At 32.4% G+C, this 124,580-nt stretch overlaps 6 protein-coding genes across 8 annotated transcripts in view; 2 read left to right on the top strand and 4 right to left on the bottom strand.

Annotated features, from left to right (window-relative positions):
* Positions 1–5,249: 5,249 nt before the first annotated feature.
* LOC139521518 (toll-like receptor 3) lies at positions 5,250–7,430 on the top strand. The gene has a single exon (XM_071314993.1). The coding sequence runs from the start codon at positions 5,250–5,252 to the stop codon at positions 7,428–7,430; it is 2,181 nt and encodes a 726-aa protein (XP_071171094.1).
* A 4,449-nt stretch (positions 7,431–11,879) lies between these two features.
* LOC139520458 (uncharacterized) lies at positions 11,880–21,351 on the bottom strand. The gene is made up of 4 exons (XM_071313066.1): positions 21,298–21,351; positions 18,149–19,507; positions 17,368–17,513; positions 11,880–12,786 (listed from the first exon to the last, which is right to left on the bottom strand). Exons 2-4 carry the CDS (start codon positions 19,465–19,467, stop codon positions 12,128–12,130), a joined length of 2,124 nt encoding a protein of 707 aa, XP_071169167.1. The 5' UTR covers positions 19,468–19,507; positions 21,298–21,351; the 3' UTR covers positions 11,880–12,127.
* Positions 21,352–33,094: 11,743 nt separating this feature from the next.
* LOC139520456 (uncharacterized) lies at positions 33,095–71,920 on the bottom strand. 3 transcript variants are annotated; one of them, XM_071313063.1, is made up of 4 exons: positions 71,729–71,920; positions 51,131–51,340; positions 34,270–34,377; positions 33,095–33,652 (listed from the first exon to the last, which is right to left on the bottom strand). In XM_071313063.1, exons 1-4 carry the CDS (start codon positions 71,777–71,779, stop codon positions 33,389–33,391), a joined length of 633 nt encoding a protein of 210 aa, XP_071169164.1. In that variant the 5' UTR covers positions 71,780–71,920; the 3' UTR covers positions 33,095–33,388. The 3 variants fall into 3 exon arrangements, with proteins under 3 accessions (XP_071169164.1, XP_071169165.1, XP_071169166.1); XM_071313064.1 differs by lacking the exon at positions 51,131–51,340 and adding an exon at positions 34,968–35,171 and having other exon boundaries at positions 71,729–71,917; XM_071313065.1 differs by lacking the exons at positions 51,131–51,340; positions 71,729–71,920 and adding exons at positions 34,968–35,171; positions 36,516–36,630.
* A 22,725-nt stretch (positions 71,921–94,645) lies between these two features.
* Positions 94,646–95,149, top strand: LOC139521516 (small proline-rich protein 3-like). The gene has a single exon (XM_071314992.1). The coding sequence runs from the start codon at positions 94,646–94,648 to the stop codon at positions 95,147–95,149; it is 504 nt and encodes a 167-aa protein (XP_071171093.1).
* A 2,826-nt stretch (positions 95,150–97,975) lies between these two features.
* Positions 97,976–101,662, bottom strand: LOC139518520 (uncharacterized). The gene is made up of 3 exons (XM_071310022.1): positions 101,188–101,662; positions 100,002–100,106; positions 97,976–98,418 (listed from the first exon to the last, which is right to left on the bottom strand). Exons 1-3 carry the CDS (start codon positions 101,254–101,256, stop codon positions 98,164–98,166), a joined length of 429 nt encoding a protein of 142 aa, XP_071166123.1. The 5' UTR covers positions 101,257–101,662; the 3' UTR covers positions 97,976–98,163.
* Positions 101,663–121,136: 19,474 nt separating this feature from the next.
* LOC139520455 (uncharacterized) overlaps positions 121,137–124,580 on the bottom strand; it is an 8,451-nt gene continuing 5,007 nt past the window's right edge. The window contains exons 6-7 of the mRNA XM_071313062.1: positions 122,126–122,251; positions 121,137–121,315 (exon numbers count right to left, since the gene is read on the bottom strand). Of these exons, the coding sequence (XP_071169163.1) occupies positions 121,160–121,315; positions 122,126–122,251 (282 nt within the window). The 3' untranslated portion in view covers positions 121,137–121,159. The remainder of the gene's footprint in view (positions 121,316–122,125; positions 122,252–124,580) is intronic.

Raw genomic sequence — 124,580 nt, 5'->3', positions numbered from 1 at the left:
GTGTTTTTATGTGAAATATATAGCAAAAAAATTCAGGTGACGAATACTTTTGGCCATGTACTGAAAACAATGATGTACAGTTGAGAACGCATACCTTTTGAATGACACGCAACCAGTGCCTGAGCAGATAGTTGATTAACCAGGGGTATGTCAAAGAACGTCTCGTGCTTTTTCTAAAAAAATCATTGGAAGATATACGAAGACATTATTGATAAATATTCCGTACCAACTTCACAAATAATACATGATGGTCTTGAAGTATAGATTTTAGCCGGGGACTGACGTTGTTCATTATCTTAAAAGCGTGTTAAATAAAATTGGGAATGGAAATTTGGAATGTGTCAAAGAGTCAACACCCCGACCAAAGAGCAGACAACAGCCGAAGGCCACCAATGGGTTTTCAGTGCAGCGAGAAAATCCCGCACCTGGAGGCGTGCTTATGCTGGCTCAGTGATAATGGACGTCATACTAAACTCCGAAAGATGTAAAAGAAACTAAAATCGAAAATCTTACAAGACTAACAAAGACCAGAGGCTCCTTACTTGGGACAAGCGCAAAAATGCGTCTCAACCCTCCCGTTATACCTCTAGCCAATGTAGAAAAAACAACATACAACAATACGCACAGTAAAACTCAGTTTAAAAGAAGTCCGACTCCGATGTCAGAATAGGTAACAAAAAAAAAAAAAACAACAAAAAAAAAAACCCAACAAAACAAAATGACAATGATACATAAATTAATAAAGGACACTGAACTAGCAGTTACTGACATGCCAGCTGCAGACCTCAATTAAACTAATTGAAAGAAAATGTCTTCATCATATGAATATCAAGCACAACCCCTCCTGTTGGAGGTTTAGTATTATATCATCATAAAATATATAAGAACATAAAAGAGGGACGAAAGATGCCAACAACTGGTTTTAGAATAAATGTGTTTATTCCCGATGCAAAGACCCTATGAGTGAATCATTATTAAAGCCAAAATATGTAATCTTTAATGACCTGACAACAGTATCGTACTTATATCCCTTTTTTTTTTTTTTTTTTTTTTTTTTTACCAACAAATAAATATTCTTTATTCTTCAAATTGCTTGTTACATCTTTACTTCATTGTCCAAGCTTCAATAAAGTATCCCTGTGAATTACTTTCTGAGTATCCAGGAAAATACACAGAATATAATAAAAAATAATAAAACATTATTTTTTTCCCCCATCAATTATATTAATGTTTTTAACTTTATGAAAAATACATTTTGAGATACTGTTTGGTTCTCATTCATAAACCTTCGTAAATCCTTTATAAACATAGCATACACATCTAAAAATTTCAGTTTTTGCTCGGATACATAGTACGACTTGTAAATACAAAAACTTATAATTGTCAAGAAATAATTAAAACCGTTATACCCTTGATCTGATATTTTGTATCCAAATACTATATGTTTTGCTAATATCTTGTTTTGAAAATTCATTTTTGCTAGAAGATAATGTACTTTCTCCCAAAAATCTTTCAAAAATGAACATGTAATAAAGAAATGCAAATAATCTTCTTCTTTTGTTTTACAAAAATTGCATTTATCGTTCTCCCTTCTTAATAAGTCTGTTTAAAGGTTTTGTTAGCTTTTGAGGGGAATGTCGGCATTTTTGTGTTTTGTAAAGAATATTACCATAAAAAATTGGATGTGAATTACCTGAACGTATAAGATGTCTGCATGTTCAATCATATTTACGAATGATGTCCATGACAGATGTATCGATGATAAAATTTAGTAAATGTTTTGACTAGTTTGTGATATCGAAAACCCTGGTGTAATATTTTTATTTTATGCATAAGTTTCTCTCGCTAAAATCTAATACGTTGTTACAAACACGAGCGAATCGTACAAGTTGAGATATATATACACCACAAGATGGTGACAAGGGAACGTCAAATCTAAAAATGGACAATTAACGATAGGAAATGAAAAATCATCTCTTTTATAAAAAAAATTGGTATTAAGCTTCCCGTTAATGATATAGATATCAAGATCGAGGAAAGGGCAGTGTGCATTGTTAGTATTAACTTTATTCAAAGTTAGTTCAACAGGATAAATTTCTTTAGTATACATACTGAAGTCGTCATTATTTAAGAAATAATTGATGCAAGCTATACTTTATTGTAGTTTTAACATGGGTAGGCATTATATTCGTGATTTTTTTTTGCCCGAGCGAAAGTGAGGGCTAAAATAACACAAATTTAATGCCTACCCATGTTAAAACTACAATGAAATATAGCTTGCATCAATTATTTCGATTCTGATTAGGACAATTAAGGTAATTTCTATGTCCTATGTGTATAAGTGGAGAGCACCTTCTCCCTTTTTTGTTTGTAAAGAAGTAAACGACTGGCACTGTAATTTTTCAGGGGGAGAAGTTTTGAACAGCCAGCATGAACGATTGTTGTATCTAGGTCAAATATGTTAATTTCGAAATGCAATACATAACAGTCATAATAAATGAATTAGTAACAACTAAGAGTTAGGAAGTGTTTTAAATTAATGAAATATATAAAATGCATGCCAATTTGATAAAATTCATTATTCTGAAGTAGTAAATATACGCATGTGCGAACAAATTTTATTGGATTTAGAGCATGGGTATATTCACAAAGCGAAAGAAGCACGTAACGTTATAATAGAATGAGAGCCAACATTTCATCCAAATATCTAAAAGTATTGTAAAATTTTTGTAGCAGATGTTGTTTCGATGGGTCTTTGCTGATTTTAGTCATACATTGTAACTTAAAACAATACAGAAACAGTATTCTCTCATTTGTTGACATATTTGTTTGTTTTTATAGTGATTAAATTTCAACACAATGTTGACTGTTTTCCCCTATTTTTGACATTTTTACATGTTCACACATTGTTGTCAATATCATGGAATTATATACGACTGTCATACAATTGAGAGATTTAGCTAGATATGAAACCAGGTTTGATCCAGTATTTTCTAAGTAAGAAAATGCCTGTACCAATTCGTGAGTATGACAGTTGTTATCCGATCGTTTGATGTGTTTGAGCTCTTGATTTCGCCATTTGCTTTGGGACTTTCTATTTAGAATTTTCCTCGGAGTTCAATATTTTTTGTTATTTTACTGTTTCCCATCAAACAACATCTATCATAGCAAGTATAGCTGGACAAGTGTCTTAAACAAATCAAAGATGTACAGTTGAGAACGTATATCTTTCGAATGACACTCACCAGTGTCTGAACAGACTGTTGATGAACCAGGGGGTATGTCAAAGAACGTCTCGTCCTTAGGCTTAGGGGCAACATCTATGAAATCATCTTTAGCTGGACAAATGTCTCCAACTTATTGCATCTTCCAAATTTCAAAGATTTCCTGAAACTTCTCTGTTTTGCAGATATTTATTAATGAATGAGACTATTGTTCACGGAGTTATTGCTTCTGTTGATTGGTAAATTAAATGCTGTTAAAAGTTTAAGAAAAGGGTATGAAAAATTATTTTGTAACCCTTGCAGGAATATAAGGTCATGATGTTTTTAAAAAACTACATGATTATATACATATGCGATGTATGCCATTTCTGTAGCCCAAAAATATGTTAAACTAAAACATTCATAAAATCATGGTATATGGAATCAGGATCACAGAAAGAAGAAGAAAAAAATCCCCCCAGATATGTCCCGAGGACAACTTGACGTGGATAGTTGAGATTATTTTAATCTGTGGGACTTATTTAGAGTAAAGAATATTAACAAACTTTAGCAATATAGAAATAAGCAGATTTTGGTACGACTGTCATTGTGAGAACTATCCAACAGAGACCAGAGTAGGATGACATTAACAACCACATTCGCAAAAGTTTCCAGCTCGATAGAACGTGAAACAATTCAAAAGGCTGTACGATGGCCCATTATAGTCACTAACATGTATACGTCACTTGAAAGCCGTGGACAGTTGTCTCATTGCAATCATACCACAGTTAACTTTAGTCTGGTGAAACCGCTATACCTTATCTATATCAGTATTTTCAATTGAATTTCCTGAATTCATCTGATAAAGTGTTTTTAATTGCAAACACAACTATTATACTAGAAGTTCATATTCAATTGGAAGCCAAATATTCTATACTAGTACCTATTAAGTCCGATTTTCAGTTCCTACGAGATATTGCAACCAAATAGAAATTTGTTACTTTTTTTAAATTTAAAAGACCTGGTGTCTGAGGTAGAATGGATGAGTTTATAGTTTATTGAAAAAAGTTTAATATATCAAAGTCTAGATTTATAACTCGAAAATGCTGTATCATTATTACCAATAGTTTCTTATCAAGATATTCATGTATATGATCGGAAGGAAAATAATATACATGCGAAGATGGAAAGCGGATTTTATGGGTAAATTTGAAATAAATCCCCATCTTTGAGATATACTTAAGCCATCTAATAAACGTTTCATGCTTAGTAAAATAACTTTCCTCATAGCTGATTATCGGGATACGAAACAATGTTCATTTAATATGGAAATAACAATTTAAAAGTTTATCTATCCACAAAGAAGATTACAAATGATCAAAGTCAACATTCATGAAAGCTATATAATTGTGTGTTGTCTCGAACATACTTCCCGGAAGCTTACCCTTTTCGTTTATTTCTTTATTGGTTTTTCTGAACTCTGGGGGTAGACATATTTCTATTCCGTAAGCCAAAAGATACCCGTATAAGTAAAGAAGTTAAAGCTTACAACACCATTATTATTATAAAAGTATAGTTATTACGGCTCTTGGTTTATATTAGTCAGAATGTAAGTCTCGAGAGACCTGAATTCAATTAAAATAGCATTGTCCGAGCGCGTGAAAAGTAATGGATTTATTTCAAATTACGATAATGGTATTCGTCTTTTGCTTAGAACGCTACAAATGTCATGCTCATATTTGCGAAATACATGATTTCACTGCCAATTGCTCTTATAAAGAACTTAGAAATGTTCCGAATGATTTACCAGACAGTATTGTTGTTTTGGATTTGAAGTTCAATGTAATACATCGAATAGATGGTGATGTGTTGGGGAAATATCGTAATCTGAAAACTCTTCATCTTGATAACAATAACATTTCATTTCTTCCAACAAATGCATTTGATGGCTTGGAACATCTTCATGGTCTTTTTTTAACCAACAACAATCTGGATTTTTCTGTGTCTTACGAAGTCGACGTTTTTCGTCCTCTAAAAAGACTTGAAATGCTAGATATAAGACATAATATGAAAAAAGAATATACATCAAAAGTACAATATCCTTTGTTTGAAAACCTTTCCAATTTAAAGGAGTTATCTTTGGATTTGATTGGTGATCCTGGTTTTGACAATTGTGGGTTCGAAAAACTACAAAATATAACTAAAATCGTCTTTGAAAACTGTGATTTAAGATTGATATTGAACAACACGTTCTCAATGCTACCAGAAAATTTGGAAGAAATACATTTGAGGAAATGTAACATGATTCGCAGTATTGAAGCTGACGCCTTCCGATCATTACGAAATTTGAAAACATTAGTTATACATCATTCAAACATGACATTGGAATCTGCCTTAAAATTATTGTATCCATTTGAAAATAAGCAAATGCGCAGGATTCAGTTCACAAGAGTTAATCCAGGGTACAAATGTCCCATAGAAACGCCATCTGCAGTTATACTAACAAGACAAATGATGCAGCATTTGCAGAAAATTTGTTTCAATACGTTAGTTTTGACAGAGAATGGGATTGCTGATTTTGAACCTAAGTCCTTGTTGTGGAACCGATACCCAGAATGCATACAAAACATAGAATTGTCAGGTAATAGGTTTTCCCTGATCAACGGATTCAAATTGACAGAGTTATGGGATATTAGTAGAAAGCTTACCAACCTGATATCGTTTGACATGTCTTATAATCCTCTTTCGTACAGAAATGTTGAACAAAACATTAAAATTCTTCATGACAATAAGTTATCGAACTTTAATTCAATTTTTTGGAAAAATACAGAAAGTGACAAGCCTCTGTGTCTAGGAAAACGAAATTCTGTTACACCAGCAAGGGAATCTCCTGTGCAGACTGTACACCTTCCGCTTCCCCCAAACTTGAGACAGATACGACACAGATACTACCTTGCAAATCAACAACTTAGGAACAAAATAGTATTCTTGAATGCTTCAAATCTGACATATTTAGATTTGGCATACGTCAATATAAGAAATTTTCCTGAAATTGAATTAAAAGGTGAAAATAACATCAAGTATATAGATTTTTCTGGAATTCCGTCTTGGAACACTTCAATGTCGTTATTTGCAAATTCGACAACCGTGATTCTTGGTTTTACTGGGATATGGCAGACTGTTCAACATACCCGACACTATTTTAGTTTCATTCCAGAAGTAGAAGAATTAGACATTTCTGGTAACCAGTTATGGCAACTTAGATACGATACCTTTTTTTATAACCAAAAATTAAGAAAACTTATAATGCAGGGTAATTTATTTGATGAGTTACCAACGGCTTTAATGCCGCTAGAGAAATTAAATTTTCTTGATTTTTCGGGAAATATTTTAGATTCGATAAACGCAACTATGAGGAACTGGCTTGACAAACAACAGAAAAAGAATGGGACTTTCAAGCTATTTCTGAAAAGAAACATATTTAAGTGTACCTGTGAAACAAAAGATTTCATTCGATGGTTATTTGAAACTAATATTGAATTTGATGAACCAAACAAACAATATAAATGTATGTTGAGTAATGGTTCTATTACTACAACTATCAAAGTTTATCAAAAGTTTCATGACTATTTCAGTATCTGTCACAATGAAATATGGCTTCGAGTCGGCATTGGATTGCTTGTTTCGTTTATCACCATTACCGTCCCTTTAGCTCTTATTATAAATTTCAAATGGCAAATAACGTATTGGTTTTATCGAAAATTTCGGAAAGCTGTTGAAACAGAACTTAAAAAGAAATTTGTGTATGATATTTATTTATCGTATTCAAATCAAAGTCTTTACTGGGTGAAAAATCTCCTAATGCCGAAAATTGAAAATTCCTGGAAAATGAAAATGTGCCTTGAAGATCGTGATATCTCCGTTGGCGATGCTTATGTAGATGCCATTTGTGACTCAATCCAGCAAAGCCGGAACATTATTTTTGTGATAACAAAAGATTTTTCAGACAAACACTGGGGGCGTTTTGAAATTGAAAGAGCGAAGTATGAAAAATATGCAAGCAATTTACAGAAAATTATAATAGTTACAAGGCAGGTGCCAGTAGAAAATTTTCCAACAGAATTTGAACATATTTTAAATGATGTAATTTTAATAAATTGGAGTGAAGCGGAGAATGAAAATGACTGGGAAAACTTAAGAAGAGCTCTCATTGCAGACATACTGTAACTTTGTACCACGAAAATACAATTTGATATGAAATTATCTAATGAAACCAATACAAATTGCAATATTTAAATAATACACTGCATGATAAATGCATATATCTATTAGCATTCATACACGTCTATACATATGAACTAGTGAACAATGAGTTAAAACAGTATTTAGAATTTCTTAAAAGATTGCTGTGTAATTACTGATTATATTAAAAATATTATTTACCATTGCAGCTTCCTCCATTCAGATATAGTAATTTGCATAAAAATGTACTGGCGTTACAAAACCTGGACGAGAGAAAAGGTTAATACAACTTAAGAGGTTTGACATTTTCGTTTTATTGGATAATGCAAAACACTGTTCTCATATCTTGTGCTTTTAAATTTTTCATATTTCTTTTAAGACTTGTATGTGTTTTGATTTTTCTATGGAACTATTAATTAATCATCTAGATATCTTTTGAGTCCTGTCATATTTCATTTGAACCCAAAACATCCTTTATAATCTTTTGGTTCTAAATGATCTACTTCGTACTTGATTTGGCCTTTTTAACTTTTTTTATTCGAACGTCACTGATGAGTCCGTCGCAAATGAAAAATTTCATTCCAGGTATTTATGAGGCGTTTGTTTACATATCACCTTAACCCTACAAAACTAGAAAAAGTTGATGTCACCACTGCATTTATAAATATATGGCTTCAAAATTGAATACAGTTAATAATGATGCCATTTTACTATTATATGATGCACATACAAACAAATGTTAAGCATTTGCTAGTAGTGGAACATTTACAGAACATCGATGTGCTGATGAAATACACTTTCTAAATGCATCACACCCTGTATCATGCAAAAGTGTAAGTTTTTGATGAGGAGTAAATCGAAGAAATTTTGAATCCACCACGCACAATGTCGCTAAATAAAAAAGACCAAATTCAACTTTCTGTCATTTACAGAAATTTAAAAAAAGAACACAAAATCCATTGAATAAACACAATAAGGCCAAAAGAGCACTTCATAACTTGGCGTCTATCGTCGTCCGTTAACTTCTTTTAAAAATCTTCTGCTTTGAAACTATCACTTTCAGCATACATCAAACTTAGTGACAATCATCATTGGCATATCTAGTTTCAAAAACTGTGTTCGATGCAACTGCAGTCTATTGAGTTATTTGTAAAAAAAAAACCGCACGTCTGGCGTACAAAAATTAAATCCTAGTATCTATGAAGAGTTTATTTACCAATAACCAACATAAAATCACACACACAAAAGATCACAAAACTTTACAACTTACTTAAAAATATTTACAAATAAACATAGATGCTTAAATTTATCATTCTTGTCAGTACCTGGAATTTTGTAAAGGAGTACAAGATATAGAGACATCAATATAAGCCCAAGGGCCTTTAGGCCCAAGGGATGATATTGGTCGAGGGTGATACGGCATGTGATACGGATTTTGCCATGTATTATACACTTTATCATATATTTCAACAGAAGAGTATTATATTATATAAACTGTTTTCTGATCCATAGCACTGGGTTACCTTCAGTTCTACTTTTGTCTTGTTTCAAAGGCCTTAGAAAGAACTGCTCAATTACTTATCCGAAGCACCTGGGTTACCTTACAATTTGCGTGCTGTTGTTTTAAAAATATTTTGTTTATTATTGTATTAATATATGTGTTTTGTATTTTTCATAGTTGCATTTAGTGTGCCAAAAAATATGAAAACTTAACGTTCGTGACGTCACATACAATATGAAAACTCGACGTTCGTGATGTCACATACCAAACAATGACGTCATTCAAAAAATGTACCTATTTTGAGGAAAATTTTTCTTAAAGCAAAAAAAAAACCAAAACTGACTTTATGTAAAAGAAAAAGAAAAAAAAAAGGTAGGGGTGTGATAAAGGGTATGCGATAAAGGGTAGGGGTGTGATAAAGGGTATGCGATAAAGGGTGCGCATCAAAGTTGCGCGATATGGATTAAACAGCAGGCTATTTATCACATATGCAAAACTACTGTATTTACTACTAAACATATGATAAATAAGTATAATGTTTTTTTTAATACCCTGTATTACTTTAGAAAATGATGCGCGGGACAAATTATGTCTGAAACGAATAAAAGAAATACATCATTCAAAAGCTGACAAATCGTTCCTAACAAGATATTTACTGCCATATATTATAAAATATGAAATATTTACTTTAATTGTGTGAGTAACCAGTTACGTTTGCATATACGATTTTAAATAAGAGTCGATGTGTATACAGAAGACATAAAGCAAGAAAATAAACACAGAAGCAATCAAAAATACTACCAAGCAATTAAAATTACAGTAAATCAATAAAAAATCAAATCTATTAAACAATTATAATAGCAGTTTATATTAAGTTTTATATTAAAAAAAAAATATATACAAACAATGGAACAGACTTTCAAATCAACACGAAAGTACTTTTCTGTTTACCTACATCAAGAAGAAAAGATAATAACCATCCGAACTCAAAATCTGCTGTTTGGAAGGAAAATCCATCCAAAGGAAAATGGACGGTAATCTAATCCACTGACGAATTGAATGGACGACATAAAAACATCAATAAGGATAAAAATCTCAATTCAAATAGTTTGAGGGTGGGGGTAAAATTTGCCTCTAAGTTTTGTTTAATTGACATCGATTTTATACATATACTTATTGGTCAATCAATTTTTCCCAAAGTAATTTAAGAGGGGGTATATGAATTAAGTTTGTTTTATCCTACATTTAACATTTGATGTCGTCCTTTACCAAATGATTTAAAATCCCTTCCAAAATTCAAGTGCTCTTTATCCAGTTCTTGCATCTTTTGGAGAATTCACATGTGAAAGTTCATATTTTACATTATCCATTTTGAACTTCATTTGTGACAATTATTTAATGTAATGCATAATAAGTAGAGCTCTGCTTAATCAGATATATACTAGTATATTAGCATTATTGACCTTTTAGTGCTTCAACTGTTTTTTGACTAGATGCAGTGGATATTATACTCAACACCGTGTCTAATGAATTTATTGAATTCACAATTTTGAATGACGAAATCTGAATAAAGATATTTAATTTCCCATAATGAATTTCTAATATTTAACATCAGATATTGAAATCCCAAAGTTTTTGATATCAAATTCCAATGAATTTTTTGGCTTTCTTAAAATGACTGTCTGTATAATACAATTGATCATATAAAATGCTGAAGAGAAATAAAACTGTAGAAACTTTTGACAACCTCGATATTTTATACAATTGTGAAAGAAACCGCTTCTTGTACCTCCATAATACCATAATGAAATTTAAACAATTGCGGTCGTTTGCATACGCATTAATTCGATATGACTCGATGTAATATTTGTCAATGATTTTTTATTATCTTTTAAAAATGTAGGATATTTCAAAATATTCTGTGAATTTTGTTTTATCCGTATATATTTTTTCTTTTGAAGCTGAGAAAAACTATACACTGTACTATAAGAACACACTATTTTACAAATATACAGAAAAATGCAATGTTTATCCTAGTAGAATACAAGCATCTAACAAAGTAAAGCGAGAGACCACAGATTAAGAGTAAAATTTTGATATAAATATATTCATTGTTATCTTACCTCCTATAGATTTATGGGGATATAATTTTTAAAGGACTACACTAGGTGACTGCATATATTTAATAGGGTGTCCTAAAAATATAGAGTAAGTTACAATATTGGGTTAGTAAGGAGATACTTCCCTTTAAAACAAAAAAAAGATGGGAGATTATTTCAATACACGGTTAGTTGTGATGCTATGTCTTTTTATAAAAACAACATGGTGCTTGGAAAAAAATCTGAAAGGTTTCAGCAGAACAAGAAAATTGATGATGAACGATTAAAATAAATCAATAAAACACATTTTGAGATAACAAATTGTTATTGATGGCATTTCTTTTTGTACAGACAAATGTAAGTAGGTTCTGAATACTAAGTACTTTGAAAGGCCACTATTCTAAATACCACATGTTAAGATAGTCGGTAGAATAAGTTGGTTATACAGCATACTATGTATATGGGTCAGTAAAGTCCATATGGGGATTCGAGTTTTGCTCTCACACCATGTGGAATTTACTGACCCTATAAATATCGTATTAGGTCACTAGCACACTACGTAACTAATATTATTGAGATGTATTCTAATAGTTGCAAACAAAGGGAGTCACGGTCTCTGAACCTAATGCACGACTCGCGCAATAGTTTGAAATTTGACAAAATTCCTCCAGAAAATGTGAAATCAATAACCTGTTCTAATACTATTAGAGGACGTTCAGAATGGCCACAATTTTGTCATGATGCTAGAAATAAAAGCATAAAATACAAACGGAATTAGTACATTGTGTAGTAGAAATTAAACTACGTCGTTCCAATAAAATAAAAGAAGATATACAGTTTGTTTAGTCTATAATTCTATTATCATCTTGTAAGTCACTCATTGTTCATGGTAAAGACATTATGCATATACCAATCCCTGCATATGCAATTGAAAGTTCACAAAAGAGTGGGTTTCAATGTGCATAGAGAACAATTATTTAAAACTTTTATTATTTGGTTAAATTATTTGATTTCCCTGATGTATGAGTTAAAAGCATGAAGCTTATGATGTGATCTAAAATAATCAACTACAGTAGCTTGGTCTAAATAGACCCAAATTTTGATGATGATACACACAAATGTCGATTTTTCATTAGATAATCGAATTGTTTCTTTAATAAAACGATCTCTCTTTTTATTCGTTGATCTCTTTTTTCAAAAATAATTTTGTACAATTTCGCAATGCACTGATCATCTTGTTGTGAATAGTCAAATGACCTAAGTGCTATTAAACTGAGTGGAAGCCTTAAACGCGTTCTGTTTTTAACTGGTATTACTTTTCCTGTTCTACAATATTTAACGCAAATGGAGTTAAACATATATAACCATTCATCTTCAGAATCATGTGTTGATGGGCTGAATGGTTTATCTAATCTCCAGAAATTTGCTCTCAGCATAACATTTTCAGTAAAAAATATTATTATAAATGTTGAAAATTCACACATCATTTCAAGTAGTTCCAATTTTGATCGTGACATATGCTCTAAATCAGGTCCATCGTACATAGCTATGCTTAGAGGTTGGCGTGTATTTTGTGTTGTTATATGATTTCGGAATTTTTCAGCTTCATACCTATCGTCCTCATGGTAAACTACTGTTGCATCGAAGTATTTATGCTTAATGACATCTGGAACTCTTTGGTAATTTTCAATGACGTATCTTTCCAAGTCTTTAAACGGCTTACCACTAACATTAAACGTATCTAAAAAAAAAAGGATATATTAATTTTCAATTCTTTACTTTTCTATTTAATTCAGTCACCAAAGAAACTAAGTGACATAAGTTAAATTGCTGGTTAAAACTAGTCTTCAACAGGGAAACCAAATATAAAGAAGCATAAGAAAAAAGCAACATAAAAAAACAAAATGTTAAGTAAATTTCGTAATAATTTGATCTGGATTTGTTTTGAAAAATTAAGAATAGAACAATACGGAACCTTTAAAAGATGAAATAAACTCCCGAACCAAGTTTCTGTATAGTGAATTACATTCCACGATTTACATTTAGATAAAAGAGAAGGAATAAATGTCAATGTCACTATATTATTGTAAAAAGGCATATGAACTAAATAAAGGCAACAGTAGTATATCGCTGTCCGAAATTCATAAATTGATTGAGAAAAAAACAAATCCGGGTTACTCACTAAAACTGAGGGAAACACAGTAAATATAAGAGGAGAACTACGACACAACATAAACACAACACTTAAATGTAACACACACAGAAACGAACTATAATATAACAATGGCCATTTTCTTGGTACAGGAAATGTTAAGAAACGAATGTTGGGTTGAACCTGTTTTTGCGGCTAGTCAAACCTCTCGCTTTTATGGCAATGTTAAATATAACATTACAATGACAACATTACATGACAGGACGACAGTACAAATAAATACAAGAACATTTAGGACAAATTACTACACAAATAACATTACAATAGGAAATTTCGACATGCTAATAGTTATCAAAGGTACCAGGATGGTTAATTTAATACACCATACGTGCGTTTGGTCTACATAAGACTCACAAGTGACGCTCGGATCAAAATAGTAAAGAAAGCCTACTAGAACAAAGTTGAAGATCATTGGTGACACAAATTTCTAAAACGTGGTGCCAAATACGGCTAAAGTTATCTATTCCTGGGATAAGAAAATCGTTGGAAAAATTCTTACTTTTGCAAACAGTAAATGTATGAAAAATTTATAAAAAAATGTAAAAAAAACAAGAGTCTATCAATAGCCTGAATCGCTCACCTGCTATTTATTTTTGCTTAAATCTTTCATCAATGATTATTTTTGCTTTTCAAAATATATTAATGAGTCTTGATAGATCTTGACCAATTGAACAATTTTACCCCATGTCATATTTTTTTCTAAAAGCTTTAGTTTTTGAAAACTGCATTTGACCCCTATGTTCTATTTTTAGCTATGGCGGTCATGTTTGTTGATGGATCAAAACTTCGGATACAATTTATAAACTAGATACCATAAGGGACTGTCGTACTTTCATGTTTAAATTTTTAGCGAACAATCAAATCTTGTCCAAAACCCTTATTAGGCATGAATCCTGAACAATTTACTTACATTTGTAATGAGAAACATACATACTAAGTTCCATTAAATTATCATATTGTTTTGTTTTGTGAACTGAAAGTTGAAACAACACCGAATTTTGTATTATAGAATACTGGGGTATATTACTTATAGTACTATTAACAAGTATCACGTTTACTACGACTAGATATAACAAAAAAATAATAATACTATAAACAATATTTAATCTACCTAAACATACCTAAATCCAAGTTTTAATATTGTACGGGTAACAAGAAAGAACATAATGCATCTCAGCTATCGTAATCGTGCCATAAAATATTTGACTTTAAAAAAAACCCTTTCAATCATTGATTAGAAAGTCATTTTGAATATCAGAATATTAATCCGAAAAAAAGTTCAGCTTTTAACCCTGATATTACAACAGCATAGCATTTTAAAAATATTGTGAAGGGAAAGGGAAAAACTGAATATTTGTCGGTCAAAAAAATTTCCTGTACATGCCTTTGAGGTATCTTAATTGATAAGAAATATGAGATCGACGATCTATGATCTCATTAACAGAAAGATCTTAAAACGCAATATTTGAAAAATAACGCCTAAGATTATAACTCCACAAGTTGTACGGACGGCATCATGTATCGTATGATTACTACGGTGTTTAAAAAAATGACAAGGTAAATCCTTAAAAATACCGCATTATACTTTCCACCATGCGCAACAATGTTTTATGAATAATGTGCCTGTTTGATCATTATGAAATGACTTTATGATCCGCAAAACAATTACGCATGCCTAACAAACTTGATAATTTACCACGGCATTTGTCTATTTTTACATGTAAATATTGAATGATATTTCTACGTGCGTTGGAAAAAATTCTGACACAGTATGAGTGTGCTATAAGAACTTAAAAATTTTAAAGTTGGACATTTACCTTTCCTGGTCCAATATCAGTAATCCAAATACATGGTTAAATTCAGTATATTTAAAATAGCCTAAAATTCAAGACTTTGAATACAAGTCCGTTGAAATTGGCCAAAATTTGAGCAATTTATACGAAGTATTTGAAAAGTATTGTTTTTTGCTCCTAATGCCAAAAACAAAAGAAGCCCAAAACAATCCCATAACTTCCTTTGGTGGCATGAAACCTTTTAGTACAGTTTCATAGAGATCCATACGACAACGACGACGACGACGACGACGACGACGACGACAAAGTCATAGCGATATTCGACCGTAAAAAACTTGCGATCGGAAAAAAAATATCAGCAAAAAATAACTGCATATCGATCCCTAAATACATGTAATAATATCTTTTTCTCAAAAAGCTGATATTTCTGAATCAATTGAACTCGTTTGAAATTGATAAAAGAAGAACAACTCTATCCTATTCTTAACAGTCAGGATCCTACTTCGTCAAAATTATCTCCCCATTACGCCAGTTCATTTTCACAATCGTAAAAATGGAAGCCATTGTAGCGATGACGCGCTACCAATTTTGCTCTTGGAAACCGATAAATTTATCCACATTGCACCAATACGATCCTTATATGTCAGTTATATTTTAAAAGACAAATGTATCAACTAGCTAATGAGCATCAGTTAATGATATTGTCTGCATTGATTCAACTTAAAACTATTGTCTGATCGGTTGTTCGGTGGAATTTTCGAAAAATCATAAACATTTAAAAAAAATCTAATTAAATATTTCGTGGAAGGGCAGACTAGATTTTTTTAGTGGTTGAAGACTATAAACCCTAGTTATCACACACAAAAAATTAGAATTTTTCGAAGATATGCATTTTCATCATCCAACTTGTAAGACTGTCGTCAAGTACTTTCAGTAAAAAAATAGCTATTCGAACACACCTTCCCTGTTTTTGTGACTCATAAGATGGGTATTTCACTTGACCCATATATTTCATCTTTTAGTACTGTTATTTTTTTGTGTTATAAAGTCAACCTGTAGCTTTAATATATAAAAATGATAGAATCTGAAGCGAGACGATGTATGAAATAATCTTACTTTGAACGATATCAAGACAAAATACTCAACTCAAACACGCCCTAACATAAAAAGATGCACTCGATTTTCTCTTTTCGATACAATTGTTACCTATTTTTTGGATTTTTTTCTTCAGTCACATAATGGAAGGGCAGACACGAAAATTACTGAACTAATAGATTGATATCTTTTCCGTCCGTGGTAATTTTTTCAAAAAAATCGGAGGTTATGCATTTTTGTCATCCAACTTGAAAGATACCCATGTCGTCGACTTGATATCTAATTGTTCTGCTTAACTATGTACTAGATAAATTGAAAACTTATGCAAATGGTGTTTTTGAAATAAAACACCTCGTAATTGAGAAGAAAATTGCAGTTTTGTTTGTTTCTATTAACTTTTTAAAAATTTGTCACTATAGTAAACAATACAGTAAACATTTATCGCCTTCTCTAATTCTATTTCAACCTGGTTTCCGACTGTTAAATTTTTCCTAACCTGTAACCATAACGTATGTATATTACCCGGTATTTAGTAATATAAGATTATTTTATGATGTCAAAAAGTAAAAGGACACAGATCCCCTTCTCCTCATCCAGATTAAACCAGCATTTGTGATAACAATGCTGCGTCATATGCCTGTAGATAAAAGTCACTCCCATTCCGACTACACCATTCTTGACCAACGGCAGCACAAGAACTCTCCTCAATGTTGAGGTGTTTAATTGTTGTGTCCAGTGTTTAGAAATTTCGCGAAGCAGGAACAAAAATTAAACGTTGTCATTTTAAAGTTTGCTCGAGAAACATATTCTGGAACTTTTAATTACTAGAAGTTACTTTTGAACTTTGAAATTGTCACTAAATATTATCACATGTTTCGTCGGCAAACACTTGTTGCACAATCAACACGTGACAATCTACTGTTTCTACATTCACACTTGATTACTTTAAAGACGCTTTTTAATTTGATATAGACAGTTAAAACTGCAACCACTGGAAATCATCAATTCGTAGATCTGAAATTTGCCCTTAATGCGCTAAGGGTTGAGAGGATGTAACTGTATCGTTACCCTTGGCTACTGAAGATGCTATGTTGCTGCATAATAACGCTCCATTACTGTCTGAAGAGCAGAATGAACGGCTGACAATGAAACTTTTTTTGTGTTATTCCATTTTTATTTTAAAATATATTTATTAACAAATATTCTATCTGTAATAACATACCCTTTTCCTTGGTAGAAATTTCCTCTGATGGTGTTTTTTCAGTCCAAATATGGGGGGATATATCTGTGGGACGTGTAGATTTTATTATACCACCACAGGATAAGTTTTGTCCATTTAAAGTTCTTCTACTAGTTTCACTTAAAATTCTGTAATGAAACGTTGTTAAATCTGAATACATTGTGATTCACGAGAATTTTGTATAATAGCATTCATATTGACACGACAAGCGTTGAGGTCAGATGCAAAACGAAAATAAATGTGAGCGTAGGATAAAAAAAAACCAAAATATATAAGAAAAGGTTTTCATATTAAAATTAAAGAGCATCCGAATTTGGGATATGTTTGAAACAGTACATTATAAACATCTCCGTTGTGAAATAACCGAAGGAGAATGAACAATGACCTTGTTATAATCACTTACAGGTCGACGGGTGCCACACGTGTAGTAGGGTCGGCTAACCGTTCTACCTTGTAAAGTCCCTGAGATAAATTATTGTTATTGGTGCAATTGATCAGGATTTAATTTTCTATGTAATTTGTGTAGACTTTTATTGTCTTTTCGTCGTTTTTCAATGATATTGTCAGTTCCTTTTCGATTTCATGCTTTACAGTTAGCTGTAGTTGTTCATGTATTTTTCACGTTTTTGTCTTCGCTTACTCGTAATATTGTTTGTCATTTTTTTTTACCTCTCCCCCTCCCTCGACATGGTGTTGTCAATTCCGTTTTACTTTTATAATTTTAAATATCTAATAGCCGTGAAGCCATCCTTTTCAAACTTACTCTACTACTCCTTTTTCCTGTGATACTTCATGTTTGTTATCCTCAGTCAGGAGGCAATTATGTTTCAGGTCAGGTGCGGTATTTTGCATCAGTACGTTGTTTTGTACCTCAGATACATATTCTCGAGTCCAGGGTTTACCCTGCTGGATACACAACTTATCCAATTGCATAAAATATGCTCTATCAGTCTGATAAGGCTCTACATCAACAACTGTGAAATTTGAAGAAAGCGAATAGTCGCTTAATCCTTCTATTTGTTTATTATGACAATTCTGTAAATTGTTATATCTTTCCTTGTTTACAAATGGAATCCCGGAGTCCGATGTCTCTTGAATTAACTTCGCACCTGACAACACGTGTTCATTACTGACTCTTTGGGTACTAGTATTTGAACTACTAGCAGGAATTTTGTTGGAGGGTTTAAACTTATCCAATTGCATAAAATATGCTCTATCAGACTGATAAAGCTCTACATCAACCACAGAAAAATTTGAGGAAAGCGCAGAGTCACTCAATCCTTCTATTTGTTTACTATGACAATTTTGTATACTGTTATTTTTTTCACTGCTTACAAATAATTTTTCGCAATTGAACGAAAATTTGGAGTCCGATGTCTCTTGAAATAACTTCGCACCTAACAGCACGTGTTCATTACTGACTTTTTTGGTACTAGTATGTGAGTTACTAGCAGGAATTTTGTTGGAGGGTTTAAACTTATCCATTTGCATAAAATATTCTGTATCAGAATGATAAAGCTCTATATCAACAACTGTGAAATTTGAATAAAGCGAATAGTCCATTAACCCTTCGTTAGGTTTATTTTGACAATGTTGTTTTTTGTGATTTCTTTCTTTGTTTACGAATGGTGTTTCGTAATGAAACGAACATTTGTGTTCCGATGTCTCTTGTATTAAATTTGTGCATGACAAAACTTGTTTATGGTTGCCTTTCTGAATACTAGTATGTGGATTCCCAGCAGAAGTCTTGTTGGTGGTTCTATTGCTGAAAACATCATGAACAAACTCTTCAAATTGACTGCTTGATTTTGAATCATTGTGTACGCGAATTGATTTCGTGATTCTTCTTTTCGATGTCTTAACTTTTCCATCTTTAGATGGAAGTTCTCCTTGGAGCATACTACATTTTTTGTGTTCTGGATATGGACAATTATTTTCGATGTAGGTCCCTTCTCCACAAATTGTTGTAAAGATGGTGCCTCCATTGAATGGCATAGACAAAGTATGACAATTACTATTAAGAGAATCCTGTTCATTTTGAAAATATGCATAACTTTTCGAAGGTGAACTATGGTTATCCATTCACAGAATCACATTCTGATAGATTAAGAAATTCCTTCAACTGAAATATATTAATCATAAAATGAAGTTCTAAAATATCTTATCGTTTGACAATTAGAAAGATACATACATACAAATATTAAGAAAAAAAGACATAAGGTAAAGTACTTAAAAATGAAATATGAACATAAATAAGAAGACTCTTGGTTAGTTTAAGGGAACAGCCACTGACATCAGATATATATACAATATCTCTAAACATAAATGACAACATAAATGTTTCAATTGTCTTTAACACAATCCCGTCTTCTTTTTTTTACCTATACCGAATTAAGATTCTCCATTTTTTTATTTTCATGAGCAACATGACAGGTGCCATATGTGGATCAGACCAGTTTAACCTTCAAGAGCACATGAGATCGTCTCGGTTTGTGGTTGGGTTTGTGTTGTACATTCTTGGTCTTTGCGGTTTAACTTGTGGTCGTTTATCTTTTTTGGCCATGGTTTTGTCTGTTTGTTTTCGAAATTTTAGTTTGAGTGTCTCTTAGGTGTCTATCATTAATCGGATAAAAAAATGTTTATGCAAGTTGTTGCGATATTTGTCTGGTCTTGAATTCAAAATGTAACTGCACTTTTTACAAGTATGATATTGTCTTCAATAAAATCAATTGTTAGTAAAACAGTGTCAATTATAAATATAGACATGATAGAATAATTATGGACCTTATTTTCTGACGAAGTTTATTTTTCACATTGAAATGCTTAAAACTACATTGCTCTTTTAAGATTCTTTCTGCTTTTATTCTAAGGGAGACACAATTACGTTGAGTAAGAAAAAACTTGTTTTTCTGTAAGTGTTATCATCACTATACTATCAAATTTTACAGATTTCAAGGGCAAAAATTACAAAACATAAAAAAATAATTTCTAACTTGGGTTAGCGCTTTAAAACCAGGTTTAATCCACCATTTTCTACATTTGAAAATGCCTGCAACAGGTCAGGAATATGACAGTTCTTGTCCATTCGTTTTTGATGCGTTTTGTTATTTGATTTTGCCATGTGATTATGGACTATCCGAATTGTTTTTCCTCTAAGTTTAGTATTTTTATGCCCCACCTACGATAGTAGAGGGGCATTATGTTTTCTGGTCTGTGCGTCCGTTGTCCCTCCGTCCGTTCGTTCGTCCGTCCGTCTGTCCCGCTTCAGGTTAAAGTTTTTGGTCAAGGTAGTTTTTGATGAAGTTGAAGTCCAATCAACTTGAAACTTAGTATACATGTGCCCTATGATATGATCTTTCTAATTTAAATGCCAAATTAGAGTTTTGACCCCAATTTTACGGTTCACTGAACATAGAAAATGATAGTGCAAATTTCAGGTTAAAGTTTTTGGTCAAGGTAGTTTTTGATAAAGTAGAAGTCCAATCAACTTGAAACTTAGTATACTTGTTCCCTTTGATAAGATCATTCTAATTCTAATGCCAAATTAGAGAATTTATTTCAATTTCACGGTCCACTAAACATATAAAATGATAGTGCGAGTGGGGCATCCGTGTACTGTGCACACATTCTTGTTATGATTTTACTTTTTGCTTGATCCGTGATATTGCTAAAACATTGTTACAATAAAAACAAAGTTTAATATATATCAAATATATATCATCAAATTAGATGTTAATTATGCTTATTATAAATGCAATGACTCATAAATCTAAAAAAGCTCCTTACCAGGATTTACGGTTTGTATGCCAGACGGGCGTTTCGTCTATAACAGACTCATTAGTGACGCTGGAAGTCGAACCAAAGAGGTCAAGAAGGTCAAATAAAGAGAGAAGTTGAAAAGCATTGGCCTACCTCAATTCGTCCAGCTCAGTTTGACAATAAAACTAGTGTTAATGCGCATGTGCGCATCCTTCTCGAATCGAAGTGAAAAGTTTTAAAATGGAAGATGTATAAATATACGATATAAGTATAGCAGCAGTTGTCAATTTTCTTTTTATGGACGTCGAATAAGTAACATAATCAAATTTAAGAACTTCTTTCATTTAATCATTTCCAGTTCTTATTGTGCCACTATTTTCATGTAATTTATTCATCTTGCCCCGTTCCCGATGTCCGTAGTAAGGGAATGTATTATCGCTTTCACATTTTAATGTTACCAATCCTGATAAATATGATTTTTTTTCTATTCTTATAAACACCAACGACAGAATTTACACAGGATATTTTTTTACTGACGCAAACACAACAAACAGTAAATGTTACTTGATATCCCTACCTATATATGTACTTGTAAAATGTCATTTTATTAGTATCATATTCGTCTCTGCTATTTATATTTGTCGCCATTTTAAAACTGTACTAAACCTGACAAAAAAACAGGGGTGATGTCGAGATAATTCAGGTAAGTTCAAGAGGTCAAACTCGGGGGATTCGATTGTCAGTCGAGTAAACTCAACAAGTACTAACCCGAGTTGAACAAATTGAAGTAGGCCATTGATAACACATAATTCTAAAAGGTTTTGCCAAATACAATCCAAAGATAAAATAATATATTACCGTGGTAGAAAACACTAATTAAATAGACATGTCAAAGTTCAATACAAACCTTGAAAGAAGGTCTACCGGAAATTCGACTTTCTAAAAATTTAATTGATTTGTCTACCAGCAATTGAAACATTCTTTAGTTAAAAATACTTTAGGAAAAAAAGTGATTTATTTTTAAATCATAATTTATAAATAGACTGAAAATTTTCAGTGAAATGATACAAATAAAACATGTACAAATAAGAAAACATTAGAATAAAAAAAGAGATGATTTCTCATTTCCTATCGTTAATTATCCATTTTTAGATGGTGACGTTCCCTTGTCACCATCTTACGGTGTTTATATATCTCAACTTGTACGATTCGCTCGTGTATGTAACAATGTTTTAGATTTTAACGAGAGAAATTTATATATTACTGAAAAATTATTACACCAGGGTTTTCGATATCACAAACTAGTCAAAACATTTACTAAATTTTATCATCGGTATAAGGACATCATTCGGAAATATAGCTCAACATGCAGACTTCTTATACGTTCAGGTATTTCACATCCAATATTTTATGGAAATATTCTTTATAAAGCACAAAAATGTCAGTACTCACATCAGAAGCTAAGAAAACCTTTAAATAGACTTATTAAGAAGGGATATAGTTACGATACTGTTGTCAGGTCATTAAAGATTGCATATTGTGGCGTTAATATTGATTCACTTATAGGGTCTTTGCATCGGAACTAAACACATTTATTATTAATAAACCAGTTGTTGGCATGACACGGGTTATGTTCTTCTCATATATGGTATGATGGTATGATACTAAACCCCTCACGGGGAGGATTGTGCCTGATATTCATATGATGAAGACATAACTTTTCAATCAGTTTAATTGAAGTCTGGAGCTGGCATGTCAGTTAACTGCTAGTAGTCTGATGTTATTTATGTATTATTGTCATTTTGTTTATTATTTTTAGTTACATCTTCTGACATCAGACTCGGACTTCTCTTGAACTGAATTTTAATGTGCGTATTGTTATGCGTTCACCTTTCTGCATTGGCTAGAGGTATAGGGGGAGGGTTGAGATCTCACAAACATGTTTAACCCCGCCGCATTTTTGCGCCTGTCGCAAGTCAGGAGCCTCTGGCCTTTGTTAGTCTTGTATTATTTTAACTTTTAGTTTCTTGTGTACAATTTGGAGTTTAGTATGGCGTTCATTATCACTGAACTAGTATATATTTGTTTAGGGGCCAGCTGAAGGACGCCTCCGGGTGCGGGAATTTCTCGTTGCATTGAAGACCTGTTGGTGACCTTCTGCTGTTGTCTGCTCTATGGTCGGGTTGTTGTCTCTTTGGCACATTCCCCATTTCCATTCTCAATTTTACTACAATTTAAAAAAAATTAAACACGTATAAAACCAGTTTGAAAAAGGCTTGACTAATAAGTTCGGCCCAAAGCAAACAATTATCCCTACAAAAAGACAAAATACACAAGGTACCGATATAAGAACAGCTCATGCATATGGAGGTTGATTTTTAAAAGGTTTCACCAGCCCAATTGTCAGCACTATTGTAGTTATCAATTCCTATTGTGATGACATAAGTTATCATTGATATAAGCAAAACTGTGAATTTACTGTTAGTTAAACTTTGAGTTACTCTTGAATAAACTCCGACCTGTACCTGGCAAAATATTTAGGAACCTTGATTTATAAATGCTCTTCATCTTTCTATTTAATTTGGGATTCCTATCTTTTTTTACTCGAGTGTCACTGATGAGTCTGGCGACCAAGCATAAAAGTCTGTTATCTATGATGAGTTAATTTACTTGAAGCTAGTTTGATATTTAATTGACTGTGTTTCCCCGACATCGGTCAGTACGCATCAAATTAGTTAAGTGTACAGATGTTAGTTTGCGAAAATCATGGCTGTGTGCAATGCAAAATATTGAAGAATATTATACCAATAGTGTGCATAATTGTATAGGCATACATATTTATGAAATATTTGTCGATGAAGACAGTATTCAAAAATATTTCTACAATTTTAAATTGATAACCTTTCATAATAAGTTCATTTCTAGGATGAATAAGTTTAAAATGGATCGTATCTAAAATAAGTTACGGGTGCTTAAAAAACATCAACGTTAAATTAGAAATATAGATTCCTACACTGCAACAAGTGTATTACGATATTTCTCCACTTGAGACAGTTGAATTTTATTATATAAAGCGCGAGGCTTGCGAGCTTTTTAAATAATTAAAATGTAACTGTCGAGAGTGGAGAAATATCGTAAAACACGAGTTATAGTGTTGGAACATGTTTCTTTGATGATTTTTATCGTTCTTTTTCAAAGATTTTCAGAAACTTGTGTTCCTTATATCCGACGTCATCAGGCATGGTCGCCTTTTTCATGACGTCACAATAGGAAAATTCAGCAGAAAATAAAAAAATTTCGGTCATAATCAAATTTCGACTAATCATTTGCCGAGAACAGATATTTCACTAGTGAGGAGAAATATTTTTCTGACACCGATCAAGAAATGTGAAAATAGCACAAAAATTAGAGAAAGGGTATCCCGTTCGAAATCCGATTTATACAGGTACAGCGAAAGTGTTCTTATCCTAGATATAGATTACCTTAGCCGTATTTGGCACAACGTTTTTGAATTTATGGTCATCACTGCTCTTCAACTTTGTACTTGTTTGGCTTCATAACTATTTTGATCTGGGCGTCACTGATGAGTCTTATGTAGATGAATTGCGCGTCTGGCGTATTAAATTATAATCCTGGCACCTTTGATAACTATTTTCACCAACGGGTCGATGCCACTGCTGGTGGAAGTTTCGTCCCCGAGGGTATCAGCAGCCTAGTAGTCAGCACTTCGGTGTTGACATTCATTTTAAGAAATTTCCTGTTAACAAAACTTTGAATTTTTCGAAAAACAAAGGATTTTCATATCCCAGGAATAGATTACCTGAGCCGTATTTTGGCCCTCAATGCTCTTCAACTATGTACTTGTTTGGCTTAATGATAAATATTTTGATCTGAGCGTCACTGGTGAGTCTTATGTAGACGAAAAACTCGTCTGGCGTATTAAATTATAATCCTGGTACCTTTGATAACTATTTACATACTTCTCTAAATATTTGCACAATTCATTAAAGATATAGACAGATCATTCGTTATCTGCTACTTCAAAATCATGGAAAATCTAGAGGAGGGCACTTGAGCTACCTTAATCGAGATAAAAAGAGCGAAAACTGCGACCCTAAATAAAATACGTTAGCCTGCCTCATTTGTAAGTAGATATAAAAAAAATGAGATATGAGTGTCAATGAGACAGCTCTCCGTCCAAGTCACAATTTATAAAAGTAAACCATTATAGGTCTTGAACACTGATCCTTGGCTCACACCGAACAGCAAGCTATAAAGGGCCAATGGTTCCAAACATTAACCCTTATTTGAACCAATAGTGTAACAGGCATACTATAAAATATCAATTGAATGGGTTAACTCAATCAACAGACGTAGTAACACAAATGAACATACACTGGACGAATAAATATGATCTATAATACAATGCAAATACAAAATTAATAAAAATAAGGGATGAATAATAAAAGTGAAATGTTTAACAATTTCAGAAAAACATCAACCCTGAAAAAAAATCAGTACTTCGCAATAATGTGCCTTTCGAATGTCAGGAACCTTGTCGGTGCTTGTCGTGTATGTTATATCTTTTAAATGTTTTTGTTGTTTTGAGCGGATGGCGGATTTGTTATCATGTCTGTTAAATTATTCAGAGCTTTCAAAGAAATCAGTCAAGTAAAGGCTAGTTTTTAATACAATGTTACTAACGTTATGTTACCTTCAATATGTTTTTGTTGTTTTTTTTTGTTATTTTGTGTCATTCTAATGAACCTTTAATCTCTTTGTAATGATATAAAAAACAACCAACTATGTTATTGCAAATATCAAAAAACACAAATACAAGCAAATAAAACAATAATACTCACAATCAGGAAAGGTATGCACAATGTTTTACCTGTCGATATGAAATTATGCCGTTTTACACTTATCTGTATGACTATGCTCATATATATATAAATTAATATACATGGTCTGATATGATTGAAGAAAGAACATTCACTTAGAAAAGCATAGTTTAAAAAGTATAAACGATTAATTTATAAATAAACCACGAAGAACTGTACCTTTGTGGCAGTTACATTCCTGGTGAATTGATTTTATGAAGGGAAATTCCAGGTTCTAAAAATACATGATTACTTGGTATCCAACTTAAACAATGCAGAAAGTATCATGTGAATGAATGACACTTGTATCAAATTCGTCCTTTGATTTGGTGCATAATGTTACAATTAGGTAGCCGACACCTAACATAGATAATGTTAAACTTCAATAAGTTATCCTTTAAGTGATAATATATTTCAAAAGTTTAAGTGGAAATATTGCAGTTTATCGAAAATTATGCAAGATCAGTTTAATGTAGTTTTAATCAAAGTGCTCAGTTCATGCTCACTTGAGTGACCCCAAGATATTACGACTGGCGACAAATCATATAAATTCGAAAGCAAATTTACAAGTATAACATTGTTGGGCTGATGTTTAGACGAATTATATATACAGAATGTATTGTCAGCATTTTTTCGCCACCACTGCTGGTGATCCGATGGATGAAATATGTTGTAGAGTCGTCACTGGTTCAGATGTACTTATAATTTAATTCTTTCTGTGACTGTATCTTGCATTAATTCGTTGGATCAGATACTTAAGCTGATCTGTAACAGTTCCATCTTCATGTCTAATCTATAATGTACTGTATTACGACTCTAGATTAAAATTGACCAGGAAAGGTAACGCCCGTCCATCGAAAGCTTTAGTATTGTAGATCCTAAGTGGTCGAGTGGTCTAGCGCCTCGGGTATAGTAACAGGCGATTTGGTGCCACGATATCTCAGTAGCATGTGTTCGAATCCCGGCGAGGGGAAAACAACAACTTTACAGATCTGACATAATTGGGCTGATGATTAGACGATTTATATATACATAATGTATTGTCAGCCTTGTATCACCATCGTCTAGCGCGTCGGGTATACTAGTAGTGCAAGGGGATTTTGTGCCACGATATCTCAATAGCATTGTTACAGAAACAATGTTCGATTTATAATGTGATTTTTTATGTGTTTTTTTTTATTAAACTATATTGTCTGTACCAATGACTTTTTATTTGTCAATATATATGTGGTCGAGTGGTCTAGCGTCGGGTATAGTGCACGGCGATTTTGCGCTACAATATTTCAGTAGCATGAGTTTGAATTCCGACGAGGGAAGAACAAAATGAGTGCAAAAGCAAATTCACAGATCTAACATTGTAGGGCTGATGTTTAGACGAATTACCTATACAGAATGTATTGTCAACCTTGTTTCACTAATACTGCTGGTGATCCAATGGATAAAATCTGTTGTAGAGTCGCACTGGTTCAGACGTACTTATTGACATTAATGTTTAAAGACACTTATATACCCATAGGATGGGGTGTTCTTATTGTTTTTATATTTCACTGTATGGTATGTAAACTCATCATAGATACCAGGACTAAATTTTGTATATACGCCAGACGCGCGTTTCGTCTACAAAAGACTCATCAGTGACGCTCGAATCCGAAAAAGTTAAAAAGGCCAAATAAAGTACGAAGTTGAAGAGCATCGAGGACCAAAATTCCCAAAAGTTTTGCCAAATCCAGCTCAGGTAATCTATGCCTGAGGTAGAAAAGCCTTAGTATTTCAAAAATTCTAAATTTTGTAAACAGTTAATTATATTTTGTGAAAAACACATGTCCCTATGATACATAATTTACTTACTTACTTATATATAATATATATAATTGCATATTCAGGTAGACTGCTATAAGAGATTTGGAGCTGTTTTATAACGTCTGATATCAAATATATATCAGGCACAATAAGAACGATGTAAACAGTTACTGTATACTAGTCTCACGACAATTAAGGACAAACAACATTCCTCCAAAAAAAATCAAAAACAGATGAACAGCCGGAGCCTTAGTGACAGTATTATTTCAAATACTGAGAAAGGTTGTGACAAAGGTAGTCAAATAATTAAATAATGTTTACCGGCTGTAGATTATGCACACAGTTATTGGAAAGTTTGACTAAACTATCAAAACAAATTATGGTAGAAATATCAGAAAAAAATTTCTAGATATTTATTTAATAAAATATACAAATTGGTGGAAAGGAATGATCATTTATAAACGTTTTCGTTTAAATGGAGAGAAGTATGACGTACTTCTCGTGTTTTATTTAATAATCAATACAACTGTTATACAAAAAATTGTAAGTTTTATTTTTTTCAACTTTACCAAATAAGGCGAAATAGCTCAGATAACCTTACTTTTACCAGCAACAAGGTTTGGTTATTTACACCACTCTCCGCAATGTATTATATATATATATACCCCAATGTGCATAAACGATACTTACAAGAGGATGGAACCTGGAGTTAAACATCATGGCTTCCTTTGAAAATCGTCTGCAAACATTTACCCCCAAAATATAAATAAATAGTGAGAGAATTTTAAATACAGATACTTTAGTACGGTGACAAATAAGGTGAATTTGAAAATTAAATGGACCGAAATACCTCACGGCTAATTTTGATCTTATTTTGTAGATAAATATAATATCCTTGATTAAGGCATGTCGTAGAGTGCAAATGTGGTGCAGAGTTTTGAAAACTGCGTTCAAAGGTCAAATTGGGGATTTTAAAAAATCGCAAATTTTCGACATTTGGGACAATTTCTCGGTAGTCTCTCATTTTACTTGAGAAATTTTTCCGATTGAAGCATGTGCAAAGAATGCTCCACAATTACAGCTACATGTAGTCATATGTATGTCTGATTTATACCAGATATTAATGATACGTACCCTCGCTTGCAACATGTAAGAAAATGAAATAAATATCTTTATCTACGGAAATAATCGACAAAAATATTCATAGTTAAGATTTGGCTATGTAATAATATATAGCCATACATAAAGATACTTTTGGGAAAGTTTGATTAAAATGCCATTAAGAACAGAGGAGATATAAGACCTGTAAAGTTAAAACACCCTGTCCATGATGTTATGAAATAAATGATGAAATTCTTTTCTGATTATTTAAACTTATAAAGGGATGTTAGAACTATAAAAATGAGTCTTCATGTTCAAGACACTATAGAATATGATTTTTTTTTATGTTAATAAATAAATTAGGACTAGACCAATTGCACATTGAGAAGATGTGTCCCCCTTTTCTTTTTATAAAACAACAACAGACATGGTTGTCGTTTGTTTATGTGATTCATAAATGTTTCTTGTTTCTAAATTTTATATAGATTAGACCGTTGCAATGGTTTCACACTAGTCATTTTTTGAAGCTCTTACTGTTCGGTGTGAGCCAAGAGCTTCAAAAGTTGCTGCCTATGTATAATTATAATACACTATCACTAGACACCAATATGCACATCAATTTGAAAAGGTAACGGAATACTAACAAAAAAGCAGATGTCATTGTATGGTGCCGACAATACTCATGAGTTTATTCAGATCACCATGCACTGATTAACCATTGCTTATGGGGTCATTTTGATCCGCGGTAAAGTGATTTTTACTGCAAAATATGTGTCAATATAAGAACCAGCTAGAATGACAAATTTTGATACATGCATGTTTTTCCAGACCCCTTGTGATTGTCTTCCTTAGCCAATTTTGATAATAGAAGACGTGTCGCATTCTATACGAGCGCTAGTTTTTGTTGGTGTGCTAGACATCAGGAGTCCAATAACTTTTTAAAGTCGTGAGTAGGTAAACACTGTCTTGTGGCTTTGGTTGAAGAAACGCCTCCAGTCTAAAACCACAATTCATCTGGTTTGCATTGACATCTGAGGAAAAGACCTTATTAGAAATAAAACATAACTGTCATGATTTTAATATGATGCAACCCCTAAAATAACTTTTCAATATCAGCCTTTAATAGCTGACTATGGTATGGGATTTGCTCATTCTTGGAGGTCTTGCAGTAACCAATAGTTATAAATATCTGTGTCATTTGGTCTCTTGTGAAGAGTTATTCCTTGGCAATCATACCACATATATACATTATATACACCAATGTCCGAAGTAAGGAGAGGGTCGGGCGCCTACTGACATGTTTAATCTCGCCACATTCTGTATGTGGCTATCCAAGGTCAGGAGCCTGTTATTCAGTGGTTGTCATTTGTTGCTGTTACATTTTTGTTGTTCGTTTATTATTTTGTAAATTAACTAGGCCGTTGTTTTTCTCGTTTGAATTGTTTTACATTTGTCAATTCGGGCCCTTTATTGTTGACTATGCGGTAAGGACTTTGCTTATTGTTGAAGGCTTTACAATGACCTATAGTTCTAAATGTATGTGAATCGTATGTCTTTTGTGGCGATTTGTTTAATTGGCAATCATATCACATTTTTTTATTATGGTTTTAAAGCAGTCATTGGCCAAATCTCAATAACTGTTGTACCATTTTACATAAAGACTTTGGACAATACCAATACCATCTTTTTGATCAGGGGTGTACTGGTTCTTCATAAAGAAATATCACACACTTAGCTTTTAAAGTATACATTTCCGTTCAGTATCAAATGAGAGTGCATTGTAATCATTATCCCTTTGAAAAAAAAATGTCATCTACTAACCAGGCAAAACATTTATCAGAGAAGTTGGAATTCATTGTAAAGATAGAAATAATTTGAAATTTCGAACGATCATAAACCGCTTTTCACATTTTTATTTCACAAAATGTAATATCATTAAACAAATGTAAATGGACAACTATATACGACAACGTAAATGTTTTCTTCTTTTATCGCAAACAGATCATCATGTAGACTTAATGAATGAAGACATGCTGCACTGTAGTTTTTGAAAAGCAACATCATGTCCCGATTAATTTGAAGCATCAGAAGCAAATTATTTTCAATTTCATCAAATAGTTTACAATGCATGCTGAATGTTGAAGCGGCTTGTCCTTGAATTATTTATGACCAGTAAACTCGCCACTAGATGGCCTACCTGATAATTTGCGTCATTTAAAACAATATCGAAACGCTCAAATGAATCGACATGCCTTAATTACTTAGCTTGTTGTATGACTTTTGTCTCCAGAATAGACATGTAAAGTTATACCAGTCATGGTAATGCCATGAAGCGTGTTTTAACGAAAGTTGATTCATCGTTACACGTATGCTTTTTTCTCACTAATTCAAAAGCATGATCATGTTTTCTTCATGGACATGTAAAGGCTTAATAACACGATCTAAGCTACTTTACGCGTTCTTCTTTAATGGAATTAGCACTGACAATAATTTTCCGGAATTTTTCGGATGTGTTCCAATGTGGTTTACAATTAGTATTTTCGAAAAACAAGAATAAAGCACCATAAAAGTTATTAACCTTAGCATCTGTACTTATTAAAGCACAAATAGACAACTATTGATACAACTATAATTTTTTTTATTAAACGTAAGAAAATGCATATCAAATTCATTGCATTTCATATGACAGGGAAAAATGGGAAAGGGGAACGTTACACGACTCATTGAGGTGAAAATTGAGAAGTAATACTGCTATGTGATGAATTTTATAAAAATGCTCGTAAAAGTTGATTTGTATGTTCTATCACACTTTTTAATATATCAAAACTTCTTAAGTATTGGTTGTTCCCCTATTTTTTGTGAACATTTACTATTGGTGATATATATATAAGAAATGTATTAAAATTTGCTAGACGGTATAGACGGTAAGATTGAAAAAAAATGTTACATACATTTAAAAATCGTCCAATTAACTAAATTTATATGTTCATATGATATTAAAGTTTGATGCATAATGTTTACTCTATCTTCATGTGAATTTTCAACCGTGAGGTATTTCGGTCCATTAAACTCCTTAAATAAGAGACTTTTCCCGATTTGTCACTCCACTACTTATAATTATAACGTTTTACAAATTAATGCTAAAAGTCGTAAGACATCAAAATTTATGATAAGAGATTAAAAAATATAGTTATGCCGTGTTAACTTATGTAACTGGCAAATAAGTAACGTGGGAGGCGAGATCGTGTATTTATGGTATATGAAAGATAACTCCGATTTCTTTCTTTTTCTAAAAAGAATTATATTATGGTTGTAATGAGAAATTAAAAGTCCCTTTATTACCTTAAAATTCAATAAGTATTGAAACATTTTTAACGGATTAGTTCCAAGTATTTTGAAACTTAGAAACATAATAAAGATCAATGGTCTGTCAACACAAGTGATAAACAATCTAAATTTGACCAATTGAAAATTTTAAGGGGTCAAGGAGTTACTGAAGAGATGCGTCCTATAATACTTATGACAATAGAAGTCATTGGGGGCTTAAACATAAAAATATCAAACACCTTGAATGAATCCAATCAGGAAACGCAATCATTACAGTAATCTTAAGGTAAAAATTGAAAAAAATGGTATCATTATTACAAATTACAATTTCGATTGTATGCTTCAGCTTTATAAATCATCTTCGACGGTTTTGCGAAATTATAAGCTCGGTACATAATTTGTTTAATGAATTAAAGAGTCGATGCAGCTTATGGTCTGAAGTGGTGATTGTTTCTACCAGGAGAATATCACAAACAAGGGGTACTAACTATGTAATAAAATATGTATGTTGAATGTTTTAATTTACTCAATCATTGAAATCATTTAAGTATTAATTAACATAAAAATAATCAGAAGTGTTTGAAAGCAATAATACGCAGCCGTTAGACCTTCAACAATGAGAAAAATCCATGTTTTGTCTTGAAGTGATAATCAAATTCTTATTATTCTACTCATATATTTATAAGAGCACTTGGATTAGTTAATAAAAAAAAACTATTGTATTATAACGAGAAGTAATTGATCACTATGTACAGCTTCGTAATGTACAATAAGAGCGAGCAATTTAGATTAATTATATGATAAGGTTGCAGGCTGTTATAAAAATATATGAAAGTACTAAATCAGATGTTAGTATTTATTAAAGATGGAATCAACATCACAGTCGTAGCTGCATCATATATTTGGAAAATATATTAATAAGCCCATAAAATATTTTTATGTAATGAATTCAAAGTAAAGATATGCATATTTTGTAAACAGTTAGTCTATCAATATAGTCCTTTTGTGTGAAAAAGAAATAAACTTGAAGTTTTCGCTTCAAAAAGTTTGTCTGAAAATTCATTGCTGTTTTTTTAAAAGTCAGATACTACATTAAATTCCTGATAGTCGAATAACAAATTAACATTCATGCGATATTAATAAATATTAGCATATCGGCTTTGCAGTGCATCTGCGAATTCAACGAGATCTTTTGCGATTCTGTACTCTATATCAATTCGTTGCCATTCTTCCTTATACTTGAATACCCTTAAGGGTTCACATTTCATTTGCCTTCTGATGAAATAGAAGTCACGTGTTATATTTGCTATATCTTTAGAATACATTGAAGACATGAGATTATTTATAAGTATCATCAGGTTTCCCAAGGACTCACAGTCAGCTTTAAAGCAAGGGTTGATCTACAAAATATATCCAATAAAAAATAAAAAATAAGTTTTTATTTTGTAATACATGAAAATTTCAGTACAACATAACTAGAGAGAAAGTAAAAAAAAAACATTATACCAATTACATCTTATGGAATTATTCGTTTAATTGAAACAACCATGAAATAAACAGAATTTGATTAAATAAAACGTGTAACATCTTGGCCAAACATTGTCTATATGCCTTCAGTATTTTTGTTATTTTACATTTCACATTTTGTTGTCAATATAATGGAATATCATGCGACTGTCATATAAGTGAGAGATTAAGCTAGCTATAAAAAGGTTTAATCTAAAATTTTCAACACAAGAAAATGGCTGTACCAAGACAGTTGTTTTTCCTTGCGTTTTATGTGTTTCAGCTTTTGATTTTCCCATTAGATCAGGGACTTTCCGTTTTAAAATGTCCTTGGAGTTCGGCAGTTTTTTTATTCTACTTTATGTTTTGTGAGGTGGTGGTATTCTACAAGTTACAACACTACCTTCACAGAAAATTTACTAAAAATTATTTATCTGTTGTGGTGGCATAATACCGTACTAAGTTTTACAGAAAATTTGACAAGATGTAATATCTCTCACAACCGTCATACCTTATTGCAGATAGAGCAGTTTCCCTCAGTATCTAAAGAAGGAAATCCTACCAATACAGGAGCTTTATCTAAATATGGCATCATCCAAGGTAGATTGATCCTTGATGTCTGAAATTATATTTTTATTTGATTATAAAAGTCAGTTGCATTGCCCTTTGCCCTTAAATTATAGTTGAATAAATTCATTATACGCATGCATCAAATCTAAGATATTCATTATCATAAAAAACACAAAAAATAATTTTGGATAGAAAAGTTGCATTCTAAAAAACAATAAATTAACGAGTTTATCTACGTAATAATAAAAAGAATGGCAGTTTTTTGTTTGTTGTAGAACATTTCCTGGATGCAAACATCAAACGAAATCAGTAAAATTCAAATAGCCAATAAACAGTGAGAACCTTATCGTTTTCAGTAGCATATTTTTGTTAAGTCTTTGTTGAAATATCTCCATCTACGTCATTTTCTTCTGTAATTTAACAGTTGACATGGACGTACTGATAATTGTTATATAAGTTTTTCAGAATTGTGTTATAGTACTCACAGTACTTTGTATTTTATTTTTGAATCAGCCGATCAGCGATCCCGCAAAGATGCATACAATCTCGCTTTTACACCACATAATTTACTTTTTAATGTTTAGTTTTCAGTAATGTTAAACATAAAATTCACACAAAGGTTAATAAACATTGACTTACTGTTTTCTCCTTCAAAGTTTTAGCTGTTGGTGTCAATCCAGAATGTATTATGTCTAGTATCCTCAGTCTTTGTACGTTATCTGGACAGGAAATTGAAACAATACTGGAATCATTTTTTATCCATTGGGGTTTACCTCTATTGCCAGGCTTTGCATCACAAAGTAGTGTTGCACATAACAAAAATAAAACTATCAACGAGATTCTCTGAAATCGACAATATACGACGATAATATTTCCTGATTATATAAATATCAGATCTCGAGTGCCATTCACATAGCTGTACTTATAGATTATCGTTGATCATCTCAACGAGATTGATTTTCTCGCTTGAGCTGGTACAGCGAAAGTGAGAAAAGCAATCGAGTTGAGATGACCAATGATAATCTTTTTATCGCTATTTTACCTATGACGACGTTGTCAATTTCATGTCAATTTCGTTAGCAACGCCACGTGGCCTCCTTAGTTTCTAGCGATAATTTTTCCATCTCAAGCGAGAAGCATGATATGAAAATTATCACTAGAAAAGATCAAAAGAAAAATGCACAAAATAGCGATAAATGTATATATGAATAGAATGCACACAAATGATAATCATAAAATTGAAAATGAAAATGGGGAATGTATCAAAAAGACAACGACCCGACCATAGAACAGACAACAGCAGAAGGTCACCAACCAGCATTTTTTACATTCAATTATGGCGTAAATAAGTCATAAAATATTCTTTACTTATGTCTAGTAGTACTTGATTTATAAAATTACCAGGATTATTTTCTGCGTAGATTCAATATTTGGTATCATTAGAAATATAACCTAAGTGTCATTTTAACTACCACCATAAATCTTAGAACTGAAATTTGTATACATTTCATGCACGTTTGGTGACGTACGTGTATCAGTATTACAATTTTTAAGTCAGAATTTTGAAAGGTGAAGACTTTAAATTCAGAAACTGCATGCATTTATTATTATTGGATTATTGAACAACGGATAAAACAATAACATTTCTATTCATGGTTCAATAAAAGATTTGCACAAAATAATGCTGTTAAAAGTCAAAATACTTTTTTTTATTTCGAAACCTATCCGTTCACAATTTACGAATATAAAAAATCATTTAGAAAATCTCTGATTTTACTGTATGTGTAATTTTGTATGAATTGAATAAAATTTATTTCAATAAATTATAATCGTTCTTGAAAATGAAGACTTGATGATAGACATTAGTAAAATTCTTTAGCTTTTATGATTCTAAATAAACATGACAAAATTCGCAAACAATTAAGAAAGTTAACCATCTGCAAGCTTTGGTTCTAATCAGAATTTACATAAATTAAACAGTACAAATTAGAATATACATAAATTAAACAGTAGTGATTCATATAAAACTGCAATCTAATTAAAATATTGATCTCTGATTTCGTTAAACTACAGATGAGCTCATATGCCGTATAACGAAATCAGAGATCAATATTTTAATAAGATTGATAAAACTGGTACCTCTGTAATGTAATAAGATGATGTGATATGCTAATGCGACATACTTACTGAAATCATTGTAGCTTTTGTCATTTTACTTTAAACTGAGGACGTTTAACTGAAGGAACTCAGAATTTATTCGTTTATATACCCTCTTAGTCGGATGTTATACAACTACAATCCAACACGCATGGAAATAGGTTTCCCCAAATATATTTACAGTATACCCACTTGAACAAATCCGTTTTCACAAGGACACTTAGATTGTTAAGGATACATTTATTAAGATACGTGATGTATTTTATACCCCACAAAAATCCCTGGAATGCAGCATAGACAATTTCAAAACTTTCGTAGAAGAACGCCATAAAACAGCAGGACATGTACAATAAGGATAGGGATATAGCCGTGTCCGTTAATCATATGCACCTGTCAATTAGAAATCCTTAAAAGGTATTCATGACTCTTAAGACTTTTATCGTAGTTTTTTTAAGTAAACAAAGCACGAAATATGTTCTTATAAAAAAATATTTCCCCATTGACTTATTCTATAATTGTTCTATTTATAATTTTCAAGTCAGAATATATATAAATTATATGTTATTAGCTTTCAGAATATTCAAAGCTCTTAAATCTGTAATTTGTGTCTTTTTAGCTCACCTGTTCAAAGGGCCAAGTGAGCTTTTCTCATCATTTGGCGTCCGTCGTCCGACAAAAATCTTCTCTGAAACTACTGGGCCAAATCTAACCAAACTAGGCCACAATCATCATTGAGTATCAGTTTTAAAAATGTGTCTGATGACCCGGCCATCCACATGGCTAAAAATAGAACTAAGGGGTAAAATGTAGAATTTGGCTTATATCTCTGTATCCTTTTAACTGACAGTCTGCTAGCTATATTGACAAAATTTGATTTGTAAGTACATCTTGCCTCGCTGATCACTTTTTGACTTCAAGTGTCTCGTTATCTAGTGCATATTTCCTCCATATTGTTGTAATTGCAGATCTGGTCTTGCTGGTTGATCAATTTTGCTTATTGAAGTCCATTGTTTTAATTCAGATACAAGCAAATAACACAAAAAACTGGTAAAAATTGTCATTAAAAGGCAATATCTCTATGAGAAATCAATTAAGATTTCGACCATGAAAATTATCTGTATATCTTGTCTTTCTGATCATTTTTCAATTTAAATCTATCTATGCTACTTTTCCAGATGAAAAATAAAATGGTTAACTTTGTGATTTAAGGTCAATAACTCCTATAACAAGTTGTATAACAGTGTTGGCCTATATAAACAAATGGTAGAGCTCGAAAGTCTGAATTATTTGCATTTTATTCCTATGTTCTAATTTATGTCGGCCATGTTGGTTGCCATGCGGGGTTATCGGACACATTTTAAAGCTAGAAACTAGTACTCCAGTAATGATTATGGTCACGTTTGGTTTTTGGCCCTGAGGGGGAGAAAATATTTGTAAAAACAAAAAGACGACGGACACCAAGTGATTAGGAAATCTCACTTGGCCCTTTGGACAAGGTGATCTGAAAAAAGATACATTGTATTAGCTTAACATATAAACCATAATGATTTATCTTTGATATACATTATTTTTTTCCTGTAGCAATATTCATTCTAACATTTCTAAAACAAGAATGTGTCCTCAGTACACGAATGCCCCACTCGCACTATCATTTTCTATGTTCAGTGGACCGTGAAATTGGGGTAAAATCTCTAATTTGGCATTAAAATTAGAAAGATCATATCATAGGGAACATGTGTACCAAGTTTGAAGTCGATTGGACTTCAACTTCATCAAAAACTACCTCGACCAAAAACTTTAACCTGAAGCGGGACAGACGGACGAACGAACAAACGAACGGACGAACGAACGAACGAACGAACGGACGCACAGACCAGAAAACATAATGCCCCTCTACTATCGTAGGTGGGGCATAAAAAAAATTGTAATGAGACACATGCTTTAAATTAAATATTTTTATATTTTATTATTTTTGATCGCTTAAACGGGAAATAATCATAGGAAACAGCCCCCTCCCATGGAAGTATTTTTTCTATGTCCTTGGATGAACGTTATATGTAAGTATGTAAGTATGACAAGGCGGAAATTGACTAACTGCAAATGTTATTTTTACTGACGTACTGAACATCGGATGACCTCAAGTTCTTGTGGATTGTCAAAAGTACTTGTCACAGAAAAAAATCGCATCTCTATACCCGAAACAGAGGTTAATGTACAGAGATATTTTTCTGAGACAAGTTCATGCGTAGATGATGAATAATGACAGGAAATTCAACCTATCAGTAATGACTATTATATTGTAGTGATACAAATCAACACGGGTTTGTTGTTATATATTATATTAATATAACAGTTACATGTATATATAATTTTCAACCATTTGTATATCATTCTATTCTACTATTCTAATAATAGTAAAGTGCAAGTGCATAGTGGACACTCTTCTGTAAAAATTCTGTTTTTCTTATAGATTGGATATGAGTAGGTATTCATATTTTCCCGCAAAAACAGTCTTCACAGCAGAGTTACCGGTCCTTGGGAGGGTTGTCTGAAAACGTTCTTGAGATATTCTTCCTCGGAATTTTACACATTTTTTTCGGTACGTGTGCATAGATATAATCAAAAAGTAAAATTACAAAAATACTGAACTTTGAGGAAAATCAATTCGGAAAGTCCATAAACACACGGCAAAATCAAATAACAAACGCATCAAAAACGAATGGACAAGAACTGTCATATTCCTGACTTGGTACAGGCATTTTCTAATGTAGAAAATGTAGAAAATGGTGATTTAAACCTGGCTTTATTGGGTTAATCCTCTCACTTTGATGACAGTCTCATCAAATTCCGTTATATTTACATTGATGCGTTAACTAAACAGACACAATGAATAAAATAGTCGGAATATGGGTACACCAGTCATCATCGTATAACAATTTTTAAAGGAACAATTTAATAGAACACAAACACATCTATCTACAAACACATTCATTGATTTGTGTGTCTGACGTCAGAAAATTTTATGCGTCACATAGATTTGTCGTTCAATGTGCATACAGACAATCTTAAAATTTACCTAGGCAATGTTAGCATACAGGGTTAAAAAATCAAAAGTATGTAAGAATAAATTTCAGAAATAGACCGAGATTTAAACTAGTCCAAAAGTTATATATAGAATTTATAAGAATCCACAAATAGTTAATTCTACTACGCGATTGAATGATTTTGACGTTTGTGGTTCAACGTATATTGTAATTCATAATAGAAATATATCATAATGACATTAAATAGAACAATATCATACCGACGGGATCTTTTAAAGTACAGAGTCACGTTATAAGAACCAAAGAAATACAAAAAGTCGCATATACAAAACACATTACCAAAAAAAAAAGAAAGACAATACAAACACATTGACGAGATGTATAAGTACCGAGCCACGTCAAACGGATATTACATAAAACCATTCAACAGTAAAAGTTATATTAATAATACAAAGACAAATGAAAGAACTATAAAACACGTTGTTAAGATGATAAACAACATCAGTACTCGTTCTATTTGAGCAGTCAAATTGCTTTGACCGTTTATTTCTATGTCATATACAGTCACTGACATGATATCACTTTTCCTCATGAATATTGAAATAGAAATTGCCGAAATTTTAATAAATTATTCATTACGATCTATACAACCTGTTCTTGTTTTCAATGTATACAACGACTCAAACTTATTTCTTTTGCAATTTTTATTAAAAAAACATATTTCACTTGTTAATAATTTTGGTCTGCACCGCACTATAAATCATTTTGTTTAATGCTTATTGTAGATATTTTAGTTCATTCTCAAACAAATTCCGTTTACAATCGATTGCGAATTTCAACAGGTAATGTACATTTCATCGTGCTGTATATTTCTCCGCCTCCATGATATGAGGCCTTTTATAAAAGGGGTAAGTTACCCAATATTTAAATCAAATGATAACATTAAGACATTAAACAACAGTTGAAAAATGTTTTTTTATATTGCAGTATAAAGACAATAATAGTGCATTGACTTGACATATCAACGATATAAGGATTCGGCCCGAAACGGGGAAAAAGCTTAAAATTACGACCATCCGATAATGGGAGACTACTCTAGGGATAAGTTTTTCTTTTCCGATTTTCGAGCCAAACCGCCTGTCTCATACACACTTATCTTGAGAGCGTTGATATTGAAGCCAAATTAAGAACATAAATGTTTTCAAATTTTCGTAAAATAGTCATTTAAAAATTCAAGCATGATGGTCGTAACTTTAAAGTGTGATGGTCGTAACTTCAACTATAGTATTTTGGATGATGGTCGTAACTTAAAAGTGTGATGGTCGTAACTTCAACTATAGTATTTTGGATGATAGTCGTAACCGACACAAGATGGGCGTAACTTTTAAAGATGACAATTATTCGAGTATTTCGGCGAACTTTTATCAAAGTATTTTAAAATACTGTGCACATTACCACGTTAATAAACTCACTGAACCACGCTGAGTTGAAGCATAAAGTTCTATTTTTAATATTATCCTGGCTACACGCTACTCATACACTGTAAATGTATTTGATTCCATTCTTAAGTGCAATGTGTATAGTGGATAGCAGTGTAGATTAGGTATCAACAACCTCCTACGTTCGAAGCTAACAGAAGGTTCATTGCGACCCCATTGGTTCAGAATTACAACCCTTGTCAAGAAATCATCGCTGGAAACTCCTGTGGACCCTCTACGGCATCCATCACTAGTTGCCGGTTTAATTTCATTCAACAAATTAATTCATGGCCTTATGTACGTGTCGCTTAGAACACGGCTATGATATGAGGGGAAGGGGAGGGGGTCTGATATACATATAATCTTTATTGCAAAATTACACCTATAAAGGTCGGGCAATACAATCAAACAATTATACAATAAAATGCAATTGTATTATTATATAATGTAATACAATGCAATATATAGAATAATAGAACATATTTTAAGAGTTTAAATATACATTTATGTAAAAAAAAACCAGCATTATAAGCTTGTCTGACATGGGTCTGACCCCCTCAGTTCTATAGCCCGTTTAATGAAGAAACCGATATGACAAACAAGTTCAGGGATGGGGTTTATAATGAGTTTTAGGTATTAATTAAATATATCAAGATGTTGAAATAATGGTACATATAGTCTTTTAGATAAGCAAAAAGATTAGAACGCAATGATATGTTATTGTCATCTAGGACTCCACATTTGTTACATAATCTTTGTGCTCTTGGAATGTTTCTGTACCTTTCCAATTCAATGCCTAGGGATCACTGAGCCTACATTTTGAGAGTAAAAGCCTTTTTCAACTGATTTTTATAGTTCGTTTTTATGTTGTACTGTTATACCACTGTCCCAGGTTAGCTGGAGAGTTGGGATCCCGCTAACATGTTTAACCCCGCCACATTATTTAAGTATGTGCCTGTCCCAAGTCAGGATTCTGTAATTCAGTGGTTGACGTTTGTTTATGTATTACATATTTGTTTTTCGTTCATTTTTTTTTTATATAAATAAGGCCGTTAGTTTTCTCGTTTGAATTGTTTTACATTGTCTTATCGGGGCCTTTTATAGCTGACTAGGCTGTATGGGCATTTCTCATTGTTGAAGGCCGTACGGCGTCCTATAGTTGTTAATGTCTGTGTCATTTTGGTCTCTTGTTGACGGTTGTCTCATTGGCAATCATACCACATCTTCTTTTTTATATGAATAAAATTATTGCAATTTAAATGTTCCTCAGACTGACAATTAGTTTTTAATTCCCATATACAGACAAAGTTTGAATGAAGAATCAAACTTTAAAAGTTTATTTTCTATTTTAAGTAGTTCTGCAAATGAGAACCAAGAATAAATCCCTGTGAGACCGGACGTGGCTGCGTATTCATACGTACTATATACAACAACAAAAAAGATGCCTGATTCTAACAAGAGTTTATTAAATGACGGAGGGGAAATATCACCAATCAATGTATTAATCAACTAGATAATGTATGATTTGTTATACAGCATTTGTACCTAAATTATGAGGGGGGGGGGGTACTATATGAAACGTATAAACGAATAATCACACTCAGGTCCGCTATCATAGATATATATGAAGAACAATTTAACCATATACTGGTAATATTCATTTGTTGCACTTTCACTGTTTATTGTAGTGAATCGAAATTTCCAACTATACCCGGTTAGGTAGTTTTTGCATAGTTAAACGACAGTGTTGAAGGTTTGGTTTTTTCAAAAGCGAATAGAAAATAATAGTTTACTGGAAAGAGAAAGTCAATTTGCCATGCAACAATCCTTGGACTTACACTACCTATGGACCTGCATTGATTGTTGCAAGTTTTTTTTTAATGTTCAGAGATTGCTTAACTCTCCCACAAGAGACAGGGGAATTAACGTCTTCAATCGGAAGAGTCGGGGTAGCTTTTTTCCATTAGTGGAGGATCCAGAAATTGTCATAAGTGGGGGCCCACTGACTACCTAAGAGGGGGCCCGCTCCGGTCATGCTTCAGTGATTCCCTATATAATCATCAAATTTTTCCAGAAAATGGAGGGCCTAGGTGGCCATCCTGCCCCCCCCCCCTAAATCCACCTCTGACAAATTTTACCCAGCCAAACGGATGCGTCTTTTTATCTAACTTACCTTCGTTTGCTGAAATGCATAAAATATCATTGCATCTGTCATTTTGTCAGTAAAATTTAATTTGCTGATGTTATACATTCGCATTCGCCTCTACGCGGTACTTTCCGATACTGACAGCAATTTAGCGATTTCACGTATTTTAAACCCATTTTCAGTGATGCAATGATTTCTTTTGGAATCTCGTAAACTGGTGGTCCAGCTTCTCCACGTCGCAATCTGTCTGGTTGCACATTACTATACTTTATACAATATGTTATCAATTTCATCATTTCTTGGCTATTAGACACACCCAAACATTGCAATTCAAAGGAAGACAGTTTATAAACTAAGGTAGGAGAAATATGTTCCCTTTGGAAAACTGGTATTAGGCGTTCAAATCTGCAATGTGTTAAAACTTCCTCCATTTTGAAAATATGGCGGTAACTTCTGTATCCCGATTTGTGACGTGGTGTTACCTCATCAAGTAATGACATAACCACATCAAAGAATGGCAAAACCACATAAAAAACGGGAATAAACATATCAAGCAGAGAGAAGTCAAAGCCTCTTAAAAAATAAAACCACAAACATTACGAAATAACAGAATCACATCATGTAATGAAACAACTGCATTAAGTAAATCCATATAGACATCAAGTAATGTTAAAACCACATTGCCGAATGGCACAACCACTTTGCCTAACGACATAACCACATTAAATAATGTTGAAACATATAACGTAATGACAAACCATAACAAGTTTTTACGTTACCCTGTCAGGTAATATCAAAATATCATCAAGTAATGACGGTACCGTATTGAGCAATATCAAAACATCATTATCAAGTTATGTCAAAACCATAATACGTAATAACAAAATATCATCAAGTAATGATCAAACGACATCACATAATGTCAGAGCACCACATAAGACAGCTGTGGCGTTCCATAGTTATATAATATCTGTTTCACAGAGGACGACGGATAATTATGTTCTAATTGTTGTTACTACAATCCTCACTGTGTATCATCGCCACCGGAAATTGGGTACTAACGAAGCGGAGAGAAATAGAAAAAAGAGTAAACAAGTTAAGAATTCATTCAATTTAAAGCATTTCCACTCATGTGATGAGGGTGCCGCTTAAGAAATGATTTTCTGATATATAATTCTTTAAATTATTAGGCCGATAAGTACAAAATTGATACAAGATTTTGAGTAATACTCCAAAACTTGCCACTTAGTACCGGAAAATTTAGAGGTCGATCATCCTCTGTCGCCCCATTCTCAAGATATTGAACTGTTTTTCATTATTTTTCCAGACACGTTTTTAGATTATTATAGTGTGGCATCATATTTACTGAAATTTGTTGTCAAAAACATGTTTTTTTAAAGAATATGGACAAAAACATTGTTTGTTTGTTGTACGGCGAATTGCATGACGTTGTACGGCGAATTGCAAAATAACAACTTTTGTCTGTACGGCGTCTTGCAATATATTATAATTTTAAGAGGAAATTAATCGCTGTTTAGATAATATCAAGTGACGATATTTTGTTGATATCAAAGCTTTACAGGCTTACAAATATACCAAATGTCTTACTTATCAAATATTATTAAATATATGCCGTTAATTCAGTTCAGAAGGCCTCGTTGCGTACCGCTTTTTGATTTTGTACAAAAAGGTTTTTTTCAACCATATTATCCTAAATACATTTAAATATCGTTATACTACTAACGACTGTTGTCTTATTTGTTGTTAGGTTGAAATTGTGTAAGTTCAATAAAATAAACAGTCCATTCATCTTTTGTTGGTGCTGGCTTTTTTTTTTATAGATAAAAACAGTGGAGATGTGGTATGATAGCAAACAAGATAACTATCCATCGGGATAAAATAAAGTGTATGCAAGTAATTATATGCTATCGTACGGCCTTCAACAACGAAAACTCGTACCTTATAGACGGCTATAAAAAGCACCGACAGAAAAATGTGGAAGGACTCAACAAGAAAACTAACGGCCTAACTCCTATACAGTGTAACAAAACAATTTATGAAAACAACAAAGCAGATAGAGATGAAGCAACGACAACAACCGAACCACAGGATCGAGAATTCGGACAGACAAAATTAAGAAAAGACTTTGTTTTCATCGAAAGTAAGGAGAAACAAATCGTGAATTGCATTTCGAATTAATTTTCTTGTCAGTTTCTTTTTGAAAAATTTCATTTGTATACATCTTAAATGCTGTCAAGCAAATGGTGTTTCTATCTAATGCATTTTATCTAATGCATAATTAGATAGGAGGAGGGGTCCGTTAACACGTTAACAACACCCCGATTTTGGCAAAAACAGTTAACAACAAATTTTAAATGCTGATAAGAGTTAACAGCCACTTTAATTTACCCTTTTTTTTCAAACGAACCCAAAAGCCATGAAAAGGGCAAGTGCATATCTTCAATGTATTCAAAAGTTTGAAAACCACTGTATAAAGCCGAAGAAATGCCAAGCTCCATAAGGAATCTTTTATAAAGCTGACTTATTTTCAGAAGACACACGCAAGTACCATATTTTTTTTATTGACACATGGCCAGACATTGAACGGATTGAAAAGCAGACGGAGTGATTGACTCCAAGAAAAAGGACTATGTCATGAATAATCGAAAATGCTTCAAACAGCAAAAGGGAGGCTTCTTCTGGTTATGTATATTGTTTAGTAAATGTTTTATGTCATCAGTCGTAGCAAACTTGGGTTATCGTCATGACGTAGGAAAGTGTTACACCCAGATAGAATGAGTGAATACTATAGGGCGCGAACATTATTTTTTTTATGGCGGGGCTCTTATAAATTATGGTTACATCTCAGTCAGGGTATTCATACGACTCATTGCTTACATGATTTTATTAAAAGGAATTACGAAGGTTTACTGATTTTTATTTTAAATCATCAAAACCAGTGTATAAATCAGAAAAAAACCATGTAAGGTGTCACAAGTTGAAGCGCTCTTTCATCTCCAAGTCCCAATTAAGAACTCTGATCTGATATATAAAAAAAAAGCCTTGGTCCATCTTTACATTTCTGAAGTTTTAGACTAGAAAATTTGACATCAATTTGAAAACCTTATAGTCCTCATTTTTCGGCCTCGTCTACCAGGCCACACTGTTCAGTTATTTTACGAATTGCAAATTGAAAAGGTAATTTATTTTTCACAATTCCGTCCAGGTACTCTGGGTCAATATAACTTATCAAACATTCCATATACATCTGAATTATTTTCATCATAGGACTGACCAGAGTTTTAGCTGGATAAGAAGTGGCCTTTCCTTTTAACGTTTTGGGTACATTACAAATAGAAGGCAGATATAACTACATTGGTTAGACGTATAAAGAGGGGCATGAGATATCCCTAAACATGTTTAACACTGCCGCATTTGTTGCACCTGCATGACCCAACTTGAGTCCGTAACCTTTGCTACATTTGTATATCGTCTTGTATTTATTTCATTTTTAAAATTTTGGTTCATTTATATGTTTCAAGAAACAAACATTGAACTTCTACCCCCTTTTTGTAGTTAAATGATTGCTCACTTAGGAGACAGCTTCAGGTATATCAATACACAGTTACAAGTGTAGTTTCGCATTATAGCCATGGCGAATTTTCTAAATATGAAAGTTTTTGTACAATTGAATTGATTTTTAGATAGTTGAATAATAATATAGCCTTCCTAGTGGGTTTATATGAACACTTAGATTGTTTTTAGCATGTTTTATAAGACATTTTTCGGTTTGAACGTCCATACGTTCCTATCCGTACCGCCATAGATTTAGAAATTGTGTATTGCTTTTCAAAGAAGATTTGACGCTCGATCTTTTCAATTTTATGGAAAAAACAGCAGAAATGCATATGATTTTTTTTTACCTTTTGATAGATATATGCCTATGGTTTCAGGAAAGGTATCACTCTTATTGATTGAAATTTTCCTTTGGACCAAATTTTTGAGATCTTTGTGACATGTTCAACCCCCTATTTTGCAATATTTGGTATCAAATAAATGCTGATTGTTGCCATGGTTAAACAAACAAAAAAGATTATATTTCACCATTATTACTATTGGAAATCAAATGTATGGACGATTCTCTTTCCATAAATATACACATGCATAACTCAAATAGTAATCCTTGTTTATTAGGAAGAAAGGGAAAGAGGGTGTTTAAAAATTATGAGTGTCATTTCTAAGTTTTTTTCCTATCTGTGAATTGACACCCCATCCTAGTGCATAATTTTCTCGTTGCGTTGGGTTTTTTCTTCTATTTGGTCGGGCTTCTGTTTCTTTGACATTTTCCTCATTTCCATTCTCAATTTTATCAAGGATTTACTATACTCAAAGATTTTTTAAAGACATGTACAGTTACATATATGCTGTTTATGACACTCCTTTGCGGAAGCAACGTAAAGAAAGAGATGGACAGCATATTTTAATGTGATTCTTGTAAATAACAGTTAAGATCAGTTAACAGAGAAAATAATGTCAAAAACAGTTCAACACTTTAAGTATTAAGTAACAGATAACAGGAATCTTAATTTCAAATAAACAGTTAACAACATTGCAAATTTTAACAAAACGATTACAGACAGTGGGTCGAAAACAGTTAACAGTTTTTAAAATTTATCAGTCAAATAACAGTTTTAAACAAATTAAAACCTTGAAAAGGACAAAAACAGTTTAATATAAAAGGGTACCCCCCCCCCCAACCTTAGATATTTGAACTGAATACTTTATTTTCTTTGAAAGGACGGTAAATAACTATTCTAAAATTAGCAAGTTGCCGTACAGCTGAAAACAAGTTGCCATACAGTAAATTTGTCAACACGAGCAAGTTGCCGTACCCTAGACTCTATTTTTTATGGTCTATATTCTTTAAAATACATCTTTTTGACAACAAATTTCAGTAAATATGATGCCACACTATAATAATCTAAAAACGTGTCTGGAAAAATAATGAAAAACAGTTCAGTATCTTGAGAATGGGGCGACAGAGGACGATCGACCTCGAAATTTTCCGGTACTAAGTGGCAAGTTTTGGAGTATTACACAAAATCTTGTATTAATTTTGTACTTATCGGCCTAATAATTTAAAGAATTATATATCAGAAAATCATTTCTTAAGCGGCACCCTCATCAAATGAGTGGAAATGCTTTAAATTGAATGAATTCTTAACTTCTTTACTTTTTTTTCTATTTCTCTCCGCTTCGTTAGTACCCAATTTCCGGTGGCGATGATACACAGTGATCCTGTCCTCTTATCCTCAAATGTGACCTACCGAACTAGGTTTATCACCGGGCTTATTTACTTACATGAACAACACGACGGCTACCACTAGTTGAGCAGGATCTATTTACCTTTCATTAGCACCTGCGATCACACCTGAATTTTGATTGGATTCGTGTTGTTCTTTACTTTTCTTTGTTGTTAGCCTTTGGGTCCTTTTCCTTTTTTAGCCATACCGTTGTCAGTTTGCTTCCCACTTCTGAGTTTAAATGTTCTTTTGGTGTTTTTCGCCTCTCTTTTCGGAGTTTTTGTTTTTGTTCACACAATTCTTCTTATTGACATTCCATCTGTTTTGAATCGAGCACCACAACTTTTTCTTATGTAAACGATACGTGTGTATGACGTACAAAATTGTATGTCTGGTATTTCTGTTGTGAGAAAATGACAGTAATGAAACACAATTTGGTTAAACCAATTACAAGTAATTTCATGATTTGTGTTTTATTGAAAGTAAATAATTGAGTAAGTAAATCAGTAATGTTTATCCAAATATTGTACTGTCACCAAATATAACAATTACAAATGAACATGTGTTTTCAAAATGGAACGAAATCATAAAAACAGCAATACATTGAATAGAACAATTATCATCACTGATACCACGGTTAAATATACAAGTAAGGAGATGCACTATGATTGCCAATGAGACAGATACCCACCAAAGTTCCAATGAAATGGATGTTAGCAATTATATGCAACCGTAAGACCGTCAACAATGAGAAAAATCCATACTTTGCCATGTAATGGCACTTTGATTAGTTGATACAATCTATCGTATTGTATTATAACGAGTAGTAATTACTCTTTAAGTGAAGCTATACATGTATGATAAGGGTTAGAACATTGGATTAAGTATATGATAATGTTACAGATTATAAATATATGAAGTATATGAAACTACTAAAACAGATGTTATTTATTAAAGGTGGGACCAAAACAACCCATATAATATTTTTATGTAATATTTTCAGAATAAAGATGTGCAAAAGTGTAAAATATTTTGAAAATTAATAAGTTAATTTATCAATATAGTCCTTTGGTGTGAAACAGATATAAACTTGTAGTTTTCACTTTAAACGTTTGTCTTAAAATCCATTGCTGATTTTTTTTTAAAGTCAGATATTGCATTAAATTCCTGATAGCAAAATAATAAAGTAACATTTAAGAAATGTCTGCAAATTTAATAAATATTAGCATATCGGCTTTGAAGTGCATCTGCGATTTCAACGATATCTCTTGCGATTCTGTACTCAATATCCATTCGCTGCAATTCTTCCTGGTATTTGGATATCCTTAAGGGTTCACAGTTCATTTGCTTTCTGATGAAATAGAATTTTCACGTGTTATATTGGCTATATCTTTTGAATACATTGAAGACATAAGATTATTTATTAATATAATCAGGTTTCCTAGGGACTCACAGTCAGCTCTAAAGCATAGGTTGATCTACAAAATATATCAAACAACAAATAAAAAAATCGGTTTATATCTCGGAAAAATAATACATGAAAAGAAGAAAACATAAAAAACACGGTACCAAAAAATTGTAAAATAGATTATCGATATGGATTACTCCGAAAAACGTGTTTCACCATTCCATGCTTTTCAGTGAATAACGACATTCTTTTATACGTTATCCATCTGAATTATCTCCCCTTAATCAGCAATAAAAGAATTATTGAATCCATCAAGCTTTCATCTTTTTTTTAAAGAAAATATTATTATTCTAAGCATTTTATGAAATATTCATTCAATTAAAGTACCCCTGGAATAAATACATTTAATTAAATAATACATGTTACATCTGGGCCAAACATAAACATTTATGCTCATTTGATAAATTTTGACAACATATTTGTTGAATTTGGAAGGATTTTTTTTTGTCAGCAAATTGTCGGCATTCCTATGAAAACGAACTATGCGCATCTCCTTGTCGACCTCTTCTTATTTTCATACCAGTCGGAGTTCCTTCCGATAATTTTCGAACACAAGAAGACCAAAGAAGCAAGATAATTCTATTTCACATTCAGATATATTGATGATGTTCATTCCATTACCAATCCAAACTTTTCTAATTGGGTTCCATTTATATATACTACAGGACTAAAAGTTAAAGAAACAATAGACATCGCTTCTGCCATCTTATTTTTAACCGGATTTTTGTGACAAAAATGTCGGTTATTGATTTGGGGATGTACTGACAACTAAATGAAGGTCAAGTTCATACGTACCCAATACAACAATAATAAGAAGAATGGCAGTTTCTTTTGTAGTAGAACATTTCCTGAATGCAAACATCAAACGAAATCAGTAAAATTCAAATAGCCAATAAACAGTGAGAACCTTATCGTTTTCAGTAGCATCTTTTAGTTTAGTCTTTGTTGAAATATCTCCATCTACGTTATTTTCTACTGTAATTTAGCAGTTGACATGGACGAACTGATAGTTGTTGTATATAAGTTTTTCATAATCGTGGTATAGTACCCACAGTACTTTGTATTTTATTTTTGAATCAGCCGATCAGCGATCCCGCAACGATGCATACAATCTCGCTTTTACACCAAATTATTTACTTTTTAATGTTTAGTTTTCAGTAATGTTAAACTTAAAATTTACACAAAGGTTAACAAACATTGACTCACTGTTTTCTCCTTCAAAGTTATAGCTAATGGTGTCAATCCAGAGTGTATTATGTCTAGTATCTGCAGTCTCTGTATGTTTTCTGGTAATATGTCTGGACAGGACACAATGCTAATATCATTTTTTATCCATTGGGGTTTACCTCTGTTGCCAGGCTTTGCATCACAAAGTAGTGTTTCACATAACAAAATTAAAACTATCGAAGAGATTCTCTGAAATCGACAGTATACGACGATAATATTTCCTAATTATAAAAAAATTACATCTCGAGTGCCATTCACATTGGTGTACATGTATACATGAATAGAATGCACTCAAATGATTACCAGCATTTTTTACATTCAATTATGGCGTAAATAAGTCATAAAATATTCTTTACTTATGTATAGTAGTACTTGATTTATAAAATTAATGAGATAAACACCAGAATTGTTTTTTGCGTAGATTCAATATTTGGTATCATTAAAAAATATAACCTAACTGTCATTTTAACTCCTATCATAAATCTTAGAACTGAAATATAATACATTTCATGCACGTTTGGTGACATATCAGTATTACAATTTTCAAGTCAAGTAACAAATAAGAAAGTTAACCATATGCAACATTTGGTTCTAATCCGAATATACATAAATTAAAAGGTACAAATCAGAATATACATAAATTTAAAACAGCACAGATTTATATAAATCTGCAATCTAATTAAAATACTGATCTCTGGTTTCGTTAAACTACCCATAAGCTCATATGCAGTATAACGAAATCAGAGATCAATATTTTAATTAGATTGATAAAACTGGTTTCTCTGTAATGTAATAAGATGATGTGATATGCCAATGAGACATATTTACTGAAATCATTGTAGCTTTTGTCATTTTACTTTAAACTGAGGACGTTTAACTGAAGGAACTTATAATTTATTCGTTTATATACCCTCTTAGTCGGATGTTATACAACTACAATTCAACACGTAGGGAAGTAGGTTTCCCCAAATATATTTACAGTATATTAACCACTTAAACAAATCCGTTTTCACAAGGTTAATTAGATTCTTAAGGATACATTTATTAAGATACGTGAAGTATTTCAAACAAAAAGAAATTCCCTAGAAGGCAGCATAGACAATTTCAAAACTGTTTCTTAGTAGAACACCATAAAAGAGCAGGATAGGTACAATATAGCTATGGATATACATCTGCACCTGTCAATTACAAATCCTTAAAAGATATTATGACTCTTAAGACTTTTATTGTAGTTCTAAGTTAAGAAAGCACGAAAAATGTTCATAAAAAAAAATAATTCCCCATTGACTTATTGCTACATAGTAATTTGCACGAACTTTTTCAGGTACTTTCAAGCAGCTCGACATAAATAAAACTAATAATTTGGCACAACCATAATATAATTACCTTCAATTAAGGACCTAACTTCATTTACGACAAACATATTACATGCACTATACCTATAATTTTTCCATTTACAATTTTCAAATCAGAATATACAAAAATTATATGTTATTAGCTTTCAGACACTTCAAAGCTCTTAGATCTGTAATTTGTGTCTTTTAAGCTCACCTGCTCAAAGGGTCAAGTGATATTTTCTCATCATTTGGTGTCCGTCATCCGTCAAAAATCTTCTCTGAAACTACTGAGCCAAATTAAACCAAACTTGGCCACAATCATCATTGAGTATCTAGTTTAAAAATGTGTCCGATGACCCGGCCATCCAACCAAGATGGCCACCAAGGATAAAAAAAAGAACTAAGGGGTAAAATGTAGATTTAGGCTTATATCTCTGTATCCTTTTAACTGACAGTCTGCTAGCTATATTGACAAAATATGACTTGTAAGTACATCTTGCCTCGCTAATCATTTTTTGACTTCAAGTGTCTCGTTATCTATTGCATATTTCCTCCATATTGTTTTATTTGTAGATCTGATCTTGCTAATCAATTTTGCTTATTGAGGTCCATTGCGTTAATTCAGATACAAAGCAAAAACAGAAAAAAAACTGGTAAAAATTGTCATTTTAGGGCAATATCTCTATAAGGAATCAATTAAGATTGCGACCATGAAACTTATCTGTATATTTTGTCTTTCTGATCATTTTTCAATTTAAATCTATCCATCCTACTTTTCCAGATGAAAAATGAAATGGTAAAATTTGTCATTTAAGGTCAATAACTCATATAACAAGTTGTATAACAGTGTTGGCATATATAAACAAATGATAGAGTTCGAAATTCTGATTTTTTTGCATTTTTACCCTATGTTCTAATTTATGTCGGCCATGTTGGTTTGCATGACCGGTCATCGGACACATTTTAAAGCTAGAAAATAGTACTCCAGTAATGAATTATGATTGTGGTCACGTTTGGTTTTTGACCCTATAGTTTAAGGGGGAAGACTATTTTTGTAAAAGAAAACAGGCGACGGAAGCCAAGTGATGAGAAAAACTCACTTGGCCATTTGGGCAAGGTGAGCTAAAAAAGATACATTGCATAAGCTTTATATAGAAATTATAATGATTTATCTTTGAAGGCGGAGGAAATTTAAATATCTTTTTAGTCTAATTTTGTACTTTGATATACATTCTTCCTGTAGCAATATTCATTCGAATATTTCAAAAAAAAAAAAATTGTAATGAGACACATGCTTTAAATTAAATATTTTTATATTTTATTATTTTTGATCGCTTAAACGGGAAATACTCATATAGGAAACAGACCCCCCTCCCATGAAAGTATTGTTCTATGTCCTTAGCAGACAATATATGTAAGTATGACAAGGCGGAAATTAACTAACTGAAAATGTTATTTTACTGAAGTACTGAACATCGGATGACCACAAGTTCTTGTTGATTGTCCAAAGTACTTACATTGTATCACAGAAAAAAGCACATCTCTATACCTGAAACTGATGTTAATGTACAGAGATATTTTTTTTAGACAAGTTCGTGCGTGGATGATAAATAAATGACAGGAAATTCAACCTTGTAGTAATAACTATTATATTGTAGTGATACAAATCAACACTGGTTTGTTGTTATATTTTATATTAATATAACGGTCACATGCACATGTATATATAATGTTCATCCATTTGCATATTATTCTATTATACTATTCTAATAATAGTGCAGTGCAAGTGCATAGTGGACACTCTTCTGTAAAAAATCTATTTCCTTAAAGATTGCATGGATTTTAGTAGGCATCCATATTCCCGCAAAAACAGTCTTCAAAGCAGAGTTACCGGTCCTTGCAGGGATTGTCTCAAAACGTTCTTGAGATATTTTTCCGCATGCTTTTACACAATTTTTCGGTACGTCTGCATAGATATTATCAATATTTTTTACTTATATGTATATATCTAACGACAAAACATTTTCATATTATCAATTTATGTTTTAAACAAAAGTATTTTTTTTATCAGTTTTCATTGAAGATATGTGTTTATAACAAGCGATAAGGAATGTTATTTTGCACTCGTTAATATCCGTGTATTTATCATGTTTATAAATCGGTTACAAACCCAAAACGGTCATCACGATGTAAAAATTATCTGGAATGATGTTTTTCTAATAGCTGTCATTTTCATTAATAATTTCCTTTATTCAACATGAAGTAGTTGAATGAATGAATGAATGAATGAATGAATTTTATTTCTCATAAACTACAAATTACATAGTTACAGAGAATATATAAACAATTACATTAAATATTGAAGCACATGTGAACAATACAAACATAAACATTAAATTACAAACTAACCAGGAGAAGTGACCCTCACATTTATAATTTTTATAAATCTACAAAGTTTTTCAAGAACAATATAATTATTAGAGCTCATTAATTGTTGTTAACACATGGCAAGAGTAAAATCCCTTTGTTTTTACTGTGCTATAATCTGGATAATGCACAGCAAAGGTGTGCATTAACTACCCCAGATATACTGCACAGTTCAAATCTATTTTTACCTTTAGGGGCGGTTCCTGGATTTTGAAAGGGGCGTTATTCTATCAATTTAAAAAAAATATCATAGAGTGTATCGAGACTAAAGACAATATTAACGATTTTAAGCTAAAACACGATATTTTGTCCAATCCAAGGGTTAACGACCTGCTCCCACCCCTGAATCCGCCATTTGCCTTGAAAGTACGACAAAGTTGAACTTCGTACAAACATCGTAGTTTCAAAATAGGAAAAAGAAAGGTTTCTCATTCCTTTATTTTTTTTTATCTTAGCTGGTACATAAACTATTTTATTATATTTTGTGTACAACGTAAATCTAAATCAGTGTTTTAAAGTTCGAAAGATAGTTAAAACATTTTTTGGTAATTTCTGCCAAAAAAGAAATGTATCTAAGAATATCCGAATAAAAGAAATCTGATTTGGATTAGGTTCAGACTCAATGGAATTTATAACGACTTTTTGAATATCTATTCCTATAAAAGGACTATTTTTTGATCGAATTTAATGAGACCATATTTAAGTTTGTTTTAAAACAGGGTGATCAGCTGGAGCTCAATCAGACTTCATTTAGATGGTTGTGTTTTAAAAAGTTATACAGTAAATAAAAAGAAATGGGAGGGGGAGGGGGGTTGCGGGGAGTAAAAGGTTTTGAAAGAGAAACGTATTTTCTTTTTATTTAACATTTTACATTTGGGTAATATAACATCTTCCTCGGTTCTTTTTCTCCCTAACCATATCATTGAGGGAAAGAAATTCAAAAGCAAGTAATCTAATTTAAACTCAATAACCCTTCAATGCAGTTTTTTTTTTCTTCATACACAAGGGTTGGATCCAGCCATTTTAAAAAGGGAGTTCCAAACCCAGGACAAAGGGGGGTCCAACTATATGTCCCCCATCAAATGCATTGATCGTCCAAAATAAAAGGGGGGAACCCCCCCCCCCCCCCGGAACCCTCCCTCTGGATATGCCACTGTACACCGTTTTGAAAGTACACAATTTGCCAAAGTCTTAATCATCACCAATTAAATAAAAATTGGAAATAAATTTAACGGAAACGATAAAAAAATAAAATATACCATTAAATCGCAATTTTAGAATGAGTCTAAATATAAAAAAAATATTAATTTAAAACTTACCAAAGTCGTATTTCCCCCTTTTTTTACCCTACAAGAAACTTTCCTAGGATCCGTGGATTGCAGAATAACGTGCACATTTCTAAAACGTTCACGTAAATTGATTGCGTCATGTGTTAAAACAGTTATTGGCCAATCAAATCGGTATATGCCATTTAATCTGCACAGCACGAGATGACCCAATAACCCGAACTCCTACGTCGTTCGGGTTATTGGGTCATCTCGTGCTGTGCAGATTAAATGGCATATACCGACTTGCTTGGTCAATAACTATAACATATTTATAAATATTTGGACGAAGAGTACAATAGTATGGTAACAACCTCTTTCTTTCTTGAGTTAGAGCATTACATGACATAACATAATGATATTCATCACCTACGTCTCTTGATTCGCAAAGATGGCACAACCTATCATTTCTTGATATGTTATTCCACCTTCCCGTCTCGATAGGTAATCGGTGACTTCCACATCTAAATTTACACAATAAAAATTGATTATATATTGACAATTTGGATAAATAGCTTTCTAATTTAATATCAGTTTTAAAAATTCTATAACATAAGCATTTAGGAGTAGTGTTAATTTTGCTTAGGCAATTCTGCAAAAACTGGTCTTTAAGTTTCAACTCAATACTCTTAATTACCCATTTATCTAACATTTGATTCAACCAGATATTTGACATTCCACAGGTATCAAAAACAGTTTTTACAAATGATATCCATTTACAGTTAAGACCATAGTTATGAAAATTAATATACAATAGTTTATATAAAAGACATGAAATTTTACTTTCTTTACCACATAGTAATCTACATAAGAAACTAACCATACGAACTTTGGCATTAACAATTACAGGATATCTACCCAATTCCGCATAAACAATACAGCTAGGTGTACTCTGTTTTAGATGTAGAACAAGCTTACAAAATTTTAAATGTACACGTTCTATCAAATCAAAATTTTCAAATCCCCAAATTTCCGAACCATATAGAAGAATAGGTAAAACTATCTTATCAAACATGTCTAACTGACATTCTATAGTCAAACTGTTTTGTCTACACTTTTTTAAAATACCATACATTGCTTTTGTAGCTTGTTCACAAATATATTTTCGGGTCTTTAAAAAAGAACCACTTCTAGCAAAAAATATACCGAGGTATTTATACTCAGTTACAATTTCTAATTCTCTATTCTGTATAACAAATCTAATATTGTTGGGTTGTCTCCCTTTGGAGAATATAAGAACTTTTGTCTTGTTAACATTTATTTTGAGTTGCCATTTTTCACAATAATCATCAAATTCATTTAACATGTTTTGTAAATCTTCACTACTCTCGGAAAACATCACAGTGTCATCCGCATATAATAACATAAATATTTTTAAAAATACTGTTAACTCGTGTTCGAGGTCATCACTAATAGAATTTACACCAAGTACATCTTTGCCTTCAAAAAAATGCTGTAAATCATTTAAAAATATTGCAAACAGAGCAGGGGAAAGATTTACTCCCTGTCTTACACCCATTTCACAAGTAAATAACTCTGATTTCTCACCATTAAATATAATGCGTGATTTTACATTTTCGTACATATTTTGTATAATACGGAAAAATTTGCCATTTATATTATTCTTTAAAAGTTTAAATAATAAAAAATTTCTTTGTATAAAATCAAAGGCCTTTTCAAAGTCGACAAAGGCACAGTAAAGTTTCTTCTTTCTTAATCTTAGTAACTCGAATAGTGCATATACTGAAAATAAATGATCAGTAGTTGAGTATCCATGTCTGAAACCTGCCTGATTTTCTAGTAAAATAGAGTACTCATCAAGATAATCACATAATCTAGTGTTTAAAATAGAATTAAAAATCTTACCAAGACATGACAAAAGAGTGATAGGACGGTAATTCTGTGGTTCGGCAGAACTACCTTTGTTCTTAAAGACTGGTATGACATTACCTATAAACCATGCCTCGGGTAAAATACCCGGATCAAAACTAATATTAAATATATACACATAAATATCAATCATACAATCAATAGACGAGGAAATGTATTCATTTACAATCATATCGTCACCCGACGATTTGTTATTTTTTATATGTTTTATAGCTTTTAATATTTCTTCAGCTGTAATACTTTCATTTAACATAGAATTTGAAGATTCTTGACTAACATCATTGTTAATATCATAAGTATCTCCTTCATACTTATTTTTGTTTATATCTTTAAAAAAAGTAAACAATGACTCAGTGGTGATAGTACAATTGTTTTTATGTTTGACTTTATTCCAAATTTTCCAAAATTCCCTGGGGTTTTTGAATCGCATATTTCTCATCTTAGTGCGCAGGTTTTCGTTATATAGTTTAATATTCTCGTCCATGACTTTTTTGTAATGTTTTTCTGACTGTCGAAGTCTTTCTTTAAATAAATTAGAGCCATAGTGTTTATAAAGTCTTCTGCTTTTTCGAAATTCTTGTCTAACCTTTTTACAGTCTTTATTAAACCAATCTTTGTTTGAAAAATTCCCTTCCCCGCAAATGTTTTTTGAATTTTTAGTAAATACCCCAAAAGTGTCTTTTGCAGCACTCAATAATACAGTCGTGATATCACTTACAATACTATCTACAGTACCTTGATCAACTGAACTTATATCATCATATTTAGACATTACATTTAACAATAATTCGTTTACTTTATCAACGTCAATGTTGTTTTTGTATTCAATTGCACGGTGGGTATGGTTGTCCTGCGAGAGAACGTACTGTGCTGGTGATTTGGTCCTGACGGGTGCTGGTGGGTCCTGATTCTGTGCTGGTGGGTTTGTTTACATTGTATCAGAACGGCAATAAAACGACTGTTTTGTTGCTTAATTTTTCGCTGATGTGTCATAAGTACCATGCAAAGTATATTACAACAATATTATATTGCAAAAGTCGTGCAAGTTCGTTAAACGGAATTGTCCTGACGCTGTGCTGGTGATAAGAAAAACGGTCCTGGTTCTGTGCTTCTATGTCCTGGTTCTGTGCTTTTATATTTTAGTTAAAACTGGCATATATTCAAGATCATTGATGCTGTACTGTTATTGACTAATTAGCTGTTGTCGGCTTTCTTGAAATTGACATTGTTGTGAATCTGTTTACTGTTATTATGAGACAAAAAATACCCCTATTTTTTCTAAAAAAAAATTAAAGTTAACTGTAATCTTATTTATTTGCATGTGAATGGAACCCTTCTTGTCCCCATTTAAGATAAGAAAATATGTTTACGATTTTCGGGATTACGATCATTTTGCAAGATCACCAAAATACGTTGTAGTTTATACAATACTTATATAAAGTAGATGATGTGGTATGTTTGTTGTCAATGGACAAATTTCCATAAGAAACCAAAGGAAGTATGTATTATCAACCATACGTCATCGTACGACCTTTAACAATAACCCATAAAATAAAAATGTAAAAGGTTTTACATAAAAATGGAGAGCAAAAATATAGAACAAAGAACTTTCTGAGCGTTTGAATCATGTCTTTAGCAGCTTAAAACACATTTGTTTGTCAACAATTGAGTGCTGACTATAAGAATGACAATAGTATTGCGGGTTTGTTTGTTTGGTGTTTTTTTGGGGGGTGGGGTGGGGTGGGGAGGGATGGAGATAAGTTAGAACGAGGTTACAGTGAAAGCTTGGAATAGTTTCCCGTAAGATTTAAAAGTTGTATTGTAAAAGAAAAATGTATCTTATAGCTGTTAAGAATCACTTGCTGTTAGATTTTTCCAACATATTTTTTTTTTGTCTAAACGGTTTGTTTTAGATTTACGAGTTTGACTGTCCCTTTGGTATCTTTGGTCCCTCTTTTATCAGGTATATTTTTTTTCGAAAGTTCGATAGAACACTAAAAAAAATCACTATTTTATGAAAGGGCAGGCTAGAATATGTCAGAAAATGAAGACGAGATAACCTAGAGAACACTAACAAAATTACGATTTCTTAGTTTTTTTCATTTCAAAATAAATATTTTTGATAAAGAATTACAGGGGAGGAAGTGAACAATGTGTCCTTCTTTTCTATATTTAAATATTTTTCATGAATAAAAATAAAATGTGCCTTGATTATAATTGAAAATGAGTAAATGGAAAAAATACCCAACTAAAATACACTTTTATTTTAATATTGGAAATATCACTAAGCTTTTAAGTTTGTGTGTCAAACACACCATCTCTGTAGTAATGACTCCTTACTAAGATATTTCACTTCATTCATTTTTTTTACTGCATTTTTTTATATTGTGAATTCATAGAATTAATATATTATAATGTAGCCTTAATTTATATTTAAAAAAAACTGAATCTAAAGCCAGATATATCAAACATTTTTGTTTCCATCTATCCGTTTTCAGGACTTTAACAATCAACAATAACACGCCTAGAAAATGCGTACTCGGCTGTCTGTAATCGACCATTTTTAGACACCACAGGCTCCTAAAAAAACAAGCCGGGGTGGGGGTTCAAAGATGCAAATTAAGTACTTATATCAATATTTTATCTTTTCGTGTACGGTTTATGACCCCTCCTGTGGCCTGTCAATTCCGAAATGTGCAAACTGCAATAGTATCAAAACAGCACAGACAATGAATAATAGAGATATAAGTTTGTACATATATCAAGGGGAAACTTCTTGCAAAGCATTATTATTTATAGTTCATTATTTATTGTATTTAGTAGATAAAGAGAATTTAGTGAAAATAAAATCACTATTTTTGTAGAGAATTCACAGACCTTTGTACAGAGATTTTTGTTATGTTTAGCATGGGATCAACACAATGGTTCATTACCGAGTAAAAAAAATCAAAATGTCTATCTACCTTGCACATTTTAGAAAATTCAGATCAGATAACGAAACTGGTCCACAAACATTTATAAGCAATTTAAGATTGTGACCCTCACAGTTTCCATTCACCACAAATATTCTCGTTACAACGAATCATTTTAAATACAAAAATACGTGTTGCAGCCTTTTGTTTATCTATTAATATATGTATACGGATAAAGTTATGAAAGGCAGGAGGGTCATCAGGGTGAGGAGTCCATGTCATCTGAAATAAATGCTAAGCATAGATCTAGAAAGCGTTAGATAATCATGACATTAATAAAAGTCTCTTCTTTTCTACTTTTTTCGAACAAATCGACACATAAAATGAATTATATAGTATTGTGGAATTTTTAACTTATTTTAGATACTATATATTGTTATCTGATATTGGACGAAAGATGTTGCCCTTTTATGTTATTATGTAATACAAGTTCAGATCATTTGAAAACACATGTTAAAAGCCAAATGGATGCACAAGAGCTAAAATAGGAGTTATAGATCCTGTTGGCAACAGTTATCTGGCTAACTGTATTGATTTTGTAACATTTATTTCAAATATGACCAACTTCTTATCTAAAATCACCAGCACCGTATCAGGACCCACCAGCACAATGACAGGACCCACCAGCACAATGACAGGACCCACCAGCACAGTATCAGGACATGAATAAATTGAGAAAATGCTAAATTTTAATAAATTGCAATGTTTTTTCACAAAATTGTTTTGTCGTGTGGATTGCGGTATAGAAAGCGGACTCAATGAGCATTTTTGTTTTATTTTTTCAGTTCGAGATTTTCTGAAAATGAGCATTTTTGTGTTACGCTTACTGAAACAGTTTAGAGGGTCAATTTTTTAATGGTTTATATATGGACCCATAAGAAACGAAATTGAAAAATCTCAACTGTTTTCTTCCATTTTTTATGAGTGAAAACGTCAAAAATCATCATTTTCGTCTTTGTTTACATTTTTTCATTGATCACCAGCACCCGTCAGGACCGAATCACCAGCACAGTACGTTCTCTCGCAGGACAACCATACCCACCGTGAATTGTCTTTTCGTGTTTCCATTTACCAATGTGTACATTTTTGTAATTAATTACTTCGCTTTCACCTTGTGTAGCATTACGACCATTTACAGTTAAAGACAAGCACAAAGGAGAGTGTATATCTGAGAATAAATTACAAAAATCAGAAACTTCAAAATCATCTACTTTACATAAAATATTAGCAGTACATAAAATATAATCTACTACACTAATACTTCGACTTGTTGGTTTACCAAGTACTCGGTCTTTACCGACTCTTCCGTTTAAAATATACATGTTATTATTTTTACAAAATTGAATTAATTTTCTTCCATATGTATTGACAACAGTATCAGAACTATTACGTATTCTTGGTATCTTAAGATCGTCTAAGACATGAATGTCATTAAACTCATTTACATCTATAAATTCGGTTAAATGTTCTTCGAAATCAGATATATTGAAAAAATCTTGTTCATTTGCAGTGCGACTATTGAAATCACCAAGAAGAAAAATACAGTTACTATTCTTTTGTAATTCAAGAAATTCTATTTCAATTTCTGACATCGCATTTTCAGACGTATAGCGAGTATTTTCAGGCTGGATATACACTATACCCATTATTATATCATCTTCAGTTCTAAATAATATTCTATCTACTCTAAACCATAAAACAAAAGGACAATCGTTTTCTATACAATGAATAAATTTTGCATACTGTGATCTATAGCCCAAAGCTATCCCACCTGATCTAAAGCTAGTAAATTTTTTCCTGTTTTTATAATGAAATGTAAAATCTTCAAAACTAATTTCATCTAAATCGTCCAATTTTGTTTCAGTAAGACATAATAAATCATTACATTTTAATAAATCTCTAAATTCTTGATACAGTAGTTTCCGTTTTAATCCACAAATATTTAATGACAATCGATGAACAATATCTTTATTTACATGATTATAATTAATACTAGTGTTAATGTGAGAGTTAGTTCCATCTGAATGATTTAAACTGTCATTTAAAGTGTCCGTTAAACAGGTCGGGACCACTACCTTATATGGAAATGCATAAATTAGCATACTTATGTTCTCGCACATGTAATTGTTTATTTACATGTGACGCATTTTATTTTTACCTAGGTTTTTGACCAATCCACTAAATGAGTCACAATGCATGATGGACTACTACGTGTTTACAATCAGTCAAGAACACGTGTTATTTACTGAAATACAACAAATTTTTTCGTGCAATGCGGGATTCACAATTTCGCTTAGTTTTTCATTTTGTGTATCCTCATTTGTAGTTAGTGATATAAAGTATTACGTTCATGCTCAGATTAACGAAGAATTGTTTCTATGCGAAGAAAAAAAGGTTTGAATTATCCGATATAGCCATTTACATGTTTGATTATGGCACAGAGATTTCATGTATTTGTCCACCAGACAGTAACGAAACAACAGCGAAAAAACACAATTACCCATGAGACAAACTTACTAGTGTAAAGTAAGGCGTCGATAACAGCCGGTGCTGATATTCACGAGTACAGCAATGTTCGTATAGATAATTAAAGGCAAATGTGGGATCCTTGAAATTTGTGTTCGTAAAAACGGCGATGAATATTTACATACATGGCAGTTTTAACAAAATCTATAAGTATTGTTTTTTGTCACATTTCAGTATATGGGACTTCCAAACTGTTCCCTTTGTTTTGAAGGTAGTGAAGTCAGCAACTGTAGTTTCAGTTTGTTAGTTTTTTAACGGGCTCGGACATTTGCTAAACTGAATAAAATCATTACAGCTGATTTCTTATATCTGCAAAGTAAAAATTTGGTTGGCTTGCTTGCTTTGTTTGTATAGTGAGTTGTTTATACAAGCTTTGAAAATAAGATTGACATCTTTAAACAATATATATATATATATAGGAATAGTTTAACTTGTATATTTTATATTTTGTACAATATATAAACAAAGCAAGCAAGCTAACCAAAGTTTTGCTCTACATGCATTAGGAAATAAGCTGTAATGTTTTTAGCCATATGTATGTGCGACAAGGTGGAAAATTTGATATGTTTTGTGGAAATTGTGGCGTTGGCTCTATAATAAAAAAGAAGATGTGGTAACTATGATTGCCAATGAGACATCTGTCCACAAGAGACCAAAATGACACAGAAATTAACTTTTATAGATCACCGTACGGCCTTCAACAACGAGCAAAGCCCATACCGCATAGTCAGCTATAAAAGGCCCCAATATGACAATGTAAAACAATTCAAACCAGAAAACTAACGGCCTTAATTATTTTAAAAAAATGAACGAAAAACAAATATGTAACACATAAACAAACGACAACCACTGAAATACAGGCTCCTATACAATATATTTTTTTGTGGGATAGATTTCTTTTATATATTTAATTGGGCCGGGGTTTTTTTGGTTTTTTTTTATGTTTGGATTTTTTTTCACAAGCAATTTTTGGGTCATTAATAGCTTATTTTTCAGCATTTTAGCTATGACTGCTTACTTTACTAATTTATGTTTATGTCTTTCTTGGAAGATGTCTCATTTTGCACTCATACCTCATCTTCTTATTTCTATATACAAAGCACGTTTTAGAAAAATAAAATAGGTAGTATGGCACCCAATATGATCCAGAGACTTTTAATATTGCTCGGAGATATTTTACATATGTCAACATGACAGCAGTCGAACGATAAAAAACCTCTGAGGTATATTTTGTGATAAAATTAGCAACAAACGGATATTATCGATGGATGAAACTATAAAAAAATGTATTGAGCTATATACCGTACCAGCTCAGTGGCGGATCCAGGGGGCGGAGGTTCCGGGGGATGGACCCCCTTTTTTTGGACAATCAGTGCATTTGGATTAGAAAATGTAGTTGGAACCCCCTCCCCTTTTGTCCAGGGTTAAGACCCCCGTTTTAAAATGGCTGGATCCGCCACTGCCGCTTTCATAACACTTTTTTTTAGCACACTGAATATTATGATGTTCTTACCATTAGTTCAGGTCCTGATAAAAAAAAATTACACATTCAGTACATAAAAAAAGTTTCAATGAAAGTTTTCGTATTTTTCTAGGCAGAAATGATTTTGGAATGACATTATACAGGTTTAAAAGAGCTCAAATGATTTTCTTACTGGACAGTGGTCACTTCATTAGATATTTCACTGTGTCATGTCGTGAAATTAATGCAGGTTCAATTCATAACAATGCAAAACCGGTTCAACTACTTTTGCAAGGCGAAAAAGAAAGTCGAATCGTGAAGCCAATAAACAATATTTTTTTAATCTGAGCATGCAAATTGAAGATTGCATTATATATTTTACATTAAATATATTTGCAGAATAAAAACTTTGGTAATGAGAGTCCCAGACAATATATTAGTTGACTGTTTTCCCACTAATTCCACGTGTTTTAAGTAGTAGTTTACTCGTAGTAGCCCACAATGCATTGTAGTTCATTGAGTCGATTGGTCAGTTTTTCAAGGCCATATTGGCCTTGTGTTTTGGAAATTACTATGCAAATATATTCTGACGTCAGAAAATCTAGAGTTCTCGACCTGTTAAACCTCGACGGTTTACCTAGCTATGTTTTCCACGTCTACTACGAGGGGCTCCACGGGGACGGTCGTTGTTCTGTTGAGGACCTCTACGGGGTGGTTCTTTCTGTCGTGCGCCTTCTGTTTCTTGTTGTTGTCTTTTGTCTGTCTCCATGTGACGATCGGTAGGTGGTCCAATTTCTTTGCCGTTAATAAACAGCTTGTCTCGTTTGAAGTGCGTCTTCTGTCCTTGCTTTTTTTGCCTCCTTATTATATGGCCAGAGAAGTTTGCGGCGGTCATTAACCTTTTCCGGGAACTGTTCATTCACCCCAAATTTGGTATCTTTGAGGTTTCGCGCAAAAGATCTGACCAATTCGCGATCTTTGAAATTTTTAAATCTGTACACTATTGGTCTGGTCATATAAGTGTCTCTGTCGTCGATTTTAATTTGTGTTTTTTTTTCCAAATCGATGTGCACGCTGAAAGTCCATTACAATATCCATTTTCATATTAACTTTCATTAAGCCCTTTATAATGTCTTCAGTTTGCTCTGATGGTTCATTTTCGGAAAGTTCTGGTATACCCGAGAACACAAGGTTTTCCCTCATAGACCTTATTTGTAAGTCTACATGTCGCTCATGTAATTCGTCCATATCAGCCCTCAAACAATCGAAACCAAAATGTGTAATATATTTGCTATGTAACAATACAATCCAGTTTTTATAACTAATTTATTAACAAGAACATCGTTTGATGGTCAGACTACAGAATGACAACATGTGTAAGAACTTCAATTGATCTATTTAATTACATGTTTATTTAAGAATGTGCAGACATGTGAGAGTTGCTGATCTGTAAATTATAATTACTGTAACAGATGATACGGTAATAAAGTGAGGTGAACTTTATAACACTTCTCCGGCCTTAGATAAAAACAAATTAAAAACAAATTAACTCAAATACAGAAAAATAATGTCTTTTCAAGGCTACTATTGATAAGTCCATATCAGTTTGAAAACAAATAAAAATGTCAGATCACAAAGATTCATTCGTTAAAGTTTGTCTGCACTGAAACTATAATGTCCTACTATGAAAATAAAAATAAAAATGTTCGCACTGGTCTTGTTATTTCTTACACTAATTGATATGTACACACATACACTGCGAAGTACTTAATGCACTCCAAACGGTTGTGAGGATTATTATGCCTCTTTATAAGTCAACCATTTATTTTTAACACAAAATCCTTTAAATGCGATGGTTCTTTTCTTATTCTCTTCGGATAGCGTGGTTCCATTTGTTCAGTCATGTTTGACGGTTTCTCGATTTGCGGTTGTTCGGTCTCAGGAGTACTTATCGGTATAGTTATTTCTGGATCAGACAAATCACTGTCATTGTCACATTTTTGTTCATTTTCGTTGTTTTTGCAATCGAAGTTTCGTACTCTGATGTGGTCAATATGTCTACGAATGACACGTCCATCTTGCAATTTAATATGAAATGAAAGTGGTCCTGATTGTTTTAATAACTTCTCCTGGAATCCATTTAATCTTTGAACCAATTGCGAAATTTCGGGCAAATACTCCCTGTCCTACATTAATTTGTCTGTTCACAGATTTCTTATCGTGATAATGTTTCTGTTTTTGTTGTCTCTCCTGAACTCGCTTCTCGATATTTGGAAAAACTAAATCTAGACGTGACTTGAGTTTCCTTTTCATTAGCAATTCTGACGGTGCCAGTCCTGCGTTGTTTGTGACGTAATACAGTAGTTGAAAAGAAAACGGTTCAATTTTTCCTGGATAGTTCCTTCTTTGATCAGTTTTCTTCATTCCTTCTTTGTATACAATCGTGTACTCATATGCAGCTAAAGTCAGTGCCCACCTTTGAATTCGAGATGCGGCCATTGTAGGTATAGGTTTACCTTCTCGAAATAAACCTATAAGCGGCTTGTGATCGGTTATGATTGTAACGGGGTGTCCATACAAATATTGATGAAATTTCTTGATACCAAATATTATGGCTAGACTCTCCTTCTCAAGAACGGAATAATTCTTCTCTGCTAATGTAAGTGTTCGAGATGTATAAGCTATTGGTTTGTCGCTGCCGTCGTCCATTTTATGCGAAAGTACGGCGCCTAATCCATATGGTGATGCATCACATGCTAATATTAATTTCTTTTTCGGATCGAAATGTACAAGTACTGATGCGGATTTCAACAGCTGTTTTGACTCTATGAACGCTTTTTCCTGTTCTTTTTCCCAACTCCATTTTGTGTCTTTCTGTAGAAGTACATGTAGAGGCTTTAACAAGTGAGACAAATTCGCTAAGAATCTATTGTAATAGTTCAGCATTCCAAGATAAGCTTTCAGTTCTGTCACGTTTGTAGGACTTGGTGCTTTATCGATCGCCTCAACTTTACTTTCCACTGGATATATTCCGTGTTTGTTTATTTTAAATCCCAAATAAACAACTTCTTCGGCCATGAACACACACTTCTGTTTCTTTAACCGAATTCCGATTCTCTTAAATCTAGACAATACCTCAGAAAGAGTATTAAGATGTTCCTCCCTTGTTTTACCCGTTATCAGTATATCATCTACTCGAACCAAAACATTGGCTATACCTTGAACAACATTTTCAAGTGTTCTTTGGAAAATACCTGGGCTGGACGCTACACCATACGGAAGTCTATTGTATCTAAATAAACCCTTATGCGTGTTTATAGTCACATACCTCTTACTGTCCTCATCAAGTTCAATCTGTTGATATGCTTGGTTTAAATCCAATTTTGTATATTCTTGTCCTCCTCCAAGCGTTGCGTATAAATCCTCTGTTTTAGGAATAGGATAATTATCCAACTTTGAAACGGCATTAACGGTTACCTTGTAGTCACCACAAATTCTAATAGATCCGTTCTCCTTAACTACAGGTACTATCGGAGCGGCCCAGTCGGAAAATTCCACTTGCTGAATCTGACCCTCCTTCTCAAGACGTTCAAGTTCCATCTCCACTTTATCCTTCAACGCATACGGCAAAGGGCGAGCCTTGAAATATTTCGGTACGGCACTCTCATCAACATAAATCTTGGCTTTCATGCCTTTTACAGTTCCAAGTTCATCTTTGAAAACCTCCTTATTTGCTTCCAAGATCACATTCAAATCACTTGATTGATTATCACTTCCAACGACGGAGAAAATATCCTTCCAATCCAGTTGGAGTTTGTTCAACCAGTCTCGGCCAAGTAAATTCGGACCTTTACGCTTCACTATCAGTAACGGTAATTTTGCGCTTTCCTTTTTGTAATTGACATTGACGATTGCAAGTCCTATTACAGGAATCTGCTCTCCCATGTACGTTCGGAGTTTAGCACTTGTCGGTTCGATTCTGAATTTCGACTTGTATTCCTTGTAAGTATCCTCGCTCATGATAGAAACTGACGCTCCGGTATCTATTTCCATGGCTATTTCACATTCATTTACATTGATTTGCACTTTGTATGCCTCATTAGATTTATTTCCAAAATGAAAAATTGAGTAAACTTCATTTTCACTTTCACTACTTTCATCCTGCTCCATGAAATGAGCACGTGGTTTAAAACGTGATTTAAACTCTCTGTGATTTTCACTTAAATTCCCCTTGGCAGATTTGTTACAGCATTTCTTTGCGATATGTCCTTTCTTTTTACAACTGTGGCATTTTGCATCCTTGAACCTGCATTCAGCGGCTAAGTGATTTCCTCCACACCGGTAACAATCTCCTTGTTTCGAATTTCCAGAGTTGTTTCTTGTATATGATTTTGAAACTTTGTTGATTTGTTTCTGAAATGTTCCATTTGTCCCACTCGCTTGGATGTCCTGTGCATTCTTCTCTGCAGTCTCCATAGCGGTAGCAATTTCCAATGCCTTTTCAAATGTTAAATTCGGCTCTGCTAACAGTCTCCTCTGTATGCGGTCACTCTTTATCCCGACGACTAACCTGTCACGTAACATCGCGTTTAACGTGTCACCATAATTACAGTGTTCTGTCAGACTTCTTAGTGCTGCAATAAATGTCCTCACTGACTCATCGCTGTGTCTTGTCCTTCTGTTAAATTTAAACCTCTGAATGATTTCTGATGGTACTGGATCTCGGTGGTCCTTCACTAGTTTTGTTAAATCGGCCAGTGATTTCGTTCCTGGTTTGGCTGGTGCTAATAAATCCCTTACTAATTTTTAGGTATTCTTCCCACATACACTTAAGAAAATATCCTTTTTCTGGTCTTCTTCGTCTATCTCATTGGCATTAAAATAATGTTCCATACGTTCTACATATTGTGTCCAATCTTCGGATTCATCAAAAGAGTCTAATTTCCCGTAAGTCGGCATTGTCACTTGTAGAAATTCACATTTCTATAAATATCCAGTTTTTTCCTCGTCGCCAAAATGTGTAATATATTTGCTATGTAATAATACAATCCAGTTTCTATAACTAATTTATTGACAATGAGGTTCGGTTGAAAACAAAACTTTACGACAAAAGAGATGATTTCAGCTTTCCAATTGTGAACTTTCCATTTCTAAGTAGCAACATTCCAGCAGCACCTGCATACGGGGTATATATCTCCCAATTGATACGATATTCCCGTGCTTGCATTTCCTATCATGATTTTTTTGATAGAGGGTTGCTGCTCACAAGGAAGCTATTAAACCAAGAGTTCCAAATGGTGAAGTTGAAATCATCCCTTCGTAAATTTTACGGACGCCATCACGAGTTGGTTGACCGTTATGGAATAACCGTATCACAAATGATATCGGATATGTTCCTTACGTCGTAACTACAATCCCCTTCCCTTTCCTGAATGTGACCTACCGAATTAGACTATTTACCGGATTTGATATCACATAAGCAACACGACGGGTGCCGCATGTGGAGCAGGATCTGCTTACCCTTCCGGAGCACCTGAGATCACCCCTAGTTTTTGGTGGGGTTCGTGTTGTTTATTCTTAAGTTTTCTATGTTGTGTCGTGTGTACTATTGTTTTTCTGTTTGTCTTTTTCATTTTTAGCCATGGCGTTGTCAGTTTGTTTTAGATTTATGAGTTTGACTGTCCCTTTGGTATCTTTCGTCCCTCTTTTATTAACAAGTACATCGTTTGATGGTCAGACTACAGAATGACAACATGTGTATAAGAACTTCAATTGATCTATTTAATTACATAGATATAGGAAGATGTGGTGTGAGTGCCAATGAGACAACTCTCCATACAAATAACAATTTAAAAAGTAAACCATTATAGGTTAAAGTACGGCCTTCAACACGGAGCCTTGGCTCACACCGAACAACAAGCTATAAAGGGCCCCAAAATTTATGTTTATTTAAGAATGTGCAGACATGTGAGAGTTGCTGATCTGTCAATTATAATTACTGTAACAGATGATACGGTAATAAAGTGAGGTGAACTTTATAACAGAAACCGTTAATCATTTCACTGTGTTCACTTTTAATTTCCGTGATTGTTGTTTTAAGATATTCACTGTCAGATTTACTACTTTCAAAATTTTGATTCATAAACTCCATACTTTTTTCAACTTCATCAATTCCTTTTGAACCTTTCTCAACAGTTTTTGTCAAACTTTTAACACTGATTTCAAAATTTCCAATCTTTTTGGTTAATTCATCAATACTTGACAGTTTTTAAATATTTCTTCAACTTTCTGAACCAAAAAATCTATTTTATCACCGGATTCGCTGCCTTGATTTAAAGTGGATTGTATAATTGGCGGGGGCATCGAGTGACTCGGGCTCTGAGAGGGTACGGGATAATATCCTGACATAGGAGACATCTGTTGAAAAACCGGAGATGCGAAATTTTGTTGAGGCTGAATAAAGTGCTGCATGTTTTGTTTTCCCTGTATCATTTGACAAGAGTCATAAGAGGTCATAGTAGAAGCAGAAGGTAATATAGGTTCTATTTTGTTTTGTACTGCTGCCGATTGTTTATTTACATTTTTAACTTTGTGAGTACTACTCTTTTTTGTTTGTTTTTGTTTTTGAGGTTTCTCACCGCTGATATTTTGATCCTTCGAATTCTTCCTTTTTCGAGTCCCATTTCCATCCTTTTTTTGATTCATACAGTATCACAAGTCAGTTCATTCGTATATTCACAAGAATTAATTCTCACAATATAATTTTAAAGTTCATTTCTATAAATTTCGTTAATTTTTTAACGAGCCAAAAAAAAAATGACGTTCATACTGTTCACACATGCGCATTTGACCCGTTAGAAAATCATTTTGTAAATAAATCCTATCGGAAAGATATGGATTTTTGTTTATCATCATCATCATAAACGGAAAAAAAAACCAATTATTATAATATTAAATTCCCGAAATTTAGCACTTTAAACTGCTATCATAATCAAATGTTATAAAGGAAAACACAATTGATTTTGTGAGAAGGCTATCTACAAAACGCATGAAATAGGGTGTATGTGGCACCGTTAAAATGCACAATTCATATTAAGTCCAAAACACCGCCGCTACATCCACAACAATTACCCGCGGCGGAAGTCCATAACGCCACTGAAGTCCATAAACTTTCCGATAAAGCACAAAATGACCTCCGCTAAAGTTTAAATACAAAAAAGAAACCATGATAACAACCGTTAAAGTAAAAAAAAGTTCCCCTTAAGTACACACAAACACCGTTAAATTCCGGACAATTTATTTTTTATTATTAGAAAATTAATTTGCTTTTTTTTATATTCAGGTATTTTAATAAAAAGCATCTTGGTAGACAATTCTTATCAGATTGAATAATATGTTTGATAAAGGAAGACTGTATTGTGATTTTCTGTGACTTGAACGGTGTTTTTTTGTGGTTTTAACGGAATTTTGTTTTTGGACTTTAACGGTGTTTTAGTGGACCTTAGCCGAGGTAATTTTGCGGAAAGTTTGTAGAAAGTTTGTGGAATTTGTGGAAAGTTGTCGACTTCAGTGGAAAGTTTTGTGGATTTTAGTGGAAAGTGTTTTGATTTAAGGGGCCGTTTTGGATTTAAGCAGAAATTTGTTGTGGACTTAAGCTGTATTGTGGACTCGGAGTTAGATGAGCTGTGGACTTTAACGGTGCCGCGGTGTGTCATGAACTAATTAGGAAATACTAATGCTAGAATTTTAGAGGCATGCGATATCCAGATAACCGTTTTAGATTATTTTTTTCTGGAATTTTTCATGTTTTGTTTCATTGGCACGTGTCATTGTTACTTACATTCAGGTCAGCCCAAAATACAACCATTACGCACCGTCCACAGTATATAACAGAGTAATTAAAGTAAGTAAATAGTTTATTACAGTGTCAGGATCCAATATACATCATCATATACAATATAACATATCCAACTATATATCGGTCATCACGTAACTTTTACACTTAAGTTGTACATCGTTAATGGCCAATTGATTAGCAATGAAAATGAACGGGGTACATAGATCAAACGGTCATAACTTTTTTTATTATAGTAGATATTTTCCCTCCCAACCCCACGTTTTACAGTATACATTTTTTTTACAATAGAATATGTTTTAAGTTTCAGTTCAGATGTATGATTTCGTGCTTCGAAATAAGTTTGAAAATCGAGGTGACATTACCACACAGCCTCCGTTGACTTCTTCGTTAAAACTCGATAAAATTGCAATGGGACCATTTTTTATAGTCAATTTTCTCAACTAATTTATTGTTATTTATATCCTCCCAACCCCTAAAAAGATCGACAACATATTCATTTAAATGAAATGGAAAACCATATCAGTTCAGGTATCAAACTTTTTGCTTCGAAATTTTGATTGAAAAGTTCATAGTTTGGTATTTCAGAAATTTCTTTTATTCGCATGTTCTTTAATATATCTATTAGAAACAGTCTTTCACACTAAAAATAAAGATTTATATGCACGAACCATGCAGTTTACATTGAAAGCTTGGGGCGACATGGGAATATATATATTTGAAGATTTGTACGATGAAAAATGTTAGTTGCATGTCTTTGCAATAGGTGTCTAACCTTAAAACAGCATAGACTTACACATTGTTTCTCTCTGTTAAAGTGGATACATGCTATTTGTTTTGATAAAATTTCGAAGTTACATAAAATTATAACAAAATGGCGACCAAATAATTTTCAAACGTAGACGATGTTCGACACTTACTTTGCCCATGCAAATACTTTAATATGAATCAGTTCACTGCTTACATTGCAATTAAAAAATGACACGTTATTTTAACTCGTATTATAATTAAAGATATAGCTAGATTATGGATATATATTAATTAAGTCATCAACGTGATCAAAGAAAACAAACATGGCAACGTGGCCTAATCATGATGTAAGTTTTGACAAGACCTATATATATATTAGTATTGTATGATTGTTAATGAAATCATTTTATGATAATATTTTTTATTAACATTTGGAAAACCTCGAATGGATGGTAAAGTAGATGAAATATCTAGTAATTGTTTTTTTGAAATAATCACACCGGTAACCAGATATAGGAAGATGTGGTGTGAGTGCCAATGGGACAACTCTCCATCCAAATAACAATTTAAAAAAGTAAATCATTATAGGTCAATGTACGGCCTTCAACACGGAGCTTTGGCTCACACCGAACAACAAGCTATAAAGGGCCCAAAAATTACTAGTGTAAAACCATTCAAACGGGAAAACCAACGGTCTAATCTATATAAAAAAAAACGAGAAACGAGAAACACGTATAAATTACATAAACAAACGACAACTACTGTACATCAGTACATTTCACATAATCTTAATAAAACCAGTCACATGCAGAGTTATCGAACGTGATTATGACTGGAATAATTGCATATGCCGTAGTACTCTGGCGTCCTACGCTCATGGGCCTAGCTTGTCTTGCAAAACAACCGTTTGAAGTCTGAGTAATCTCTGAATAATGGTATGATTGCCTATAGAGACAACTCTCCACCGGACTGATACAGTCCCTGTAACGTAAAAGTTAACACTTTTTTCGTTCGGGAATCGTACGTACAGCGTTCGGTAATCGTTCGTATAGAGTTCGGTCATCGTTCGTACATCATTCGTATATCGTCCGTACAACGTTCGGTCAGCGTTCGTTCATCGTTCGTTCATCGTATGGTAAATATCACCGTTGAGGGTTTTGTTATAACGTATGGTTCATGGTATCGTTAATCGTTTTATTTGTCGTATGGTTTATGGTATGGTTTAGCGTTTAGCGTTTAGCGTTTCGTTTATCGTATGGTATGTGCTATCGTTTAGCGTTTCATCAATCGTATGGTATATCGTTTTGTTAAGCGTCTGATATACACGTATGTTTTGGTTTTATTTCATAAAGTTATTTCAATTATTATAGTTTTGAGTTAAAATGATTTAATATAAAAAGATGCGGAATAAAAAAAAACAATTATTAGTTTGAATTGGATTAAATCTCTAACTAATATCATTATTGAATATATATAAAACGAATAGGAAACGTTTCTTCCATCACATTTTGACATGAATAACATGAGACCAAATACCGTGATATAAGTCAGACTCTCTATGTCTCTCTCTCTCCTCCGCCAAACATTTCTCTGATCCAAATATTTCCTTGACACAATAAATTATAAAGAATGTTCTATAAATGAGGCTTTATATGAAGTACATGTTTTATATTTAACTGTATTAAAAAAAATACAACACATCTATGGTATTTGTACTCCTCAATGTCAGAGTCTGATATAAACCGAAAACTGTCAGAGATATATAAAAATTCGTTAAAGATATCTATGGAACCAGTGTCGTTTGTGATTCCTGCTGTTGGTGTTAAAACTGGTTTTTTTTACTGTAAAAAGTGCTTAAGTCCATGTATGAGTAAAATACAGAATTTAAAAATAACTCTACCTTTTTTATATTTCTTTATTTTAGAGGTAAGCTTCTGGCCAAGTTTCACTTATTCTGTCGCAAATCATTTACCTTAAATAACCAATCAATTGTATTCTAAAAGAAATTGATTTGTTCTTTGTACGAATACATGAAATATTTCTCACTGGACGTTATGTTTGCAATCGATGTATTTATATGAAAGAGACTAAATAATATATTTTTTTATTATTATTCTACACAAATTTGAAGGATCGAAATAATCAGTTCTACAAATGGATGTTATTTAAAGACTTGAAATTTTACGATTATCACATGCATCTATGAAATTTTTTATCGACGCACCAAACTTTTCCCTTTCATCGTGCATAGCTCATTTTCCGATTCACTTAAGGTTTCTAACGATCTTCTTACTTGTTCATTACATTCTAAAATTAAAATCCTACACAAATTGCAAAAACTTTTATTCTCCGGCTAGACTGCGTAAAAGAATACTGTTTTGTTTGTGTACACACCATGTTTTGAAGGCCGATATCCAGTTTCGTTAAAAAAGAATTAATTTGAGCCAATTCTTTTTTGCATCACTTTATTGTAAAAACTGCAGCATTTATTTGTGCCAATAAAACAATCATTTAATTGCGCAAATATTATAGACTTGTTTTCAAATGTTTGACTGTTCTTAGTGCACTGACGAGGTCCTTTCCGGTATTTTCAGGTACAGATACCGCAAGGGCCTCCTTAGTGCACTTAGAACAAAATAGTGCACTAGGACCTGATGGAAAGATAAAATTGACACAAAAAACATGGCATACGGAAGGAGAAGTACATAATTTCAAATTTTAGTAATTTTAGTTATTTAACAGTTGAAGTCAGTATTTTAATGTTACATGTACGTGTAAATAGGTTAATCGTTTCGAGGTAAATATGACACAATTAATAAAATTGAGAATGGAAATGGGAATGTGTCAAGTTCCATTTATTGGCGCAATTCATATTATAAAAAAGAAGAGATGAGCGCGATTCAAACCTTTACAATATGACAAATTACACCTAACCGTTTTGACAAACCAGTAAATTCTTCGCCCGGTGATATACACCTGACAGTAATCTTCATTCAGTAACTTTACAATACCCAGCCATGTCATTTCCGTATATTGTACATGTAGATAGCACGTGTGATACATGTATATACACCATAAATACCCATTCAAGTGATTTTTATTTTTAGAAGAACACCATATCGGGTACATAAACATAAAATTACAATTGAAAAAATGTATTAATAAGTTCAAATGTTGTTTTATTAAATGCACCTAGGTATGTATTTGTAAACTTATGTTAATTCGTTATTTCATGTATTTTTTTTTTTTTTTTGTTGCTTCAATTACTTTTTTTATCTTATTGAATTATTCGTAAATCGAAAAACGCACAAATTTGAATAGAATCATATGGCATTGAATGATTTCTCTAATTCAAAACAAGTTATACATGTACATGTAGATGCCTCTTAAGTTTTATTTTTCTCGTTGGGTTGCTTGTTCATTAATTGACGTTTACGCTATATTCTTTTGTTCGGTATTTGTGAAAAAACCGCTCATCTATCGATTTCACAAGAAATATAATACTCGTAAGTCATATAAAAAAGAAGATGTGGTATGATTGCCAATGAGACAACTATCCACAAAAGACCAAAATGACACAGACATTAACATTATGAACATTGAAGTTTAACTTTCTGTCAATTTTTCGTATACGCACAAACATAAAATAAAATGAAACACTTTAAAGCGGTTCAAATTATGCAGTGCATTTTGAAAATATAGTTTTGAAAAACCGGTTATCTTTGTTTCATACTTTTTCTGTCCCTTTTCTTAAAAATTAGGACTAGTGTCACTAGTTAATATAGAACTAGTCAACCATGAATAGTCCCAAACAACAAATTTTTGATTGGTTTGTCGCACTTGCTTATATTATCAATATTACGTATTGTTTTCGGCTGAGACTACTACATGTACATTGTATAACAGTTATAGCAGTCTCAGTTTTCGGCAATATTGAAACAATATCCTTAAGAATTTTAATTGCTTCAGTCATTTAATATATATATATATATATATATTTATTTATTATTTCATGATTAATATTTTTAGATGGATAACATAATTGCATCATTTTTTTAAGCATTTATTTATTCATATGACATTTTCAATATTTATTTAACGTGCATAACGATTTGATAACTGTTTAAACACTTGACGCCGTATTAATATTATATATGAACATTTCGGAAAATTAAGGTGGATATTAAATCATCGGCTCTCATGAAGTTTTCTTGTAGGTTTTTAAATTATATTAAGAATGTCGTTTTTATGCCAGATCTTTTATCATTTGTTAAATCAAAGACTTGTAGTACATGTATTTTATTTTCCGGGATAACTTATTCACAATGATAAAGAAATAAAGGATGATTTAGAAATTGGCATGTTGTATATACACCTATCTATAATTGGTGAACACTTTATAATATAATTGCGATGTTCCGCTTCATTCTTAAACAATGACCTATTTAGAGCTAATATTATAGATGATCCTTCTTGCCATTGTGGGTCCGATATTGAGGATGTCTACCATTACTTCTTCGTTTGCCCAAAATACACATTATGTAGAAAAACCTTATTCCATAACCTTAACTGGCTATCTGAAAACTTTGTTTTAGATACAAAACTATTAATTTGCGGACACTTGGAACTTTCGAACGAACAAAATATTCAAATTTTCAAACATGTTCAAAATTTCATAAAAAGGTCAAACAGATTTCTTATGCCTTGATAGAGCGTTATTATTACTGACACTGCACGTCATCATTGCCATCAATTCACAAGTCATCGTCACAGAATTATACGACTTTTCAAACTTTCTTTTTCTCTTTTTACTTTCTATCCTCTTTGTTCACCTATGAAAGCTAGTATTATATTGTATAAATTGTTTGTTTTATATGCATGTCCATTGTATTATACTATTATTGTAACTTTATATTGTATTATGGAGAAGACTTCATAAGTATGATTTACTTGTGTCTAATCCATTTTGCTTCAATTCAGCAAATAAAATTTGTTTAAACTAAACTATATAATGTTACCCACTAGCTGTCCTTATGTGTTTTTGTTGTTTGATTGCTGTCTCGTTGTCGTTAAACCCACTATGATCTCCTACAGTTTCAATATATATTTCCCTTGCTCAGAGGAAAGTGATAGAATAGGTTTGTATATACATTTTAGCGTTTCACTTTTCAATTTTTAACTCCCCAAAATTTTATTTTAAACTATTAATTTTGAAGATGTGTGTTATCTAAACGAAGTCTTAATGGTCACCAACTTACCAGTTTATTGTTTCCCTATTTGGCACACACCTAAATATAAATCTCATTATAAATACAATTTAATTGGTCGCAGTAAGTTCTATTGATCACAAAACAAATCCACGTTTTTTTTTTAAATATGATATTTATTATTTTTACTTTGAAACAAGGAAATAATACTTTAAATTACGTTGTGCAAAATATGACGTAAATTCTTCCTGCGAATTAGAAACTCTTTTCTTCATAAAAATGTTTGACATAGTTTACACTGGACATAAAACAACTTACAATCAATCAACTAAAATATATCTAAGGGATTATTATTAATTTATGCATGTACATGTATATATACAAAAAAAAAAATGCCTTATACCATATACATATATTGTGGGTTAATTATTTTAAGCATAAAGTTCATAAATCGGTCTCTGAAACAAATTATATAATTATATAGAATAAAGTCAAAGTAAAGATTAAACGTATGCATGGCGGAAAAGAAACATATGAAAACGATAGATGCAATGGGCATGCAGGGCATGCAGCCTTGCAAATGATATTATAAAAAAATATATATTTACTTTATTAAACTTAGGACTTTAATTTAAGTATTGTTGATGGGATGTTGAAGTTTCCAGAACATAGAAAATACACAAGAAAATTTATCAGTACACTACTCTATCAAAATGTGTTTGGTGTCCATTTTATATATATTTGTTTAAGAATTTAGTGTTTTCTTATTCCTTCTGACATCTGTGTCCATGGATCTGAACAAGAAATTGCGAAGACATTATGCTTATCTGTTTACCTTTAATTTAAAAAAATAATTTTTCAACAGAATATTTTATATATAAAATTATTTAATTTTTGTTTGTCTTTGCGAAAACAAAATGGCCCTAAAGCTAAATGTCATCGTCAGCATGTATAATGGAAGGCGATAAACACTTTAGAATATACATCACCTGCTGGATCTTTTTACCTGGGCCCAGATCTTGTTACGTAACAAGTATGAATGTAAAATACTCGATATGGTATATTCAGTTGAATATACACGATATCTCTGGACTGGGTTATTTAAGGTATTTTGATCTCATAATGTAACATGTCAATTTATTTGTGCTTTATGTAAACAAAAAAATGCATTTGACCATTTTATTTTCAAAACTTCTTTAAAATGAGTTGACTTTCAGCATTTATTTATTTTCAAAACCGGGTACAAATCACTGATTTACAATTTTAGACCAATCTCATTATTATCAGTAGTAGGAATATATTTGAAAAAAACATGTATTTAAAAACGTATTTAATCACTTGATTAGTTATATTTCAAATATACAAAATGCGTTTCTGTTTCAAGTTCATATTTGCCTTTTGAGAATACTAATGCCGGAGTTCCACAAGGCTCGGTATTAGGTTCCCTACTATTCCTTATTCATGTATATGACATAGCTGGTAATTTGATAAGTCTAACTCGATTGTGTGCTGATGAAAAATCCCTTTCTTATTCAAGTACTAGTCCTTACAAATTAGCGAATGCCTTAAATGTCTTAGAACAAATGTTAGCATGGTCTAAGGATTGGTTTATTGTTTTTAATCGGAACAAGACTATTATTATGCTATTCTCTTGTAATACTTCTCCAGATGATATTAAAATAGAACTTCAAAATCAAGTAGTAGAATTGTCTCCTGTCATAAACATTTAAGTATTACTTTTGATTTCAATGGTAAATTCTATACAATATAGAAAACGTTTCAAAGTGTGAAAGCACAAGATTAAATTTCTAAAAAAAATTGAAATATGTATTGACTAGGAATTATCTTATTCACATAAACTTAACACTTATAAGACCAATTATGTAATATGCACGTGATTTATGGGATGACTGTACTCAACTAGATTACAACAATCTGGAACATGTCGTTCAGTTGGAAGCAGGAAGATTAGTTACTAGGTTGCCTGTGTTCGCTAGTCCAGAAGTTATATATATTTTCAGTGGTACAGGCAGACATTTGCTAATGGACAGAAGAAAAACCAAAAAGCTGAATACGGTCTATTCTTCACATAAAGTGGGACTGCCTCTACGATTTAATGCCATTTTTTTCAGTTATAGATAGAATATCAGAAAATCCTTTTTTTTCATCTGCTACTATCGAATGAAAAAGCCTAAACTCTGACATATGTACGTCCAGAAATATGAATATATTTATCTAACTTGACACAGACACAATTGCACGTCAATCTTTATTATTAAGGACAGTTGATTGGATAAAAGTGATGGATTGCCACGCCTATATTAAAACTGAGATCCTATGAACAGACTTCAGATAGCTCCCAGTATTCGAATTTGATAAACAAAAATATATTTATATCTTGCATTAATATTGTTTCAATATTAAAAGTGTTGGGTAACGTAGTTGAATTTTAGATTAAATTTGGGAAGTCGTGGATACATGTATCCCCATTTGTTAGGCTATTCAACACGAAGAAATGAAAAAAAATATCAGCTGGTTTTAAGAGTTACAAATATTAACAAATTAAATTTATGATACAGAATTATTTTTTATTTGTGTTCCTCAACAGTGTTTGCTAAATATTCTTTTTCCTCGAATCCCGAAAAGTGAAGAGGTTTTAACATGTTTAATACGTGTAAATCCCGAATTCACACAAACGACGCACAGGCACTTGTCTCAATAAAAAAAATCCTATATACCTTAATATTAAGGTATATAGGAAAACAAAATTTGAGACAAGTGCCTGTGAATCGACGTTCATAAATGGTCTGTTCAAGAGTTTAATTTCACTTTTCAAAATATTTCAGACACGTAAATAATATAGGTTATTCGTAAGATTTTTATATTAAAATTTTCGATAACATTTATTTATTTTTGTTCGCCGTACCATTCTTATTTATGTTTAAAGTGACTTATAGACCCAAAGGGTCGGGTGTTCTAATTATTGTTTTTATATCTCACTGGATAATACAATATTTTGTGAAGAAAACACATGTCACTATAATAAATAATTTACCTACTTACTTTATACTTGCTTACATTTTACTTACTAGTGCTAGCTTCACAAAGAAAATATCCACTGACATGCATAATATCTAATGCCACGGGTCACGCATGGACTGTCTTATTTTATAGGGATGCCCATATGGCACATCAAAGATAAGATTGATTTAACTATTGTACTTTAGAATTGCGACAAATCTTAAATTCACTTGAATACATAAACCTGTTATCTTCTCGACTTTACAGCTAATTTCCCAATGCTTGTAGAGTAACACTTTGATAGGCTTGTTTGCTCTGTTTGTATAAACATGGATTCAAGCTTTGTAAATAACATTGACAACTTCAAACAATATAGAGGCATATTTTCATCTGTATATATTATATTTAAATTTGATTGGTTATCCCAATTACAATTGTAAAATATACAAACTAAGTAAGCAAGCTAACTAAAGTCTCGCTTTACATGCATTAGGAAATTAGCTGTAAAGCCAACAAACAGATAACCGCTATATCCTGAGAAGAGACCACCATAAAATTTGAAAGTTAAACAAATCTTAGTTTTCACGGGAACGAATATTTTGTTAAAACGTAATTTAAGAAATAAGACGACAAGGTTGAAAATAGTTCTAGACGTCTTATAGCAAGAAAGTCTCCTCACTCAGCTTGTGGTTATGTGTTGGTGGTGGATAGAGTCACACCGACTTACAATTGACTATTTATCTGCGGTTACAATTAAAGCTCGTTGTCGAAATCAACACTAGGGAAATACCATTAAACTTTTACAGGGTAAGGGTGGGGGAGTTGTGGCCAGGATGAAATATGTTGTCAGACAAGCTTTTTCGTGCATGTGACTTCATATTTGAAAAGGGATAAGAAATGTCTTAATTGATAAGTTCTGCATTATATTTAAAACATCCATTGAAAGAATATCGTATAATTATAAATAATTGTCCGCTGTTGGAAGTTTAGTTTAGCCATTTTTCGTGCTTGTCATAAGGCGATATTTCAGGGGTTTCGATTGTTAAACTCGTTAAATCAAATAACGAACATATTCCATCTCAACCTGAGAAAGAGTGGCTCATTTACATCAACTTTATCAATGATTATCGCTTATAAGATGTTGTACTTTCAATGCTATTTATAAACGCCGAGTAAAATTTTAAATGTTTGGTATAAGAATTTTTAATTTTTCATCTTAAAAAATATCCAGAAGACAATAGAACATATCGAAGAATCTTTGAGTTCTGACGAAAATTATAGTGTTTTTCTATCTTTCCACAAAGTATATAAAAGTACCAAACGTTTTTCTCAACTTTGACACATTTTTTCTGTAACAGATCCTGGCAGAATTTTTCAACGGCAATTTTCAAAGCGCTTAGACTATTACAGTGCACCGTTACGATTCAAATACGATGTAATCATTGATATAGAAAAACCTTGCAGCTGACTAACTATTGACAAAAACATGCTACATTTGAGAAAAATGGCTGTAAAGATTTTACATATATCTGCCGTCGCCATATTGGGATAGTCGTAATTCAAGTTACGGTTATCAGTTTAATACTAGTGCAGTTGAGTAATATGGTGACGTTATTCAAATGCAGATTTAAACATTATCAATATTAAACCCAATCCCGCAAGCAGCTGTGGTCATCTTTGTGAGGATAGTATTCACTATTTTGTAAGTGCCCTTTTATCAACGGAGCAAGAGAAATATTGTTTTCAAAATTAGAAAGATCTACTATATCCATTTTGCTTTTATTGGCTGACGACGGTGACCTTTCATTTCAGCAAAACAAAGACATTTTTGAGTCTGTACAATCATAATCAGAAATACACTAAGATTTAGAACATTCAATTAAAATTTGTAATTCCTACTTCTCAACTCTCCACTCTAGTTCAGTTATATATATTACTCTTATACGTTTTATTTTTTGAAACAAGGCTTTATTTTGTCAAAAGACAAGCACAATAACCCCAAAGGAAATTGCGAGAAGTGGTTTCGTATTTCGTTTTCGTTAAAGAAAAAAAATTACTAATACTTTATGTAAAATAACGACACTTGTACGGTGTCGCGTTTATATCTTTTGAATGCATTGGTGCAATTTGATGCAAACAATAATGACCATGAAATGTCAGGTTTGCGAGATCAGACAGTAACCTAACAACTAAACAATTGAAAACCTAGAGATCAATGTTTAGCATTCGCCAGCAATGAGCAATTTTCATAAATAAAACATGATTTAGGTGAATACTTTTCGAGTAAAGAAACAGAGACTACTGTCCATAGATTTGTAACAGTTATTAACCCCAGATGCTTGATGGGTACAAATCAGTATTCAGGAATTACCACTTTGCATTACACCACATTACAACAGAAATTAGAAAATACATGTAGGGAATCGAAGTATTTCTAAGACATTGTTATTTTCCTGTTGTACATGTATGTAGCTTTTTTTTCTCTGGCAAACACGGTTTTATAAATCCTGACAGGCACCGACCATTGAAAAACAATCGATCTGTTTAAAATAAGAAATGAAAATAATTGTTTTTTTTATGGCAAATAAGAAAAATGACCGTTTGATTTGAAATTGTTTAAAATCATTTAGAATACATGTAGATTGAAATAGATGCAAATATCGTATTTTAATGTAAAAAGGCTAGACTTTAATTTGTGTCGTAGGGATGTGAGTGAGTGGTTTTGTTTACAATTATTTCCCATTATTTCCCTAGTGAAAATCTGCAATAACTATTGTATCATCATGTTGTTTGATTTTCACATTATAACAAAACTAAGAATATGACGGATGAATTTATAGTTAGTTGTTTAATGTCCAGTGGCAACTATTAGATGTATCATTAGGAGGGCATTTACAATGTTATAATAACATTAGATGTATGTTTCATTACATGTTGTGTCACATACTATAAATATGTAGTTTTATGGCAATAAAGATTTGAATTGAATTATAATACGTTATTCTGATTGGCTACACTGCAATTTTGCGTTATTCCTTAATTAATTTCATTACACAATAAAATGTATCATTCAAGATGACACGAGGTCCCACAATAGAGTGCACAGGTAAATTAAAAAAGAACTTGATAAAAATCGTGTTTTCATAATCCTAGCTAAAAAATGTATTTATATTAGGCAGCAACCATTTGATTTTCTGGGTGGGGGCTATGGTTTTTTTTTCTGGACAATTTTTTTTTCGCGACAAGTCGAAAACAATTTTTTTCTTTCAATTTTAGCATTACATATAGTGGCAGGTAAGGGTGAAACAAACAATTTTTTTTCTCAGAATCAAAAACAATTTTTTTTTTCTCCAAAAACTGGAAACAAACTTTTTTTTCCAAAAAAAAAACATAGCCCCCCCCCCCCCCCCCCCCCCCGAAAAAAGAGGGAGCAGTAATTTATCTTATAATTTTGGATTATCGGCTGTGCTCTTCTTCCCTTTGAAATGTCTTTTACATGTAAAATATGCATGCTTGATTATTTAAAACCATTTTGAAACAAATACATATTATATTTATTTGATATTATATAATATATAAAATACAATTTACTGTTCAATCAACACAGTTGAAAGTCTTATTGATCTATAAATTTAAGTGAAAAATATTTAATCAAAGGACAGTAATCGTACAAGAAATTTTAATAAACATGATGACAACATCACTATTTAGTTTATGTGAAAAAGGTAAATATAGATTCATGTATATAGATCGAAAGGGCTAGGATTTTTTTTTATCTTAGCTAAATGCTGATTAACGGTAAAAAATTCGTTCGTGGACACGAGGTAAAATAAATCTAGGAGTGAACGCCTTTCGTTTTAAATTTGAAAAGAAAACATCCCAATAAGTTCCTGGGGCCGTGTCAACGAAGCTGTCCTAGGACTAGGACATGTCTTAGGATGGTCTTAGGACACGTCTTAGTCCTAAGTCAGGTTAACGAAAGTCTCCTAAAATAAGATATGTCCTAGATTTGGTCCTAAAGTTAGGACATACAAATAGGTGTCTTAGGATAGTCCTAAGGGTTACAATGTCCTAAAACGTAATAAAAACAACAAATATGGCATAAAATCAATACTAAAAATACGTATACAATATTAAACTATCATACTGTTATGAGAATTAAATTAATACAACACTTTTTTTTTTCAATTTTTGTTAAAGATTTAATTGTATTACATTGTATTATTTCGTGCTGCCTTTTTTGAAGCCTAAAACATACAAGCATAAAAGCAACATTTTTGCAACTAAACTAAAAACGGTGCAATATTAATTTAAAAATGGGGAAAATATGACTTTTTTTTAACTAATCCTCATTCGATACATGTAATTAAATCGAGTGGACCTAAGGACAAAACTAGTTCATCGACTAAAATTGTAGCACGAATATCTCATTTAACAAAGTTTCGTGACTATTTACTTTCGTTTTCGTATTAAATTCATTTATATATCTTTTATCATATTATTAAACAAAGTTATTTATTAGAATAACGTTAACTCTTTAAATTTTATTTTGCGTTATATATATTGTTTTCCATATAAAAGTCCTCCTCCCTCTCTTTATACATATAGATACGAAAATACCATTAAATCTACGTCATAGCAATCTCAACATATTTTTTCAATTAAAAAAAATTGTTAGGATGGTCCTAGGACCATCGTAGTTAGGACTGTCCTAAGACAGCTTTGTTTTACATCCTAAGACATGTCTCAGACACGTCCTAAGACCATCCTAAATAACATCATAAGACATATCTTAGGACATATCCTAGGATACTTTCATTGACACGGCCCCTGGATAACTTCTTTGCCCCAACCACTATAATCCAAATGATCTCTTCTTATTGATATATTGTTATAAATTGGTAGACTTAACAAGAAAAATAAAGGAAAATATTTAAACTTATATATTGTGTTTTTTGTTGTTATTATGGCCTTTCTTATTCTATGTGTGTATGTTTCCTCTATAGTATAATTATGAGTATATACATATTTTTTTCTTCTTGTTTATTGTTTCCGTTAAGCTTCTATGGCATACTGTGTATATTTCCTCTATTTTTCATATTTCTCATTTTTCTTTTTAGTTAGCGGTGTAATATATAAAAATATATATTTTGATAACTATGTGACTACCAGTTGTGTTAGTGCTGTAGCACTCATACTTTCAACAAGAACACACAAAACTCTATTTCTAACGATAGATCGAGTGCACCTTTGAGTTTCTTTAACTGATTCCCAATAAATATTAGAAATAAAAAAGCTATGTTGCGACATATCTATTCAATATAGGGGGGGGGGGGGGGGGCAAGGGGTTTAACTGTTATGCTGTTATGGGCCAATTTAATTCTTTGTTATCTGTTATTCTGAAAATATATTTGCTGTTAGCTGTTATTGTCTTATTCATTGTTAGCTGTTATTGGACTATTAGTTTTTTTTGTTATCTGTTATTGTGATAATATATTTGCTGTTAACTGTTATTGAAAATTCGAATGTTAGAATTTTTTTTGACAGCCCATATTCGGTAGAAATTGAAGATTATTGGACATTGGGGTCTACCACTAGTAATATGGTGGTCCCGTATTCGGCGAAGGATTTCATTAATATATACCCATCACAGATCAACACATAAACATATTAATATCAGTGAAATCCAGGACAATTACAGTATATCTTATGATTATCCTTTGTAATAAAATCCATTTTTTTATGAACATGTAGCTTGCTGTTCGGTGTGAGCCAAGGCCTCATGTTGAACGTTGAAGGCTGTTTTTTTCAACCTAAAATGGTTTACTTTTATAAATTGTTACTTGGATGGAGATTTGTCTCATTGGCACTCATACCACATCTTGCTTTATCTGTGTATTTAGAATTTTTTATTGTATGGGGATAATGTTCCTCGTTTCCCGTACGTACATATTAAATTCGAGCATTTCTTAATATGACAAAAAGAAAAGTATATGGCCAGGGATATCTGATGAGGATCTCAATTAAGAACTACATGGAGGTCTTTACTACCAGTTAACATTTTATATCATAAAGTACACAAACTCAGATCTGTGATTCTTTTCAAAGCAGAACCAAATACATTGTACAATGAAAGTTCAAACCATGTACTGGGTTCCGAAGCTGCACATAACTCATTACAAACAAAGATGTATTTCGTCTTTAAGCCATTGTTCCACTACTAGACTATGTATTCTACTTACTAGTACACTTGGAACACTCAAAACCCTGATAATAAGATGTTTAAATAAGGCCTTTGAAAATAGTGGAATAATTGGAGTGTCAAAATTATTTTGAAGTACTTGATAAATTGCATGCTTATAATTTGTGCTTTTGATTTTCTACCCTATATACCACTGTGCCTCGTAGTCTTATTAAGAAATAAATCCCACACCTCACGCATTGAACGTGCATTTAAAAAAAAATCAGAATGCAAATATATATATTCAAACTCTTTCAGGTAATTTTTTAGTAATAACAAACAAAAGAACTATGTCAATTAGACCTGCTTTGATACCATAACTGCCCTTAAATGTTTACTAGATATCATTTTTGTCTGCTATGGAGTTTACGTAAATTGTCAAGTTATCAGAATTCCAATGGGGAATAACTGTGCACCACTTATTGCTGACCTGTTTCTGTTTTGTTATGAGTTACAATTAATGAAAGAAATCAGCAACGGTAGGGATTGTGCTTGATTTTCATATGATGGAGACATAATCGTTCAATCAGTCCAGGACCACACTTATTTTAATATTTCATTTACTGTTATCTGTTTTTGTCCATTTTAATTCCTTGTTATCTGTTATAAGCCAAATCAATTTGCTGTTATGCTGTTATTGGGACCCCCTTGCCCCCCCTCAATATACTCTCCGATACGAAATAATGAAACTCAAAGTAACTCAAACAGATTGGACCCATAGAAGGGACGTGTGGATATATGAAATATATTAAAGTTGTGTTATCTCGATCACTTATCAATCCTTTACAAAACGCTAATTTCGCAATGAAATGAATGGAATATTTGCCACTGAACGTTAAACACCAAACAATCAATCAAGCAATTGCAAACTAGATGTGTTGAATTTTTTAATCAAGGACATTATAAAAAAAAAATCTTTTTGAATGGATAAGGGAGATAAATCGAACGCATATATGCGACATGTCAACAAACGGAACTCAACGTAAGAAAACGAAACAGTCAAAAACAGAAAATAAATTGGAACACGAATGTTTAATGACAACAATAAAATGCAAGGTTGCAAAAAAGGATATTAAGTTGTTAACTGTTGTCTTTTAAACACACTGCAGTATCTGTAGACATTTATTATGGATTTTATTATAAAAATTACTGCTCCATAACGATACGTTCGTAGAGTTTCGTCCGTTCGTAAGATGTTGAGAAACCTCTATTATCACCTATATAAAAAGATTTAACAGAACACAATTCATGTTTTATATTTAAAAAAAAACCAACATATACGCTAAACGAAACTATGCACGCCAAGAAACGATGTACGCTAAACGATACGATATACGCTAAACGAAACGATGTACGCAAAACGAAACGATGTACGCTAAACGATACGGTATACGCTAAATGAAACGATTTACGCAAAACCATAAGATATACGATAAAAGGGCGCTTATGTTATCGTTTATGGAATGGTTTATGGTACATGGTTTCGTTCGTACATCGTTCGTTCAGCGACCGTACAACGCTCGGTCAGCGTTTCGTTTGCATTCGTACACCGTTCGGTAAGCGTACGTACATCGTTCGGGCATCGTCCGTACATGGTTCGGGCATCGTTCGTATTGTTAACTTTTACGTTACACGGACTGTACCAAAATCGGGCAAATAATATCTACATCATACGGCCTTCAACAATGAAAAAACTCATATCGCATAGTCATATATGAATCAGAGTGAATGTAAAATTTTAAATACTATGTTTTAAAAAGAAAGAAACGCATATCATACAATACAGATTTACCGACTTCAAAATAAATTTACTCTAATATAATGTACATTTTGTACTAAGCTTACTGAATTTTTTATGCCCCACCTACGATAGTAGAGGGGCATTATGTTTTCTGGTCTGTGCGTCGTACCGTCCGTTCGTTCGTCCGTTCGTTCGTTCGTTTGATGAAGTAGAAGTCCAATCAACTTAAACCTTAGTATACATGTTCCCTTTGATAAGATCATTCTGATTTTAATGCCAAATTAGAGAATTTATTCCAATTTCACGGTCCACTAAACATAGAAAATGATAGTGCGAGTGGGGCATCCGTGTACTGTGGACACATTCTTGTTTATAATAGTATGCTAGATAATTTTATGGGTCAAGCTAGTCTTACAAATATGCCACGGTGTCATCTTTTCATAAATGATTTTAAGCTGATATTTTCGTGATTTTTTTAAATACGAAGCTCATTGGGAGCTTGAATAAAAGCAGTACAACGCAAATTTGCAAATGAATGAAAAGAAAAAACGAAAATTGAGGAAAATGTAAATATAGCTACACGAGTTTTGTGTTCCAGGACTAGACTCAAGAAGAAAACCAACACAAATTAATGTGTTAACCGAATGCACCCTTAGATGGGAATGAAATTTCACGAAAATCGTTAAATACATGTAGGATGAGTATGAAAAAATCATTGATGAAATTGCACACTGTTCTCCCTTTCATATTGTATAGATCTGGATGTTGTTACATAAAAATTCAATTGAAATAGTGGATCATATGCGTTTTCAATAGTTTTTAACGACTACACACAAACATCAGGCATATATTATTGGTGTGGAATACTTAAGTTAAGAGAAGTTTGAATGAAGATTTTCTTCGAATAATAATGGGGTTTCTCGTGGGGAAGGGGGTGTGCAAGTATTTTTTTTTTTATAAACCACGAGTGAGAGAGCAATCTTTAAATTTAATACTACATCATTATGACATCATACATGAATATTTCTTTCTGTTCCCTAGTGTTGTGATGTTTCAACGAAAAAATATTGATGATAATCTTTCATGTATTATTTCTCGTTTCAGCATTTGTAAAGAAGTGGCTACACCTTTCTGATTACTATTCATGTGTTGTGTATTAATGTATCGTAACACTTTATAGTTATTGGACAGGTTAAACTCAGACGACGAAACATCAAAAACAACACCAGCTCATTTGTGATTCCTGCTGATTTTCAGAATACTAGCAGTAAATGATCATAATAGAAAGTCAGAAAGTTCCAGTTCGTGTAACTGATTTGATTAAATGATTAACAAATATTAAATTAGTAAAATACAGAAAAAAAAGATACAAGTTTAATAATGATTGTAATAAAGAAAATGTAAGTTTTGTTAATGAAATGAAAGACTCCAGTACTAGAGGATCCTGACATGATGTACTGACACATTGGAAGATGTATACAGCAAGTTTAGATATACTGACAATATACAGTATGCTCAGATCAAAGACACTGTGCACCAGTATTGATAATAGATTTTTTTTGAATATTGCATTGTGGTACATGTGTTATTGTATAAAGGCAATTGCGGAAAACAAATCTCCTTAATTTATACATTGAATGCCATTGGGTATACAAAAAAAAGATGTGGTATGATTGACAATGAGACAACTCTCCACAATTGACAAAAATAACACAGAAATTAACAACTATAGGTCACCATACGGCCTTCAACAATGAGCAAAGCCCATACCGCATAGTCAGCTATAAAAGGCCCCGAAATGATTTTTTTTAAACACGAAACTAAATTATTATGCAGGTTTACATATACCACACCTCATATTTAGCATCTTGAATAAAGGTACAGTCACCAATCCGTTATGTAGAGTGTAATATGTCCTGGATGACTTAGTTAATCAGACATTCCCAAGGTTAATGGTCATTGGGCAAAGACCAGTAAAAATGGGTTTAATAAAATTCATTTGATTGATAATATGCCTTACAAAATGAGCAGTAACATTTTCAATTTTGTCCATATCATATGTGTGATTGTCCTGTAAAAAAAGAATCTAGTCCAGTAAAAAGAATATCCAGTTGACTTCTGAAAGCCGTGAGAACTATTAAACTTGATATCATTTCAGCAGGCTATTGCATTAAGATTAATTTCAAAAAAAAATAATCTATGAACATTCGAAACATGAGCATATCAGACTTGAAAATTGTAGTCCTGGTGTCATCATATACATGTATAAATAGTCAATAAAATGTATACATGTCTTACATAATGGTAATCAAAGTCAGAAAAATAACATTAACATAAGCTAATTATTGGAAACTAAAGCCTCGGTCACACCTTACCGGATAGCTCGAACGGACGCCTAACGGATAACTTTTTTTCAATCCGTTCATTTCCGTTAGACGTCCGTTCTTATCCGTTAGACGTCCGTCCATATCCGTTGCATGTCCGTTAAGCGTACGTTTTATCCGTCAAGCCTCGGTCACACCTTAACGGATAGCTCGAACGGACGCCTAACGGATAACTTTTTTTCAATCCGTTTATGTCCGTTAGACGTCCGTTCTTATCCGTTAGGCGTCCGTCCATATCCGTTGCATGTCCGTTAAGCGTCCGTTTTATCCGTTGACGTCCGTTCTGTCCGGTGGAAAATTTTGTCCGTTGAACGTCCGTTAGGCGTCCGTTTTGTACGGTACTCGTCCGTTTTGTATCCGTTACGTGTCCGTTATGCATCCGTTGGAGATCCGGAGACCAATTCACCAACGGACGTCTTCCGGACGCCTAACGGATAAAACGGATGTAAAACGTACATTAACTAAAGGATAACAGATAAAACGGATGCCTACCGGATGTAAAACGGACAAATGCCAATTGAAATTTCGCGTCAGAAATGCCAATAATTGGTATGTCAGATTTTCTTGAGTGTCATGAATATTTATTATTCGTGATGGATCTTGGAGTAAGAGCACGTCTTCGCTACCAAGCAGCTCTTATTCAGGCCAGACTCAACTTAAATATAGCAAATATAAACCTTATAGCTGTCGAAAGGAGAAGAAGGAGAAGACACGTGTATGTGATTTATTGCCTTTAATTTTCAGATGGTTTATTGCCTTTAATTTTTAGATGGTTTATTGCCTTTAATTTTCAGATTATTTTGTTCATCCGTTTTATCCGTTACGCTTCCGTTAGATGTCCGTTTTATCCGGTACTCGTCCGTTGGATGTACGTTCAACGTTCGTTCTGTCCGGTACGTATCCGTTTCACGTACGTTCAATGTCCGTTGTGTGTCCGTTAGGCATTCTTTACATGTCAGTTAGTACACCAACGGACTCCCAACGGATAAAAATTTTGTCAACGGATAACTTTTTTTTTATCCGTTAGGCATCCGTTCGAGCTATCCGGTAAGGTATGACCGAGGCTTTAACGTCCGTTCTATCCGGTGGAAAATTTTGAGCATGTTCAAAATTTTGAACGGACGTCCAACGGATAAAATGTCCGTTGAACGTCCGTTAGGCGTCCGTTTTGTACGGTACTCGTCCGTTTCGTTTCCGTTTTGTATCCGTTACGTGTCCGTCATACATCCGTTGGAGGTCTGGAAGATAAATTCACCAACGGACTTCTACCGGACGTTTAACGGATAAAACGGATGTTGAACGGATGAGTAATGGACTACTACCGGACGTATAACGGATAAAACGGATGATGAACGGATCTGAAACGGATAAATGCCAATTGAAAATTTCGCGTCAGAAATGCCAATTATTGGTATGTCAGATTTCTTAAGGTTCATGAATTCTTATTATTCATAATCGATCTTAGAGTATAGGCACGTCAACACAATGAAGCAGTTCTTATTCAGGCCAGACACTGCCCTTTGGTGGAATTTTGAAGAACAAACCAAAACCAGTTACACAGAATCATTTTGAATATTTATGCGATGTACATGTATTTTTATTGTCGCCTTTGATTTTTCCGTATATCTTGTTCATCAGTTTTATCCGGTACGCTTCCGTTATGTGTCCGTTTTATGAGGTACTCGTCCGTTGGATGTACGTTCGACATCCGTTCTGTCCGGTACGTGACCGTTTCTCGTACGTTACATATCCGGTGTGTGTCCGTTATGCATCCGTTACACGTCCGTTTTATTCGGTCAGTACATCAACGGACTCCCAACGGATAACAATTTTGTCAACGGACAACTTTTGTTTTCATCCGTTAGGCGTCCGTTCGTGCTATCCGGTAAGGTGTGACCGAGGCTTTAGTACATTGACATAGTTGTTTAAATATCAAAATTGTTGACATCAGCATTCACATGGTGAACTAGCACTTTACGAGTCAGATTCAGTATGTTGATCAATTATACCTTTCACACTCTGACCCATGATTTCTCATTCTCAATATGCATTAAACTGGCCACTGGACATGAACAAAGACCACAAAAAATCATCTTCCCGGCATTCATCAGTAGTTTTTTTTATATGTTTACTTGATTGGTTTCATGTGCATTCAACACACATTAAAACCTTAGGAAATATACTGAGTGTTATATTGGTGGATTAATACTAAAATCCAGTTGATAATATAAAGCAGCATTTAAATTCGTATGACATAATGAAAAAATGTATATCTGAATGGTTGTGATGCCAGAATACCATATTTTGGAATGCCAGCATCCAACTATATTGGGAGCCAGCATCCTGATATTGTTGGATGCCAGCATCCGAATATGTTGGGATGCCAGCATCCGGATATTTTGGGATGCCAGCATCCAGATATATTGGGATGCCAGCATCCAGATATTTTTGGATGCCAACATCCAGATATGTTGGGATGCCAGCATCCCGATATTGTTGGTTGCCAGCATCCGTATATTTTGGGATGCCAGCATCCAGATATTTTGGAATGCCCACATCCAGATATGTTGGAATGCCAGCATCCAGATATGTTGGGATTCTAGCATCCGGATATGTTGGGATGCCAGCATCCGGATATTATGGGATGCCAGCCTCAGGATATTTTGTGATGCCTGCATCCCGATATCTTGGAATGCCAGCATCCAGATATTTTGGGATGCCCACATCCAGATATGTTGGAATGCCAGCATACAGATATATTGGGATGCCAGCATCCGGATATGTTGGGATGAAAGCATCCGGATATTTTGGGATGCCAGAATCCCAATATTTTGGCATTCTAGCATCCAAACAGATATGATATCATCATTCCAATGTGATGGGAAACCAGCATTTTAAAAATAATTTGAAGCCAGCATCCAAATGTTGAGGTATTCAATATGAATTTAAAAGAAATACGTCAGCATCTATCAAAGGTGAAGATTCATTTTTAATTTTTTTCTTCATTATCCGCAGACACTTTTTTGAAGAATGCTATATACAGAAATAAGAAGTGCTTTTTATACAAAACAATTTCACAACTACAAAAGTTATTAATATAATCGAGAGAGCATCCATAATCTTTGAGAACCAATAAAATCCATTACGCAGCATCTGCTATTCATAGAAATAAATGATTCAGTATGATTTTTTGTAAAATGGGCATATGTTGATACTAAAACAAATGCAATACAATTGTGTAGTAAAAATATTCCGAATATGGAACACGGCCGTGACTTTTTCTCTGGACATTGAAAAATTTAGTAGAATACAACATAATTTTACCTTAAATATTCAAACATTGGCAAAAAAATCTGTTTTAGCATATGAGAATTACAAATTTTTGTTGAGAACTCATAAAAAGGCCCCGATAAGACAATGTAAAACAATTCAAACGAGAAAACTAACGGCCTTATTTATATAAAAAAAATGAACGAAAAACAAATATGTAACACATAAACAAAGGACAACCACTGAATAACAGGCTCCTGACTTGGGACAGGCACATACATAAATTATGTGGTGGGGTTAAACATGTTAGCGGGATTCCAACCCTCCCCCTAACCTGGGACAGTGGTATAACATAATAACGAACTATACAAATTGTGTGATTTCCGAAAATGATTTGTATCTGAGCATGCTGAGATTCATCCATGTACACTTTGATTCGTTATTCCTCTTTCTTCAGATAACAACTAGATGTGATTGCACAAGGGCTGAGTTAACAAACACCCCCCTAAAAAAAGCAACCTTTACCTTTTCCACATATTGATGTTAAAAATTTCGATCTATGTAAGTGACAGTTTTAATCTAGATTCTAACATTATCGCGAAAGAGGGATTTTGTTTTAAGTACAGATTGATTTAGTCGGTTTAATTATTCATAGATTTTATGAGAGCTTTGAAAAATTCACAACATTCCAATTGTTCAATAGTTCCAACATTTGATCTGCCAATAAAGTTTAAGGGAGTTCGCTTCTCAGTTTCAAAATCATTAACTTTTCTAAACACTAGTTCATATAGATAGGGGATTAATAAAGGAGTCCAAAGAGCAAAAAAAAAAAATATAAAGGTCACCGTGCTTATATTAGGCTAAGCCATTAAAATTTTGGCGGGAAAATATTCTCTCTTGACTTTTCATAGCTTTATCATTGACAAGTTGAAGTTCTCAAAAACTGTTAAAAAGTAATTAAAATTTTATAAGACTTTTACAGATGGCTTATCATTATACATTTTAAAGATTTACAAAAAGAAAAATGGGGGTCACCAGGCAATTTTTTTCAAAGCATTCAAATAGATAAAACCTGAGGATTCCGGAAATCTGACCAAAGAATCTAAAACATGACAAGCCAGCTTCCTTAAGGATGTACTTAGGTGAGGTAAGGTAAAAATTAATAAATTAAGAATTGAAATTGATTCTATAAGCTGGTAGAGCATTCATTAAGGATAAAAATAAGCTAAAAATATTGATAGGTCATGGACCTCCTTTTCGAGATATTTGAGATTTAAAATATGGCGGGAAAAGGCTGACTCGGACTTTTACCTTATATTTGCATTGGTATTGTTTGGGTCTCAAAACAAAAGAAAGAAAATTAAGAATCTTCTAAAATTTTGGTTAATGACCTTTCATGAGCTGTCAAGACTTATATGAAAAAATAAATGGGTGTTATGGGGCAAAATATTTTTCCTTGCATTATTTGGAAAAAACCCAAGTAGTCCGAACATTTGACACGAATTCCAAAACCTCACCTAAGTACATCGGATCCTTAAATGTTTCATCATTAATTTCCTATTATTGTAGCTGTAATACACTTTTTGGCTATTGCTACCCTGATAGCTAGACATAAATGAACTTATGTTGAGTTTGACATAATGTTTTTTGTTATTGAACAAACCAATATGTTAACTTTGTATTTGATTTGGCCTTTCCATTGTTTTAATTAAAGCCGCACAGACGAGTGTTATGTAGACGAAACGCTCGTCTGTCGTACGGAAAATTATCACTAGCAACTCCTAGGAGTCGATATTAAGAATTGAACGATGGACAGTCAGTGCGTAAATTTTTCTTGCTACTTGATTGGAAGATATTGCGAGACGTGAATAATCAAAGTTTATTGATTGGTTAAAACAATCCAAACCTAGTAAATGCCCTTCTATCCCGTAGAGTATCGGATTTGTCCTCTCTATTTTAGCAATTAGATTTTGCCTGGTCATTAATCATGCATATTCATGATATTGGTACACAGGTAACTTTTATCTATAATAGTCGAATCTTCTGGAGTTTTGTAAACAACAACTTTAACGATATATACTACTTCATAACGTGTGACCTCACGTGTGTGGTAAAATTTGTTGATTGATGCACGTGGCTATTCTAGTAAATGAATTAATCTACAAAGCGAGAGCAGTTTCCATTTTCATCAGCTAAGAGTCGACTAGCCCTTTTTGAAAGGCTATAATGCTTGTACGCCTATTATCTATGATCAGTTTTATTTTATTAACCTTGAGATGTATACAATTTTAGATTGTTTAGTAGATATTTTCTTAGTGTGACTCTCTTTAGGTTTATTTACTTACTTCCTCATGAAAAAAATAACCCAATTATTATAATGAACTTTAATCTTATATAAATATATTACAACCTACATTTTGTTATGCTAAAAAATGTCAATCAGATATGAAATGCAACGAAACAATTTTGTCCTTCAATGTACTCAAAAGTGCTTATACATGCAGTTAAACATCACGCATCTAAATATTAGATACCATTTTAAAGGTTCAGATACTGAACATGTTTGTTTACCTATAATACTTATAGGAAATACAATATTTAGCATCAGGAATAACGTTGTGACAGTGAACCGATAAATTGAACTGTATCTTTTGCTATCATGTAATCCATTTCCTTATTTTGACAAGTATATTCTGGCATTGTTACGTGTACTGCATCACAACCCATTTGTTCCCTAATAACATTTAACTCAATTGTTATTCTCCCTATGTCTGTGCGATATTCAGTGGACATAAATCTGTTCATGAACCTCATTAACTTTTCAAGTAGTACACAGTCATAATTAAAACAGTTACTTATCTACAAAGAAATATATGTGTTTGTTAATTAAATAGTTTAAATTAGCATTTCACAGCCACTAATCGATAAAATAAGCTATGTGATTGTAAAAAAGATCAAACAAGTGAAACTGCGAGCTACTGCTCACTGATGATACCCCCGCCGCAAGTGGATAATATTAATAGTGTAAAAATATGCAAGTGTTCAGTAAACAGGAAGTTGTCAAGTGATGAATCTGAAAATGCATCACACGGTATAGCTGACTTATATAAATCCTGAAACCAAATTTCAGAAATCCTTGTATTGTAGTTGCTGAAATAAATGTGACGAAAATTTTCAACTTGGCTATCATGTGTAAAATCATACAAATGTTCGGTAAACAGGAAGTTGTCAAGTGATGAATCTGAAAACGCATCACACGGTATGGCTAACATATATAAATGTTGATACCAAATTACAGAAAGGGTGGATGTGTTGTTCCTGAGAAAAATGTGACGAAAATTTTCAACTTGGCTATCATGACTTTGTGTAAAATCATACAAGTGTTCGGTAAACAGGAAGTTGTCAAGTGATGAATCTGAAAACGCATCACTAGGTATGGCTAACATATATAAATGTTGATACCAAATTACAGAAAGGGTGGATGTGTAGTTCCTGAGAAAAATGTGACGAAAGTTTCATGGGACGGACTGACTGACGGACGGACTGACGGACTGATGGACGGACTGACGGACGGACAGACAGAGGTAAAACAGTATACCCCCCCTTTTTAAAACGGGGGTATAATTAGAAAAAGGAAATACTTATTGAAATATAAATGATTGAAAATGATTGATATCTTAAGGAAGGGACAGGCGAAGCGTATGTGTCAATGCTCATCAACTTTGTACTACTTTGACTTTATAACTATTTTGATCTGAGCGTCACTGGTGAGTCTTATGTAGACGAAACGCGCGTCTGGCGTATTACATTATAAACCTGGTACCTTTGATAACTATTTATGCTTTTATGGTCAATATATTTCATTTTGTCTTGCTTACTTTTTTTTAGCTATATCTTGAAAATTCTTTTCAGTGATTTGTGGTTGACAGTGTGCTTGCATATGTAGTGTTTGTGATATATTTGAAAGAAGTTAATCATTTCTGATTTTCAACTAAAGGTTTCATAAATGCATTGCTTAATGACAGTGTCAACATACTACGTAAATGGACATCTTAATCATTCAGAAGGTCAAAAGTAGGAAATAGTGAATTATAAAACACAAAACAGAATTATTCACAAGCAACCATAACTCCTGTTACCTATCATTAACATTAACCCTATCCAAATTGCATTGAAGTCTGATGAAGACATACTAGATTTTAGTCATAATAAAGGTCTCCATAGGAAATAAGCTTGTTATACATTATTCTTGAAATATCGAAGATAAGTTCTTTTGTATAACATTTAAAAGGGCAGATGAAAATTTTAACAATTACTATCAATTTGTAAATAGATAAACTCTAAATCATTATTGTTGTTGCTTGTAAGGAAATGGTTTTCTTACATACTCAGATGTTTTAATTTCAGCAAAAATGTATTTTATGATTAGGCGAATAACATACATGATTACAATCCGTACAGTTTCCATTAGATAATATGGCAGGGAATCCACTAAACGGAGGCTGACCGTCTAATATCGGTTTTAACGAGGGACTGATGACTAAACCCTGAAAAGATATTTATAATTATTTTACTCATGCTACCTAATAACACACAAACACATGCAATCAATATAAATTGAGCATCTATCTATTAAAACGTTTCAAGGTTAAACATTATAAACTGACAGGAATACATAATGATTTACAATTTACTTATGAAATCTTGGTGTTCAATGCATCTCCAAGTTCGTATTTGAATTGTACTTCCGGTTGATGATTTGTACAGTTTGCGCGTCATGCGTACTGAATTGTATGTTTGATATCCTTGAAAACGTTTTCTGGATATAAAGTACTAAATGGTGGCACCATTGCCGGCAATGCTATTTTTAGCAATTATCTCCTTAAAAGGCGCTTTTAATAAACTAATTATGGAAAACATGCTGTTGTCTAATTGAAGCTCGATATCTATTTGCGATTTTACCGCACTCAAATATATATGGTCCCATGGCTTTTCTTGGTGAATTTTGGGGTTTTACACGATACCTGACGATTTCGCAGAAAAATTTCCCTAATTTTGAGCAACATAAAAAAAATATTTCCGGCCCTTCATACTATACATTTAAGGACAAATTTGTGCTTGCATGAAACTTCATTCATAATGCTTTCCAGAAGAAAAAAATATAAAAGATATAACAACTAATCACAGAGAGCCATCTATTTTTATCTCTATGTCATGTTCCCTTCATAAAATGGCTGCGCCCATGTAATTTTATTTGGTACATTGTAACCTTCTATGATATACGAATCAAAGAATTTGAGAAGTCATATGCAGATTGTTTACCTTGCGTTTAAGATATGCTCTTTTTATGACGGGTCGAACTGTTGGGTCATTTTGGTTTATGTCGAATGTCAATCTTTACACCCTATCGCGTTTACCGTTTGGCCCGAGAATCTATCCCACTCGAATGTTTGACGTCATACAACAATCACTTTTCCATTGTGGCGTCAGATATTTTCTTTTATGACGTCAAAATTTTACGGGATCTTCTTGGGAAACTCATCATAGATACCAGTCCAGTAATGCGGACAAATAGCGATAAGGTGTATTAGTTCTCAGTAGATATTAAAATATGTATTGTTTACTTACAGTTTTAATTTTCAAAGATTCTGCTGCTGGCTTTAATTGGTCTATTCTTAACAGGATATATAATCTCATGTGAGTGCTAGTGCTGCAGGAAACAGGCAGGGCAAATAATGGCAATACGTTGTACAAAATACACAAAAAGGAGACGATTAGGAATATCTGAAAACAAAACAAAACAAATATTTAATATTGAGAAAATCTAATAAAACACAATCAAGGTATCTTTTAAATAATTTTAGTCAAGAAGTTGACATATATTGTTATATAATTTCATGGTTGACCGAAATTTCAAATCTGCCTATATCAACTATTCAATTACAAAAAAAGAAATGCAAAAGTCAGCAATAAAATGAATGTTTGATACAGTTAAGCATGTGACTACTTGTACACAATTTGGACACTAATCAGCTAGGTTTTTACTTCAATACAAGCTCTTTCGGTATGAAATGTCAATGAGTACGTATAAGCAGTAGTGAAACAGTTGTTTGGCAAGGAAAACTTTAAAAGATTTTATGATGATTGTGTATCGTTCAATCGATGATGTGATGAGATTTTACTGATTACATTCCAGGAAGAAAATCCATCCTTTTATATGATGTGTTACTTTATGATTTAAATAAACGACTTATATACCAAGACAGTGCACTGTAAACAATTGCGTGCTTTCTACGTAAGAACATGCCTATACCGAGTCAGGAATATGACTTGTTATCCATTTGTTTGATGTGTTTGAGATTTTGATTTTGCGTTTGATTTTAGGACTTTTCGTTTTTAAAATTACTCGGAGCTAGGTACTTTTGTGATTTTCATCATTTCTAATTTTGGAGAAAGGACTAAAATGCGATATTAATTATAGTTATTACAAACGGAATGACTGTGTAGGCTTTTTAAAGAAATCACAGGACTTGGGTGGTTCATTGGTATATTACGTAGATTAGAAATGTAGAAACAGTTATATGTTCATGCACATTTGGTTGAAAATGGTTTTAACGACAAATGACGACTTATCAAAGTACACAGTTTTGCCAAAGAAATATTTCATAAAGAAATTTATTTTTTCATGAGTGGACGAAACATTAAATTAAATGTGTTTTCACTTGATGGAGTTATCAATACGTTTTTCTTGTTGTAAAAGTTAAAAAAAAAATAACGTAATAGGAATATAAAAACAACCCCTACCGCTCTGATCATGACCGGCCGCTGTCTAACTCGTAGAATAATAAACTATAATTTAAAAAGTGTGTTCGAGCTTGAATGTCCCTTTCGCCTCGAATTAAAGTAAGTTTCAGAATTTTTCATTAGAAATACTATGGAAAATATCAATTAATCATTGGAAAGAAATAACAAGGAAAATAAAAATAACAAAACGGACGGCTCTCCGGTTTCTCATATTAGATCATTGTTTTAGTACAAATCAATTGTATATCTCTGTAAAATTCACAAACACTCCCTTATATTTTTTTAACAAATGGACAGGAGTAGTATACTACTGTTCAATACTAAATATTCAATTCGATTAAGAAAATGAAAAAAAACAAACCACACAAACTGGGTAACAAACGAAAACACAGGGAATTCCATCTACTTAAAGAGGAAAATAGCAACGGAACAACGAAATAACTGAACTACATCTTAAGCAAGCGCCAACAAAAATAGAAACGGACTGTAGTTAACTACTGCCATTTTCATGACTTTTTGGAATTTTGGGTCCTCAATGCTCTTCAACTTTATACTGGTTTGGTTTTCTAACTATTTTGATCTGCGCTTCACTAATGTAGACAAACGCGCGTCTGACGTATGAAATATTAAGCCTGGTACCTTTGATAACAAGTCACAGGATATTTTAAGAAACAATGGCTAAATGAACCTCGTTTAAAAACTGTTTTAGAGCGACCTATGACGATCTGTAGTTCATCAATTAAGACATTTCTTTCATTATTTCCATCACAAATTGTGATGGCACAAACTGTTAAGTCACATTTATCGTTATACATTATGCATGTTTCTCGTTAATACACAACATGTAAATCAAAGTTAAGTAAAACCAGGTGCTCCGCAGGGCGCAGCTTTATACGACCGCAGAGGTCGAACCCTGAACAGTTGGGGCAAGTATGGACAAAACATTCAAGCATGATACAGCTCTGAATTTGGATTGTGATCAAATTTTTGACATTACATGGTTTTTTTTTACACAAAACAAATGCCAAGATTTTACAAATCAATTAAAGATTTCTTCTTCAAACTTTTTAAATCTAAAATTAAATAGTTGACACAGCATAGGTTTCTGACACAGAATGAATGTGGTCTAATGAACTTAAAAGGTTTTTTTTGCCTTTGAGCAAATCACTATGCTGTTGAATATTAATCCTCTCAAAAAAATGTTTGAAGAAATTTTCTTTTTATTTATGAAATCTGAAATGAGAAAAATTTAACCCCCCCCCTTTTTTTTCACATCCCCGTTTCCCTTTTTCAAAACTGATATCAATTCAAATTTCTAATGGAGTTTGCAACAATAACTACTCATTTAAATACATCATAAAATATTAAGATGTAAAAAAACTGCTTGTTATCACTGAATGGTAAAGATTATTTAAATTTATCAGTTGGTAGTAAAAAGTGTATATACATTGTATATTGTATATAACAAAGATTTTAGTTGATTCTGGACAAAGAAAGATAACTCCAATTAAAAAAAATTCTTGCTATTGCACAAATAGGATATTTCTTGCTTACTATTCTGGACAAAGAAAGATAACTCTAATTAAAAAAAAATTTGCTATTTCACAATATTGTGCAATTAGATATTTCTTGCCATTGCACAATACTGTGCAATTGAAAAGACTTGCTATTGCACAATACTTAATATAATAATTTTAGATCCTGATTTGGACCAACTTGAAAACTGGGCCCATAATCAAAAATCTAAGTACATGTTTAGATTCAGCATATCAAAGAGGCCCAAGAATTCAATTTTTGTTAAAATCAAACTTAGTTTAATTTTGGACCCTTTGGACTTTAATGTAGAATTTAAAATTTGAAAACAGGACCAAAAATGAAGAATCTACATACACAGTTAGATTTGGCATATCAAAGAACCCCAAGGATTCAATTTTTGATGAAATCAAACAAAGTTTAATTTTGGACCCTTTGGACCTTAATGTAGACCAATTTGAAAACTGGACCAAAAAAACTTCAATAATCAAGAATCTAAGTACATTTTTAGATTCAACATATCAAAGAACCCAACCGATTCATTTTTTGTCAAAATCAAACTAAGTTTAATTTTGGACCCTTTGGACCTTAATGTAGACCAATTTGAAAACGGGACCAAAAGTTGAGAATCTACATATACAGTTAGATTCGGCATATCAAAGAACCCCAATTATTCAATTTTGATGAAATCAAACAAAGTTTAATTTTGGACCCTTTGGGCCCCTTTTTCCTAAACTGTTGGGACCAAAACTCCCAAAATCAATACCAACCTTCCTTTTATGGTCATAAGCCTTGTGTTTAAATTTCATAGATTTGTATTTACTTATACTAACATTATAGTGCGAAAACCAAGAAAAATGCTTATTTGGGTCCCTTTTTGGCCCCTAATTCCTAATCTGTTGGGTCCTAAACTCCCAAAATAAATACCAACCTTCCTTTTGTGGTCATAAACATTGTGTTTAAATTTCATAGATTTCCATTTACTTAACTTAAGGTTATTGTGCAAAAACCAAGAAAAATGCTTATTTGGGCCCTTTATTGGCCCCTTATTCCTAAACTATTGAAACCAAAACTCCCAAAATCAATCCCAATCTTTCTTTTGTGGTCATAAACCTTGTGTCAAAATTTCATAGATTTCTATTAACTTAAACTAAAGTTATGGTGCGAAAACCAAGAAAATGCTTATTTGGGCCCTTTTTGGCCCCTTATTCCTAAAATGTTGGGACCAAAACTCCCAAAATCAATACCAACCTTCCTTTTATGGTCATAAACCTTGTGTTAAAATTTCATAGATTTCTATTCACTTTTACTAAAGTTAGAGTGCGAAAACTAAAAGTATTCGGACGACAGACGACGACGACGACGACGACGACGACGACGACGACGACGACGACGACGACGACGACGACGACGCAGACGCCAACGTGATAGCAATATACGACGAAAATTTTTTCAAAATTTGCGGTCGTATAAAAAGAGCAATCATAGTAAGCAATTAAACCCCTATATGAATGACGTATATATAAGTAGATATGATTTCCATATGTATGCATTTGATGCTGACACATTGCTGCACACACATTGGAAGTTTACAATTGGAAAACTGCAGTAGAATATAAAAACGACCCCTACCGCTTTCATCGTTATCGGCTGTCTTAGTCGTAAAATGTTAATAGACTATTGTTTAAGAATTGCTTTTCAGCTTTATGAGTTTATATGTTCCATTTATAGTAAATTTCAAAATTTTTGAAAACTTTTGTCAAATAATAATATACTATGGAAAGCACAATCAAGATAACAAATCATAGGGCTTTTGAATCATCGGTTTTCTCATATTTGACCATTGTTTTTGTACAAATCAATTTATATCTCACTGAATTCCCACACACTTCATAATAATTGATTATTCACAGATGGACAGGAAGGAACCGGGGTCATGATTTATGAAAGCAACAGTAGTATACAGCTGTTCAATAGTCATAATTCAATTACAAAAACAAAATAATTGAAATATGCACGTTTTTTCGTTAAGGTTTTACGTGAAAAATTTAAGTTAAAATAGGAGCAATTGTAGTAAGCAATTAAATAATTATAAGAATATCGTATTAATTAGTTGATATAATCTCCTTGTGTATAAAATTGATATAAACAAACATGCAAAATGAATATATGCCTCCTAACAAAAAAACAAAAAAACTGAACAAGATCTGTTTTGCAGTTCTCAATTAGTACAAGAAGATTTACAACACATCAGGTAAATACTATTAAGCAATACAGTTTGCAATAGTTGGATAAAAATGCAGACAAATTCTTTTTGAATTTAATGCGTCCAAACCGCTTATCTGAATTTTCATTCATTGATAACGCTCAATCACGAATCTTTGAAAACTGAGTATCTTTCAGAACCGTAGATGTTAAAGCGATATATATCGAAGCGCTGTATTTTCAGCCTTGATGACCCAAGTTTAAAACTTCACTGGTTCAGACGTACTTATAATATAATTATTTCTGTGACTGCATCTTACATTAATTTGTAGGATCCTTTACAATAGATAATTCTGCTGATCTGTAACAATTCCATCTGTATGCATTAATCATATACTGTGGTATAACGCTAGATTTAAACTGTGAAGGAAAGGTAAAGAAATTCATCATAGATACCATGACTTAATTAAGTATATACGCCGGGTCAGCAAAAGTTTTATATTTTGGTAGAGCCTAGGTGGTTGAGTGGTCTAGCGTGTCGGACATAGTGCGAGTCGATTTGGTGCCACGATATCTCAGTAGCATGAGGTCGAATCCCGGCTAGGGAAGAACAAAAATGTTGCAAAAGCAAATTTACATATCTAACATTGTTGGGCTGATGTTAAGACGAATTATATATACAGAATGTATTTTCAGCCTTGTATCACAATCACTGCTTGTGATCCAATGGATAAAATATGAAATAAATAGAGTCTTCACTTGTTTAGACGTACTTATGATATAATTATTTCTGTGACTGCATCTTACATTAATCTGAAGGATCCTTTACAATAAATAATTCAGTTGATCTGTATCAGTTTCATCTTCATGCCTTATATATCATGTACTGTGGTACGACGCTAGATTAAAATTGACGAGGAAAAGTAACATCCGGCCACCGAAAGCTTTATATTTTCTAGAGCATATGTGGTCGAGTGGTCTAGTATGTTGGGAATAGTGCAAGGCGATTTGATGAGTTTGACTGTCCCTTTGGTATCTTTCGTCCCACTTTTGGTGCCACGATATCTAAATAGCATGAGTAAGAATTCCGGCGAAAGAAGAACAAAAAATTTGCGAAAGCAAATTTACAGATATAACATTGTTCAGATGATGTTTAAACGAATTACATATATAGGGTAAACAAATTTAGTTCAAGGCAATTTTGCCTCCAAGAGTTAAAGTCTTAGTTTCTCAATAGTATTCTATTCATGAAACGTTAACTTGTTTGGAACATTTTTAGCTTTAAATATTAAATTACAACAGCTGACTTCGCTGCTAGTTTGTCTATCATTTTTCGTGTTCTAAATAAAAGGTTCATGCAAGTATAAATTTCACAAAAGGCAATTGATAAAATGTTCACAACATTTCAATTTTTAATTTTCCAGAACTGACGTTGTTAGCATTTTGATTTTACAAATTTTATAATTTCATAAAACAAATAAGGAGTTTTGAACTAGCCGTGGAGTTAATACTTGTGTGTGTTTACTCAGTTTTATTTCATCAGAAATACGACAGACGGAATATTAGCTGATAAAAAGCATTGTTAAAAAACGCATGTAAATGTATTATTAATAAACGATATCTTTTGTCACGAATATTTTATTGATAAGAATTGTTAGTGAAATATCAGGATAAAAATCAACATGGAAAAGGTGCTTCAGCTGTCAAGTTCAAGACCTTTGTTGAATGCATACTATTTAGAAAAAAATAAGAAAGTCATCGTTATACCTGAATAAGAGTATATTTTTGTGTGTATAGAATCAATCAACCAAAACGGATCTTCGTCGTTGATACCTTAGGCTAGTCCAATGTTGACAATCATGTCTTTTAAAATAACTGAACATGCAAAAAAAAAAGAGCACCTTTTCCATGTTGTTAACCGTTCCTGGAAATTTAAAAATGATCCATGTAAACTTGTCGCTCCTTTACCTAAACTGATTCTAAAAGGTAACCTATTCAACACTGTAATAAGATCATTGAATATTGTTTTTATTGGTATACATATTGATTTTGTTATCAGTAAATTAAAAGCTAACTAAATATTACTAGTATGTTATATACATATACATATTTATGGATCTACAATCTGTCGATACCTGTAACTTGGCATTGCACAAGGTCATGTTTTTTCTGGCTGTTTATGACGTCTTTACACTAAATCCATTGGATGTTGGATGTGTACGGATTGATAGTTTAGTCGTAGCTTAGATGCATAATTTTTTTTATCAGTTGTTAGTGGCTTTGAACTAGCTGTCAGATAACTGCGAGTACTCTCAGATCTGTTCATTGTGTCTTTTTGTGGCGGGATGTTTAAGTACCCGGCCACGTCCACTTGTATTTTTGTCCATCTGATGAGTTAAGCCCTTTCAACTGATTTTTATAATTCGTTCTTATGTTGTACTGTTATACCACAGTCCCAGGTTAGGGGAGGGTTGGGATCCCGCTAACATGTTTAACCCCGCCACATTATTTATGTTTGTGCCTGTCCCAAGTCAGGAGCCTGTAATTCAGTGGTTGTCATTTGTTTATGTATTACATATTTGTTTTTTGTTCGTTTTTTATATAAATAAGGCCGTTTGTTTTCTCGTTTGAATTGTTTTACATTGTTTTATCGGGGCCTTTTATAGCTGACTATGCGGTATGGGCTTTGCTCATTGTTGAAGGCCGTATGGTGACCTATAGTTGTTAATGTCTGTGTCATTTTGGTCTTTTGCGGATAGTTGTCTCATTGGCAATCATACCACATATTCTTTTTTTATATTGAACTATTGACTTACATGCCAATAATAAATTACCGATGTTTTCAGCCTATTTTGAAGAAATTGAATCAAACGGACTGCTTATCTCAATTCCGTTTTTATAAATATTAAAAAAAATTAGTTTACTTTTTTGTTTTAATGGTAACTAATACCACCTTTAAGTAAGAATTAAAACTTCATGTATTGGATACTGCAAGAATGATCAATAATTTGATTTTAATTTTTGAATTAAATTTTTGATTGATAACTTTCGTAAAGAAAAAAAACAGAAAAAAACTAAGGAGTAGAAAAAATGGGTTTTTAATTACGTCATACCTTTCCATAGTTTAGAGGACATATGAATTTGATGAGTAGTTGATGAAGGTCAATGAGATTAAGTGGAAGTGGTAACACTAAATTGGATACACAGGATGAGAGTTCATCCGAACAGTTAGGGATCAAATCAACTGAAAAAACGTTTACTTAAAAATATGTTGCTGGTTTGGCGGATGTAAACATTTAACCGACATTCACTTATTGATATAACAATATCCGATACATACATTGAACAAAAATTATATTATCCCTTTTCATTTTTATGAATATAATTGGTTAAAAGAAACCGTGTGGATTACGTGTATTCTTCATATTAGGTAAGTAGGCGGGACTTATTTTAATACACAGTTAGTAGTGGTGTTTGTCCCTTTATAAAACAAGATGTTGCTTAGGAATAATTTGTAAGGTTTCAACAGACGAGGAAATTGATGATGAGCGATTGAAATAAATTGATGAAACCCATTTAAAGCAAACAGCATTTGTTTTTGTATAGACAAATGGAAGTAGGTTCTTAATACTAAGTGTTATCATATACTATGAAGAAATGACATCTAATTTTTACAGTATGATAATAGCAATACATTTAAGTGAATTCAATATTTTCCGAAATGGTGTTCAGTTGGCTGATATGAAAAGTTTATCACATGCTTCAATAGACCACTTTCGAGTTCATCCGTCACCGGAAAAAACTCGTCAATTATGCGCGCCTTTGTAACGTCATTTACCAAATAGAGGGGGTCGCTTGTATCCCTGCACTATCAACGTTCATCAAGCGTCTTAGTGATCGTCATTGTGCAGGATAAACTAAAAATAATAGGTGTTTTGTAGGTACTTAATCACAATTCCCTAATGACAGCAGTGCTGATGGTCAATTATGAGAAATCAATTTGCCGCATAATTCGTACAATATAGATTTATAGTTTTCTATTGGAACGGAAGAGACAACGCACCTAAACGCACGAATGATGTTCACGAAAACAAGAGTGTTTGACGGAAATGTATCGAACTCGAAAGTTGTCTATTGTTATCACATGCCTTTCCGTAACTTTATCGCATGGCAATCCGGTGATACTCGGCAAGTTCCTGAAAAAACACCTCAATGGTACGTTTTCAGTGAAAACATTTCAAATAAGGATACAAAACGATTATTTGGATACTGGAAAGTATATTGGGTTAAATGGACAAAAAAACCCAAACAAATGATAAAATAAATGCATTTTTAAAAGTTAAACATAATTTAGAAAGTTACTTTAAAAATGTTGATTTTTCCAAACAGTGTTCATTATGTATATTGTTGAATTAATTTTTGTACCGTCCATATTAAAAAATATCATAATGCTTTTTTTCGTTACTGTTGAATCATTTGATAGAAAGAAATTCACATCGATTGTACTACATTTGGGATCCGACGTCCGTGAATTTTTCAATCTTTGAATTTCTATATAAGAACCACGTTAAAGGACTAATATATTAATCTGTTATTTTTCTCCATTGTTGAAGCATATGATAAAAAAATAATAACATGTAATTTTTCATATCACATGTATTATCAGCCCTCAGTCAATATCAGCCCTCGAGTCATGCGGCTCTTGGGCTGATATTGAACCTAGGGCTGATAATACATGCGATATGAAAAATGTCATGTAATAATCTGATATTATCGGCTGTCCCACTGTCTTTATCACTCTTCTCAGCTCTTAATGGAATTCCGTATCACGGCTTTGTGACGTCAAATAATGTTTGAACCGACGTTGATAAGTTTGACCCGAACTTATCATGTTCCGGTTGCTGGTGAAACTAAGAAAAGACTTTCAAAAGACGCAAATACAGGCCGAGAAATCGATTATCAGGTTATCTGCATATTGATATTGTAAAATATCAGCTGCTCGACACTTTATGAAGGCTTTTGTTTCTCCGTCTCTGCGTTCACTCGACAAAGAGCTTTATATTGTGACTTGCAGCTGATATTTTACAATATTAACATGCAGACAACCTGATTATCGGTACTTTAAGACTTTGATAGGCCACTAGACTTAATACCACATGTTGAAATAGCCGGAAACATAATTTCGTTTTACAGTATGTTAGTGACCTGATACAATATACATGGGGTCAGTAAACACCATAATGGGATTCTATCCCCCTCTCAACCCATATGGAATTTACTGCCCTCAAAGATATCGTACTAATGCACTAGCACACACTGTAACTAAAAGTACTTTTCAAATATGCAAATTTGCTAAATTTTCTCCTAGTTTCAAGTTTTCTAGCTTTCAAAACTTAACCTTCAGAAATACTATAATTTATTTATTGTTAAATTAAAAGTAAAACAAAAATACCAACTCTAAGGTAAATTCAAAATGGGTAGATCCATAATACTAGTAACTGACAAAACCAACCAATCAACGGAACAACTGAAAAAAAAACCTTCATTGTTTTATACAGGAATTTTCCAACTGAATATTAGAGGGTTTGTATGAAAAGCAAAATAAAATATTATGTGAAAAAAATCGAGATGTGAGATAAATGTTGACACATCAGACACTGTTGAATATGTCAAACTCTAATTTGTCTCAAGGTAATGCAATAAATGCAATTTACAAACAGTCAAAGATTTTGTTCCAATGTAGAATAAGATATTATATATTAACTAGATTCCTGACAGCACAGTCACATGTCATTGTGTGGTTACGTTGGTTTTCGAAAACCCCGCCCCATTTTTGTTACGATCAATTTATATACAAACGTTCATAAAATTACATACCAAAAAAAAACCGGAACACATATCTTTTTTAATTAAAACAACATATTGTTAAGTCAATTCGCCTTATGCGCTTTTTCTTGGATTTAGCGATAAAGGAACACCCAAAGTCTGATATTTGAAATCATGGATGAAGTGGAACCGAAATAATTGAAGAGCTATTTAACCAAAGACATCAACAAAGAAATGAAACAAACAAATAACGCGAATCTTATATGAAAAGCTTGCATCTAATACTGAAATGATCAGCTGGTGATCATTGCTGTACACATAAGTTATATACTTTGTGTATTATGATTAGTCGTTCTTGGTAAATACATAAAAGAAGGTAAAACTCCAGAAACAAAATCTGATTTTTCAACAACTATAAAAAGTGATGATCAAGTAAAAAATGTTTGAAAATCCAAAACGTTCAAGTCCTGATAAAACCAAGACCCTTCATGTTGCACTTTGTAAATACAGCTGTTTCTCAAACCGCGCCTCTTTAGAAAAGATTTATAATGCACGTAGATATTTTGATTTGTTTACGTACTGGTTCCCAGATATAATCTCTATGTTTCATCTAATAGAGACATAACTTGGAACTGTTACTAGTATAAAAACATATTTTTGCGGTACATATTGAATTCTGAAGTAGGTACAAAGTGAAGGTATGGGTAATATAAAATGTCAGCATGAGTTTAAACTCACAAGTTCGAGCAAATGTTGAAAATATGCTTCTCAGCGCTATGTTTTGATCTTTGAATAAGATAGAAGTGCAAATCAACTTTCCATTCTAGGATATACTTTTTTCTTACAAAATTTGATAGTAAAAGTTGCACTGTTTTAACTTCAAAGGGAGTTCCTATGAAAACTTGCATTGTTTATATGTACACACGTACATCCTTAATTGAAGCCAAATCCGGAAAAAAATTATTCGGGCTATGCATGAGGGAGATGCATATATATATACAGATAAACATACATTCCGATTCCAAAATTCACTGAGGAGACATTAATTGTCAAAATGCGGATATGGTGTACCAATGTTTGTATCTCATGCTTGCGAACTACCAACTTTTCCACAAGTTTATTTGTTTTTGTTTGGTATTAAATAAATAATTGAGAACCATTTTGTTACATATATTGATCGTTTATTTTGCAATCGCCATTGCATTCATCAGTGTTTAATTATAGACAACAGCAGTATCCCGTTGTTCAAAAGTCACATATTGATTAAGAGAAAACAAATCAGGGTTACAAACTAAAACCGATGGAAATACATCAACTATAAGAAGAAAATACCGAAACAATAGACACACGGAAGTGCAACAAAAATCAAACGATAATGCAACATATATTAAAATCAACTATTAGACAACTGCCATATTCCTGACTTGGCACAAGTCATTTTTAGAAAAAAATGGTGGGTTGATTCTGATTTTGTGACTATCCTAACCTCACGCTTTATGGCAATGTTAAATCTACCACCTAAATTACAACATAAAAATGACTGGAATACAATACAAATAAATGCAATAACACTCAGGATAGAGAAATGCACAAATAAATAATATAATAGTACATTTCAACGCGTTAACCACATTAGGTAACATAAATTTAGGACAGTACACAAAAAAAGCATAATAGAATTACGAAAAATGCACAAATGTATAAATGCCAAACAAAGTGACGTTACAGGTTAATTATAAAGAGTGGATGTAAATCGATATTAAGTTAATCTGTTTTTGAGCTGCTAGTCGAACGTGTTTTGTTGAAGTGTACTTTTTCATTTGTTTTTTGTTTTTTCGAAAATGTTGTTTCTGCTGTATTTAGACCCATCTACTTAGAAAGAAGCAGATTAACTAACTACTGAAAATGGCCCCATCGTTTTGCTACTCCCATTTAAAATTTTTTTTTTCCAACCGCTATCATAGGTTTGAACGTTGTTTTCATTTTATACTTGTTTATATAATCTTTAGTGCCGTGAACAGTTTCCTTAACGATTGGAACATGTTTTATCATTGCAATGTGACAGTATTCTTAGTTCTTTTATGATTATAATTTTTAAACTGTATACGCAATAAACTTAAACATTTGAAAATGATATTATAAATTATCAATTATTTTATTTTATTTAAGTCACGCTGATTCATCAATAGTTTTATTTGGTAGTCAACGGGAGAAAACTCTTGATATCCATTTCATACGAAAACCATAAGATTCATGGTAAATCTTTGCATCATGAAAACCCATGAAAGAAAAAAAAAAGAAATAGTCAAAATCTGTCCCTATCATTAAATTAACCCTTTAAGTACGAAGTGTGGAGCATTTTTTAAATATGTTATTTAATGCAGGCTAATGTAAGAGGCGATTATAAACGGTAAAATGTAACTCTAAGATACCTAGTGAAACATTATCAATTGATTTTGCCATAAAATCATCTTTTTATTTTTATAAGTAATTTTGTCACAACTCTGTGTCCACAGTTCCTCATTGCTCTTCAACTTTGTACTTGTTTGGCTTTATAAATATTTTGTAGACGAAACGTGCGTCTGGCGTACTAAATTAGAATCCTGGTACCTTTGATAACTCTTCAAACTATTGCATATCATCAAAATGGCTTTCATAAAAGTGCAACCACTTAACTTAAAAAACGGGGGTGGGGGTGGGAATGTTGTTTTTTTCTGAGTCAGTTTTTTTTAAATATTTAACACTAGAATGTCTATAATGTAAGGGTTAACTCTGGATTCAGAATATTTTTTTATCATCGGTATGACCAGAATATTTTTTTTTATCAAATTGGAGATCAGAACTTTTTTCAAGGAAAAAACATCCTCCTTCTTTTATAAGTCAAATGTTCGTTCCTTAACTGATTGAAAAGTTGTCACTGATGAGTCTTATGTAGACGAAACGTGCGTCTGGCGTACTAAATTAGAATCCTGGTACCTTTGATAACTCTTCAAACTATTGCATATCATCAAAATGGCTATCATAAAAGTGCAACCACTTAACTTAAAAAACGGGGGTGGGGGTGGGAGTGTTTTTTTTTTTATTGAAAAGTTGTCCGAAATTTTGCATTCAGTTCTACGTAAAGAACGTTTAAATGACACTTCTATAGTTTACAAATGTGAACAAATCGTATGTACAGGTATAAAAGCAAGGTGTATAGATGTGAACAAATTTAATGTGAAATCAGTGTACATTACATTAAACTACATCAAAACATGTTTACTGTACATGGTGTTTGGTGTGAACACAACCTAACTCGTTTACTATCACATGAAATGTCTCACTGATCTTTTGTTCTGTGTTTATAATGTTCATATATGATTTTATGTGAATAGCGCTAAATTGTAAATACTAAAATATCTTTTCTTCAGAATATATTTTAGAAATTTGGAAAACAAAATACAAGCATTTGTAAATGTCAAACTTAAAATTGTACCACCTTTGTAATCATTTACATCAAGATGTCGATAAATTAAATTGGATACTCTGCTTGCCTGTCCCAAGTCAGGAGCCTGTAATTCATTGGTTGTCGTTTGTTTATGTGTTACATATTTGTTTTTCGTCTTTTTTCTCATATAAATAAGGCCGTTAGTTTTCTCGTTTGAATTGTTTTACATTGTCTTATCGGGGCCTTTTATAGCTGACTATGCGGTATGGGCTCTGCTCATTGTTGAAGGCCGTACGGTGACCTATAGTTGTTAATGTCTGTGTCATTTTTGTCTCTTGTGGACAGTTGTCTCATTGGCAATCTTCATACCACATCTTCTTTTTTTATATTTCATCATACTTATCTATTCGCTGAAAGACCACCTTATAAATTATGGAAACCTATCATTCAGCATTATAAATAATATTTCTGTACTACATTAAATACACGAATTCGCCTTAATGCACTCAAAGTATAGACATAATTAATCAAAGCTACCGGCAATTTATACTTATGTGTGCTTTGTACTCTTTGATCTCTGAAACAGGTTATATAAAAACTAATTGTATACCTTGTATTCAAAGAGAAATGTCTTTCGTGTGTCTACTTTCCCGATAGAACTTAAGATTATATTACCTAAATAATTTTAATTAAAAAAAAATAAATCAATTGTCAAATTTTAATACATTTCCTTTTGATTTGAAAACAAAGCATTATACATGTTATATATAACAGCAATTTTCTAAAGTAGAAGAATATTAAACATTTTATTTTAATATTTTTATAATAAAACATTTTTAGAGGAATTTTGAAATATGACTTAAGAGCTTGTCTTTTGGTTAAGACATATTTGAAATTTCAGACATTCTTCAAATCATTCGGTACGAAAATAATGTAACTGACTTACCATACATCCGAATACAAAATTACACAAATTAGTAATTACGTCAATGTCCATTTTGTGCCAAAGAATTTAACGAGCGATGACCTAAGCTGATACCACATTTGACTGCAAGTTCGAGGATACAAATTAATCATGTGTATAATATACAGAACGATTGATGAAGTTATCCAATTAACATTTTTACGCACTTATATGACTGATTTGCTCAAATAGATATGTGACAATAATTTTGTTATGTGCGCTATTTTAATGTGTTCTACAGTATAATAGTGGAATTGAACGAATGTATATAACTATTAACTTGAATAGATTTTTAATTTGTGATGTACTTGCGAAATTTTTATTCTGGTAGTTGAGAAAAACATATATTGAAAGATAATTACCAGACCTATTTAACATTAATTCTGAAATGTCTGCAACTCTACAAGCTGTACGTAATTATTGAAAAAAGAAACTCCATTCTTATTTATTTCTGATGAAAAGTAACGCTTTGAATTTGAACTGTATGAGTTGTATTTTGTTTTTATTTTGATAATTTTAAATATCGTTCTTTAACCTTTCACAACAGTACCCCTTGGAATCTGATTTCAATAAAGTGTTGCTAAGACTTTTTCTACTTTAAAATCTATACTACTTAATCAACTTCATATTAAAGAAGGCATGTACCCTAAGGGCTAAAAATAGGTATTATGCAAATTATCAGTAGGATAGTTAACTAGTGATTGCAAACCGATCTTAATTCATGTAGGTTTTTACCTATTATATAATATATACACATGACCTTCATTTAAACAACCTACATTAAATTTAATAGTCTCTTTTGTCATTGTATTTTTGGATGATTTTTTAAAAGCTTTAAATAGTATGACGCTTAATACCGCGTTCACATTGACCTAAAGTCGGTGTTGTGTTAGTGTAATCTACACGTAAACGAACTACAATTGCGTTCCCAAAAAGGTTGTGTCAAGTTTGGCTAAGGTAATCTATGCCTCGGATAAGAAAATCCTTATTTTTTTTCGAAAAATTCTAAGTGTTGTAAACAGGAAATTTATAAAAACGACCACATTATTGATATTCATGTCAACACAGAAGTGTTGACTACTGAGCTGGTGATACCCTCGGGGACGAACCGTCCACCAAAAGTAGCATCGACCCAGTGGTGTAAATAGTTATCAGAGGTACCAGGATTATAATTTAGTACGGCGGACGCGCATTTCGTCTACATAAGACTCATCAGTATGTCAGATCCGGTAAAATATACTTCTGACTCGTGACCGTTTTATTCAAACAACACTATATATATAATGAATTTAGAAAAGGGCAAATATGTTTCATCAAATAAATAACTCGTTATGATATATATTTTTAAAAATATTTCGTATTATATTCCAAATTTGCTTGTATATTTGTATGGTAAGCATATTGTATAATCCTATGTTTCCTTTTTCACCTTCAGAATATCATAAACCACCAATCCATCTTCTTCTTCTGTGAGGGTAAGACCGTTTTACTTCCAAGGAGGCCGAGGGTTATGGATTTTTTTCTTAAACAAATATTCTGATCCCCAATTTGATGAAAAAAATATTTTCTGACTCGGATAAAAGACAACACCCCCACGCCCCCCCCCTCAAACCGAAGTCAAATGGTTGCTCCCTAAGTACGCTAATACACCCTACGTGTTTTGTATTGCGTAATCGAGACATATTTAATACCTTTTAAGTACACATCGTCAAAATGGCTTTTAAAACTACTAAAAAGTTGTCCGAGAAATTTGAATTCGATTCTATGTAATGAGCATTTAAATGACATATAGTTTACAAGTGTGAACAAATCTTATGTACAGGTAATTAAACCAGGTGTATAGATGTGAACAAATTTAATGTGAAACCAGTGTACATGTCTCGGTTATTGTATAGAAAGGTATATACTATGAAAATTAGAGCGAGGGGCTTTGCCCCAAGCTCTTATTTTCATAGTATATACCTTTCTATACAATATCCAATTTAGCACATATTTACAACTTGAGTAATCCTGTAATTAGTCTATTGATATGTTTTGGCTGACTGGATGTAGCTCATTTACGTAGTTTTGTAAATCTACTCACTATAATATCATTGTAAAAATGGGATTTCAAAAGGCCCTTGACATTAGAATGTAAAGAAGGTAGCTGCTGGTGTAAGTATGTTTATTGATATGAACGAAGCGTTGTTTTATTATACATGTACTTATTTACATGGTAAGATGACAAAATGAATTGACCAAGAGCAGACAATTGCAGTGAAAGCTTTACATTCTTGAAAACATTTTTTTTAATTTCACATAAAACCTAAAACTAGCTTTTGAATGAGTACAGTTGGATCCCCCTCCAACATCTTTGGTTGAAACACCTTTTAAAAATGGCTGGGTCTGCTCCTGGTATGTACCCATAGGTAGTCTAGTAGATAGTTTATATGCATGAAATATTTGTCACTGGACATTAGGCAACCAATTATCGACCAATTTATGTCTAAATATGTCAAATTGCTTTATTAATAATTTCCCTTCAAAAGATTTATGGTTGACTCTTTTTGTGTACAGAGTAATTGCATGGAAGATAAAGGATTACAAATTTTAGATTGAGTTGTACTTTAATCAAGGTATAAAGCACCATTATTATTACTCTTTATTTAAATGAAAGAAACTTTTTTAATTGTCAAAACAAAATTTAGATCAAAAGATTGATTAGTAGGATGTTAAAAATTTGTTTGAAAACTAATTACAAACTATTTAGTTAAATTTGGAACACATCATTTATTTCAAAATAGCCAGTAGCAATTTTTGTTCTAATATCTTGATTACAATACAATGAAATCTTACCCTTGTAGTCATTCATGCGTAGTTACTTAGTACACGGGAAAAGTATGTACTATGAAAATTAGAAGGCAAATTCAAGCAATTTGATTGGACGAGAAGTTGTAAGTATGTGCTAATACATTAAACTAATTGTAAACATGTATTGATGTGAACAATGTTGAAACAATTACATGTAGGAAATGTTAATTAACCTATAAATCTCTGTTATTTGTACAGCTCTGTAATCATACACTACCAATAATTTACCCATACTTTTTTGGTACATTTCTACCCTCGTGCATATCAGTACTGTAAGGAAAGACTGAAAACTTATAATGTTATACTTTCAATGAAATCAGTACTGATTTTGCCAGTACTATTTCAGTACTGATTTTGTCATTACTGTTTCAGTACTGATTTTTTCAGTACTGGTTCAGTACTGATATTGTCAGTACTATTTCAGTACTGTTATTTTCAGTACTATTTCAGTATTGATTTTGTCAGTACTGTTTCAGTACTGATTTTTTCAGTACTGGTTCAGTACTGATTTTTTCAGTACTGGTTCAGTACTGATATTGTAAGTACTATTTCAGTACTGTTATTTTCAGTACTTTTTCAGTACTGATTTTTTTAGTACTGTTTCAGTACTGATTTTTGCAGGACTGCATAAGGACTGATTATGTCGGTACTGTTTAAGGACTGATTTTGTCAGTACTGTGTCGGTACTTTTAGTGAATTGATTTTATTAGTAATGGTTTAGTGATCTTCTGTTTTTAATGAATACTTACTTTTCATTTTTTTTTTTATATTTATCAATATCAGAAATGTGTTTATTTATGTATAGCTGTATTAGTTGATTTTGGTGTGTTTCTTTGTTGTTGTTTTTTTAAATTTGAATGCATATTCTTCTGAATAAATTGAGATCTGAAAACTAACAAATTATGTTAGTATAGAATGGTATATTGTGACATGTTGACGGCTTTTTTTAATTCATTTTCTTATATATTGTATCTTGTGTAGACACCTCAGATTCAATATTGGTCTGTATTATCGGAGAAATTTGGACAGATGACATCTGTTTGAGAACAATTGGTATTAAAATATAGTTTTGAGTATTCTGTGATAATATTTCTACTTGTAGTATTCAACATGTCTACGCCTATATTCAACTGTTGAGATTGATTTATCAGCGACGTGAAAAAGACTAAAGAAATGTCTCAAAAAATATTTCCCATTTAAAACAAACTATTCAGGTAAAACAACATAAAAGAGGGACGAAAGATACCAAAGGGACAGTCAAACTCAGAAATCGAAAATAAACTGACAACGCCATAGCTAAAAATGAAAAAGACAAACAGACAAACAATAGTGCACATCATGACACAACATATTAAAATGAAGAATAAACTACAAGAACCCGACGAAAAACTAGGGATGATCTCAGGTGCTCCGGAAGGGAAAGTAGATCCTGCTGCTTATGTGATAACAAATCCGGTAAATAGTCTAATTTGGTAGGTCACATTCATGAACTCGTGATGGCGTCCGTAAAATTTACGAAATGTAGCATGTTAAGCAGTTTATCAGATTTTCTTATGAAATTGTTTGTCATTTCGGATCAGCTAATTTAACTCTCGGATTTTTTGTAGTGTTCGCTATTGTTTTAATTTTTTATTTGATGTGTCTGACAGGTTATTTTGTAAGATCATACGGTTTAAGAACTTTCAATATTTTTTTTTTATTTAGTAATTTTAAATATAAGTTTTCAAAACGATTTGTAATCTTGATTTTTGGCAACAACAGCAAACGCCATTGCATATGGATGAACCAATGACCCACGCTAACTTTTCCAGAAAAATTGTCTTCAAGCGCCACTACATTTTGTATATAATTATTAATTGCTTTTAAACATTAATTCTGTAGGTATATAGTTAAATTCAGAAGAAACTTAATTAATAATTATGATACAATTGTGAAATTAATTAATAAAACAAATACAGGAACACTCAATTTTGTTTTGATCATGGTAAACTTTATTGTTCCCTTCCCCCCCTGTCATCTTTCTGTTGAAACGCCTCATAAATAGCTAGTTTTCTGGCTGGTACCTTTTCTTCAATTGAGTCATACAGATTTCTGACTTTGGTCCAGAAGGTACCTGTAACAATGTTGCCCCTTCTTTGTACAATTCTCTGAAAGAAATTAAAACACATATATATACGTTATAATGTCAACTTAACATATACAGAACATTTTACTGTTATAATCGATCTATCTCTCACTATTTATATATATAGTAGCATGGATTTAAATCCCGGCGAGGGAAGAACAAAACATTTGCGAAAGCAAATTTATAGATCTAACATTGTTGGGTTTATGTTCAGACGAGTTTTATATACATAATGTTCACGACCATGTATCACCATTTTTTGCTGGTGATCCGATGGATAAATCTGTGGTAGTTGTCACTGGCTCAGACATACTTATAAATATATATATAGAGAGAGAGAGACAGACAGAGACGATTATCGGATTAAAGTCCGAGCCTTTAAAATACTATTTTTTTATATCAATTAGTGCAGAAAGGTATAAATTGTCAGAGAATGGTTGTTATATTTGATGTTTTTCGTGTGTGATTTTCATTACTAGTACAGTTTCTTTATATGATTAAATGTATAAATAATTAATTTGAAAAATACGTGAAGGTACAAAACGTCATGAGATTTGCGAATGCGATTAAATTCTTTTTTGGGCACTCTGGTATTAAACTGTGGTTCCATCCGTGTCTTTTGGTTCAAACCTGAGAGGAGCCGATGTCATTATTGCTTTCATTAAGCTTAAAACTGTTTTAGATATGAGGAAAAGACTAGTAACAAAATGAAAACATATCATCATGTTTTTCTCTGCAAATATTGTAAAATATCAGACGCTAAAAAAAAGGTGTACACTGTTGCTTGTAGCTGATATTTTAACTTATTCAAATTATTATGAAGAAAACTTACCATTATCAATACTACTTTTTTTCTATATCCTACTGTATTTACAGTGGTTTGGTGCAACGTACTTGCAAAGCTTTTGAATAATTTTCTGGTCATTGGTTCCCTTCCCATTTCCATATTTTTTTTTAGCTACAAATAATACATAATATAATAGAATAATTTAATTTTGGATGTAACACGTCTTCAGATTGGCTGACGTTATTGTGTTATCAGCCCATAGACATAATTTAGTCATGAAAAAAATAAAAACAGAGAGAAGGGAGACTCAGTGTGTACAATACAATCACATATGTATGTCTCTTTTGCTTTAATTTTTTTTTATGGAAGTACTTGATTCTCTTTTCTATTTCTGATAAATTTAAGGCATTTATCAAATCGAAATTATTCAAAATAACGCATTTTTATCATATTGAAACTTAACGAATACAGTTTATGATTCCATTAGGACAAAGAAGGTAATCGCAACTTTAAACCATCACTGCACCACTAGAGAGATACGAATTATTGTCAAAATGTGGTTATAAGCATTTTGAAAAAGTTACATAACACTATTTTAAGAACCAGCTAAAGTAAAAAAAGAGAACGAAAAACAAATGTTTGGATGTATAGACGTACATACGTACGAAGTACAGAAGGACCAGGATAAAACTACAACGGGGTATACTGAATTATATTAAATATTTGTATTATGATAATATATGATTTTATTGTATAGCAATATAATATTTTCCACAGAAGGTAACCAAAAGTTAGCGTGCAATAATATCAGATTATTACATGGCATTTTTCATATCGCATGTATTATCAGCCCTAGGTTCAATATCAGCCCAAGAGCCGCATGGCTCGAGGGCTGATATTGACCGAGGGCTGATAATACATGCGATATGAAAAATGACATGTTATGATCTTTTTATCATATGCTTCAACAGTAGAGAAAAATAACAGATTCATATATTGATCCTTCTACGTGGTTCCCGAAAAGAAGTTGAAAGAGTAAAAAGTTCACGGACGTCGGACCCAAAATTTGATTCATTCAATATGAAATCTTTCTATCATATGCCTCAACAGAGAAAAAAAAAAAAAACACATTTTAATATGAACAAATCGACAAAAAAATAATTCAACAATATACATAATGAACATTGTTTAGAAAAGTCAACTTTTTTAAAGTAACATTCTAAATAATGTTTCAGAAAAACTTAAAAATGCATTTATTCAATATTTTTTTTTCTTTTTTTTTTATTTAATTTAATTATTTTACACAACATACTTTCCAGTATTCAAATAATTGTTTTGTACACTACTTTGTAATGTTTTCCACTGAAAACGTAGCATTGAGGTGTAGTTTCCGCAATTTGCCGAGTATCACCGGAATGCCATGTGATAACGTTACGGAAAGGCATGTGATAACAATCGAAGCATGTGATAAACTTTTCATATCAGCCCGCTAAGCACCAATTCGAAAAATATGGAAAATACTTTAATTTAATGCTATTATCATACGGTAAAAATCATATGTTATTTAGTCTAAGTATAGTATGATAATATCAGATTATTACATGTCATTTTTCATATCGCATACATTATCAGCCCTAGGTTCAATATCAGCCCAAGAGCCCCATGGAAAATACTTTAATTTAATGCTATTATCATACGGTAAAAATTATATGTTGTTTAGTCTGTGTATATGATGAATTACAATATTGCACTAGTGCAATAAATCTTCAAAATTCATGACGTCATCAACGACAAATTTGTAGTTTAAAACAATTTTTACCTTAAAATATTATATTGCTATACAATAAAAGTGTTATTGCATGAATATTGGGGAATATTGCCCTCGTAGAACATATATTGCACTCACAAGCTTGTACAATATAAAATTCTACTCGGGACAATATTCCCCAATATTCGTGTAATAACCCTATATTATATTTCTATTATGATAGTATAAGCTTTTATATTTATATTATGCTAATATAAGATTTTATATTTATATTATTCTTATATAAGATTTTATATTTATACTGAGCCAAAAAAGGTTTAGCAACAAAAATGGGAAATTTTATTTTATTGTATAGCAATATGATATTTCCCACAGAAAGTAACCAAAAGTTAGCGTGCAATAAATTCTAACATTGCACTAGTGCAATAAATCTTCAAAATTCATGACCTCATCAACGACAAAATCGTACTTTAAACCATTTTTTGCTTTTAACTATGATATATTGCTATACAATAAAAGGTTTATTGCATGAATATTGTGAAATATTGTCTATCGTAGAACATATATTGCACTCGCAAGCTCGTGCAATATAAAATTCTACTCTGGACAATATTCCCCAATATTCATGCATTAACTCTATATTAATACAAATTCATAGCAACATATAATTTAGATAATAACCAATAATTATGACATGCTAAAAGCAACATGAATGTTTATCACTCACATTCA

This window comes from Mytilus edulis, chromosome 4 (genome assembly GCF_963676685.1).
Source record: "Mytilus edulis chromosome 4, xbMytEdul2.2, whole genome shotgun sequence".
NCBI classification, from domain to species: Eukaryota; Metazoa; Mollusca; class Bivalvia; order Mytilida; family Mytilidae; genus Mytilus; species Mytilus edulis.
The sequence above is the reverse complement of the archived record's forward strand: the minus strand, read 5'-3'. Positions and strand labels throughout refer to the sequence as shown.

Excerpts from the sequence above, each read along its gene's own strand:
- LOC139520456 (XM_071313063.1), bottom strand. The coding sequence starts at position 71,779 with ATGGAAATGGGACTCGAAAAAGGAAGAATTCGAAGGATCAAAATATCA. Across the intron at positions 51,341-71,728 it reads GAAGGATCAAAATATCAGCG|AGAATCTCTTCGATAGTTTT; the intron begins GTGAGAAACCTC and ends TGTCGATTTCAG. Across the intron at positions 34,378-51,130 it reads TAACTTTGAAGGAGAAAACA|ACATCAAGGATCAATCTACC; the intron begins GTGAGTCAATGT and ends ATATAATTTCAG.
- LOC139518520 (XM_071310022.1), bottom strand. The coding sequence starts at position 101,256 with ATGAGATTATATATCCTGTTAAGAATAGACCAATTAAAGCCAGCAGCA. Across the intron at positions 100,107-101,187 it reads AATCTTTGAAAATTAAAACT|GGTTTAGTCATCAGTCCCTC; the intron begins GTAAGTAAACAA and ends ATATCTTTTCAG. Across the intron at positions 98,419-100,001 it reads ACTGTACGGATTGTAATCAT|ATAAGTAACTGTTTTAATTA; the intron begins GTATGTTATTCG and ends ATTTCTTTGTAG.
- LOC139520458 (XM_071313066.1), bottom strand. The coding sequence starts at position 19,467 with ATGGATAACCATAGTTCACCTTCGAAAAGTTATGCATATTTTCAAAAT. Across the intron at positions 17,514-18,148 it reads CAGGAAAAAGGAGTAGTAGA|AATTTTAAGTGAAACTAGTA; the intron begins GTAAGTTTGAAA and ends GTTTCATTACAG. Across the intron at positions 12,787-17,367 it reads AATTTCTACCAAGGAAAAGG|ATACGTTTAATGTTAGTGGT; the intron begins GTATGTTATTAC and ends TTTTTTTTTTAG.
- LOC139521516 (XM_071314992.1), top strand. The coding sequence starts at position 94,646 with ATGCCAGCATCCGAATATGTTGGGATGCCAGCATCCGGATATTTTGGG.
- LOC139521518 (XM_071314993.1), top strand. The coding sequence starts at position 5,250 with ATGCTAGATATAAGACATAATATGAAAAAAGAATATACATCAAAAGTA.